The 141,424-nt window shown below is 38.4% G+C and overlaps 15 protein-coding genes, 3 long non-coding RNA genes and 2 pseudogenes across 27 annotated transcripts in view; 12 read left to right on the top strand and 8 right to left on the bottom strand.

Moving 5' to 3' along the window:
- Nucleotides 1–1,687, top strand: part of LOC121797747 (GBF-interacting protein 1-like) — a 5,422-nt gene extending 3,735 nt beyond the window's left edge. For all 3 annotated transcript variants that reach the window (XM_042196447.1, XM_042196448.1, XM_042196446.1), the window contains 3 exons: nucleotides 48–140; nucleotides 546–1,013; nucleotides 1,171–1,687. In XM_042196447.1, the coding sequence (XP_042052381.1) occupies nucleotides 48–140; nucleotides 546–1,013; nucleotides 1,171–1,515 (906 nt within the window). In that variant the 3' untranslated portion in view covers nucleotides 1,516–1,687. The remainder of the gene's footprint in view (nucleotides 1–47; nucleotides 141–545; nucleotides 1,014–1,170) is intronic.
- Nucleotides 1,688–8,737: 7,050 nt separating this feature from the next.
- Nucleotides 8,738–10,419, top strand: LOC121801484 (protein BIG GRAIN 1-like A). The gene has a single exon (XM_042200984.1). The coding sequence runs from the start codon at nucleotides 9,015–9,017 to the stop codon at nucleotides 10,215–10,217; it is 1,203 nt and encodes a 400-aa protein (XP_042056918.1). The 5' UTR covers nucleotides 8,738–9,014; the 3' UTR covers nucleotides 10,218–10,419.
- A 24,730-nt stretch (nucleotides 10,420–35,149) lies between these two features.
- Nucleotides 35,150–37,083, bottom strand: LOC121798517 (mediator of RNA polymerase II transcription subunit 31-like). The gene is made up of 5 exons (XM_042197562.1): nucleotides 36,974–37,083; nucleotides 36,800–36,897; nucleotides 35,935–36,031; nucleotides 35,671–35,749; nucleotides 35,150–35,543 (listed from the first exon to the last, which is right to left on the bottom strand). The coding sequence occupies exons 1-5, from the start codon at nucleotides 37,012–37,014 to the stop codon at nucleotides 35,274–35,276; spliced, it is 585 nt and encodes a 194-aa protein (XP_042053496.1). The 5' UTR covers nucleotides 37,015–37,083; the 3' UTR covers nucleotides 35,150–35,273.
- Nucleotides 37,084–38,949: 1,866 nt separating this feature from the next.
- On the bottom strand, nucleotides 38,950–44,642 carry LOC121798064 (annotated as a pseudogene).
- On the bottom strand, nucleotides 40,128–40,568 carry LOC121799655 (putative disease resistance RPP13-like protein 3). The gene has a single exon (XM_042199086.1). The coding sequence runs from the start codon at nucleotides 40,566–40,568 to the stop codon at nucleotides 40,128–40,130; it is 441 nt and encodes a 146-aa protein (XP_042055020.1).
- A 2,109-nt stretch (nucleotides 44,643–46,751) lies between the features above and the next one.
- On the bottom strand, nucleotides 46,752–48,982 carry LOC121797746. The gene is made up of 2 exons (XR_006049956.1): nucleotides 47,093–48,982; nucleotides 46,752–46,990 (listed from the first exon to the last, which is right to left on the bottom strand). It is a non-coding gene; the product is annotated as an uncharacterized LOC121797746 (long non-coding RNA).
- A 1,153-nt stretch (nucleotides 48,983–50,135) lies between these two features.
- Nucleotides 50,136–51,956, top strand: LOC121797745 (protein ELF4-LIKE 4-like). 4 transcript variants are annotated; one of them, XM_042196442.1, is made up of 2 exons: nucleotides 50,136–50,418; nucleotides 51,376–51,956. In XM_042196442.1, the coding sequence occupies exon 2, from the start codon at nucleotides 51,407–51,409 to the stop codon at nucleotides 51,740–51,742; it is 336 nt and encodes a 111-aa protein (XP_042052376.1). In that variant the 5' UTR covers nucleotides 50,136–50,418; nucleotides 51,376–51,406; the 3' UTR covers nucleotides 51,743–51,956. The 4 variants fall into 4 exon arrangements, with proteins under 4 accessions (XP_042052376.1, XP_042052378.1, XP_042052377.1 ...); XM_042196444.1 differs by lacking the exon at nucleotides 50,136–50,418 and adding an exon at nucleotides 50,522–50,972; XM_042196443.1 differs by lacking the exon at nucleotides 50,136–50,418 and adding an exon at nucleotides 50,979–51,235.
- Nucleotides 51,957–52,685: 729 nt separating this feature from the next.
- On the top strand, nucleotides 52,686–54,922 carry LOC121798548. Of its 3 annotated transcripts, none has more exons than XM_042197612.1 (5): nucleotides 52,686–53,175; nucleotides 53,418–53,772; nucleotides 53,855–53,926; nucleotides 54,045–54,096; nucleotides 54,790–54,922. In XM_042197612.1, the coding sequence occupies exons 1-4, from the start codon at nucleotides 52,796–52,798 to the stop codon at nucleotides 54,093–54,095; spliced, it is 858 nt and encodes a 285-aa protein (XP_042053546.1). In that variant the 5' UTR covers nucleotides 52,686–52,795; the 3' UTR covers nucleotide 54,096; nucleotides 54,790–54,922. The 3 variants fall into 3 exon arrangements, with proteins under 3 accessions (XP_042053546.1, XP_042053545.1, XP_042053547.1); XM_042197611.1 differs by having other exon boundaries at nucleotides 53,855–53,933; nucleotides 54,034–54,096; XM_042197613.1 differs by lacking the exon at nucleotides 54,790–54,922 and having other exon boundaries at nucleotides 53,855–53,933.
- LOC121798547 lies at nucleotides 54,813–64,269 on the top strand. Its single transcript, XM_042197610.1, has 13 exons — nucleotides 54,813–55,001; nucleotides 55,639–56,244; nucleotides 56,333–57,079; nucleotides 57,713–57,991; nucleotides 58,950–59,105; nucleotides 59,428–59,846; nucleotides 60,016–60,430; nucleotides 60,670–60,936; nucleotides 61,281–62,049; nucleotides 62,153–62,211; nucleotides 62,351–62,785; nucleotides 62,955–62,993; nucleotides 63,907–64,269. The coding sequence occupies exons 1-13, from the start codon at nucleotides 54,960–54,962 to the stop codon at nucleotides 64,090–64,092; spliced, it is 4,419 nt and encodes a 1,472-aa protein (XP_042053544.1). The 5' UTR covers nucleotides 54,813–54,959; the 3' UTR covers nucleotides 64,093–64,269.
- A 924-nt stretch (nucleotides 64,270–65,193) lies between these two features.
- LOC121800454 lies at nucleotides 65,194–66,014 on the bottom strand. Its single transcript, XR_006050509.1, has 2 exons — nucleotides 65,862–66,014; nucleotides 65,194–65,648 (listed from the first exon to the last, which is right to left on the bottom strand). It is a non-coding gene; the product is annotated as an uncharacterized LOC121800454 (long non-coding RNA).
- Nucleotides 66,015–67,140: 1,126 nt separating this feature from the next.
- LOC121799624 lies at nucleotides 67,141–69,489 on the top strand. Its single transcript, XR_006050338.1, has 2 exons — nucleotides 67,141–68,089; nucleotides 68,950–69,489. It is a non-coding gene; the product is annotated as an uncharacterized LOC121799624 (long non-coding RNA).
- Nucleotides 69,490–71,581: 2,092 nt separating this feature from the next.
- LOC121799640 lies at nucleotides 71,582–81,403 on the top strand. The gene is made up of 3 exons (XM_042199065.1): nucleotides 71,582–71,695; nucleotides 71,782–72,892; nucleotides 81,260–81,403. The coding sequence occupies exons 2-3, from the start codon at nucleotides 71,978–71,980 to the stop codon at nucleotides 81,401–81,403; spliced, it is 1,059 nt and encodes a 352-aa protein (XP_042054999.1). The 5' UTR covers nucleotides 71,582–71,695; nucleotides 71,782–71,977.
- Nucleotides 81,404–83,541: 2,138 nt separating this feature from the next.
- LOC121799733 lies at nucleotides 83,542–84,923 on the top strand. Its single transcript, XM_042199188.1, has one exon. It carries the CDS (start codon nucleotides 83,692–83,694, stop codon nucleotides 84,910–84,912), a length of 1,221 nt encoding a protein of 406 aa, XP_042055122.1. The 5' UTR covers nucleotides 83,542–83,691; the 3' UTR covers nucleotides 84,913–84,923.
- A 3,631-nt stretch (nucleotides 84,924–88,554) lies between these two features.
- Nucleotides 88,555–90,392, top strand: LOC121798083 (protein NODULATION SIGNALING PATHWAY 1-like). The gene has a single exon (XM_042196916.1). The coding sequence runs from the start codon at nucleotides 88,761–88,763 to the stop codon at nucleotides 90,390–90,392; it is 1,632 nt and encodes a 543-aa protein (XP_042052850.1). The 5' UTR covers nucleotides 88,555–88,760.
- Nucleotides 90,393–90,526: 134 nt separating this feature from the next.
- On the bottom strand, nucleotides 90,527–93,569 carry LOC121798084 (E3 ubiquitin-protein ligase SPL2-like). The gene is made up of 6 exons (XM_042196917.1): nucleotides 93,077–93,569; nucleotides 92,811–92,912; nucleotides 92,126–92,296; nucleotides 91,912–92,033; nucleotides 91,439–91,558; nucleotides 90,527–90,988 (listed from the first exon to the last, which is right to left on the bottom strand). Exons 1-6 carry the CDS (start codon nucleotides 93,473–93,475, stop codon nucleotides 90,691–90,693), a joined length of 1,212 nt encoding a protein of 403 aa, XP_042052851.1. The 5' UTR covers nucleotides 93,476–93,569; the 3' UTR covers nucleotides 90,527–90,690.
- An 838-nt stretch (nucleotides 93,570–94,407) lies between these two features.
- LOC121801498 (2-hydroxy-6-oxononadienedioate/2-hydroxy-6-oxononatrienedioate hydrolase-like) lies at nucleotides 94,408–97,583 on the bottom strand. The gene is made up of 5 exons (XM_042200999.1): nucleotides 97,155–97,583; nucleotides 96,262–96,678; nucleotides 95,056–95,148; nucleotides 94,911–94,978; nucleotides 94,408–94,820 (listed from the first exon to the last, which is right to left on the bottom strand). Exons 1-5 carry the CDS (start codon nucleotides 97,458–97,460, stop codon nucleotides 94,709–94,711), a joined length of 996 nt encoding a protein of 331 aa, XP_042056933.1. The 5' UTR covers nucleotides 97,461–97,583; the 3' UTR covers nucleotides 94,408–94,708.
- A 3,832-nt stretch (nucleotides 97,584–101,415) lies between these two features.
- Nucleotides 101,416–102,706, top strand: LOC121799626 (two-component response regulator ARR14-like). Its single transcript, XM_042199043.1, has 4 exons — nucleotides 101,416–101,836; nucleotides 101,955–102,031; nucleotides 102,285–102,473; nucleotides 102,623–102,706. Exons 1-4 carry the CDS (start codon nucleotides 101,416–101,418, stop codon nucleotides 102,704–102,706), a joined length of 771 nt encoding a protein of 256 aa, XP_042054977.1.
- A 16,945-nt stretch (nucleotides 102,707–119,651) lies between these two features.
- LOC121798510 (transcription initiation factor TFIID subunit 9-like) lies at nucleotides 119,652–122,914 on the top strand. 3 transcript variants are annotated; one of them, XM_042197554.1, is made up of 3 exons: nucleotides 119,652–121,227; nucleotides 122,065–122,391; nucleotides 122,502–122,914. In XM_042197554.1, the coding sequence occupies exons 1-3, from the start codon at nucleotides 121,021–121,023 to the stop codon at nucleotides 122,763–122,765; spliced, it is 798 nt and encodes a 265-aa protein (XP_042053488.1). In that variant the 5' UTR covers nucleotides 119,652–121,020; the 3' UTR covers nucleotides 122,766–122,914. The 3 variants fall into 3 exon arrangements, with proteins under 3 accessions (XP_042053488.1, XP_042053489.1, XP_042053490.1); XM_042197555.1 differs by having other exon boundaries at nucleotides 121,127–121,227; nucleotides 122,078–122,391; XM_042197556.1 differs by having other exon boundaries at nucleotides 121,167–121,227; nucleotides 122,106–122,391.
- A 1,660-nt stretch (nucleotides 122,915–124,574) lies between these two features.
- LOC121797742 (probable GTP diphosphokinase RSH2, chloroplastic) lies at nucleotides 124,575–128,643 on the bottom strand. The gene is made up of 6 exons (XM_042196438.1): nucleotides 127,636–128,643; nucleotides 127,357–127,542; nucleotides 126,018–126,478; nucleotides 125,622–125,780; nucleotides 125,187–125,538; nucleotides 124,575–125,116 (listed from the first exon to the last, which is right to left on the bottom strand). The coding sequence occupies exons 1-6, from the start codon at nucleotides 128,338–128,340 to the stop codon at nucleotides 124,820–124,822; spliced, it is 2,160 nt and encodes a 719-aa protein (XP_042052372.1). The 5' UTR covers nucleotides 128,341–128,643; the 3' UTR covers nucleotides 124,575–124,819.
- Nucleotides 128,644–129,046: 403 nt separating this feature from the next.
- On the top strand, nucleotides 129,047–129,943 carry LOC121799603 (annotated as a pseudogene).
- Nucleotides 129,944–141,424: the final 11,481 nt, after the last annotated feature.

Raw genomic sequence — 141,424 nt, 5'->3', positions numbered from 1 at the left:
TTCATAAGAGAAGCTGCAACATGTTTTATTGTTTTTACTGCCTTCAGGGTTATGATCCCCAAATGGCTTATGATATGTCATACTTCCACCCGGTTGTTGATGAAACTGTCAACGGGCAGGGTCTTCCGTCATCCCAAGAGGTTAGAATCGAACTATTGTATGCCATTAGTTAATTAAGTGTGAATTCTTTTTGTCGTGTCACCCATGCATGCACTCATGCTGTTGCACAAAAACCCACCGATATACACCCTGATGCAGCTGTACTTATAATCACACACATTGGGGTCATGTTTATTGCTCCCAATTGCATGAATGCTAATAATCCCTGTACTTGGATTTGTTTCAGTCAGCAATTATTTAACTGCTCATATGCTCCGTGCTGCATAAAACGTAGTTGGTTTGGGAGATTTCCTTTGTGTATTTATTTCAGAAACTATTTTTTTTTGTATCCTCCTTGTGCTGTATACACTAATGTTTTTATATTTGGTTTTGTTTTATACCAGTTCTAAACTTTATATCCTTGTTTGATCTTCTTGTGCACACAGGTCCTTGGTGCACATGCAGCAAATGCTGTTCCAGCTTCGACAATTGCAATGGTACAACAGCAGCACCAACAGCAACAGCATCAACAGCAGCAGCTTGCCCAGATGTATCCCCATCTTCATGTCTCCCATTTTGCTAACCTCATGCCATATCGTCAATTCATGCCTCCTGTCTATGTTCCGCCAATGCATGTGCCTGGTTACTCCAATAGTCCCGCATATCCTCATCCCTCAAATGGCAGCAGCTACTTGCTGATGCCTGGGAATAGCTCCCATCTAACTCCGAGTGGCGTCAAGTATGGTATCCAACAGTTCAAGCCTGTCCCTACTGGTAGTCCTACTGGGTTTGGAAATTTCACCAGTCCTACTGGTTATGCCATCAATGCTCCTGGGGTTGTTGCAAGCACTGCAGGCCATGATGATTCGTCTCGTATCAAGTATAAAGATAGTCTCTACATTCCAAACCCTCAGGTAACAAAAATGAATATCAATCGTTCATATAATTGATATTAGGCTATATGCCAAGCTTCTCTTTCAAGCAGTCTTTGCAAGCACCACACTTTTGGTGTGGGAGAAAATTAAAATTGTCTACCCATTCTAAACTCCCTCCTCTTACATGTTCTAACAGGCTGAGACCTCTGAAATATGGATGAACTCAAGGGATGTTTCTGGAATGCAGTCATCATATTACAACATGCCTGTTCAGTCTCCTCATCCTACTGCCTATTTGACATCACACAGCGGACATGCTTCTTTCAATGCAGCTGCGGCTGCTGCCCAATCCTCCCATATGCAGTTCCCAGGCATGTACCATCCTTCCCCACAGCCCCCTACCATGGCAAGTCCTCATCACATGAGCCCTGCCATTGGCGGTAATGTGGGAGTTGGTGTGGCAGCTCCGGCTCCCGGAGCACAAGTGGGCGCGTACCAGCAACCTCAGTTGGGCCACTTGAATTGGACTGGTAACTTCTGAATAGAGTTCATTAGAGCCTCTGGCTTCCAAGGATTGACATTAGCTATTAAATGTGAAGAATGCTAGCGTTCCAAATCAATGCATTAAGTTGTGTTGCCATCTTGTCTCTCTAATTCTTTTGTTACTCACAAGAAGCTCCATTATTACAAGATAAGTATCTGGTTCTTGCCTATTGTTCCATGTTAGTCGGCCCAAAGACCACACAATTTACTGTAGCAAAGTGTCAGTCTCTAGCCATTTTGGAAGTATTTTGTGACAATTCTTTTTCTAATGCCTCGTACATAAAGAAAACCATTATAGAGCATTTGCACTAGAGAACACGATTGTAGTCTTTAGTAACAACTCTTGTCGTTTTTTGTCTTTAAAGCGTGCGTGTTAAGGTTAAAGCGAAGGGTACTACTAGACAAATGGGATGAATAAGTTGGGAATTGCAAAGGTAGAGAGACATGGCTTTTGTCTTAGCTTTAGAAAAAGAAAACCTGCAAAGCACACGAGCCTCGGATCACTCCCACCCATCTGCTATTTTTTGTTTTGAAATTTTGGGCTCTCATGCATCATCTTTCATTGATCACATTCTCTTTATTCTGTTGCTTCTACTAAAAAGCTTGTGTGTGTGTGTGTGAACAATGGAATGATCATGTGATGGTGCCCTTTTGTCAGGGAAAGAAAAGGTAAAGAGGGTGGCTTTTGATTTGTTGTATGGATTTGGATCCATCATTCTCACTTGGAAGTTGCATCAGTTTTAGGGAGGGTGTGAATATTTTTTTCTCTTGGGATTGGTGGAAAAACATCTTTGTTTGATGATTGTGTGTGATTCCCGCGTTCTTCCTATCCCCCACCTTCTTTATAGCTCTGAAACTAAAGCAATTTCGCTGCGTGCGTGTGAGAGGTCTGTGTCGGATACTAAAGCAGTGTGTGTGTATTTGTATACTCCGGCCCGACATCATGTGAGAGGGTTCAATCAGGGTACGCAGTAGCCCGTTAAGGGGGAGGCCTTAACTCACTGGCTGTCAGAAGCCCATCTCCCAAGGCCTCACACTTGTGCCTGAGAGATGGAAACAACTACACGACAGCAGTGAGATTCGAACTCAGACTCATTGCAGCAAGATCTGCCCCTCCGTTGCCAACTGCGCTACGCCCCTGCGGGCTGTGACCCTCTTATTCACTTTATACGTTGCGCGTTCTGAGCATTGTTTCCACTTTGTAACACAATATAAAAAACACACACACACACAGATAGATAAACCATAAACCTAACATTCACTATTTAAAATTAGGCTAAATACATAAAATTGGAATTAGAAATTGAGATATTTCAAGTGCCATTTCTTATGTCTAATCTCTAATCTCTATCCAGCTGAGAGGACATATTTGAGAGAAATCAATAATAAAGATAATTATATTTAATTATCTATATTTTCAATTTCGAATAGTAAACATCTTCTAAGCTTTCGTTTGAATCTGCTGCGTGGACATTTTTTGGATTTGTTGTGTATTGCAAAATTGGTATATTATGCTAATGAGTTTTAACCCTCCAAAATGCTAATGAATCAATAACAATAATTTTATGAAGGTAAAAAAATGTGGGGTAAGTAAGCAGAGAGGTCACGTGGTAACTGAAACTGGTGTAGCCCACCACCTGCAAATTATGGACTTTTTAGCACGTACGATGTTTTTAATCCATTAATTATTGTTACTGTCATCTTCTAATCTTTTGGCCCACTTATGCAGAAAAAATATTTAAATTTTCCAGTTCTGATTATTATTTCCCCTTATAGTAGTAGATTAATTAACAAATTCTCAACTCTAATTATAAACTTTCTAATTTCAAATTAACCCACCTGGTTAGTCATAGTAAAACTTTTACGCAATTTTTTTCTTTTCTTTTATCATATATACAAATTCTCAACTATATCCCTATTTTTTAGGTTTGCTGGCTAACCTAAGCTGTATAGATAGATTATTATGGACAAATGGAACATCAATTATGTTAGGTGGTGTAGTTTGTTTTGTGGACAAAGAAGTGAAGTTGTCAACTGTACTTCAAAGTTTTGAATGGTGGAGGAATAATCTAATCCCACCATAGGAATTTGGAGTGGGATCATTGACTTGTTACTCATGAGTGATAAATAGAATACTACTCTTTATTAGCAAGGGGTATATTGAAGTCACCTAGTTTGACTAGTTCATTACTGAAATGGATGTATTCTTGACTAGAAATATTTATAAAATTGATTATTTTAAAATTTCTGATTGAGATAGTACCAAATTTTAATGAATTGGAACACAAGGTTACAAAATTTTTTAATAATGTCACAAGGCATAAATTTTTAGTGGCTGGTGAAAGTTCACATGATACATCGGACCTATTGTGAAAGACTACGGCCTTTTAGTGTTTTCTATTTTTATTATCAGGTCGATTGATAATTGATCTATATTCATCCTGTGATGACTCAAAACTCTATCTATTATATAGAGAAGAAATGTCTTACCGATAAAGCTATACTTGATAGCTAGGTATATGTTGTATACACGTAGAATGTACATGGTATACAGTTAGGATATAAGTTAGCACTATGTACTCAAGTAGCTAGCTTGATTGGAAATGATATAAATGGAATCTCTAGTGGCCATTGCTACCATATGACATGAATGGAATCTATAGCTAGTCTTCTTAAAATTTGATTTTTCCATGTGTATAAATACTACTTGATGTAGATATATGATAGCACAATTTTCATCATGGTTTTTATTTTGTATGTTAGGCCTTGATGCAATACCACCATGGAAGCAATGTGCCCCTGGCAAAACATTTTGTTTCTATTTTTCTTATATTAAATAATTATGATATCATGATATTGATATCATGTCACATTGATATAGAGGAATTCAACATGAATGACAGCGAATGTGCTTCTCCAAATATGTATTGGACATAATGCATACCACTTATATTTAACTACTTAATTAATTAGCAAAATAAATATAAAAGGTTCTAAAATTACAACAAAAGCATGAGCGACATATAAAATTGAATTTGATGCGTTCTTGTTGCTCGCCATTTTTCTCAAGCATTTTATTTCTATAAAACAATAGAATGGTAATAAAAGTACTCCATATATATATATATATATATATATCCAAATGTTTTACTTGATTAGGATATAAATAAAACATATGTTTGACTTGAGCCCTTTTACATGTTAGTAAGTACTACTACTGAACTAATTTTGATTGAAAGATGAAACCAAATGTTTTACTTGATTAGGATATAAATAAAACATATGTTTGACTTGAGCCCTTTTACATGTTAGTAAGTACTACTACTGAACTAATTTTGATTGAAAGATGAAACCAAAGAAAAAGGCTCGGTTTGATAAATTGCATAAGATGAAATTAATATGAATGTTGTTAGGTTGGATGGATAAAAATAGATACTTAATCTCGATATATTGGGATACATATATCCCTATAAATCTATACCTTAAAGCCCTAACCTTGTGATAAAAACAATCTCAAATATTTTGAGTTAAATTAATCTTTAAAAAATTAATCTTTAAGTGATTGAACACCTAGATCATATGGATGATATTGCTTCTAGTACTAGTAAATGAAGTATTATAATTCACCAAAAATAGAAGAGAGGAATTTCATTCTTGACACGTGGAGGGTTTCTTATATTGACACGTGGACCTGCTTGTGCGATTCACTACTTGGAAAAAATGTTTATATGCACCTAATTTATTTATGAATCTTGTCTTGTGTAATTTCTATTTCCTTTGATAATATGTTCTCCATAAATATATGGCTATGATTAGTTAATATATGGTATGATCTTGTCATATTATCACTTGGTTACATTCTCTAATCCAATCAATTCAAAACTTGATTAAAATTCTTTTCGTCGAATATCTTCTAACTTTGCATCTAGGCCTGCAAATTTAAACCGCGGGTTTTGGGTACCCGAAACCCGAAATTATGGGTTCAGGTACGGATTTGAGTAGCTAATGTTAGAATTTTTTGGGTTTAGGGTACCCGAAACCCGTATTAGGGTACCCAACTAATACCCGATTAATTATGTATTTGAGATAAATATTTTTATTTAGTATAAGGCCATAGGCCCATAGGGTAAATATAGGGTAAATTTATTTGATCTCTTTTATGTTTCAATTTATGCCAAAAATTTCTTTATTTTAAAATTAAGTAGTGTCTATTTGACTATTTGTCTAATGTCTATTTTATATATATTAGAAATTTAGAGAAAGTTAAAACATTAGAAATTTAGAATTGAAGTTTACACTTTTAATAATAGTCAATAAATAGTAGTATTGTGTTATTTTTAATAATTTCTATTCTCGTCACAATATAATTTATATAAAATAACAAATTTGAAATATAATAATTTTGGGTTTATGAGTACCCGATTAGTTGGGTTTGGGTACCCGCATCGGGTATTAGGGTACCCGAATTCACATGCGGATCGGGTATTGGACATGATATTTTTTAGATTTCAGGTTCGGGTATCCGAATTTTCGGATTTGAGTACCCACGGGTACCTAAATTTACAGGCCTATTTGCATATCACCCAACCCCCAATGTGAAAAAAAGTGATTTTGAGAGCCCCACGAGTGCAATCATTCCATAATAAATTAATCTAAACTTATATTCGAAGATAATAATTTAATCACCCACGCACATACATTAATTTTATGCATATCAATAATTACTCATCTTTGATAATTTGACTGTTTATTTTTTTCAAATTAAAAAATTGTCTCTATTTCAAAATAACCTAAAAATATTTTCGTATTTATTTTTGAAAAATGAACCCTTTTTAAAGTGTTATGAATTTGCAGAATATGGAAATCGGTATTTCTAATCTGTGAATAATATCGTGTGTTCTATAAATGACTGACACTGTATTTTAGCCAGGAAATTCAATTTATATTTATTACTCTTTTTTTATTATTATGAATACAGTAAAATATTACTCCATAGTCCATATCATATGCATGCAAAATAATGATAAATCATACCCAAAATATAAAATCAATTAATTTGCTTTTTAAAGATATTAAGTTCAAGAGATAAGACTGCTACGTTATATCTATCTTCTTTAATGATGAAAGTGGAAGAATTTTAATTAAATTTATCTACACTAATTGGAATGTTTGCTTTACAAATCATATTTTTATTACTTTTGACATTCTTGTGCACGTGCATTCGTGTTAGTTCACACACACACACACTGTTCGAATATTTTGTTGCAACTGAAATAAACGAATTAGATTTCATACATTCGAATTTTTCCAATGCCTTTTCAGAATGATTTTTTCGATGTGGTACAAATGCCTGGGTCATAATTATAATAAAAAAATTACGAGGCTTATTGCCTTCGAATGATAAAAATGATATATTTAACCTTCTATCCATAATTTTAACTTAATTGTATAATTTATCTGCATATTTTATAAGTATTGATTAATATGCATATTAGTAAAACATATTTATGGATACATGGAAGGATCAGTTCAAATGCATAGATAGCAGTATTGTACAACCAACTTTTTATAAATATTACAAATTTGAAATTATTTAATCTCAAATTCAATCAATCCCATCAAATTATTATTATCACCAACTGAATATGCATAACACATAATAATAATGATGATAGTAATCTATATATTGTGGATTTCTTAATTATTTTTCCGTAACGTCCTTTGTCCTAATCTTAAAACACAAGTGACAGCTATCTATGTCCAAATTACAGATGAATTCAATAATTTTTCTTCCAACAAAAAATAGTTGCATGCAGTTTCATTAAATTTTTTCTGTCCCAGTTTCATTAAATTTTTTCTGTCCCAGTTTCATATTTTATTCAATATTATACTCAAATTCTTTGTTTTAATAGTAGAATAATTGAGACCAAAAGTTTGATGATCTTGCCTGGAATTTTCCCTTGAATGCTTTCTGTTCATACAAACTCTCTCTCACTCACGTATTTAACATTCTCTCCGTCCCATATAAAATGTCGTACTTGTGAGATGACATAAGATTTTTGAAAATTTTATTTTATGTATTAATTGAAAAAAAAATATAATAATTTTTATATTAATATGATAGATTTTTTTAAAAAAAATAAAAATGTACTCAACATATTTAGTTGGCAGAGAGAACAACTAATTTGTTCAACAAATATTACGGGCCATCCTATTTATGGTAGGAATTTTTCAATGTTATTAGCCCATAAATGACTAACATTGTATTAAATATTTTCTCCCTACATTCATGACAGTAAACTGATCGAATAACATGGTAATTCGAATTTATAATATGTTCTGCAATCGCAATTTAAACTTGACATAAATTTAAAATTTTTAATATGACCTTAGACATTAATCACTCTAATATTTTAGATCAAAACACACTTTCAGAAGCTGTAATTCATAATCTATTGTGAAAAATAGATTTGGCTCAACTATATATATTTGGAAAAAAGGAAAAAGAGAGCTAGAACTTTTTAGAATTAATGAGAGCCACAAATTAAATATACCTCATTACATGTGTAACATCTAGTAGTATATCTTTTGACTTGTGAGATGAACATCTATATTTAATTGCATATGCTATTATAGTGTGAATCAAAGCGTGCATCTCAACTTAATGCGAGTAATATCCATCCAAATCAAAGGGCATCATTTTCTCAAATCTATTTAAATAATAAACACACATTGTATAAGAATATTATACTGTATACTAGTACTTTACTCTATTTTCTAAGGTGTCTAAGAACTTTTTTCTATTGTTAGTATTAATAATCATATAAATTATTAATTAAGTCATTTCTTTGAAATTAATAGAAGAAATGAACACATCATTTTTTTGTATTTTCAATTATTTGTAAAATTAAAGACTGTAAAAATAGTTTTTTCATAACCTAGAAAGAAATTCAAATTTCATAATTTATTGCTGGTTTTCAAACTATGAAATAAATTAAGACAGAATTACAAGATAACCATAAAATACAGTATTCGATAGCAAATTGAAATAGTAGAAGATACAGTGGGCAGCCCAACCCCAATATAAAGCACTCCCACAAGCTGGAGAAAAAACTACACAGCACACAACTCTCTCTCTCTCTCTCTCTCTCTCTCTCTCTCTCTCTCTCTCTCTCTCTCTCTCTCTCTCTCTCTCTATATATATATATATATATATATATATATATATATATAAAATCACTCACTGCGTGCTGGCAAGCTTTGAGTACACGCTGCTGCGCCACTCCCTCTCCTTCCCCACATCAAATGAGTGCTCTTGTTTCGACTCTTTTAGCTATTCACCCCAACTCTCAATCCATATATAACTCTTCCTCATTTGTCTCTTTCCTTCACATGATCATTGTGTTTGTCTTCCATTGCACCTCTCTCTGCAGCTTTTGGCTCTCTTCAAGCAGACAATAAAGGATAATTTCTCTTTTTTCTCTATATAAATCGATCATGGTGGAGAGGTGTGGTTACCCAAGGGACACTGAAATCTCGCATTTCACTTCCTCCAATTTGAATCACTCGTCGTTTTCCTCGAGCTTGCTTGATGCCATCTACCGCTCAATCGATCAAGGAGATGAGGAGATGGTGATCTACGGCGAAGGAATCAGGAAGAAGAGCTGCGAGGGCGCTAACGTGCGCCGCGGAGTGTTTAGGAGTGACGAGGAGATGGCGAATTTCCAGCGCGCTTGCATGCTCGAGAAATGGATGGAGAAGAAGGTGAGCGAGAAGGCGGTCGGTCGGAGGAATTCCGTTGCTGATTTCCAGCTGAAGAAGCCGCGGAAGGATCGGGTGAGTTCGAGCTGGAGCTCCCCCGATTCGAGCGCCGCTGCCGGATTCTTCTCTTCCTCGGAATCGGAGTCGTTCCAGGTGCAGCGGCCGAAGCCGATCCGGACGGGGTTCGAGAAGGACGAAATCGGTGGAAATCGCTCCGGATCGGAGCAGAAATCGAAAATTGAAGTCGGATTCTCGAAGACGAAGCTACGAGCGCTGAAAATCTACGGCGATTTGAAGAAGGTGAAGCAGCCAATTTCCCCCGGCGGCAAACTCGCCGGATTCCTGAACTCGCTCTTCGCCGGCGGAAACATGAAGAAGAGCAAAATCGGCGGTGACGTGTCGCCGTCGCTGAAATCCACAAACGCATCGACGTGCTCCTCCGCTTCGTCGTTCTCCCGATCCTGCCTCAGCAAAACGCCGTCGTCTAGAGGCAACCACTCCGCCGGCGCAAAGAGATCCGTGAGATTCTCTCCGGTCAGCGTGATTGTCGACGACGATCGCCGCCACAAATCACTACAATCAGAAATCAGCAACAAATCATCATCAAATCGCGACGTTTCCACGAAGAATCACAACAACATGAACAACATCAGAAGCGTGATCAACGAAGAGCTCATGGCGCACGTCATGGATCAAAACCGCCGCGTCGAGGAGGTGGCGAGGGATCTGCTGAGGAATTATCAGAGGAAAAATCAAAATCCTCACGTCAAACACGAGGTTTTCGATGAAGACGAAGACGACGATGCAGCGAGCTACGCGAGCTCGGATTTGTTCGAGCTCGATAATCTCTCGGCGATCGGAATGGAGAGATACGGCGAAGAACTGCCGGTTTACGAGACGACTCGGTTCGATTCCACCGGCAATGGATTAATCTACTAAGATAAATTAATGGTTAATTAATTAAGACGTAAGAGTATTTTGTAATTTTATTTTGAATTAGCATGTTTTTATTGGTTTGGGGGTTTACATGAAGAGAAATGAAATTTCTCTCTTAGTATATCTGACTGTAATCAATTTAATTTTGTGCAGTATAGTGTGTTTCTTTGGTGGTGGTAAATAAAATATGTGAATTTATCTTGAATCGCAGCTTAGTTTACGTTTCATTGAATGTTGTAAATTAAGGATGGATAATTAATATTATTAATCTCTTTTTAAGGAATAAATAAATAAATTTGAATTAAATTTGTAGTACTAATAATTTTGGAAATGTGAAGCATGCAGATGGAAAAAAGTAAAGGTGAAGATTCTCAGGTGGACAAGATGATGGAGAGATGTTAAAGCAAATGCAATTGCCCTGTTTGAGAGAGATGGTCACTTTTTTTTTCTTGAATCGTGGGGTCTACTTTATTTTAATTTTTGAATAGCAATTTTCATTTTTCACCATAAATATCTGCCATCACAAGTTGGCATTCTGAAATCTATCTTTTCAATATTTATGTGGTGAAGTATTGAATTTTGTGCCATGTTTTTGGATGCTATTATTTCATTTATTACATAGTTTTCTAATTTAAATTTGGAAGAATATGAATAATTTCATTAGAATGGTTATGAAGGTAAGGAAGGAGGGGTAAATGAAGAAATGGATGATGTATGTTTGTCACCAAAAGATTGGGACATGAAATCTATGGTTGGATCTTTGCTGGTTGGGCAAATTAGTCAGAAGATAGAAATGATAATGTTCTAAGATAAATGGAAACCAATTGTACAAGTGCTATTGTTAATTTTAATTTTTACAGTTAGTAAGCACTAAATCATCTGTTATTGATTGGGTTGTCACTTTTTTTCCCACCAAACTCATTATATATAATTGATTATCAAACTAATATTTTACTTAAGTAATTTGGCATACTATGTTGAGTGAATGTTGCCCTCATGCATTACTCTTTGGTATTCATATTTGAGTTATATGTTTAGTGATACATTGTTTTAGATATATTATAAGTTATCTATAATTATGATATAAATATGAGACATAACACTTTGATTTATTGTGGTATATCTTTCATTCTGATTGTATTTTTCAAGTGGCGTCTATGTATACTTTATAGTTGCTGAAGTTGAGGGTTGTGCGTGACTGACCATTAGCTTTTTGTATTCGTTGTTTTGTATGTAGTCCATTTTTTCTAGCATTTGTTAGATTTTGAGTGTTCTGCTTTCTTGTTTTAGGTTCAAAACTAGTTGCCATTGTCAATAGATTCTGCTGCTTAATGTTTGTTTCTGTTTGCTTGAGAAGTTCTGATTTGAGATTTTTCTATATCAAGAAAAGTGAGATGAAATATAAAAACAATTTCCAAGTGGATTGATTATTTGCAATTCTAATGAATCGAAAGATATTGGTTAATGTGATGTGTATTGTAAAATAGTAGGTACTAGTAAGAATCCTGAAAGTTGAAACAAATTGTAATTATGTATAGTTACCGAGAATAGATTAAAATGAATCCTTTTTTAATTAAGGTATTGAATTTGAATTTACAAACCAAGTTAACTAATTCCCACTAACAAACTCACATAGTTGTCATATTCACCAAAGTTTAAGAAATTCATAGAAGAAATTCTTGCTGTCAGGACCACAGAATCATAACAGAGTTGAAATCTTGATCAAGTTATCATAATAAATTGTAGTTAACAACACATAAACACAACTAACATATACCAAGATTCTTCATCTCTTGAACTAAAGATAAAGAAAAAGCCTAACCTACGAAGAATTTCTAATAAAAAGTGTGATATAGGCTTTATTTGGTCTAAATTAAATTCAACCAACAGAGTTGGATGGATGTAGGTGTCAAAGTACGATGTCTACATTATTCAAAGTAGTAGTAATAAATTATTTTTTCACTTACTATTCAAAATTAAAAAAACAAATACTTATTCATATATGCATGCTATTAAATTCTTGTAATATTAATCAATGGTTGGGCTCTAGACTTTACGCATGCAGCTAAGTATAGAGATTTTATGAGGACCCCTACACTATTTTTTGGGTTTATCTTTAATCATCAAAAGTAAAAAGGTGGGCCAATTGCATGCTAAACTCAATTGTGTTCACATATAGCTTAATCTTGGTCTTGTTATTTCTTTTTACACCTACTATTTTATTGTTTTTAATGCGCAATTCAAGAAGATAATGAGAAGCAGTATAAAATCAGTTTCAGAATAAAAACGGTAAAAGAAATAACGAAATCAAGGTATTGAAATAAAAAGATTTTGTTATTTATGATTCTACCTTTTTTATTTGTCTTGCATGTTAGGATCTAATTACGGTATTGAAATCATATGGGAATTTTGGTTAGAAACTTGGGTTTTGATAGTATTATTTCATTTATAATGTAATGAAATCCCAATATTTGATTCTTTCTTAGTTCCTAGTTAACATTTTTTAGTTTGTTCATTTCTACACTGTTACTATATACTTACTATATGTTGATTAAAATAATAAACTCATAAAAGAATATCATAAAAATAGAAAACTAGCTCGCGCATATTTTAATAGGTGAACAATATTTTTTATCATAGACTATTTAAATTTCTTCTTATAATGAGAATGAATTTGAACCGAAAATATCTATATAATTTAGGTTATACAGAAAAACAGAACTGCCATGCATAAAGAAAAATATTACTCCACTATTGTACTAGAAGTATTATTGTATAGTATAAGAAAAAAATACCAAAATGAATATTTTATTGACAATAACGCATCCCATGTTATGAATATTTATTTATATAAATAGGTTTCCGCAGATAATGTTCAAGTCAATATTACGTTTGAACAGATATCAAACAGTCAAACTTTGCTGCAAAAACAATTGTTTTTCTAATCGCACATTCATTTCATCTGAGATTCACGTGGAAACATTGACCTTTAACTCTTCTATGTTAACTAACAAATGTAATTTTTTTGAAAAACAAAATAAAATAAAATGTACATATAAATATATTGAAACAAACTATAACCTAGAGCTCTGAGCTCGAATTCGGTTACTATTATCTAATAATATATATTTCAACAAAACTCATAATTAAAACACGAAAATAGGCCCCCTAGGGTGTGGAGTGCAATTCAAGTAGGAGTACTACTTTTAGGCTTCTTGCATGACTCAGAAAAGCACTCAATTAGCAATACTTACCCACTAATTGCGAACTAATATAAAAATTATAAAGAAGATTTTGCTAATGATTAGAGATATATACAAAGCTTCAATTTAGTCAACAAACTAAAAAAGAATTGTGGTCTCTTGATTAGGATTATCTAAGGGCATTAGCAATGGGGCGCCCTAAGGCGCGCCCTAAGGCGCGCCCTATGGCGCGCCACGTCAGCAGTTTTATCCTCCTACCTCCCCACCTGCAGTGGGGCGCCCTAAGGCGCGCCCTAAGGCGCGCCCTAAGGCGCGCCCTATGGCGCGCCACATCATCATTTTATTTATTTGTTTAATTGATTTAAATGTTTTCAACTAACAATTAATAACGAGTAAATAAAAAGGTCGAAATAACAAACGGGGACACATTAATAAAAAAAGAAGTTACACCGTTCAACTTACAAAAAAAAAAACTAAGTCGGTGCAATTCCCAACTTCCGACGCAGTTCATCTATCAATGCCCGGAGGTATTCGGCTTCGTCGGGGTCGGTACACTTCTTGAGGGCCTTGTGCGTCTCCAACAACGTCCTCGCCATCGACGCTGTCGCCAACGACGAATACACTTCGGCTGCCTGGGGCGGGAGCATTTCCGGGAGCGGAGGTGGGGTTGCAGCGGTCGAGGATGAGGTCGCGGCCGCCTTCCCTTTGGCCTTCGCAGCCTTGACGCCGGGAGGACGTCGGGAGGACATCGGTGTGCCGGAACCGCTGTCGTCCACGTACAACCGGTTGAGGTCAACCGGTTGATTGCCGCTGCCGCTGCTCGTGTAACCACCAACTTCGGTGGTCTTCATCCTCTTTGGCGCACTAGTGTGCAGAATTCCACCTTGGAATTTCTGCTTGTCCCTCAAAAGCGTCCAGATGGCCTCGTGCTTGAACTCGCCGAACATCGACCGGTACGACAATATCGCTTTAGCACGCACGTCTTCCCAGCTCTCGCCGCTCCCCTGTGCCCGCGCGCACTTCTCGAACTCCGCCGCGTACAAGTTCACTTGCTTCTTCACTTGATCCCAGTGCTTGCGGAGTTGCTCACGCTTGCGCTTGTACGCGTTCGGCGGCTTGGCCGCATTGTAGAGGTCGGCGATGCGCTCCCAGTACGCGAACTGCCTCTGGTTGTTCGCGAATATCGGATCTTCCGATATATCTACCCAACACCGGGCCAAAATGAGAGTTTCCTCGTCGGTGTAGTTTGTACGACCGGGGGCGTACTCATCGCAATCACCGGGAGGCGGCAACTTCTGCGCCCGCTGCCGGTTCCGCTTCTTTTTGGCTGGGGCGGAAGCGGTCGCGGCGGGGTCGGGATCGGCCGCTGCGGCGTCACGTCGGGAGGGGGCGACTGGTCGGGTTGGAGACGGCTCCATGTCCGACAACCCATACGAGTCCGTACTGAAATCGGGATCGTATTGGGCGTTGGTGTCGAACGAACGATATTGGCCGGGTTCTGTACCCGGCCAACGCGCATCTCCACTAAACATAGGACTATTTGGACTTGAAGCCATTTCGTAGTAATTATGTAAATGTAAGTTTCGAAAGTGAAATTGTGAAATGAAATGTAAAACGAATGAACTCTATTTATAAAACAACCAAACCGCGTGCCATCGTCCGCGACCTATCGTCCGTGTACGCCACAATGGGGAGGACGATGGCGCGCCCGATGCCTATCGTCCGCAGCCATCGTCCGTGTACGCCACAATGGGGCGGACGATGGCGCGGACGATAGGCATCGGGCGCGCCATCCTCCGCGCCCTTAGTATCGGCCGCGACGATCGTCCGCGACCTATCGTCCGTATCCGCAATGGGCGCGGACGATCGATGGCGCGGACGATGCGCGCCATCGGGCGTGCCATCGTCCGCCCATTGCGGATGGCCTAAACTCCCCATGATCTCATGATCGCCATTAAGTTCCCCAAACAGCCACACATACATATAATTAGACTAATGTTTGTATGAGTAACGAACAAAAATAGATTAATTGGTTCGAGACGACCTAATTGTCTAGTTGATGAAGTGATTAAACGTTAGTTTGAACATCTATCTCGTAAAAATTAAGTACTAGTACAAGTTAAATCTAGGAGAATTTTAATAATATCATTATACTAGTATAATTTAGAATACAAGATGCCAAATTTTAAAAATATTATTGCTATAAAATATACAAAATAACATACAGTATGATCCAAAATAAACATCTCATTTTTTATTATTTAGTATTGGGTCGAGCTGTGAAATGATTTCTCAACCCTATATTGGTCTTTTAACACCTTTTTAGGTTTATTCATTCTATATAACACTAAAAAAATATTTAACTAACTCTGTAAAATTACAACTGACCGAAAATCCATCGAATCTGATCATGTCCCAAAAAGTCGAAAATCATATACTCCTAGAAGCATAAATTAAGTAATCTATTTATAATTCTCTAATCAACATATATACCTGTCCAATTTTTGGATACCCTATTTCTCACTTGCAACAATCATATTTTATTGCATGTCTCATCATCCAAAATGAGTTGTTACAATCACTGCTCACAAATTTGTGGGCAATTTGCTACATACCAACCCTGCATAATTAACTGGCACAAAACTTATTCTTTAAATATTTATGTGTTAACATATATAATTCCATTTTTGTGGATGCATTTGAGTCGAATAATACTAGAAAAAAATTGAATACTTTGGACTTATTGCTACAATAATTGAATTAGTAACTCCCCACAAAATTTTGTCTTTTCACAAGGGCGCATAAGGGGTCGATGACTAGACAATAATCCATTGGTACATACTTTTCTGTCTCATTTCTTGATTTGCATTTATATCTGATCTACCTCAATGGTGAATCCCCACACGTTTGCATTGGATGCATAATTTGGTAGGGGCTCTGTATTTTTTTCTATATTTTGCAATCGAAATACCGAAAGGAGATTGTCTTGCGATTTATTTTGATAATAAGGGTTTTTGTGTATCCAAACGAGATGGCTAAAGTTGAAGTAGACTATACTCTTCTCTTGTAGGGAACTTAAAAATGGACATGTCTAATTTAATAGTTATTCATTAAAAAAATCCAAGCTTGCTAATCCAGCAAAATCGAGTTGATATCATACCATTACTAAATGTTTCTTCTTCTTCTTCCAAAATCGAGTTGATACTATACTTATTCCTTTTATTCCTTATAAAAAAAATCATTTATTTCTAAAATGTGAGATCAATGGCAACCAAACTTTGGTTAAGTTGATAAAGGATCTTGAATAGTGACTATGATTTTGTTCTTCTACTACATTCTAAGGAAAAGACAAAAAATAGTGATTCGATGAGGGTATGATGTTCCAAATTTTGCTCTAAGCTCTCTATTATTTGATCACATAATTATATTTTGTTCTCTATTATTTGATCACATAATTATATTTTGTTCTAAGTTCTCTATTATTTGATCACATAATCATATCCAAATTCTTGCAACTCACACCACATAAGAGCATGAATAACGCTTGGGGCCGGGCCGCAAATCGCGAGTCCCGCGCGTTGGAGGAGGAGGCGGCACGGCCTGGGCCGGTCCCCGTGCCGCGATCCCGGCCTGGTGCCCGTCCCGCGGCCCGGCATGGGACGGCGTTATTCGGGGGACGGGCCGCCTCCGCGAGTCCCGACCCAGCGTTACAAGCTCTCAGGCCGGGCCGCAAGTCCAATTTATTTATTTATTTATTTTTGATTTTGTGTCTATAAATACGAGCATTCCATTTATGCATCAATCTTACGTGCATTCCATTTCAATCTATATTATACTCTTTATTTTGACGTCAATGGATTGGTTCAACAGCGATGAACGTGAGATGGAGGAGTTCGTTAACTCGAACATTGGTACATACCGGGGTCGCAAGGATCGCAACCACAGCCTGGTCCGGGAGTCGGTAGCAACGTTGATGTAACATCGCCGGTCAACACCGATGAATTCGAGATCAGCGAGATGGAGCCCGCTCAAGAGCGTGGCAAGGAGAAGGTCGGCGAGGAGGATGGGCCGAAGAAGTACGGTCCGCAAGAGACAATGTAGCTTGCGAGGAACTACATCGACGTCGCCGAGGATCCTATCATCGGCAACCAGCAGATCAGCAAGGCTTTCTGGGAGCGGATTGCTCAGAAGTATAATGCTGGCCGTCCTAAAGGGTCGATCGAGCGTAGCTACGTGAAGTTGCGCAAGCATTGGGGCCGAGTCCAGGCGGATATGAGCAAGTGGAACGGAAAGTGGGCCAACGTAGTCCGGATGTGGCCGAGCGGGCACAGCGAGGCAGACCTCGTCGAGAAGGCGAAGGAGGCGTTCTTCGCTGACGGGAGGAAGGCCTTCAAGTACTTCGACGTTTGGAAGCTCGTCGAGAAGAGCCCGAAGTACACGAGCGGTGCCGAGCCGACGGCAACTGGGGCGGCGAAGAGAACCAAAGTTTCCGCCTCCGGAAACTACTCTTCGAGCGATGGAGGTCCGGCGATCGACCTCAACGTGACGGACGACGACGTCTTTGGCTCCTCTCCTAGCATTCAGAGCCGCCCGATGGGAACAAAGGCGGCAAAGAGGAAAGCAAAGGGGAAGGCAACTGCGAGCAACTTCGCCATGGTGCCACCGCCAATCAATCCGTCTCTGGATAAAATGTCCGACACTTTGTCGGAGATGAATATTACATGGCGGATGAGCCAGCTGACGGAGTTGACAGCGAGGGATAAGTCGAAGATGTCGGACGACGAGCTCGAGTTGCACCGTGAGATGATCGCCTACCTTCGCGCCCAAATGAAGAAGTAGTAGTCGTGGCCCGGGTTTGTAGTATTTTAAATTTGCTTCGTCTAGTAATGTAATTTTAATTTTCTAATGAACAATGCATTTTCCCGGTTTCAATTGTTGAACGAATTGCGTTTACGAGTTAAATATGTTGGAGTTGTGAATAGTATCATTTATTAGTTGCGGCCAGAGTTGCGGCCTGCAGGGTTAGAGGAGTTGGGGCCTGGGCCGCAACTGTAGAGGAATGATGACGTGGAAGGAACTTGGGGCCGGAAATGGGGACGGGGTTATTCATGCCCTAACAATTCCATTCATAAATTTTTATAATCCTTTCCATGGACAAGCTGCTTGGTTCGATTAATTAGATATAAGCCAGTCTTGTCAATGTTATTTGGTTGGATGGACTTGACCCATACTTAATTTCTATTAACATATAAAATCAATCATGGTCTATCAGTCTTACCTTTTCTTATGGGACACTCTTAGATCAATTTAATCTCGAATAATCGAACATATCTGAACGGTTTAGTAGTTCATACTTTGCATGATACACTTGAAAATTTCTATAAGGGAATTTGTTTTTCTTTTATTTTCTTTGAATATAAAAATAAATAAAACCAAAAAAGAAGAAAATATAATAATCATATGTGGTGGGGGCCACCTTTGATCTGGCAGCCTCAACTGAAATACTATTTGAAAGCCCACAGCTTTTGGGCGCACGTGACGGCCTGGTCCATTACAGGCCCATATATGTCGGGCGTGTACACGTGTGCTCGCCATTCTTCATGCCACGTGGGGCCCGCTTTCCTTTAATAAAAATCTGCCCCCAAATAATGCCGCAGCCAATGAGGGGGCGCCACGTTTATCTTTCGCATGTGTGCCTATCTCGGTACCGCAATTTGAGGGTGAATTTTAGGAAAAAGTAAAAGTATACATCATAATTGTTTATTTATCATAATTTGCCTATATATAGTTTGTAATTATTATTTTTCTTAATGTAAATTCAAATGGGTTTATCCAGAAAAAATCTATAATTTCATGAGGGGATGAGAGTGTCCCCCTACTTATAGAGTTATAGTTACACTCGATTGATAATTATATTACTTAAGAGATAAGAAATTATTGCATTTGTTTCCTGTGTCAATGATAATATGATTCTATGATACTATATATTGTTTGATTATAGCTTAATTAAGATTTGAAAGTTATTGCATAAGATGATGGTTTATTTAGTGCACACAATAGAGATTGCAAATTTTCCCCATCATAACTAATAATAATAATTGAATGGTGGTGACAATCAATGAGGACGAGTTGTATCAATTGAGATATAATTATTATCCTTAGAGACAATATTTAGTTATGTTACATTGCTTAGAGTGAGATGTGTATCGATTGAAACAAATATAAATACAACATTCTAACATTCAAGGAATTCGAATTACGAAAGAGTTACTTCCTCGCCCCACATACTTATGATTTAGTTGTTTTTATATGAACTTTAATCTAATAAATTGCTTGAATATTGTTAGGGGAATGATGATCCCACTTTTAACATAGTATGTGGTAAACTTACTATAAGTAATAAATTAAAACATTAGATCGTGAATATTGAAAATGACAAAGTTGATTAATAAATCGATCGTGGACGAATGGAGCATTTGATTAAAAAAAAACAATTTGTGAGCTACAAATTGGACGAGATAGAAGAAAAAACGGTGGTAGGGAGAAAAGAGAGACACTACAGCTTTTGTAAAAGTTGGATTAGTAGCCATTAAAGATGCATAAAGAAAAGATTTGTGGAGAATTTTCAAATTTTTGATCGCATTATATATAGTGTTCTCTCATATGTGTTTGGTATTTTATTGATCGCATTAAATTCCTAAATTTTTCGGCCAAATCAATAACCATGAAAGAGAATAATATATGAAAGCATTGACATGTCTACGGCGGTGGTGGGTGTTGCTACCTTCCAAATTATGGGTAGTTTGAGCAAAATGATAAACCATAGTGTAAAACATATTAGTGTCATTATCTAATTTTGGTGAAAATAATATCACCAACAAATGTCGTTTTGTACACGAACAAGCTAATGTGATAAATGAAAATTTGTAATTCAATATTCTATTTTCAAATCTCACAACATTAATTCAAGATTTAAATACTAGTATTATTCTATCTTTTTTGTCTTAATCTTCACGGATATCAAATTTGAGGGCCACAACTCTTTGGAAAATGTAATACTCCTATACTAAATTAAATAATCCGATTAAGACCGTTATTTCCCCATAAATAGGCACAAGTAATAGTAGTATAATGAAAAATGAAAGCTAAAGCAAAAAAAAAGATAGCTGAAAAAGATTTGGACTTATATTCAAGCAGGTCTTTATCACTGGATCAAAAAGAGTTTAAATTATAAATAAATAATTGGAAATAGACAAAGCCGTTGTCGTATTGTGGGCGTGGATGGAGAAAAAGCCGTTGTCGTATTGCGAAAAAATATGTGGAAACAAAGTCAATTTCATACTATTTATTATGTATATCTGATGAATCCGCGAATTATTGATGATGATGAATGCTCGTAAAAATAAATTACGACACGGTGAATTTACGTGGTTCGATTTACTGAGGTAAATCTACGTCCACGGGAAGAAGGGAGGGCAAGATTGTATTGCTTGATCTGGGATTACAGCTTACAACACAGACTTGCTATATGATTTTATCTCTAGAGAGCTTAACCCTTTTCTATCTGATCTAAGTTCTATTTATACATTGAACTAAGGTCGTGGTATGCAGCCCCACTAACAAGATCGTGGGTGAGCAATAACTGCTCAATAACTGCTTCGTACCACTAAATAGATCGTGGGTATAGCGGAGGTCGTGGAGGCCTTTCATGAGTCCACTAACTCCTAGTTCGGTCGAATGCTGAGACCGAACTGCTGGACTTTACCGATCAGCTCTTGCCGATCTGAGAGGAGAGCTTGACTGGTCGGCTTTTACCGAGCTGTAGGCTGAGTCCGAACTCTTTGGTCGTGCCGAACTCTTTGGTGCCGAACAGATACTCTTTCTTGGGCTCTGGGCTGATGGGCCGTCACTGTTATTGGGCTTGCCATTAGGGTTTAGTTCGTACCCCATCACTACCCCCCCCGAAAAGCGAAGTGAATCACTTCGGCGAGGTGAGTCACTTCGGCATTCTGGATAATGGTAAGGGGGAGGCTGACGTCAGGGGACGTGCCTTGCGCGTGCCTGCATTAAATGCGACAGTAAAATCCGGCCGTTGAATCCTGAAAAGGTGGGATTCGAAACGGCGCAACGATCTCGAAATCTTTCCCGAATCTGATAAGTATGCTCCTTTTTCCTCATTTGAACACTTTTGCTGTTGCGTCTTCTATACTCTCTCTTTTTCGAGAAATTTTCTTCCGCTTTCAAGAGCTTCTTCAGACTTTCTTCATCTTCAAAAAGTAAGAAAAATGTCTTCTTCTTCTTCGGAGTCGGGTAGCGGTAGGAAAGGGGATAAGGGGTCTTCTGGCCGGAAAGAGTCCGGGGAGAAGACCGTAGAGTATTTCCATAGTATTTTGAGTAAGGATACTGTGATATCCCTACCCGAAAAATACTTTTTTCCTGGGGGGAAGGCGGTGGTACCTGACGGTGATCATAGGGCTGACTCCCCGCCGGAGGGGTACGCCACCGTGTACGAGGCCTGCTTAGAATGCGGGCTTCGTTTCCCCCTCCCTTCTGCCTTTATAGATTTACTAGATTTTTTTCAGCTTCCTTTAGGCCAAGTGACTCCGAACTCTTGGAGGCACTTGTCGGCCTTCGCTGCCGAACTCCGTAGGTTAGGAAGGGATTTGTCTTTGAAGGCGATCCTTAAATTCTTTCAATTTAAGAGGAAGGGGTCTTGGTTTTACTTGATCCCTTTACAGCCCTTTAGAGCCTTTTGTAAAACGAAGTGGCCGAAGTGGCAAAATCGCTTCTTCTACTATGATAGGACCGCGGCTCCTAGTTTTCCCTGGAGAGGGCCGGAGTCCATTATCCGTCACCCTCGGCCTGAACCGTTGGACGAGCTCGATGGCGAGCTCAACAAGATTCCCATAGTTAGGAAACAATACACGGAGTCTGAGCTCGTCAAGGGCGACGTCGTGTTCGACATCTCGTCTTCGGACGAAGAGGCCGAGGGTGAGGATTTCTCTTTATCTTTATGCTTTACTGCTTTAACGAAGAAAATCTGACTTTGCTTTCTTGCTTTTTGGCAGTGTACATGCTGAGTAAGGCTAGCCGCAAATCTTCGGAGTCCAAGGAGCCGGAGAGGCCGAAAACCATCAGCTCGGCGTCTGATGCCGAGAGGACTCCGAAAAGGCAAAAAACCTCTTCGGATCCGAAGAAGCCGGAGTCGACTTCGGCAAAGGGGAGGGGGAAGGCCCAGAAGCCCCCGAGAGCGCCAGAGAAAGACGTGGTCTTGGCGCCTCCTTCGGAACATATCTGTGAGCCGTTTTTATGGCCCACGGACTTCGCCGAGGTGAATTCTCTTCTTGATTTTCTGGCCTTGCTTTTTTCCTGTATTTTTGTGGCCCCTTTGTTGACTTTTTTCTTTATTCATTTTCAGAGGAACGATATGCTCTCCAAGCTCGTCGCCGTCGAACTCTCCAAAGCGTCCAATGACTATGCCGAGATGCAGAGGAAGTTGGCGGCTGCTTGTCATCGGGCCGAACAGGCTGAGGCTAACTTTGAGAAGGCCAGAGCTGCTAGGATTTCGGCCCAGGATGAAGCTCAGTTTGCCAAAAACCAGCTCGTCATCCAGCGAGAGCAGACGAAGCGGAGCGATGCTGCTGCCGTGGTTGCCCAAGGGGAGGCTCTCCGTGTTTACACGGAGAAACTCTTTTTGAGCAGCCAGTTCTCGGCCTTTGTCGGTAGCCTGGTAAGGCTAATTGCCGATAAGGGCGAGCAGGGGGCCGACGTCGTGCTGCCTCTGTACAGCCGAGAGATAGCAGCTCGGCTTCAGAATCTGCCGCTCCTTGAGGAGCTCGCTTCATCCTCGGTCCTGCTTTCTGCAGACCGAGTCCGGAGTTGTCGAGCTGATCGGGACGAGAACCTGGAGGCTATCTTTGCCTCCGTGGGACCCGTTTCACCCGCTTCGACTTACAACGGAGAGGGTGAGGCCGAGCCGCTGGAGCTGGAGGCCGAAGTCGAGCGGGCCGGGCATCCGGAGAAGGAAGCCGATCAGGAGGCGGAGGCGAGGCCGGCAGGAGGCGAGGCCGAGGCTGAAGTAGCTCAGGAGAAAGAAGCTGAACCAGACCAAGGAGCCGGAGACGAAGCTGGTGGAGTATGATTTCGTCTCCCTTCTCTTAGTCTAGTTTCTTCCTTGTAAAATGGCCTTGAAGCCCTCCTAGTGTAAAAATTTTCTCTGTGGATGAAAAATTCTCTACACTTGTCTTCGTATAGCTTTTCGTACTCGCCTTTATTCCTGTTGTATTTTACTATCTGCTCGGTACAGCTGCCGAACTAATATAGCTGCTTTGTACTCAAGGAGATGGAGATACTTCACTGGAAACGGCTGTACTCTTCGGCTTTAGACGAAGCTGAGCAAAGAGCTATAGCCGATCAGACGAAGAATGACGAGCTTCTGGCTCGCTTAGTGAAGCTGGAGGCCGATAATAAGGACTTAGAGTCCGATAAGAAGGATCTGGAGGCCGAGCTGAATACGACCGTTGCTGAGAGGACTGCGTACGAGGATTACATCCGTGTGCGCGGGGGATTGACCATATCAGACGTTCAGAGTCGAGTTGACGAACTGTGGGAGGAATATCATGTACTCCGGAGGAACAATGCGCTGGAGAGCTCGGCTTGCCAACAAGTTGTGAAATCATTACGGCGCTGGGCTTCTCGGTACGACATTGTTTTTTCTCGGCGCCCCTCCATAGAAAGATTCCTTCGGCATGTCGTGCCAACAGATGCTCGCACTCCAGATCAAGCCTCTGGTTCCCTTGTTCAAAATCCTACTTCCAGTCAACAACGAACTCCGGAACAGCCGGAAACGTCAAGACGAGAACGGGCTCAGGAGCAACCGGAATCGTCAAGACAGGGACGGACTGAAATTCGCCGAGGAGTTGTGACTATGAGCGAGCAAGATCAGCAGATGATTATTGCAGAGACTCTTCATCGCCGAGGTGTTAGGACTTCTCGGGCTCGGGGAAGAGGCGTTGGGTCGAGGATAGCATCTCGTCGACCTGCTTATTCTTCATCTGCTCGGAACAACCGAACTCGGCTTCCAGAGGATTTTGCAGATAGGTGGCTTAACTTCAGCAACCCTGGACAGTAGAATAGTCCTTTGTAATAGCGTAACGCCATTTTGTAGGGTAGCTGAGTTGTATGCCGAACAAGATTTGAAAAATGAAATTTTGTTTTCGCTTCTAACACTGTATTTACAGCTTAGCGAAAAAATTTCATCGTACTTGTCCTCGGTCTTATGAAGTAAACTTCTTTGACCGAACTTGGTCCTTGGTCTTATGAAGTAAACTTCTTTGACCGGACTCGTCTTTGGTCTGATGAAATAAACATCTTTGACCGGACTCGTCTTTGGTCTGATGAAATAAACATCTTTGACCGGACTCGTCTTTGGTCTGATGAAATAAACATCTTTGACCGGACTCGTCTTTGGTCTGATGAAATAAACATCTTTGACCAGACTTGGTTTGTGTTCTAATTTGGCGATTTTTGTCGCCGGGATCGAACTTTCCCTTGTCCTAATTCGGCGAGTTTTATCGCGTGGATCGGACTTTCCCAGTTAACCGAAGTGGTCTTATGCAGTAAACCTCTTTGACTAGACGTGGTCGTCCCCGGTCTTATGAGGTAAACTTCTTTGACCGAACTTGGTCGTCCTAATTCGGCGAGGTTTATCGCGTGGATCGGACTTTCCCTTATTGCAGTTCGTTTCAGACGAAGTGCTTATTTCTTAAGCCGAATTGTGGTCTCGTATCTTCCTGAGAAGCTTGGACCCACAATCGTTGGCTTACTGCAGTTCGTTTCAGACGAAGTGCTTGTTAAGCTGAATTGCGGTCTTGTATCCTCCTTGGAAGCTTGGACTCACAATCGTTGGCTTATTGCAGTTCGTTTCAGACGGACTGCTTGTTAAGCTGAATTGTGGTCTTATATCCTCCTTAGAAGCTTGGACTCACAATAGTCTTTAATAATCGATCTAAAAAGGGGATCAGTCTTTAAAGAACGATATACCTTGGTACCATTTGTAAGAGACGACAAGCACATAGAGACAAAACACATAGGGAAAAAATGAAAAAGACGAAAGAAAAAAACTTTAAACTTTTTATAAAACGACAAGTAAAAGGTACAAGTAAAAACAAACAAATAAAAACATGTACCCCTATGACCGAACTAGACACAAGACAGACTGACCGGACTTTGTCTCTTACAAGTGGAACTTCTTGAGGTTGGAGACGTGCCATGTTCGGGGTACTTGTTCTCCTGACATGTGAGTCAATTTATAAGACCCTTTGCCGAGGACTTCTGACACCCGATACGGACCCTCCCATGTGGGTTCGAGTTTGCCCAGCTTTTCTGCTCGGCTTACTTCGTTGTTTCTCAAGACGAGATCTCCCACTTGAAATTGAAGCTTTTTCACCCTTTGGTTATAATACCGGGCTACTTGCTCCTTATACTTGGCTGCTTTTATGCACGCCAATTCTCTTCTTTCTTCGGCGAGATCTAGTTCGGCTCTCAGTCCGTCGTCATTCATTTCTGAGGAGAAATTTAGAGTTCGGGGACTGGGTACGCCGATCTCCACCGGAATTACGGCTTCAGTGCCGTACACCAGACTATACGGGGTTTCACCGTTGGAGGTTTTGGGTGTAGTTCGGTAGGACCACAGGACTTGAGGGAGATTTTCTACCCATTGTCCTTTGGCTTGTTCTAACCGGGCTTTTAACCCTTTCACCAGAATCCGGTTCGTTACTTCCGTTTGTCCGTTTGCTTGGGGATGGGAGACCGAAGTGAACCGCTGTTGAATGTTCAGCTCTTGGCACCAATTCTTGAACGTCTTGTCGGTGAACTGAGTCCCATTATCCGAGATGAGGATGTGGGGTATGCCAAATCGGCACACTATGTTCTTCCAGACGAAGTCCAATGCCTTTGAGCTCGTTATCGTAGCTAATGGTTCAGCCTCCACCCACTTCGTGAAGTAGTCCACGGCAACGATAAGGAATTTCATTTGCCGAGGAGCTTGAGGAAGTGGTCCCACTATGTCTATGCCCCATTGCATGAAAGGCCAAGGGCTTTGCATAGTGTATAGATCGGTCTGCGGCATCCTTGGGACATTTGCATGAATTTGGCACTTCGTACACTTCTTGACGAGCTGCACTGCCTCTTGTACCATGGTTGGCCAATAATATCCCCATCTCAGAACTTTTTTAGCTAAAGCTCTGGCTCCGATGTGGCTACCGCACGATCCTTCATGAACTTCTCTGAGGATGTAGTCCGTCTCTTCTGGTCCTACGCACCGCAATAACGGCTGGAGGTAAGACTTTCTAAAGAGGACTCCTTCATGAAGTTCGTACCGAAGTGCTCGGCACGTAATCTTCCGAGCTTCTCTCTTATCCTCAGGCAATTGTCCTTGATCCAGATACTGCAAGATCGGCGTCATCCAGTTCGGCGAGCTGGATACTGAATGTACCTCGGCTTCATCAATGCTTCGATGCATTAATTCTTCCGCCTTTGAGCTCGGATCTGAGGCCAACTTACTTAAGGTATCTGCTCGGCTATTTTCCGCTCTGGGAATACGGATTATCCGAAAATAGGAGAAACTTCGGCTGATGCTTTGCGCTTTGTCCAAATACTTCTTCATTCTCTCGTCACGGGCTTCACTTGTACCCAACATGTGATTTACTATGACTTGTGAATCACAATGGACTTTGAGAGATTTGACGAGCAGACTTTGCGCTAACTGGAGTCCGGCCAGGAGGGCTTCGTACTCGGCTTCATTATTAGTAGTGGGGAATAGGAACCGAAGTGAGTAGGTTACCTCGTGTCCGTCGGGAGCGACAAGTAAAATACCAGCTCCACTTCCCATCTTGTTTGAAGCTCCATCTACGAATCCGCTCCAGCAGTCCGGCGGCTCTATTTCGGATTCCAAGGGCTGTGCTAGTTCGGCATTGGCAGAATTCTTCTGTTCGGCAATAACAGGAATTGCTTGATCGAACTTTGCTTCTGCAAGAAAATCTGCCAAGGCTTGTCCCTTGATGGCTTTCCGAGGTAGGTATTCAATTGTGTGCTCTCCCAACTCTATAGCCCACTTGGCGATTCTGCCTGATGCTTCTGGTTTGGTCAACACTTGCCGAAGTGGCAGATCAGTTAAGACGCATACCTTGTGAGCATAGAAGTATGGCCGCAGTCTCCTTGCTGCATTTACTAATGCCAGAGCAATTTTTTCCAGAGGTTGATACCTTGTTTCTGGACCTCTTAATGCTCGGCTTGTAAAGTAGATGGGAAGCTGCTTTAGGCCTTCTTCTCGTACAAGCACCGCGCTGATGGTTTGATCCGATGCCGCTAAGTATAAGAATATTACTTCGGCTTCGGTTGGAGCAGAGAGAATAGGAAGCTCGGCTAGATAACTTTTGAGCTCGTCAAAGGCCTTTTTCTGCTCGGCTCCCCACTCGAACTTTGGTGCCTTTTTCAACACCTTGAAGAACGGCAGTTGCTTTTCGGCTGCTTGGGAAAGGAATCGATTCAGTGCGGCTAGACATCCGGTTAGCCTTTGCACGTCATGTATGGACTTCGGCATTGCCATGTTCTGAACGATTTGAACTTTTGAGGGGTTTGCCTTGAGTCCGTCCTTTGAAACCCAACAACCCAGAAACTTTCCCGAATCTACCAAAAAGGTACACTTTTGGGGATTAAGTTTGAGGTTGGCTTTCTTGAGCACGTTGAGAGTGGACTTGAGGTTGTGCTCGTACTCCGAAGTGCTTTTGCTTTTGACGACTATATCGTCAACATACACTTCGACCTCCTTTCCAATCAGGTGCCGAAAAAGCTTGTCTACCATCCTTTGATAAGTGGCTCCGGCATTCTTTAAACCGAATGGCATCTTTTTATAAGCGAAAATGCCGAAATCAGTAATGAAGGCCGTTTTTGAAGCGTCAATCTCATCCATTAAAACTTGATGGTATCCTTTGTACAGATCAAGAAAACAAAAAATTTCAAAGCCTATCAAAGCTTCTACTTTTTTATCTATGTTCGGAAGGGGATAGCAATCTTTGGGACAGTGCTTATTTAGATCGGTGAAATCTATGCACATCCGCCATCCTCCTTCCTTTTTCTTGATCATGACAGGATTGGCCACCCACGAAGGATACTTCACTTCGAATAACACATCCGCCTTCAATAATTGACGGACTTCGTCATGGATGACTTGACTTCGTTCTGCCGCAAAGAGTCTTTGCTTCTGTTTTATCGGCCGGACTGAAGGATCAATATTTAACCGATGAGTGATTACCTCGGGGGGCACTCCGGTCATGTCCAACGGAGACCATGCAAAGACGTCTTTATACTCCTTGAGGAGCTGGATGGTTTTTTCCCGAAGTAGGGGCGTTCCCGCGAAACCGATCTTAACCGTTCTGGATGGATCGTCTTCGTACAGCTGAACTGTCATCGAGTTCGGCTCCGGTATGACTTCGGTCATCGCCTCTGACTCCGGCTGCTGTGATTGCTATGCTTGGTGGTGCCGATCTGACTGCTCGGCACTTCTAAGCGCAATTTGCAGACATTCCTTTGCTCTCTTTTGGTCACCTCGGATGACCGCTATCCCTCCTTTAGTAGGGATCTTGATGGTGAGGTGATAGGTGGAGCAAACGGCCCGAACTGTGTTGAGCCAGTCTCTTCCCAGGATGACGTTGTACGGGGACCGAGCTTTCACCACGAAAAACTCAATCATCGTACTGGAGCTAGTAGGCGCTTTCCCCACCGTGATCGGAAGGCTGATAATACCTTCAGGGCGGGTGTCCTCCTGAGTGAAGCTCTTCAGGGGAAGCGGAGCCGGACTGAGCCGAGCTGGGTCCACTTCTAGTTTGTCGAAGCACTCTTTAAAAAGAATGCTAACCGACGCTCCTGTATCCACAAACACCCTGTGGATCAGTTTGTTTGCCACTCCGGCTTGGATGACAATGGCGTCTTGGTGAGGAGAGATGGCCGGGACGGGATCAGCAGCCGAGAACGTAATCACTTCGTCCTGCTTCAGCCTTTTATGCGTTGGCTCCTCTCGATTGGAGCCTCTGCGTTCTGACTTTAGGGACGACTTGGTCTTCCCGGCAGGGAGCGCGTCAATAGTCTGGATTACTCCATCATATTGCGGCTCGTCATCGTCTTCGGGATCCGGCTGCCTTTTCGGATCCTGAGGAGCGCAGTTCGCACCACTCTGCTTTTTATTCTTCTTTGGCTGCTTACTTCGGTATTTTTTCAATGTCCCTGCCTTCACAAGAACATCGATACCTGCAGCCAAGTTTCTGCACTCCTCAGTATCGTGACCGTGGTCTTGATGGTAGGAGCAGTAGTTATCCTGTGGTCGGCGCGCGGCTGATTTCGTCATCCGCTTTGGCTTTTCGAACAGGTCAGAGTGCAGTTCGAAAATTTCCGCTCTCGGCTTGTTCAGCGGTACGAACTGAGCGGGCGGCTTCTCGGGATTGAGACGAGGTCCCAATCTGTCTTGCACCGGAGCCCTTTGAATTCTTTCAAATGGAGTCCGGCGAGGATGCCCCTGATCGCTATGATCGGGCTTCCTTCTGTCTCCTCGGGTCGATGAGCTGTCTAACGACCGTTTGCGACGGTCTGCCTCATCGGCCCGGGAGTACTGGTCCGCAATGTCCCACATTTCCTGAGCTGTCTGCGGACCGCACTCAACGAGCTTCCTGTAGAGAGCTCCGGGCAAGATTCCATTTTGGAATGCCGAGATGACAAGCAGATCGTTGAGATCGTCTACTTGCAGGCATTCCTTGTGGAATCTTGTCATAAAGTCGCTGATTTTTTCGTCGCGACCTTGACGAATGGAAAGCAGCTGAGCCGAAGTGATTCGGGCTTCCGCTTTCTGAAAGAACCTCCTGTGGAAGGCATCCATTAGATCTCGGTAAGATCTGATGCTGCCCTGGGGGAGGCTATCGAACCACCTTCTCGCGTTCCCGATGAGCAGCTCGGGAAACAGCTTGCACATGTGGACCTCGTTGAGACCCTGGTTCGCCATGTTATATTGATAGCGCCCCAAGAAATCGTGAGGGTCCACGAGCCCGTCGTAAGTCATCGACGGAGTTCGGTAGTTCTGTGGTAGGGGAGTTCGGGTGATGTCGTCCGAGAACGGAGTCTTCAGTGCTCCGTACACGGCGAATCCGATATCTCGTCGGTATGGAGGAGATTGAGTTCTCCTGTGATTCCGGTACCGAGGAGGAACAGGAATATGTCGGGGTTGAGGATTCTTTCTCCTGGGAGATGCGACACTACTGCGGTAGTGACTTTCTTGTGCGGAGGGAGAAGGAGAATCCGTCGTTTTCGTCTCCGGCTGCTTTTGGCTTTTTCGCAGGAAGGTTAAGAATTCCTCCTGCTTTTCAGCCAAAAACTGCTTGACAGCCTCATTCAAATCGGGCTGCTGGGAAGACTCAGTGGGACGATTTTTGGAGCGGCTTGTTCCTTCGCCATGAGAACTGGTGGTGGATTTATCCCTAGGCTGTTTTCCCGACCTATGGGATGGATTGGCTTCCTCCTGGTTCTCACGGGCTGGAATACGGGTATTCTGCGATCTGGTATGCATTTTTTGGGTGGAAAAAATGGATCAAAAATTCGCTTTATCACAAATTTTGTTCTCTGCTTCCCACAGACGGCGCCAGTGATGAATCCGCGAATTATTGATGATGATGAATGCTCGTAAAAATAAATTACGACACGGTGAATTTACGTGGTTCGATTTACTGAGGTAAATCTACGTCCACGGGAAGAATGGAGGGCAAGATTGTATTGCTTGATCTGGGATTACAGCTTACAACACAGACTTGCTATATGATTTTATCTCTAGAGAGCTTAACCCTTTTCTATCTGATCTAAGTTCTATTTATACATTGAACTAAGGTCGTGGTATGCAGCCCCACTAACAAGATCGTGGGTGAGCAATAACTGCTCAATAACTGCTTCGTACCACTAAATAGATCGTGGGTATAGCGGAGGTCGTGGAGGCCTTTCATGAGTCCACTAACTCCTAGTTCGGTCGAATGCTGAGACCGAACTGCTGGACTTTACCGATCAGCTCTTGCCGATCTGAGAGGAGAGCTTGACTGGTCGGCTTTTACCGAGCTGTAGGCTGAGTCCGAACTCTTTGGTCGTGCCGAACTCTTTGGTGCCGAACAGATACTCTTTCTTGGGCTCTGGGCTGATGGGCCGTCACTGTTATTGGGCTTGCCATTAGGGTTTAGTTCGTACCCCATCAATATCCATGTTTTCATTTTTTTTCAAGTAACGACGAAATTATTTATCATAAATTTTTAATATGTAAAATGTAATTATCAATTTCCAGAAGTTAAATAATTTGGTATTGCAGGATTTTTCAAGATTGTTTATTAGATATTGTACACAAAATTAATAAACGAAATGCCTTGATGCTAAGTTCCTTTCATTGGATCAAATTTGTGACAAGGTGCATGTAGCCAAATATTTAGGATGTACTTATCAGTTTAAGGAATCCTGAAATTAAAGTTTTTAATTCTCATATTACTCGATATAATGATATTTATTACATACTATTATTATTATTATTATTATAGTAGTAGTCGTGGATAAATTTTACTCCGTTCTAGTATAAGATATAATGGTATTTGGGTTTTATATTTGGTAGAAGCCCATAAAAATTGCTGATAAAAATGATGCAAAAAATTACTCCATCCGCCCACGAACTTATACTCCAGTATGGAGTACTTGTTAAAAATAAAATACGACAATAGATTTGCGAACAATTAAATCAATGACAAAATGAATCAATAAACCATGAACGAATGGAGTATTTGACCAACAATTCAAAACTTGTGAGGTACAAAATGGACAAGATAGTAGAAAAAAAAGGTGGGGAGAAAAAAGAAACATTATAGCTTTAATAAAAATTGGATTAGTAGCAAGCAAAGAGGCATAAAGAAAAAGATTTGTGGAGAATTTTCTTTTTTGTTGATCCCAAGAAGATTTTGTACAATTTGATTTGAGATTATAGCCAGACAAAAGGCCATTTTTCTTTTTAACGTAAGCGAAAAAAGAAGAGTTGATCTAATGGTAATTTTGGCCTCTTCCACACTTAGTATTGTTTCTAATTGTGATTTGTGGTTATGTGAACCATGTTTCTTTTCTTAATTAATCATCGTTGCTGTTTTTTGTGGTTTAATACGTGTGTAATTAATCACCACATCACATTTTTATGCTCGAATATTGAACATTGTACGATCGAAAAATGGTCCATATATGATGGTTGGAATGATAAATTTTTGATTGAGACTAGTGAAATAAATTTCAATTGCCACGATTTTGGTTACGTCCCTCTCGAAAATGAAGCAAATGTTTTGGACTATTAGTATTACATATTTGTGGATCTTAGAAAGCTATGTTATTTTATTCACCTAAAATTATCGATCTTTTATCTTCATTCATAAATGTGTGTTGTGATGTGTTTGGTATTTTTATTATATGGTAGGTAATTGGAAAATATAAATCGTGAAAAAGTAATTATGAAAGAGAATATGCTGTGAGTGCATCGCGGCTGTAGGAGTGGTGGCGCCGGCGGTGGTGGGGTGTCGGTAAGTACCAAAGTAAGGGTAGTTTTCATCGTTGATTGAGAAAAATAATGTCATATTACGACAAATATCAGTGTCATTATCTAAGCTTGCTTTCCATTAATTAATCTTTTATTTTGATTCTTGTATGCATGCATGCATGGTGCATACTAAATGTTAAAATGTTAAAAGGGATGTGTAGGTTTGTACATTTACACATAGACAATGTACCATTATCTGACTATGAAATGCAACTCATTTGATATGACGCTTTTTCTATGATTAATAAGTTTGAGGTTTGAACTATTATGAAGATAAATGGAAAATCACTAGTGATTTTTTAAAAAAACAATCATAATGTATCTATCTACCAAAAGACGAGAGTTTATTATTGATGAGACAATTAAAAAATGTAAATTAATATTAATATTTCATTTTCAAAGATTATATGATTAATTAAAATTTGACGAAACTTTATTATTTAAAAATTTACTACTGTATTTTTTTTATTAATCCATAATCCATATGATGTCATGTCAAGATCGAGAGCCACAACTCTTTGGAAAATAGTACTATTAAATTAAATTATCCGATTAAGACCGTTAGTTTTCCCATAAATGGGCACATTTAACAATTATTATGAAAAACGAAAGCTAAACCACAAAAAAAGAGAGCTGAAAAAGATTTCCACTAATGTTTAGGCAGGTCTCTATCATCAAGATCACAAAGACTTTTCAATTATAAAATAAATAAATGACAATAGAAAAACGTTTATTTTTTGTGCGAATATGTATATTGTGGGCGTGGGCGGAGAAAAAGCCGTCAAATTTTATTGTCGTGAAGCGAGAAAATTATGGGAAACAAAGTCAATTTCATATTTATTTTTTATATCCACGTCTTCAGTTTTATTTTCCTTGTAACGACGAAATTATTTATTTTGATTTTTAAATTTTAAATGTTTTGCATAAATTTCCATGAGTGAAATAATTTGGTATGCAGGATATTGTACATAAAACTTTTAATCAATGGCATGCCTTGATGCTAAGTCCCTTTCGTTGGATTAAAGTTGTTGCAAGAAGCATGTAGCCAAATATTTAGGAATATGTATCAATTAAATGAATCTGAATGCAACGTGTGTGAAATTAAAGACAATTCTCTTATAGTACACGATATATTGATATTTGAGTGTTGATATATTATTATTATGATTATGATTATTATTATTATTATTATTATTATTATTATTATTATTATTATTATTATTATTATTATTATTATTATTAGGGATATTGGTGTTTAAAACCATCAACTTTGGTCAAATTTTGGTATTTCCGATGAACTTTGAAATTTGTCTAAAAAATCACAAACTTTACATTTTGTTTGTTATTTCCCATGACATGTCAATCACCATAACCAACCAACTTTCGTGCATATTTTATCCTACTTGACACTACTAAATCAACGTGATTTTATACGCATCATTTTATCCTACCTGTCACGAACATAAAAAATAATCCAGAATATCATAAACATTTTACTATTGCCCACGTATAATAAGATTTTTAAGGACCAATATCTCTTATTATTATTATTAAGACTAATTTCAAAGTTCATGGGAAATACCAAAATTTGAGTAAAGTTCATGGTTTTAAGGACCAATATCCCTTATTATTATTATTATTATTATTATTATTATTATTATTATTATTATTATTATTATTATTATTATTATTGACTATTATGCAAGATAATGTTGTTTGGGCTTGAAATTGGGCAAAAGCCCATCATCTTGCTATAGAGCTCCTTTAGCGTTGGTTGTGGGCTGAACCAATCAAAACATCTTGGGCAGGTCCATCCTTCACTAAGAAAATGGGTAAATTATATTCAGGCAATGGTCTGGAAATTCACAAAATATGGATTTGTTCTTAATTATTTTATGGCCAAAAAATATGTTTGAATACGTGTATTGTTGATGATTTTCACGGTTGTATTTTTTTTAATGAATAAACGATATTTTTTAACATACCTACGGTCAAATTTTTTTACTGAAAAATACTTGCAAGCACATGATACACACGAAATACGTTTTTAACAATCCCAACTGTAAATGCAAAATGCAACGAATAAGAATATAAAACCGCTGATGTGAACTTCGCTGTCTGGATTCAAATTCAGATTCTTACACTACATTTTAATCCCTAAAGAATGTTTGAGTTTACAGTCTAACTATTGATATCCCCAAACAGAATAAGTTACTTCCTTTTCCTTTTCTCGACCCCGCTACTTCTCAGGTCGTTTTTGACAAAAGTGGAACCATACTGCATCGGCGATGGAGCCTGAGGAGGGGCCGGAGGGATGCTGGAAGCAGAAGCTGGGATGGTAGTCGGTGGCAATGCCGGAGGGGCTGTAGAAGCCGGGGCTACACTGACGGAAGATGCTGGAAGTGACTTCGGTTGAATGTGCTTCAACCGGTTGTTTCTGTAGTTCTTCCAGAAATAAAACTGTTGTCTGTGTGCCAACTCCTACAACCAAACACAGAATCATGGTTAGAGTCGGAAAGGCAATCGGTTGCTAACAGCTTCCTCTTTTGTTGTGTAGCATAAATACATAATAAAAGATACAGAAATTCAAGAGTCCATAATGCAAAACCTTGTTTGCAGGATGTGCCATTGCATTTCTGAAGTTGGCATTCTGCAGAAGCTCGAGAAAGAAGAGGCAATGGGGATACCTGGGACAAGAACACTAATAAGTATCTAAAATATATGTAAGTGAAACTACTGTTTAGATTAGAACAAATTAAAGTATGATGATAATATATATGTTTCTTAATGCTTATGAAGCGGAAATGAGTATTGCGCACAAAAACGGAACGAGCATAGTATGAGTGGTGATTGAACTTGGAAAGCTACTCACATAATAAACTTTAAGTACTCGGGCCTTTGCCAATATTGAAGATATTTCAGGTATCCGATAAATGCCTCATCTTCAAAGTACCTGTTTTGAGCTAAATCTGCACCGGAGTGAAGGCAAAAATCAAATAACAGAATCCATCTATAACTGTAACAAACAAAGTAGGCAATAATAATATCACATGTAGTGAAAGCAACTCATTCCTTTTAACTTAGATATAACAACAATTAAGCAACAGATAATAACTAATGCAAAGCAACATCAAATACAAGATGAAGGCTACAAGTTCACAATGACAGAACGAAGCGCCACCAGGATGCCAGGGATACGAATTATGATGATATAATTGAGATATTTCTGGAAAATATATCACATTTGTGAGGGCAATGAAAACTTTTGTGCACCAATAAGAAGTGTGAATAACAAAAGATCCTCAACAGATCAAATTCTTAGCATAATCTCCAACTGAATATGAACTTGCACCAAATAGATACCCTATTGTCAAATTCTTTATTCAAGATATCTACTGTCTCATAAATTCAGACGAACAAAGGCTACCTGCAGCCCAACCCAATCATCAACCTAATCCCATAAAATCATCAAAATTTAAGCTTTCAATCAACTACCTTTCCAAACCAACCCCAACCAATTCTCCACCGGTTATGATTCGGTTACAACTTAAGAGTTTCACACAGAATTCCCCCCACCCAAACCAAATCTTCACAATTAGAGCACCCAATCCCCACCATCAATCGTTAACTCGTTAAACCTAAATTTTTTTTACAGACGGTGCATTTCTACTACCTTACCGCCCAAGCTAAAAATTCAGTTCTAACTAAAATTGGCAAGAAGTGAAGGAGTTGCGCACAATGTATATAGGTAGGATTTGCAAGGCACTGGACAAATTCGAGCTCAAGCAAGAAGCGCTGGCGGCCATCATCTGGATCCTTGTACACATTTGTGGGCCTGCAATAGGACAATTTTTTGAACGATTATGCGCCGGTGGTAAACATTCGGAGCAAAATTGATCTAGGAAGCTTACGGCGACGGAGGATTTGCTACTTCCATAGGATCGGACTCCATTGCTAAGTCGGAGATTGAATTTTCCCCCTTTTTTCTTGGTGTAAGCGAGCGGTATATGGCCCATTTCTAGAGGTAGTGGGCTTTCGATAGGCCTATTTAGAATGGATAGTGGGCTTTAAAAATAGGCCCATTTTTCTAATACCGTTACTTTTCGTAGTGTACACACGATATCAAACGGAGTTGTTATTCAAGCCACCAGATTAATCCCATAAAATTTTCACTACATGTAAATAAGTTATTATTACAAGATACACTCAAATTTCCACCCGCTAAAATGTGATCAACTTATACAAACTCATATTTTATCACTCTACATTTCCTCGCAAGTTAAATGCAAAAATATACACATGATTCGTTGCCGATTTTAAAAAATTATTTAACTTTATAAAAAAAATGAGAAAAAAAATTGTGCAATGTAGTAGATCTCATTATTTTATACTCATTAATTAGTAGAATGCAAGTGTGATCACATACTGGTCATTGATGGCATTCACAATGGGTGGGTGACTCTCCAAAGACAAGACTCTCCTCATGTTATCATTCCATCCTCTCTCTCTCCTCCTCCTCTTCTTCTTTTTTTTTTGTCTCATGCTACAACTCCTTTTTTTTTTGTCTCAGGCTACAACTCCTACAATGGTCACACTCTCCCCGTGCCCCTTAAGCTACCAAACTGAACACGGGTTGGGTCGGTCCGGCCTAATTGCCAAGTCTAGATCCATGCCAACATAATACTCTTATCTTTTAGAAATTTCTCCATTACACATATACTACTACTTGTTTGGTTCCAGAAAAAGAGTTTTATTTTGTCATTTTAATATATCCACCATGACTAGTCTTCTTCTATTTTTAAAAATAATTTCAAGTCATATATTACCCTACTAATGCAGATTCTACTACTATTTGTTAATATTATTTCAATTATTTTTTTTCTCTTATATTAACAATTTCGTACTAAAATTCATACTATCACTCCCAAAATTTGTACGAAAAGGGGCGCAAGTATGGTCAATGGAATTGGTTGGGTTTAATAGCGGTATACAGTGGCGTATCCAGGAATTTCGATTTGGGGGTACGATAAATAATTATAGCGTAAATCTTCAATATCCGATCCTTTTTATTCGTTTTAATTTGTTCTCTCAATCAAAATTTTTATTTTTATTTTCAATTAAGATTATACTTTGTATATAGATGTGAATTATTTTTAAATTAGTGTTACTACTACTTAAATGACATTCATTATTCAAAATAAAGGTTCTTAGATTTATATATTATAGATAAATTGTTTTAGCATTAATAGTGTGTTACCTTTTAATAATTTATCTTTTTTTGTGGGTTATTTTACCAATAAATCATCATTTTGCTGTTTGAGCAATGTTTCAATTATTTACAAAAAATAGATAATAAAAAATAAAATACAATAGAATAAATTAAAACAAAAAGTTAATATTAAAATTCATTAGAAAATAACTAAATGCATAATGCTTTATAAGATAAGAAATTGTTTTAAATATAAATGCATAAAATGTATAAAATGAATTTAAAATAGAAATATATGTACAAAATAAGATGCATTAGAAGAGAAAACGAAATTCATTAAAAATAATGAAAATACTTTTCAAGAGAATTAACTAATTTAAAAAGAAATAAAATAAATGCATAATCTTGTATTAGATTGCTAAAATACATAAAAAGACTTAAAAGTGAAAGAGAAAAATACAGAAAAAATGAAGAAACTAAAATAACAAGAAAAATGGACTGAAAATCCGAACTGAGTGGGAATTGTACTTAAGCTACCAATTTGGTAAAGGAAGATTCTACCACTGGGCTAAGGAAGTAACTTGGTTATTTTCTCAATATATAATGCTAATATTTCATTTTAGGGTGGATACGCCACCGGCGGTGTCTACAACGGAGAAAGGTGTCTACAACAAATTCTCCCTCCCCAAAAAGTCATTAAAAGTAAAGGAACATGATAGGAAGGAGACATTAAAAGTAAAATGTCATTCATTGTTGCAATAATGCATTGTCACACGTTATGACATAGTATTATCTTTCTAACATTGAGTCGAAAAATAAATCATGACGCTCATCCAACAAATCCATCTTTTCATTTTAGGTAAGGGTATTCGCACCAACACACGATTAATCTACTCGTTTTTGTCTTATATATACACTAATAGCTACAATAAACGCATGCCTTATATTCAGCTACAAGTTAGAGGAGAAGACATTTCTCAACATCTTCATCACTCATCTCACCGCTGCTTGGGGAAAGAATGCATACGACCTCCGGAAAGCCACCATGGTCGTTAATTTGCAAAAGGGAACGAGCACGGTCATACATTTTGAAGCGGCCGATGCAGTTGTAAAGGACAGACTATGGAACAAATTTTGAGGTTTGGTCGTGATTTTAAAAATAGTCAACTAGTATATCATAATTTTGATATTTTTCTCAAATGTTCCATTTATTTATATTTGGAGGAATTGTGTATAATGTGGAAGCCATAATCCATGATTTTTTTTGCGAATCATACATTATATCCCCATGACTAAATCAATGAGACAATTAAAAAAATATCGAAGTTATGATATACGGTACTAGGGGGAGTGTTATATTGCTAACTCAATACTTAATTGCTAACTATAATTAAATAATACTCCATCCGTCCCTCAATAATTGTCACACTTCATTTTTACCATAAATGGTAAGTATGTCTCACATACCTTCGAGGAACGTACTAGATGAAGTAACAATGCAGCGTTTCCCATTTACTATCCGTTGAGGACTAGCGGTTTGAAACCTTTCTTTCTGAGCTTGTCTCGAGCACAAGTCTCTCAACAAGTCATGAACTTCGCAGCTTTTATGTTTCCAGTACTACCCATCTTATGAATCAAAATAAGATTTCTATCGGTAAGGTCCTTGAAGTACTCTTTTGCAATCTCTTCAAAGCTTTTCCCACTTCTTGGCTTTAGAAATCCCTCAGCAACCCATAATTTAACCAACCTCGAGACACGAATCACTTCGTCTTCATAGAAAACTCCCATATAGAGAAAGCATGGTTTCAAATGAACTGGAAGTCCTTTGCAACTTCTCCCTATCTTCTTCCCGATCTTCACCAGTTAAAGTGGGCAACCTTTTTCCCCAAACACAGTTTTGGAAAGCAGGTCCCAGCTAGCAGCCTCATCCAAAAGTTCCATCTCAATGCTACTGGAACCGGGTAATTCAGAAGCCAAATTTGATAGCCTACTCTGCTACCATTGTCGTTGTCTGGAAAATATTTCTTAACTGTATCCCACGCATCAATATCCCACATATCATCCATTATAATCATGTATTTTATACCAAAAAGATGTTTATACAACCTTTCTCCTAATTCATCCTCACTTTCCTGACCAACTTCACTAATATTTACTTGACGGAGAATTTCAATAAAAAATTCTCTAATGTTATATTCTTGAGAGATGGTAGCCCAAGCAAAAATATCAAAATGCTCCTTAATAAGACTATCTTGATAAATGTTTTTAGCAAGAGTAGTCTTACCTATGCCGCCCATTCCTACAACGGGGATGATCTCGAGACTAATGGCGATCAGAAGTGAGCTTATCCATCATTTGAAGCTTGGCATCATCAGCACCCACCATGCTACTCTTCTGCACAGTGGAAGGATATCTCAAGGAATCCAAAGGTCAGTGCTGCTGATGTTCGACTCTCGCTCTACCTTTAATTTCCATGGCCACTTTTTCAATCAACCCCATTTCTTCAATCGACGTCTCTAGAGCTTGATACAAGACATCAGAGCTGATCTTTTCCCCACAATTTGTGATCCGATCCACAATGTGGGATTCAATTACGTCTTCGGCTGCATAAGCTGCATCTGCAATGCGACTCTCCAAAGGATCCGCTTCTGTGGTGTAGGTTATAGACTTCGACAAAATCTAGCAAGAAACAATTTTTTTCAGTGAGAGACTCAACTTGTTTAATGTGGAGAAAAATAGGAGGGCAACGATGAAGCTGAAGATTATCTATGACATGTGTAAGAGAAACCAGAGCTGCATAAGATGCCATGGTTGTATTATTTATCTAGAGTTGCAGAGAAAAGCAGAGTATGGGAGGATAGTGTATGAAGATAAGTATTCTCAAAATTCTAACAATATATTCTCTTTTCAGTCTACCTCAAGTAGTGGAAACTTTAGTGCCTCCTTTTTACAGCTAGCATTCATACTCTGTTTAAAAGATAAACTTTAGTGGAAATACTGTAGTAAGAGAATTCTATATTTCTATATGAAATAAAGGTGGAGAGAACACTCAATTAAAGGTTAGGCCATGTATTTGATCATAATTCTACGTTAGTTTTGAATATAGTTTCTTTTGTAGATTGACAAGTTTCACAATTATGAAGGGAAAAACTGCATTTAAGAGTGTTATATCGCAAGTTATATTGAAAGTGAAGCTTTGCTATTTCTCCTAAGCTTTCTACTAACTAATGGTTATAGTTAGAGAACTCCATCAGCAACCCATAATTTGATGAGCTTAAGTACCTAATCTCCAGATTAAACTCCCATATTGAGAAAGCATGATTTCTAATAAATTTGCAATTGCTTATAGCTAAGACGGGAAAGATGCTAGGCATCGGACAACGATCTACTTATGTGAAACAAACTGTAATTCACAAGAAGAATGATCTGAAGTCCAAATGCATTGCATGTGAAATCTCAACTCCATATTCTGATGATGAATCCTCTTTTAATACATTGTGAAACACCTTCTATTGCATCTAAAGATGATCCAACTTGTCATACTGTCAAATATTTATAAATAACCAATCAAAAATTAATCGAAATCATTTTACCTTAGTTGCTCCCAGCATTCCACACAATAAAACTAGGACTTGCCAAACTCTCCAGTTCTTCATTCTTTCTTGATAACATAATTCCGACTTGAAGGCTTACTTCCCCTTGTAAATCCTCTCGCTTCTCTAGTATTCTTTTAGCAGAAATGACAGCAGATTCACTACAAAACTTCAGGTCAATGAATCCAAGTGTTGCTATTTCTGCAAAATCTAAGGGAATCTCCTCCAGCAACGACAAATCATGAAGCACGAGGTGTTCAAGGCATGGAAAGTGGGAGCTCTCCGTTCTCCAAAATTCTAGTTCATCACACTTATGAAGTTCCAAGAATTTTAGGCTGCGGAAATGCCCTTCTCTGGTTTCCCACGAGGAGTTACCAAAAGACCCATAGTAGAGTTTGAGCTTCTCGAGAAGTGGCAATGTACCTATCCTTTCCAATATGTCTTCCCAACATTCCCAGAATCCATTCTGTAGAGACAACTTCTTGAGTGAATTTGGGAAGTTGAGGATCTCCATATAGTCAGCTCCGCTCTTTGGAAAAGAAAAGCAGCCAAAGGACTCCAGTTTATGTAGACATACAAGATTGCTGAGATAAGAACTTCTACTTCTATCATAAGACACTCGCAATTTCTTGATATTGGGAATTCGCTTAACAACCTCTTCACTACACTTAAAATCTTTTATCGTTACAAGTGTTTGTAGGTTTCTCAAGATAATGTCACCTTGGCCACTAGGAGGATCTGGGAGACGCAGCCCTCTCAAATGGATGTGCCTAATTTGCGGCATGTTCCAAATTTCAGCTGGTGCAATAAGGCCTTGGAGTGTGTCAACAATCAATGTTTGTAGATTCCAAAGTAGAGTGACTGAAGAAGGGAATTTCCGTGCCCGCTCCCGTTGGGCTCTGATATCTAGATATCGCGAATTAACTAGTTGAAGCATGTATTCTTCTAGTCGATATGCTTTAGTAGATAGAAAACCACGGGCGACCAATATCCTTAGCAGTCTAAAATTTAGTGACGGTGGTGCTTCCTTAAAATCCCACAGCAAAGAACGAGCTAGTGACATTGACTGTAAGGCATCCGACACTTTCTCCTACGCTGTGCTATTAGAAATAACAAGGCGGCGTTGGGCGTTCATCGTTTCTTGAGGTGTATGTTGTCTCACTACACTATAAAACATTTCCTTCTGAGCCTCTCTCAGACAGAAATCCCTCGAGAGATCATGAACTTTACAATACTTAATGTTTCCGGTGCTGCCTAGTTCATGAATCAAGATGAGGTTTCTACTGATAAGGTCATTTAAGTACTCTTTTGCTATACCTTCCAAGCTTTTTCCAGCTACGGGCTTTAGAAATCCTTCAGCAACCCATAGCTTAACAAGCGTTGAGATATGAATCGCTTTACCTTCTGGAAAAACTCCCATGTAAAGAAAGCATGGTTTCAAATACACCGGCAATTGTTTATAACTCATGTGTAATATCTTTAAGCAACGTTCATTATCTTCTAAATTCACAACTGAATTTAAGTTTTCCGCCACATAATCCCAAAACTCTCTTGTATGTTTGGACTTCACCAAACATCCTCCAGTCACAACAATAGACAATGGATGCCCTTTGCAACCTTTTCCAATTCTTTTCCCGATTTCCTCCAATTCAAGAGGGCAACTTTCCTCACCAAACACAGTTTCGGATAGCAGATCCCAACTATTAGCCTCATCCAAAAGCCTCATCTCAACGCTATTAGAGCCGGCTAGCTCAATGGCCAAATTTGATAGCCTAGTCGTTACTACAATTCGGCTACCATTTTTGTTATCCGGGAAATATCTCCTAACTCTATCCCACACCTCAATACTCCACATATCATCCATTATGATCAAGTATTTCCTACCAAACAAATACTTGTACAACATTTCACCTAACTTATCTTCACTAACTCGATCAAATGAGCGACGAAGAACTTCTATGAGAATTTTTTGAATGCTATATTCTCGAGAGACGGTAGCCCAAGCACGAATATAAAAATGCTCCTTAATAAAACGTTCTCCATAAATGTTTCTAGAAAGAGTGGTCTTACCGGTTCCGGCCATGCCTACAACCGGAATAATTTGGAGATCGCGGCAATCGGCAGTGAGTTTATCCATCAATTGAAGCTTGACATCATCAACACCAACCATGCTACTCTTCTGCGCAATCGACCAAGGACTCAATGAATTTGAAGACGTTGACTCTTTGTTCAGCTGATTCTGAGCTCCAATTTCAACGGCCTTTTTTTCAATCAACGCCATTTCTTCAATCACATTTTCTAGAGCTCGATCGGAAACATCGGAACTGAAATTATCATCATTTGTGATCCGATCGACAATGTGGGATTCAATTACGTCTTCGGCGGCATGAGCTGCATCTGCGATGCGGCTCTCGAAAGGATCTGCTTCTGTGGCGTAGGGAAGAAGGGGATTATAGCATTCGAGAAATTCAAGCAGGAATGTGAGCTTTGGAGTGAGGAGATGGAGTTGTGTTTTGTTGAGAGAAATAGGAGGGTGGGGATGAAGCTGGAGGTTGTCTATGATATGTGTGAGAGAAACCAGAGCTGCATAAGCCGCCATTGCTGGATAATTTTTTTAGAGTTGCAGAAAAAAAAGGCAGTGTCAAATGTCGTTCCCTTTAAATCACAAATCTGTACAGATTCTTAAATTCCTCTGTTTTTAGGAAGCATAACATTTCAGTCCTTATAATTTGAATATATGTACTGTATTTTGTTATAATGTGCCCTTAAATTTTATACTATGTGATACGTTTAGTATTTAATTATTTACTTGCATTATTTAGTTAGATAATTTATGGATTGCATATCTTTTTCATATCTTTTGTCTTGCTCATTAAGTTAGTATCCATAATTATAAATAGTGGACATTGTTATTCATTTGAATCATTGAAGAAATATCAAATTATCTTATTTTCCTTTTATCGTATTTTCCTATTTTTATCGGCTTCTTTATTTTCTCGCAACCCTAGTTTGGAGCTGATCCCGGGGAAAGCCCGAGACGTCCACTGTTATCCTTCCGTCATCGACCTCTCGTCGTCGCCGGAATCTTGTTAAGGGAGTGCACCATTAACAATTGGTGCTTTCATTTCGTGCTCATCCTCCACAATCGACGCATCTTGACGAAGGAGATCTCCACGACGGAAGTCACCATTTTCACTCTCCGTCTATGTATCCAACGGGGGACCTTTGGACAACCGCGATATACAACAGCCGGGTACCCGTACAACCCATGGCAGCCTGTATATCAATCCCCAAGTCTGTTTCCCTTGTCCGATGAGCAGCCGCTATTATATTATCAATCATCCGATTGGCGATGCCACCTACAGCCGCTACCATACCAGCCGGACGGGCACCAACAGCGTCATCCCTACCACGCCCGACAGCCCACTAGCTAGGTCCCACCATGGATGCGCCAGACCGCCACATATCAACAACCGCTATCCTATGAGTCAGATACGTACTCGCCACCACTGCCCGGACGCCGTCCTACTTGCTGGGACCCACCTGCCTACTGGGAGACACCGGGACAACGCCCCTTCCATGAGGTCTCGGCATACGACCAGCCGCTCCCCCCAACCATAACTCAGGATGGAATCAGCCCGCGCCGCAGCCACCTCGTTCAGCCACCACAACGCCAAACCCGATTGAAGCGATGCTTGAACAATTATTGGAGGCGTGCAAAATGATGGAGTCTCGCTTTGATGAAATAGACCGCTGCATCGACAACGATGCAATTTATGGCAGTTTGGAATCCATGAATGAGTTCATTCCTAATGAAGTTGCTGTCACTTGCCCTCTGAAGTTCGATATGGTGATGCTCGAGGACAATAAAGCCAATGATGGTGGTGACCAGCCCAGGGATTCTGGTGATCATCCAATGAAATATGGAGGAGACGCTCCTCAAGTACCAGTAGAGGAGAAAATGTCTGATGCATTGCTTCATGTTGATATTATTGTGAAACCTATTTATACAATGCTTGAGGTCATGGAAAGGGTAGACGAAGACTCTCTTGTGGTGCATGCGAATGGTTCTCATTTGGGGACCAGGTGGCTTTCTATGGGGCCAAATGAAGAATATTATTGGACTAAGCAGTCTGGTATATTTAATCCAGGAGGAAATATCGCCCAAAGTTCTGATCATGATTGGAAGAAGTCTGAATCATTTATTGGAATGAAAATAATAATTCAGATACGTTGTCACGCGATAGTCGATTATTGGTGTACAAAACAACGATTTTATGTTTTTTTATCCCGGAGGAGATAACTCAAAGCTTCTGTTATCATTGACTCTCTTGATTGCTTCGTGGATGCCACCTTGAGGACAAGGTGGCTTTCAACCGTGGGGGACTTGATACGTTTAGTATATTAATTATTTAGTTGCATTATTTAGTTAGATAATTTAGGGACTGCATATATATTTTTCATATCTTTTGTCTTGCTCATTAAGTTAGTATCCATAATTATAAATAGTGAACATTGTTATTCATTTGAATCATTCAAGAAATATCAAATTATCTTATTTTCCTTTTATCGTATTTTCCTATTTTTATCGGCTTCTTTATTTTCTCGCAACCCTAGTTTGGAGCTGATCCCGGGGAAAGCCCGAGACGTCCACTTTTATCCCTCCGTCATCGACCTCTCGTCGTCGCCGGAATCTTGTTAAGGGAGTGACCCCTTAACACTATGTGAAACAACTAAAGACTTGTTTGTAACATGTACATTTAATAGCTCAACTGAACCAAGAAATGGGGTTAAAATGTGTCCTTAAATTTACACTACGATTTGTAATCTAACCGAGAATTTTAATAGATCGCAGAGGTAACATTAAGATATTATTAGAAGACAGTATTAAGATAAAAGATTTGGACTCAAACAGAGTAAATCTAGTACAAGTGGAGGCTCGAGATTTTACAACCTATCTACAAACATTGGTCATGCTAATACAACCTCTGCATCTGGTGCAGCAGCTACTGCAGCTTGCCGCTGGAGCTCTGTATAATTTATCTTCCTTGGGTGGACAGAGAGTCACAACATCAGTTAGAGGCATCACGGGGCCCTTCAGTACCCAGTCGAGCATGATTTTAACCCTGATTCCAAAAAATTGATAAACAAGCAGATTGGGGTGTGGCCATTTGACCGCTAAAGCGAACAAAGAAAAAATAAGTAGTGCCATTCGAATAAGCGCATACATGTCTAGGACAAACAATCACCTCGCACCCCTTTTGTGCCATTCTCCGTGACAAAACGAAGCACACATAGCAGGCTCAGAACAGGATCAATACATGGTTGAGCTGGCAGGGTGAGTACGAGACATAATATGATAAGGTAAAAGCAACCTTTTCAAACATAAAACCAACATATAGAAATAAGTTTCTATAGGTGGATGAACATTTGAAATCCTAAATAATTCAGTTTAATACAAAATGGGGTGCTTAGCACTTATAGCAGTATGAAAGCATCAGAATGCAAGATGTAGGAGAATATTCCAAACTCCATAGACATAAAGGAGCCCATGAAGCCTGACAAACTCCAAAATAGTTTCTATGAGCATTTGAAGTTAAGCCTCTTTCAACCCAAACAGTGGGAAGGAGATTATTAGTATCAATGCTGGTCAAATAAAATCCAAATTCACCTAAAATCATCCATGAAACTGACAGGAAATGCAAACAAGCACATTAAACAAAACCCAACAACAAAGAAGAGACCAACAATTACAACTTATCTTTCATATTGATGTAGGAGCTTATACTAAACTCCAATAATATAACAATCAAGGGAGCCAGACTAGATCCAATTAAGTATAAAGCATTGATGAAAACCTCTTCAACACATCAATTGTCGAAGGGGAGACTAAACTCAATGCTTAGGCAAAACAAAAAGGAAAAACATTAGTATTTCTGAAGAATTAGGATAAGGTTATAAATTGAACTTGAAATGAAGTCTGTGGGAGTATTTAGAAAACCCCAGTACACAAGTACAAGTAAAGAGGCCAACCTAACTCCGGATTGATGTAAGCATTAGCAATTATCTCTTCTCCAAGTAAATTTGGAGAAAGAATGAAGCATGGCCAATGCTATGTATCATATAATTTCAAAATAGGGGCTGGAAAATGTATATGCAGTCCACCTCTATAGTCAATCCAGATGAAAACTGACAAGAAATGAAACAGACACAAGCACATCAAATTATACCAAACAATAAAGAGGTGGTAAACAAGGGTAAACTATTTTTCACACTCATGTTGGAGCTTATACTAAACTCCAATAATATAATAACCAAGGGAGCCAGACTAGATCCAATTTACTATAAAGCATTGATGAAAACCTCTTCAAATCATCTGTTGATTGTCGAAGGGAAGGATAAAATCAATGCTTAGCCAAATAAAGAGAAACAGTATTTTATAAAGTAAATATTGAATTGAGAGCTTAAAGCAGGTCTGTGGGAGTATTTAGAAAACCCCGGTACACAAGTACAAGTAAAGAGGCCAACCTAACTCCAGATTGATGTAAGCATCAGCAATCGTCTCTTCTCCAAATCAATTTGGAGAAAGAATAAAGCATGGCCAATGCTATATCAAGTAATTTCAAATTATGGCCGGAAATTATACTTGCATTTTAGATAACTATTTCGTAGCTCACCTCTATCAACTATAGAGATATGTTTAGTAACCAATGCAAATGAATTTCCTATATATGACAATCTATTTCCAAATCAAAAGCATTTATTGATGAAAACATGAAGAAAACACTCGAGTTCGCTTGAAGAAAATAATCAATCAGCAATTGAAAATGTAAGAAAAAAAATGTAAATCGAGTCATGATTCAAAATTTAAAATAAATCGATGCATAAATTAAAAAAAATATACTGAACGTTTTAAAATGCGGGTAACCCTCATCGGCGCCGGAGTAGCCATCCTCCGCGTGAGCAGCTCGTTTAATTCGGAGAGGAATTCTCCATCCGCCACGAACCCTGATTCACATGAAGATTAAATGGAGATTCGGTGGAGTTTTGAGCTGAGAGCGAGAGCGAGAGTGAGAGTGAGAGTGGTGGCGGAACTGTCGTTATATATACATATATGAGTGGAGATGCGGCTCAATTAGGGTTGCCCATTTAATTTGAATGGGTATTAAATTCAGAAGAAAAATTTCGAAATTAAAAAAATTAAATTGGCCGTTGCAAAAATTCTATAGTATATATTTATTTTTAAATTCAGATAATGAAATTTTTAAAAATTTGCATGTTATATGTCGCTTCAAATTAGTAGCACGACCAATGTATTGATAAATGCATGTAGTATTTTTATTGTGTTAGAAAATATAATTAACTTGGATATACTGATAATATATTAATTTAATATCTACAAAATGGAAATAAATTACTATTGTATTTTTTGGAGGAACAATTATAAAAACAAAGTAGAACTGTAGAATAACTGAGCTGGTTTCTCTGCATTAAGTATTAATTGAGATTAGTTTGTAGTAGTGCTGTAGGACTAGGAGACACTATATAAACAGGCCTGCTTACTTGGGCTTTAATTAAGGCTCGCATGGTGAAGATATATAGAGTTCTCTGAATTTGTCACTAAGCCCAATGGGCTCAACTTTTTATTTGTTTTTAAAATAAATTAGAGATTAGTGTGTGAGCTTTATCAAAATCTTGTAAATAAAACTCTCAATATGGATAAAATATTAAAACCTAACAAAATAATTTAAAAATACCATAATATTCTAACGGCGGATCTAGGTGGGGCCGTGAGGATTGACCAATCATATCGCCAAACCCATAAAAAAAATCTTTAAATTCAACCTAGTGGGTTTACTTCCACTATTCATGCTCATACGATATTGTTTAGAAGATGAATAATATGTACTATTAATTTCAAATTATTTGAATATATATTTATACAGTACTCTAATAGATATGGTATGTTTTAAAAAATGCATCGTGCATCTTAGCTTAATTCGTTAAATAAATAAATTTTTTTAAAGATAACCGATGGTGTAATTCGTTTGATGTTATTTCATCAAGTACATACTACTATTAGTTTTTTTGTAAACGTAATAAAATGATTATAAAAAAATATACTAGTAGTATATTTTTTGAATCGATAAAATACTGTTTCTTGAAATGCAAGTGACTGAAAAAATTAATCTCAAGCAAAAACACTGAAATAATTGGATCCGCTTATAATTATTACCCGATAAAATCGTCTCTGCTATAGAATTGTCTTCTCCACAGGAGGCCCTCCGCAGACAGAGAGAGAGAAAGAGAGGAGAGAGACATACACATATATAGATACATCTGTCAGCCCATCAATCCTCACAAGCATAAAAAATCACAAACCCCACGAAACTACCAAAGAGGGTCCCCTTTGTATGAATTGTCAAATCTCAAAGTAACTGATTAATACCCTCCTTTAACCCTCTTTATTCCCAATCCTTCTACCGTTTGCTGCTCCTCTTGATTCTTCTCTTTCTCCCATTGAGAGAGACTGATAATGGTCCTGAATTTCAAGGTAAACCAGCTCGATTTTTTTGCGATTTTTTTAATTCATTTCTAGGTTTTTGAGCTTTTGCTGTTTGCAATCAGATATCTCTACTGCAGTTAAGGTTTAATTACGTGTTGTGTGTGTGGATTTCTTCTTTTGATTGTTGGGGGGTTTTGGATCTCTTTGTTATATTCATTGTGTGGGTTTGAATTCTATTAATTGTGTTGCCAGCTAAATTAGAAAGGGGATTTTGCTTGTCAGAACAAGGTTTATACCTTCAAATTTTTTACAATTATTTAATGCTGAATTCACTTGGTTTTCAAGATGTGTAATTGCACTTTCTGCAATTGGTACTTTTGGACCCAATTAATGTTGAGAGAGACCTTCCTTCTGCAGTTCTGCATCGCAATTTATTCACATTTAACGCCATTGATGACCATAATTTAGTTTGTTGGGTAGATTTTTGGATGAGTGAAATTTTACTAGTTTTAGGGGTTTTTGGGATTGATAAGAGTCAATGATTAGGTTAAATATATGGTTAGTTTGCTTTGTTTGTAAGAGAACCACCACTTTGTGAAAAGGTCATTCATTCATCAAGAAAAAGAAGCCATCTTTCTTTTTTCTTTTTCTCTTTTTGTTTCTTGTTGAATTTCAACTTTTGTTGATAGGTTTGTGAAGGGAATAAACTTTTGTATTTGATTATGTTTGTAGATACACTGTCTTTTGGGTATGTTTGAGCGGAAGAAAAAAGACGAACTTTTTGAAAATCGAAGCTACTACTCCCTCTGTCCAAGTTTATCGAAATGTTTATTTTCCGCACGAGATTATGCTTCTTGTTCTTTCTGTATGTCTGATATAAGTTTCCTTTTTAAGTAGAGTTTGATTAACATCAAAGGGGTGAATGAAGAAGATGAGCAAGTGTTGTGATAATCATGAATTTCCTTTCTAAATTTAACATTTGTATTGTCATTTGCAAACTTGCAGTGGTTGTAATACGTTTTGAGGGCGAAGGGCTATGGAGGACGACGTATTTTCCGGCCTTGCCATTAGCCAGCAGATCGAGGGCAAGGTTGTTCAAACGTTTCAGAAAAGTTTTGTGCAGGTGCAAAACATTCTGGACCAGAACAGGGTTTTGATCAGTGAGATCAACCAGAATCACGAGTCAAAGATCCCAGATAATCTGTCGAGGAACGTTGGGCTGATTCGGGAGCTCAACAACAACATTAGGAGGGTAGTTGATCTGTACACCGATCTGTCCAACTCCTTCGCCAAATCCATGGAGGCGTCCTCGGAGGGCGAGACGAGATCTGATGGAAGAGGTGGGCATAAGAGAGTGAGATCTGGTAATTGAGGTGATACAATCTGATTAGTGTAACTTGATTCCTTCGGAATTTTCTTGATCTTTAGCTAGAATGAGCATTTTTCTTGAGATAAAAGGACTGGATACATAGAGCTATCTGTCATGGTATTTTGGTGTAAATCTTGAAATTGTAACATCATCATGATTCATGGACATTAACTGTTTATACACTTTCAAATGAGCAAATCTTTCACAATCTTTTCCACCTTTGGAGCTTTAGGTGAGGTCACAATCTTGGTATCGATGGAAATGTTGTTCATCTACTCACATTAACCTAAGGAAATAATTTGCTAGCACCATACAATCTCCATTGCCTAAAGCAAAAGCTCTATAGCATGAATGTGGCATTATCCCAATTCAAATATCAAACTAAAATGTTTGGATGAGGTTTGACAACTGAGTAGTTGAGTTTGAAATATTAAATGTTGAGACGAGGTTCGACAACTGAGTAATTGAGTTTAAATTTGGTCCAAATTCGACTTCAATAGTCACTAAATCGATTTTGAATTTCGATAGACATCAAATTTTAACTCAAAACTAGTAAGGTAAAAACTAACAAAGTACTAAGATAACATCTTTGCATTTTTTATATCTTATGTAAACTATTGTGCAAAAGCTCTCATCATCCCAACAATATAGTAGTAAGTTATCTTGAAATTTAAAAACTAGAAATTTTAAATATAGGAGTACAATTTATATTGAGATTTTTTTAAGTATGAAATATATTCGTGTTTAAAAATCTCAAAAAATATATTTTCCATTTTTTTGTAGCGTTAGTAAAAATGCGTATTTTAATTTTATATTCTTTTGTTAATGGAGTATTTGTTTAATTTATAATTGAAATACTACTATACTTTTATTTACGTGGGTTCAAATTAAAAGGAATATATTCCCCCAATCCGATTCGAACCCTAAACCTAACTGTTTCCCATACATACGCGCTCGCCTGCAAATCCCAAATTCCCCGCCAAAGAAAACGCAATAAATATACAACAAATTGAAAAGGTGAATGTGTGTAACTGATTAACCGCCATCTGCCTCCGCATGGACGCCGTCGTCAACTCAGCACTAGAAGAGATATGCTGTGGAGCGGCTGAGGGGCTCAATCTCAGCGACCTATGGGCGAAAATCGGTCCAACTCTCGCTGCCCATGGCCTCCCCATCTGCCCGAACTTGAAGCGGGCAGTGTGGGAGAATCTGGCTGAGATACCGGAGCTGAAGCCTGTAGCGTGCAACGGCGCCTCCTCCAAGCTCTCTGAGGCCCTAGTTAATTATACAGCTGAAGAGTGCGAGCAGATGGATGTCAAAATTGTGGCTCCCGAAGCGATGAGGAGAAGTTTTCTCGGACTCTACGATGTTGGAACCTCGGAATCGTCTTTGGCTGACATTCAGCGCTTCATTCTCGAACGCCTCGCTGTTGCCCGGTGAGCTCCACTTTGTCGAGATTTGAATTATGTGCTTTAGATTTTTCTTGCACTGTTGGATTGTGTGTCATTACGTTTTAGAGGCTATCTGATCAGTGAGATGTTTTTAACTTAGATTTTGCTGGTTTGTTGAGCATAACTATGCCTTGGAGATAGTGAGTTTAAAATATATAGGATAAATGCTTGAAAATGGGAAGGTAAAGATTTTAATATATCTACTATTGTTATCCCTGTATCTTCAGGAACAATGGGATTGCTCAGAATGATCTTACCAAGGAATTACAGATTCCTGCTAACAACTTATGCTACCAATTTAAGACAATTGAAGCCAAAGGATTGATAGTAAAGCAGCCAACTGTTATTAGGAAGAATGGTAGCATTGTGTCCACGAATATGCTATATCTTGCTCGTTATGCAAGGCATTTCGGTTCTCAGCAGAGGCTTGAAATCACGAGGACAGATCAGATGTTGATGGGCGGGGAGGGTACAGACGGCCATGATGTGGTAAACGGAATTGTGGCCGAGAGTATATCTGTGAAAGATTATATACCAGCACTGAAAGCCATCTGCGACAAGCTTGAAAAGGCTGAGGGCAAGGTCTGAAATCTACAGTATCTAGATCCTCATACATACTTATCTGCGTGCTTATTATATTTTATTACTGCTGTGCTGCCATCAGGTTCTGGTTGTCTCAGATATAAAAAAAGACCTTGGTTATAGGGGGCCTCATGGTCACAAAAGTTGGAGAATTGTAAGTGGTAAACTATTTCCGCCTTTTTTCTTTATTTCTTTCCTTATAATCATATTAAGTATTCCTATTTCTTACCATCCCATAATTTACTTGCAATTTATGGTTAGATATGTCACAGGTTGAAAGATGCTCGAGTGGTAGAAGAGTGTCGTACAATAATCAAGAATAAGGTACGTGACCTGGAGTTGCACCTAATGCAAACCAAAAGCACTTTATGACCTTAATCCTTATCTGGTCATTACAAACTTTGTTGTGGTGCAGCACTTTGTGACCTTAATCCTTATCTGGCCATTATAAAGTTTGATTTCTTCACTCCTTTGGCATATTTATGTCACAAGTTGCTATTGATAGGATGTATTGGGATCAACTGCGCTACTTTTTATGTTTCACAATATATTTTTCACGATTAAAAAATGACATGGTTATTTTCAAATGTCTTTCTAACAGATTCTTTGTTTTCGTATCTGTTTATTGGTCCATTGAAAAACATGGTTAGCTCTGTACAAGTATTTTGAGCAATTAGTTTGAACTTACGAAGAGATCTTTGTTGTTAGTGTCTTCTCTCATCTGGCTTTTCATTGTCAAAGATGCATCGCTTAATGTAAGTTAATACTAATATCATGCTGAACTTTGTTGCTCTGTTAATTCCTAGTATTGCTGGATGATTCAATTTTATTAAGGTATTGAAATTAAGTTAAATAGTGTGACATGGATGTGGACTTAAGGTACTGTTGGATATTTTCCTAACATATTTACAAATTAGAAAATTGGCGAACTCTTGATGTGTGCACATTTTTAATAAGTGAAGGATTATTGGCTTCAAATTTTCACATCTACTTAACTACTTATATTATTCATTATAGGAGGTTGATTGTTTACGTCTACTTCGAAATTTCTCAACATCACTTTTTGAGCCAAGACCTCATGGACGTGGATCTGAAGATATGGACATAGAAGAATCACAAATTTGTCAAAGAGAGGACTAGTTACTGAAGAAGTTGTAGAGCTTCCTATCTTGCGTCAGGTGTATGACATGATTGATGCTGCAGGGTCAAAAGGATTGACCACTACAGAAGTAAGTGCAACTATTGTAGAATTTGTAGTCAAACATAAACAATGCAAATTACATCTTAATCGGGTTCTTTCTTGAATTTCCTTGATCTTATTTTCGTGTTGCTTCAGTTAGGACTTATGATGTGTTTTTTCATCTCGTGTTTTAACTTCACTCACTCCTCAGGAAGCATCTCCCAGTTTTGCTTCAACATTTGTCAGTGCATAAGTAGTTTTCTGTGGTTATCCATCAAAACTTTCCTCAGGAAGCACCAAAACTATCTCTGTCTTCTAACATAGTCAAAGTCTGGATATTTAATATGGAGTTAGTCTATGAGTGGGGGTGCTGCATTGGGGTTTCAAAAGTGACAAAAAAATAATATACTTATCTTCACTCTACCAATTAAACTATTGATTGTATGTGGTCTGGAAGTCTTTATTCTTTATTTTATAGAGCTTTTTTTTCGCCGCTTATTCAGGATCACATATTACTATATGTTACCTATTGACACAAAGAATTGTCATGTAATGCTATTCTTCGTATTCTGGGTGTACTTGAAATGCAATGGACTCTCTGTAGAAGGTGTAACTTTACTCGATTATTGTTAGAAACATCAATAGAAAATTTGAAGTGTTAACTTTACAACAATTTATCTAAGCAGGTATGTAGAAGGCTTGGACTATGCTGTAAGGAGTACCACAAGCGATATTTTAAACCGTTGATGTCTATATTTGGTGTTCATTCTTTAAAGGAAAGCCACAAAAAAGGCGAGGTCTTCCGACTTTGGACATCTTGTAACTTCAAACCAGAAGCATCCAACATGACACCCATCGAAGGAGAAACAGTTCGTCAGGGAGTTATTGAATCTAAATCACTAGCTGTGAACCGGTACCTTCTTAAGGATTCATCTCAGCCTGTGAAGATGCTAGATACTTCTATGTCTGTGGGGAATAACAATGGAAATAATGAAAGTGTGAATGATGCAGCTGGCAAAACTGAAGATTCCAACTGTATGACTGTGGATGAATGTTCTACTGGTCTGCTTGTTTTATGCAATACACAGAGTTCTGATGTGGTGCAATGCACTGGGGTACTTGCCGAGGAACCACTGCAGGGAAGTATGTCAGTACCTAACTTTAATGTGCCAGACACACACCATCTTGCTCTTGTAAATTCTCCAAGGCGTCGATCACATCCAAGGTCTTCTAGTCTTGCATTTCATGCATCCAGCTCACGGAAGGAGCAGCATATACTCAAGATTTTGGAGGTCTGGCCCCCAATCTGTCAAACTTACATTCCTGTTATAGCTAGTTGTCTCGATTGTTATTAATCTTGTGGAATTTTTCTGTTTGAAGGAGGAGAAAATCCTATTAAAACCTGAGCTCCACAGGCATCTTGAGAGTCTTGAGACAGAAAAGAACACAGTGATGGATAGGAAGACCTTGGAACGTATTCTTGACAAAATTCAGCTAGAAGGAAATTGTAAATGCATCCATGTGAGTGTCCCAGGCGTGACAAATTGTGGTCGCAGCAGGACAACAGAAGTTGTCCTCCATCCTTCAGTTTTTAATGTCTCATCTGAATTATTGACTCAAATCCATGATAAGATGAGGTGTTTTGACATCCAGCTGCGGAAGGAAGCATACATGCGGCAGAAGAAAAGCAAATCAGTTCCTATATTAGACAATGTGCAGAGAATCCCCTGTAGAGTGCAGGGTCAACCAGAGCATGCAGGATTGATGCGTGCTAATGGATTTGTGCTGGCAAAAATGGTTAGGACAAGGCTTCTTCACACCTTTCTTTGGGGTTCGGTCTGCAGTTCCCCTGGTTGGGATCAAGATTTATTCTTTAGTGACCATTCTCGTGATTTAGAAAATCCACACAGCTCTTGTAAGTTATTTGAGTTAAATCTATCAATTAGGTCAATGCCACTTGAACTGTTTTTACAAGTAGTTGGATCTACTGAAAAGTTGGATGTGCTCGAGGAGTGTAAAAGCGGCTTGTTACTTCGTGATCTTCCTATGGAAAAACAAAATTTCCTGATAGATACTCGAGCATCTAATCGCTTGTCGTATCTAGTCGAAATACTACGGCGTTTGAAGGTAGGATGCATGGTCTCTTGTAAATAGTACTCCCTCCGTCCCGCACTACTCGCACCTTTCCTTTTGGGCACGGAGATTAAGGAATGAGTGATAGACAAAGTCAACAATTACGGCTGTAGGTATAAATTGTTACTAAAAATGGAAAGAGTGCAAATAACTTGGGACGCCCAGAAAGGAAATAAGTGCAAGTAGTGCGGGACGGAGGGAGTATTTGTTTGTCAATGTCAAATCAATCGATTCTTATGTTTGTGTACCCTTTTATCAATCTTTGTAAGTGATAGGTTTTCTGAGAATAGAGTTCCTTTTAAATGAATGACAGACCAATGCGTGAAGCCAGTTCAAATGTGTCCTAGGTTATTTAGTCTTTCATCTTTTAATGAGAGTCAATAGATTTGTTATAAGGATGTGGATTATTCTGTATTGGCGTTGATAATTGGGCAGGAGAATCCCATGTCAACTTTAAGCTTATGCAGATGGAGTGTATTGATTCTTGTTTATTCATCCTTTTCTACTCCAATGTATAACTGTTTATATATTGCCTTCCCAAACTCTTGCCTCTGTTCATAAAATACTTTTTACATCATTTTTTATCTGAGTTATTCATTCGAAGTGTGAATTGGGACTTTTGGGCAGCTCATTCGTCTAATGAGCAAGGGGCATGCAGAAGATGGTTCCAGCAGCCTCCACACTACTCTTACTTACACATTGGAATTTAAGCCTTACCTTGAGGAACCAACATCAACTGTTTCATCATCTGGCCATTTTGCTGATCTGCGCCCTCAAATCAGACATGATTTTGTCCTTTCGAGCAAAAAAGCTGTGGATGAATACTGGGGTACTCTGGAGTATTGTTATGCTGCAGCTAAATCAAAGGCCGCATTACTCGCATTTCCAGGATCTGCAGTTAGTCAGGTGTGCTTCCAATACCCTTTTTTTTTGTTTTCATTAATTTGAGTCAAAGAGAGTCAATAGATTTGTTATAAGGATGTGGACTATTCTGTTCTACTATGAATGATGCAGGAACTAATTTTCCTCTTTCCCCACTAATCTTTCTCTAGTGAGGAGCGACTGTTTACTCTGTCTGACATGGGTATTACTGTCTCAAGCAAGTACCACACAACAGTCCAAGTCCAACACAGAGCCTTTCTAAGATCATTAAGCCTATTTTATTACTATAATTTCTGAAACTTGAGCAAAGTTATTCGCATTGTAGTTTAACACTCTTATTAGCCCCACACCTAACTGGAACCTTTTATGGCGATACATATAGCAACATATCTTATATCTTGCCTATATTAAACATTATAACAGATTTCATTCACCTTATAAGATTCTTTGGAGTATATATGTTGAAGGGACTCTCTTGATACATTTTATTTTATCTTGCTTTCCTAGATGCACATGTACGATGGCAACAAGCGTTGAAATTGGATAACAAAGCTATGTGTAGTAATTTAGTGAAATACTCTCTCTGTTCCTTTTGTCATGCTCATTTGAGAATCAGTTTCTATCATTATTGTTGCGTCAATTTATTAGGAGTATATGTTATCTTTTTCTTTTGTTATTTTCCCTTTCGAATCCCCCCACCTCACAAAGAGTGCACATGCATCGTATTAAAAACCAATTCAGTAACTTGTATAACTTGGAGTTAAATGCTGATTTCTAAAATTTACGTGAGTTTCATTCTCATCTTGAGTGGTTGAATATGAATCATTCATTCCTTGGAAGATATATTCCCATGTCTGAAGTTTTCACGGGCATTGCTGGTGCAACTATCTCAACACGAAAAAAATACATAAAAATTGAGTGATTTGATATTGAGCACGATAATTGAGTTCTTCTGTGTTTTACATTTATATAACTTGTTCAGATATTTCATCCAAAATCATGGGCATCTGCCCGGGTCATGACAGCTGCCCAGCGAGCAGAACTTCTGAAGCGCATAGCTCAAGATGGCTCAAAGAAGAAGCTTTCATTCAAAGACTGTGAGAAGATTGCTGAAGATCTCAATCTGACACTGCAGCAGGTTGGTTTGTTTGGGAAGTCATTAGTGTTCTGTATTTTTCCTTGACTTGATATGAGATAAAAGATGATTGTCAATGTGCAAAGTAAGTATGGTGAGGTGAACACTTGAAAATATTTCATGTTCAGTATTATCATAGTTTCTTAAGTTCGCTTCTAGTTAGTTTTGATTGGAGTTACTCTGATATGGTTTAATTTATTAACTAGTACATAAACTGAGCTCCTCTGTAACTAGCTCCTTGGTATTTACACAAGCTGATTGTTCAAATACTTCAGGTAACATTTGTTAGTTATGACATACATATAATCTGCTTATGTAATTGCAGGTGCTCCGTTTCTATGATGACAAGAGGCGGCAGTATGCTGCTAGACCTACGAGTTCTTTGGATGCTGAAGGTGAAGAGCTTCAGGCAGTCAATGGAAAACATACAGTATCTTCACGGAAGAGGAGGCGTTCATCAGACAGAATTTCCTCAAAGCTTGCAAATGAGCATTCAGGTCTGGAGGCAGCTAATTCGTTGTTAGATCCAGATAATCAGCCTACTGTAGAACAAGGTTCTTCGACAGCTACTACGAAATATGATGATGGCCAGTCTCAGAGAAATTCTGCAGGTGATAATGGGGAGTGTTTGGGGGTGAAAAGGTTGAGTGAAGAAGAGAAGGGGGTCTATTCTTTCAAGCGAGCACTATCACGGTTGAACCCAGCCCGACAGAAAAAGTTTTTATGGTCCGAAGAGGGTGAGAGGTAATATTATCATATAGCATGTTCATAAATTTTACTCGTATCAATAGCAGCTACTAATAAGCAAAACGTAGTCAAATTCTAGTTTCAATTAATTGCTATTCGATTGTTTTTCCTTTTTAAATTCCGTTTGGTTTTCTAATTCTGTAGCCTGTTGACATTTCTTTCGCAGGAAATTAGTGATTGCATATGCTAGACACCGAGCTGCCCGGGGGGCAAAATTTCACCGTACAGAATGGGTGTCAATTCCAAATCTTCCAGCACCTCCTGATGCGTGCAAAAGAAGAATGGCGTTGTTAAATAGTTTTATCCCTTTCAGAGAGGCTGTTATGAAACTATGCACTATTCTTTCTGAACAATATGCAAAGTACATTGAGAAGTTCCAGGACAAGATGTCGATTAATGCAGATTCTGAAGAGATGATTCGTGGTCCTGCATCTGAAGAAGCTGGCATGCTTGAGAAATGGGCTAATCTTGATGAGGATATTATTAAGGTTGCATTGGATGATGTCTTAAGATGCAAAAGATTGGCTAAGCTGAATGCTGCTCGAGAAACGTTCCCGGAGCAGGAAATAAGCATGCATGATGTAAGTTTTATATCTCACATGCATTAAGAAATAGTATTTGCTTAACTCGCTTTCAAAATAAATGCTTCAGTCAGAGCGCATATTTGTCATGTATGTCCTACCTTTTACTATGTATCATGCAGATAAATATCTCCATCTTGGTCGTGGAAGCATTGGCTGGTTTTGCACTATGTTTCTTTTCTTGAGTCTTTGTGCAACATTTCATCATGGTTTAATTTTAATTTGCTTCTAATTTTCAGGACGTCGAAGATTGTGGTCAGAGTGGTCAATTATCAAGCACCGAGCGACGTCTTAGAAAAAATTTGCATATAAATACGGGTGCAACAATTTTGAGACAGATGCATGAATCAGTTGCTGTTGCAAATGCTGTGGAGCTATTTAAGCTTATCTTTCTAAGCAAATCGAAAGCTCCAGAAACACCAACTTTGCTGGCCAAAACACTACGTCGTTATTCTGAGCATGACCTCTGTGCGGCTTTTAATTACTTGAGGGAGAAGAAAATTATGGTATGTAGAATTCATCTACTGCTCATGGTAGTTACCCAGCACCATATGGATAAATGTTATGATTTAGAGTTGTGGTGCTTCTGTTGCCATAGAAGGCAATGGTGGGAATAACTTCCAATGACTATAATTCAATAATGTGAGTTAGGGGATCCGATATATGTTATTTAGTTATGCTAGCTCATTCACTATATTAATAATATGGGCATTTTTATTGGTTTAAATACTAAGTACTTGTTTGCTGTCTGACAATGACTATATTGTGGTTCTCTAGCTGTCACTGGTCTGTTTCGTCCTGATCTGTATTTGGTTACGAAATAAAGCGGTCTTCTATCTCTCTTGTGCAGATTGGAGGTGGCAGTGGCCAATTTGAATTATCACAGACCTTCTTGCATAGTATCACGTCAACTGAATTTCCCGCTGATACTGGAAATAGAGCTGCTAAGCTTGCTCTCTGGCTTCATGAGAGAGAAAGTGATTTAGTCGAAGAGGGCACTGAAGCTCCATCAGATCTCCAGTGTGGTGAAGTTTTCTCTTTATGTGCTCTACTATCTTCAGGTGAACTGTCAATTACCCCATTGCTACCCAGTGAAGGTGTTGGAGAGACAGAAGATAATAGACCTTCTAAACGTAAAAGTGATACCACAGAGCCTGATGGGGGATCACCACAAAAATTAAGAAAAACATTTGCTGGGGACAGTGAGCTGGGTTCTCGGAGAGAAAAAGGCTTTGCTAGCATACAGTTATGCTTGCAACGTGAAACAATTCCAAGAATAATGGCCATCGATTCACTCAGAAAGGTGAACATGAATCCAGCCCCATTTCTTGGTGGAAAAGATCAAAGCAATACTTTGTCTGCTTTGGATGACATTGCTGATCATGCAAGTGATATTATTGATACTGGGACGATAGATCATCCCACTTTCCAGCTTAGTGAATCTCCATGGGAAGCTATGACAGACTATGCCAAGCATCTATTTTCTTCATGTTCTTATGAAGTAAATAATAGTATGTTGCTTCAACCAGACTTATTCAAAACACTCTATTCAGCCATTCAGAAGTCTGGTGACAACGGTTTGAGAATGAAAGAGATCCAAAAAGTTCTGAACGTTAAGGGTATGCAACTTTACTCTTGGATACTGTGCAGAGATCTTATTTCTTCTACATTTACCCTTTATTACATACTCCATTTAATTGAAACCATCAATATCCTTTCCAGATGAGAAAATATTGGAAGTTATAATCGATGTGCTTGAAGCATTTGGGCGAGCGTTAAAGGTTTGCTTTTCTTGCCCATCATTTACCTAATACCTTTTACCTTTTGAGCTCCTTCTCCGCATGTTGTGTCTCGTTATCATCTGAGCATGGAATGACATCATTCTTGATTTTAACACCTTGCATTGCATCTCAAATGCAGGTCAATGCTTACAATTCAGTTCACGTGGTTGATTCTCTATATCGATCGAAATATTTCTTGACCAGTATAGATGATCGTGTTGCTCATCATCTCAAATTGCAAAGGAAAACAAAGAACGGTGAGCCTTCACCTCTTGATCTTGATAACCAAAGGGAGAATTTGGCTGCCTCGGAGGATAAGATCAACACAAATGGTATTGAAGGACACAGAGTCACAATTTTAAATTGTCCCCTAGACGTGACAGATCCTCATGAAGTTGCTTCGACCAAAGTGACTAGAGTAGAAAATCTTGAATGCTGTAGTACTCATTCAAATAGGATATGTAGACCCCTGTTGCCATGGATGAATGGAGATGGTACCATAAACGAGCTTATATACAACAGGCTTCTTCGCCGTGTTCTTGGTATTGTTGTGCTAAATCCAGGGATATTAGAGGTTTGATATCTTTTTCATTCAGTCTTATATTTAACCTCGTTCACAGTATGTTCATCGGTTGCTTTTATAGTGAGTTCTTGCGATCATTATCAACCAGCTTCTTAAGATTTTTTTTTCCTGTTCCCTTGAAAAGTACTTTGAGACACTTGCTAATCGTCTTTATGTACAGGATGAAATCATAAATCGGATGCAAGGTCTAAATCCTCAGGTATGTAACTTTCTTATCTCTCAGCGAAAGATTAAATCTCATCAGGACATAGATTTGAGAGTGCTATGGTTTAAAACATTCAACTATTCTTTCTTGTTCTCAACTTTAGTATCTTCAAAATACAGTTTTCATCTCAAACCCTTTATTTCACTTCACAGCACTAGATTCTTCTTGGTCAGGGTTGAAGGGTTTTTGAGAAATTTCAAACTCTGCTGTAATTTCTACCTCTGATTGTTACTCAAGATATTGTTTGTCAATCACCAATATATGCTCTTTTTTTAAATAGCCGAAAGATTAAGACACTTCAGATTCGTAAACTGCCCTTCCTATAGAATGCAGCTTGCTGTAACTATTGGTGACTTCTTTAATTCGCTTAGTTTATCCACTATTTGTTGCTAATCGCATAAATTAATGCCTTCAACCACCAAAAGTGTATGATCAAGATACTTAAGATTCCTAACTTCCTATAGAATGCAGCCTTCTGTAATCACCAACAGACTAAGATCAACATATTTGTGTCGTAAACTACCATCCTCTAATTGTAGCTTGCTGTAATGATTGTCAGACTTCCGTAAGTTTGCTGAATTTTTCCGTAAGTATGTTGCTAATAGCATAATTTAATCCTTTCAATCTCCAGTAGTCTAAGATAAAGATACTTAAGATTCCTAAACTGCCTTCCTATAGAAATCAGCTTCCTGTAACTATTGCCAAACTTCCTTAATTCTGTTAATTTCTCCATAATTTGCTGCGAATCGCATAATTTAATGTCCACAGTGATTCAATCACCATCAGTCCTAGATCAAGATACTTTAGATTCCTGAACTGTCTTCCTATACTATGTTGTCAGACTTCCTTAATTCGCTTATTTTTTCCATAATTTGTGCTAATCTCTGCGTAATTTAATGCCTTCCAGAGCTGCAGGCAGCTGCTACAGATGATGATTCTGAACAACCACATAACTACCCGAAAAATGCAGCAGATGACATCTTCTCAGCCTCCCTCCATTCTGGCTAATCTTCTTGGTGATAAATGCAAAAAGTCTAAGTTGATATATCGAGTCCATTTCTTTGCAAATCCATCGACTACAACCTTGTTGTAGAACAGCCAGGTCAAACAGCACGTGAACGGGGGATGAAGGTCGAAACAGTGGACATATGTGGAACCCTCTTCTTGTATAGTTAGGAAAATCTTGAACACTCTTCTTACGTAGTTAGAATTATGTATGTAGAGTCTCTTAGAATGATATTATGGGTTCAAATAAAATGTTTTGGCCTTATTTACGAATTGTTCGCTTTTATGGGAAATGCTAATAGCAGGTTTTCTATGATTTATGCACTATTTTTCATAAAGTATTCTGCGATCTAGTATTGTGCTAAATTCATACTATCCTTTTCCATATTCTTCTTTTCAATGCCTTATTTTTCGTAAAGTTTTCTGTGATCTATTTTGCTAAATTCATTTATCTTTTTCCATATTCTTCATTTCAACATCCAAACGATTTAAAATTAATACTGCATCCATAAAATAGTGACCTACTTATTTTATTTGTGATAATAACAATAATAATTATTCTTATTTTATCCCCAATACACAAGTCATATCTCACTCAAGCAATTTATTAAAATCCATACCAAAACAATTGGGTCAACACCATAAAAACAAGTGTAAACCAAAATCAAATTTGAAAAGAAAGGAACATAGTAATTATCAATGCTTTAGCTAATTAATATTTAATGTCACTATCATTTTGATGGGTTCGTTAGTTGTTACTTCAATTTGAATAGGTTTTCTTAAAAGTAAAAAAAGTCTTGACTCCAATTTCTAATGTTTTATTCCAACGAACGTTGTCAGGATTCGTTACATTTAAAAGAGAATATACAAAAAGAAATTAACATAAACAGAAAAGAAAAACAAAACAAGATTAGTTGTGCAATTACTAGATTTACATATATTACTAATACTCTTTGTTCCAAAATAGATTTAATAGGGTACAACACGAATTTAATGAAAGTGTGACTATTCAATCATGCAGTCCATGTTCTAGTTAACAATTAACTATAGTCGTTTTTTAACAAATAAATCAGCATGATGTTTACTCATGCATATTCCACATTCTTCTCACGATTGAGGTTAATTTGGGTAATCACTATACTCCCCATGTCCCAGAGTCCTATTTTTCCATTTTAGTTCGTTCACAATAAGAGTCATACTTCACTTTAACCATAAATGGTAAGTATACCCCACATTCCACTAGTTTATTCCAATCACATTTTATTATAAAACTAATATATATAAGTAAGACACATACACTAACTCATGAGTTTCAACTCATGTTTCTTAAAACACGTGGAATAAATAAATAGAACTCTTAATTGCAGAGTATTTAACAAGTAGTGCGTGAATTGTGAAAGCTTAAGAGTGCTAACATATCTTTTAATTTGACAAAAGCTACTTGCGGTATCACCGTACAGAAGAGACCCGGAAAACCATAGGCTATTTTAGCGAACACCAATACGAAAACACCGCTTATTCCTTGGTGCAAATTCATGACTACCACCGAACATCGGAGGTCATACATCTCCGACACAATGGTGAGGCGCGTGATTAGGATGTTGAGAAATTTCTTCTCCGACATCTTGTAGCTCCGTATGAGCCCTGCATTTTTTAAGCCAAATTCATATATATGAATATATGACGGTGAGGTTTTAATCTATGCAAAACTAGATTTAAATACAAAAACGCAGAACAGTACCATGCATAGTACATTTTTAGATCCATGGAGTATTAACTTTTTCCATCGGCAAACAATTTTTTGAAATGACGGACGGAGAGAGTAGCAATGAACAAATTAATTTGCAAGATTTTTACCTAAGATGAAAACGATGGATTTGGTGAAACCAATGTATTTTGTGACTGCTTCATAGCCGGAGCTAAGTAGCGAAGGAGAAGGTTGGCCCATCCCACCACCGGCGCCGGAAAACAGCTGGAAAAGAGCAGCCTCTGTTCTTGTAATTGGACTGAGACGCGTGAGAATTTGGAGTTGGGTTTGATAATTGATTTTAAAATGTATGTCGCGCGTGTAATGTAATCACGTGACAGACTTAACAAATGCAATGAACTGGTTAATTAAATTCACATTTTTATTAGTATTATGATTCCTTATCCCATTACATTATAGGATGGGACAAATCATCTTTAACTAATTATTACACAAAGTACTATCTATTATACTACTTATAAATTATTAACACATTAGAAACAGTGAGCAGTTACTCATGTACACGTAGATGAACACTGACTAATAAATTACTTCCATTCCAAAAAAAATAAATTAATTTTCTATTTTATTATTCCAAGATGATTTATTACTAATAATGTAAAAAATCTTCTTTTCTACTTTATTTTTCATCATTTATCATACAAAATAAAATTACTATATTAAATCTTGTTGCGTCCAAAAAATGGATCATCTTTTTTTGGGATGGAGTTGATATTAATTAGACGAACGAAAAAAGAAATATGACCTATTTCTATGAGACGGATGAAGTACGAAACTTCCAATATCATAATCAGTGAATTATTTGTCCTCTAAAATGACAGCCATGTGAAGATAATGCGACGAAAGAAACTCGTCACGACATTGACCAAGAAAGTCTACAAAAAGTATTTCATTTGTTTGGTAATTTTGTTAGTGGTTACTTTTCTTAATCGCAATTGTGTTTTTATTTTTCTGACTGAAGAGCGTTATATTTATGTTATAGACAAATTAGTTTCTAGTATTATGTTTCAAATTAATACAGTACTCTATTATTTATTTTCGTTTGCACCAACAATCCCCAATTAGCATTTGCACTAGAGAAAACGTGTGAAGATAACATGCATTTGCTTCAAATATGTCCATTTAGCATTTTTATCTGTAGTTCTGTAGAAATTATTCCTTAATAATGGGCTTAGTTGGGCCTGAGAGAAGAAGATGGACAGGAGCCCACAGAGCTCTGATGATGGGCCAACTTACTATTTGTCGACACTCGACGCAAGTAAGATATTTTTTGAGCTTGGACAAATAAAATCAGTTGAGTCAAGTCAACGTTGACTGACGTAGTCCATGGCAGGAAAATAGGAATATAATTATGAAATACAGCGTAAATTCACTCTCCAAAATCTATCAAAATTGCACCTTGATGCGTAGATTCAGGAATCCATTTGTCCAAAATCTCTCATAAACTCTATATTCCAAATTTAAATACTCATCATTCCATTTTTGGGGGCCATAGCCATTCTGATTCTATCTTGATTCTCGAAAATTCGAAGCCCTGCTCCACTCCATTCCCAAATTCCAGCTAAAGATCGATTGTTACCCTTATTTTTGTGGCTGATTCAATTCCGTAGAGCGATTTGAACCAATTTTTTTGCTCAATAAAACAGTTGATTCTAAAGCTTCACTATTTATGGATTCACCGATTTTGATTTTAGTCATCGCTCTTCTCTTCGCATTAACAATCGAATCGCAACGAGTCTCCTCCTATCGCCACCCGCCGGAATCACCAACTCCGCCGTCTCTTGCATCGCCGCCGCCCTTTCCTCGCCCCGATCCGCCGCCTCCTCCGAGAAAGCCCCCAGCTCATAAATTGATCAAAAATTTGGGCCCGCCGCCGCCCTTTCCTCGCCCCGATCCGCCGCCTCCTCCGAGAAAGCCCCCAGCTCATAAATTGAACAAAAATTTGGGCCCGCCGCCGCCCTTTCCTCGCCCCGATCCGCCGCCTCCTCCGAGAAAGCCCCCAGCTCATAAATTGAACAAAAATTTGGGCCCACCGCCGCAAAAGGGGAAGACCAACAAGGCGAAGAAAATCGGGTTGATGTTTGTGGGAGTTGCTTCGCTTTTGCAAGTTTGCATTGTGGCTTTCTTGCTAATCAGCAGAAGACAGCTCTTGAAAGCTCAAATTGGCTATCAAAGAAATTGAACTTGATTTCAAAAATCCAAATACTTGTATCTAAGTGGAGTATTTCATTCATTCTTCCTTTATTGGTGGTGATTGTTATGTTGGAACTGAAAATTGAGGGAGCAATGCTGCTGAGAATGAAGAACTTCTGACTCGGTAAAATTTGATAGCTTTTTGTTGGATTTTCATTGGTTTTTGTATAAATAGAGCACAAAATTTCTACTTTTAGTTGTTACACATAGTTAAAATGGATTGTTCTTACCTATCCAACTCTGGAAATCGAATACAAAGAACTCACTATTCACTCAAGCCGTAGCATTGTGATAGTTATGTAGGCTTTTGTTAATAGAGGGTTCGCGTGAGTTTGTTGATATCTAGTATACTTAATTATCATTAACAATATGTTGTTTAGCTGGAAATATATGTGACCATATTTTGTGAATAGGTGAATTGAATAAACTCTGCTTAAGAAAGTTATGAAGAGGGCTTGTAGCTAGTGAGTCTTGTTTGATTGGCATACGTTGTTTGTTGTCAGTGTGAAATATTTAGTATGAAGGATGTGAACTCACGAAACTGGCTATTCTTTCAAAGGATAATTGCTGGTTGAATGAAATGCCATTAATTTACTTGTGGGGATTTTATATTAGGAAATTATCTAAATGTTTTTCACATATCACGCTTTGAATATTTAGGAACATCTCAGTGAAAAAATCATTTGTCATTCTTGTACTGAACTGCAGAAGGCATATTTCATATTGGCTTCTTGTATTTGAGTTACCTTTGAATTGCCAACTGATGTGTTTGATAGAAGTTTTGAAAAATGCATATGTACAGGAGTGCTGTGTTTGATGTACTTGTACTGACACATTGCATGTAGATTTGTTTGTTTTCTTTTAAAATTTCTTAATTAGTGTTGGTGGATTATCTTCAACATTTGGCTACTTCTTGTTTGATCGTTTTCGCATTAGGCTGTTGGTATCTACCTTTTCTTTGACATGAACTTTTTATCCTCATAGGATGCTATTGAATGGGCTTGGTTTAGTCCAACAAATACTAGTTAAAATTGTGTCCATTCATTCTATGTAAAGTAACTTGCAAAAGTGGCGATCAAGAATGCTGAGATCAATCTTGTTTTCACCTGTAAAATGGTGCTGAGCTGATCCCGGCTGATCCCGGGCTAGGCTGGACAGGGCTAAGCCTTTCTATCACCAGTTCGGCTTTGGACCATGGTGTTGTAGCATAAAGAAGTGATTGTTGTAGTGATTGAAACCAACAACTAAGGTGCGCATTTTCATGCTACCTCACTTGATACCAATAAATTGTTAGTTTTGGTTGAATTATTATCTATTTGTTCAAAACTTGCATAATGTATCCATTATTAAAAGTCTTATTATTCTTTTGTTTCCTATTTTCAAACTTACCTTAATATCCATTCAGTTTGTGCTAACAGAAATGTTGAAAGCACAATACATAATGATTGAGTATATATATTTTGTCACATAAATCAAGAAAAGAAAAAGCAGATTGTTGGAGTGAAGTGACAATTGATTGAAATATTTCGTGTTCTGATACATACATTATTCTTTGTCAAATTTTTCTTTTCCTTTTTCTTTTATCCCAACGTATTTTATTAGGGGTAGGATTGTTAATGTACAGAAAAGCAGGTAGATTGGAGTAAATAGTTCTATGAACGAATGGATCACTCAGTCCATTTTGACAGTCTTTAGATTTAATGTCTACAGTTATGGGAAAAAGTGGAATTTTGCACAAAAAATACTCCCTCCGTCCTACTCCCTCCGTCCTTGAAGAGTATGAATATTTGGTTCGGCACGATTTTTAAAGCATAATTGATAAACTAAGAGACATATAGAGAGAAAAATTAACTAAAGTAATGTTCATCTTTTTAGGGAAGACTAGGAAATTGTTCATACTTTTCAGGGATGGAGAGACTACGATGAACGTCAGTTGCTTTATTATATGTGCTTCAGAAAAAGTCAGTGATCAAGTAAATAGTTTTATGAATGAATATGTTATATACATGTAACTTGATTGGATCTGAATAGAAATTCTTTTTGGAAATGGTATTTTTTTTTTCTGTTTTTTGCTTTTGGGAGGTGATGGCTGAGTATTGACTAGTGAATGCAAAATTTTCTCTATGTTAGACCTTATGGCATATGGAGAATATATTTCAGATTGATCACAAATATAATAACTCACTTCTATGAACGTGGACATTCTACTTTTATATATCTATTATATAATAAATTTAATAATTCACTATTCTTTTCTTTCATATTTTCTCTCATATCTTATATAAGATGATTATATGAATTACTTATTTAATCTGAAATTGGTCACATGATCAATCTGATCTATTCGTTTCTGCTCTTTAAAAAAGAGAAATCTTAAAAGCACATACTACATAATACTGTAATTGTGAATACTACATTTAGTCACATGCATCAAGAAAAATATTATTCTTCACAGTAAAATTAGGCCCATCATTATGAAAAAAGACAGAATGCTCATCATTATGAAAAAAGACAGAATGCTGAAGAAAAGGGAGATTCTTTGAGTGAGATGCTTTGTTACTGTGATACAGTTTTCTTTGCTGAGGTTGGATAATGTATATGATGGTGTTGCTAAATGCTAGCTCTAAAATGTTTGAATGGGATATATAGTTTGTCAGTTATTGTGAGAAATTCATTAAAAACAAATGATGGGTGAGAAAGTAAAGGTGTTTTCCTTGTCAGATGACGAGGAGGAGGAGGTGGAGGAGGAGGAGAAGGAAAAGGAGGAGGAGGAGGAGGAGGAGGAGGAAGAGGAGGAGGACGGGGAGGAGGAGGAGCGAGGAGGATAGAAGGGAGGAGGAGAGAGGACGGGGAGAAGTCTCCTTCCTGGCTTCTTCTGCGTATTCTTCTTCCTCCTCTTCTCGGTCGGAGGGGGGCGTTTTCTTTTGAGTTCTTCTTCGAAGAGGAGGAGGAGGAGGAGAGAGAGATGGTTGATCATTGGAGCCACAAGCATCCACTTACTTTGGCGGAAACTCGGAGAGGAATTCGATGTTATGGTTGTGAACAACTGTTTAGTAGTGGAGAGCAGGCTTATGGATGCAGCAAGGGATGTGGATATTCGGAATTATTACACGAAGAATGTGTAGTGATGGCAAGAAAGATACAACATCCATTGCATCCTCAACACATACTCATCCAAAATCGACCGGAAATTTATTGGAGCACGTTACAATCGTTGTGTAGATGTTGTGCAATAGATATTTGGGGTATGTCCTACAGATGTAAAAGGTCTGGATGTAATTTCCAGATGCACTTGAGATGCGCGCAGGGAGGTGATGTGGTGGATGTAACAGACGACGACGATGATGATGATGAACAAAGGCGCACCATGATACATCATCCAAGTCACCCCAAACATGAATTGAAGTTGTTGAGGAGATGGTGTTCCTTCAAATGCAATGCTTGCGGCACCAAACGCAAGGGGAGTTCATATACGTGCATCAATGAAGCTTGTCAATATTGGATCCATGAGAGATGTGCATCCTTGCCTCTAACCATCGAAAGGGAAGACCACCATCACTCTCTCTCTCTCTCTTTCGTTTCATGTCCCACTTGAATATATCAAGTATAACTACAAATGCGAAGTGTGCATCAAATTTTTGTTCCCCAAATATTGGATATATCATTGTCAACTCTGCAGATATATTGTCCACATCAAGTGCGCCTTCAACAAGCCGTCTCACACCATTAAGTATGTGCTAGCATAATTTTTTTTTATCTACATTAATATCATCACTTATGTTCCTTCAATTATGTAATTATCCTCATGTCCAACAGAAATGATGGAGATGCAAAAGACATTATCTATCTTCCGACTAATTATAAGTTCCTTCATCACCAACATCAACTCACTTTAGTCTCGTCAGTACCTCATGACGATCAAAACAAAGAAGAGGAAGAAGACGACGAGGAGAACTATGGTAAAAGAATAGAGTTAATATGTGATGGGTGCATTACTCCTATATATTACTATATGAGTTGCAGTGAATGCAAATACAATCTTCACATGCCGTGCTTTCACTTGCCACCTCACATCTCCTCTCTTCCAGTCCACGAAGATGATCACAGGCTACTTCTTCAATATTCTAACACACTTACACCTTGGAAATACGGAATTTGCAGTGTCTGCAAGTATGATATGAATGGGCTGTTCTATACTTGTGTTAGTTGCAACTTCAAAGGTTGCAACTTCGAAGAATGTATCAAGTGTGCTTGTATGCCGGATACCATACATCACGCAGCTCACCCGCAACATCTCCTCAAGTTTGTGACTAAATCTCATCTGCACAGTGATGATTACTCAAACTTGGTTGTATCCTCGCTGTGTGCAGCTAGTTGTGATGAGCCTGCATGCTTTTATGATTGCTACAGCTGCAGCAGAAACTCATGTGATTTCATTGTGCACCTTAAATGCGTTTTGGTGCCGGCATCAGTCACCAGCTCTAGATGGGACAAGCACCACCAGCTTCCGTTGACGTACAACGCCACTCTCGACCGTCCCGGTGATTTCTACTGCGACCAATGTGAAACGCAGATGAATCCCAAAAGATGGATGTATCATTGCCACCACTGCGATATATCATTCCATCCGGATTGCTTCAAAACTACTTCCGGCGAGTGGAGAAACATCAAGCTGCGGCAGGAGTACGAGAACGACGAAGCTCACCCACACACTCTCACCTTTCAACTTCTCACCACAAAACGCCGCTGCGACATTTGTGGTGAGGATAGGCATGAACAAGAAGGATTCCACTGTGCGTCGTGCAACTTCTTCGTTTGTCTCAAAAACTGCGGTAAAGAATGTGTTAGGAATTCTTGTATTCATCTAATGAGCGCAGCGGAAATTGCAGACAAGAATAACAGATCTAGATTCATAATCATATTGCAAGTTGAGCACGTAACACACAACGGAACTAAATCTTACTTGTTGTGTTGTTCTTCTTCGATTGAATCCTGCAAGTTGAATCCACTACTATCGAGGTCCACGTGCAATCCAATCCGATGCAGGAACTATCCCGGTACAATTGCTCCGTAGAAGAAAGCTAGGAATTCTCTCTACAGAGCTATTTTCTCTCTAATGTTACGCTATTTCTCATCATCCCACAATGGAGAATAAATAACCATATATATAGACAAAGAGTCATTAGGGTTTCATGATTGTTGGGCTTATGGACTAATTATAATTGTAGCCCAACTATAATTATTTAATCCATATTAATCTAATCTAGCCCATATCCTTTCAATCTCCCACTTGGACTAGCATTAGATATAATACGCAGTTCCAACTTTGTACCCTTGAGCGGATCAAAATACACTTATAGTGTGACCCTTTAGGCCCTCATTATCGACGGCGATCTAATCGAAGTCCGCACAAAACTCCTAGACTGCGTTGGCAGCGTAGCTCGATATATGAAGAACGTTTACGTGAATTCGGTAAACAAGCCCTTACACAAAGTTTATAGTAATATCCTTTCATTCACGAACCACCCGATTGAGCCTAAGATTTGTCATGTGTCATCCAAATAGCTCAATCACTTTATCTCATCTTTATTAAATGACCCATTCGATCATATTCAATTACTTTAATTGAATATATCTTTGCATTGGCCAATGACTTAATGGTCAAGTAATATAGAGAATTTGAGTGTTCTCTCGAAATTCTAATCGAGGAATGAATCTCATTCTTGGCTCAACTACCATTTCCATTTATCTTATGATGTACCCAACACAAGTTCGTGTCTTAATCCTCCGAGGGGAGGCAAAGCGTTGTATAAGGTCAAAGCACATCACTCAACAAACAAAATGTGTAATGACCTCAGATCCAAGGACTATTACATACTTCATGTACTAATAAACTGTAGACACTTCACAAAACAGTTTAATAGTAGGGTATACCAATACTCTCCAAAGTATACCATGTGTCCATCACGAGTATCTAATATCTCATAGTTGTGAGAACAACTACATTCTCGAAGAATGTGATGCAAACCCCATGCTAACCTATAACATATCACCAATATCCCATTCTTGATGATCATTGGTTAGGGCTATTTTAGAATTATACTATATCATTAATGTCTCACACCATTAACGACAGTCATAATTCAAGGGAACAAATATTTAGAATAAAATCAAACATTTAAAACAATTATTCCAATAAGTGCACAAAACCCATAGGAAATAAAATTTTCATATAATGTGATCAAGTAATATTGTCTCAACACAAAATGTTTCTAAGACATATAAAACTGTAACTCCCACTGATTCAAAGCCATCTACCAACATGCATAACACCTAAGCTCTCAAAGTGCTTGTTGTGTTTTGCTATACATAACGGTTTGGTGAAAGGATCAGCCAAGTTATCATCAGTGGGTACTCTTTCTAATTTTATGTCGCCTCTTTCAATTATTTCTCTGATCAGATGATATCTTCTGGGAACATGCTTGTTCCTGTTCGTAGCTCTGGGTTCTTTTGCTTGCGCAACAGCACCAGTGTTGTCACAATACAAAGGTATTGCACTATTGGCACTCAGAATGACACCCAGTTCTTTAACGAACTCTAACAAAGCAACAGCTTCTTTGGCAGCTTCAGATGCAGCAATATACTCGGCTTCGGTGGTGGAATCGGCAGTTGTACCTTGTTTGGAACTATTCCAACTCACTGCTCCACCATTGAGGACAAAAACATATCCAGACTGAGACTTATAGTCGTCATGGTCTGTTTGGAAACTAGCATCAGTGTACCTAGTAACTGATAACTCTGGTTGTCCACCATAGACTAAGAAATATTCTTTAGTCCTTCTAAGGTACTTAAAAATAGTCTTAACGGTTTTCCAATGTTCCTCACCGGGATTTTGCTGAAATCTGCCTGTCATGCTAAGCGCATAGGCCACATCTGGCCTAGTAGAAATCATGGCATACATAATAGATCCTATAGCCGAAGCATACGGGATCCTTTTCATGTTGTCTCTTTCTTTGTCATTAGAAGGACAATCCTTCTTTGACAATACAATGCCATGTCCCATAGGAAGAAAACCTTTCTTAGAATTCTCCATTGAGAAGCGCCTTAGCAACTTGTCTATGTAAGTGGATTGTGATAATCCCAACATCCTATTCGGTCTATCTCGATAGATCTTGATTCCAAGGATGTAGGAAGCATCACCCAGATCCTTCATCATAAAGGAACTAGATAACCATTCTTTCACGGATTGCATCATGGAACGATCGCTTCCCATAATCAAGATGTCATCAACATATATGATAAGGAAGACAACGTTACAATTCTCGCGTTTACTATAAACACATGGGTCCTCTTTGCTTCTGACAAAACCAAACGATTTGATTGTTCTGTCAAAACAAATATTCCAACTCCTCGAAGCTTGCTTAAGTCCATAGATGGACTTCTTTAGCTTGCACACTGCATTCGGCCTTTCTTTCGATACAAAACCTTCTGGCTGTGTCATATAGACATCGCCTTCTAATTCTCCATTGAGAAATGCGGTTTTGACATCCATTTGCCAAATGTCGAAATTGTAGTATGCAGCAATTGCAAGTAATATCCTAATGGACTTGATCTTAGCAACTGGCGAAAAGGTTTCATCATAGTCAATGCCTTCGCGCTGACTATAACCCTTTGCCACTAACCTAGCCTTGTAGGTTTGTACTTTGCCATCTGCATCTCTCTTCTTTTTGAAGATCCATTTGCAACCTATGGGGTAAACCCCATCTGGCAAGTCAACTAGTTCCCAGACTAAGTTGAAGTACATCGAGTCCATTTCAGATATCAAGGCTTCAAGCCACTTCTCTCGATCGGTGTCCGACACCGCCTCGGTATAGGTCTTAGGCTCATCATCATCTAAATCAACTTCATCATCTTGGTTCTCAACCATTAGATTCAGTCTCTCAGGTGCACGACGAATCCTTCTAGGCCTATTGAGTTGGTTTTCTTCTGGCTCGGGCTGTTCATTCTGATTGTGAGTAGGCCCAGGAATATCACTATGATCTTCTTGAGGTAGAGGTGATGCAACTATTGTATCATCTTGTATTTGATGCATCTCATTGTCTTGAGGAGGTTCTCCGAGAGTCCCTCTAAGGTCTCCTCTAATAGTATTTTCCCCTCCCAATAGATCATCAAAAACTCCCACTGAGTTATTGTTCAAACCATTTGACAATACATCATCCTCATTGTTAACTTGTGGTTCTTGAATTTCTTCAAGATCTACTGTATTTTGACCTTGTTCCTTGCAGACATAACTGTCTTCAAGGAACGTCACATTCCTTGATGTTATCACCTTGTGATTTTCAGGACAGTAGAAATCGTATCCCCTAGTTTGTTTAGGATATCCCACAAAGTAACACTTCTCACTTTTAGATTCCAACTTATCAGTCATTTGTTTCTTAACAAAAGCTGGACAACCCCAGGTCCGCATATAGTTAAGACAGGGCTTTTTGCCATACCATAACTCATATGGTGTTTTCTCAACTGATTTAGATGGAACTCTATTCAGAATGTAAATAGCAGTCAATAAAGCATGACCCCAGAGAAATAAAGGAAGACTAGCTAAACTCATCATGGATCGAACCATATCTAATAATGTTCGGTTTCTCCTTTCAGATACTCCATTCATTTGTGGTGTACCAGGAGGTGTCCAGTCCGACTGAATTCCATGCGATTTCAAGTAATCAAGAAATTCTCGGCTCAAGTATTCCCCTCCTCGATCTGATCGAAGAGTTTTTATACTTTTCCCAAGTTGTTTCTCAACTTCACACTTAAACTCTATAAATTTCTCAAAGGCCTCAGATTTGTGTTTCATAAGATACACATATCCATACCTTGTCAAATCATCAGTGAAAGTAATGAAGTACGAATAACCACCTTTTGCTTGAGTTGGAAACGGTCCGCACACATCTGTGTGGATCAACTCTAGCACATCATTAGCACGCACCCCTTTCCCAGAAAGTGGTTTACTTGTCATTTTTCCTTTGAGACAGAATTCACAAGCACCATATGATTCAAAATCAAATGAATTTAGATAGTCTAACTTTCTCAATCTCGCTATCCTTTTCTCATTGATATGACCAAGTCTACAATGCCAAAGATAAGTAGCATTATCCGTATTACATAGCTTAAGTCTTTTATTTTGCACATTGAGAATATCCCGTTTGCATTCAAGCATATATAATCCATTCTCTAAAGAGGCATTTCCATAAAACAATCCATTATTAGAAAACGAGCACCTGCTGTTTGCAAAATGGAAGGAAAAACCTTCGATGTCCAACATCGGAATGGAAATAATATTCTTTGAAATAACTGGAACGAAATAACAATTATGTAAATCTAGTCTATGTCCTGAGGGAAGATCTAATCTATAAGTTCCCACGCGTTCGACAGCAACTTTTGCTCCATATCCAACACGTAGGTCTACTTCCCCAGGCCTCACTTTCCTGCTGTCAATTAAACCTTGCACATTATTACAAATGTGTGAACCACAAGCGGTATCCAATACCCAGGATTGTGAGTTATTCATAGACATATTTATCTCAATGACAAACATAGCTGAGCTCCCACTCATTGCACCTTGTGCCTTAAGTTTTGGGCAGTCTCTCTGCCACTCCGTGAAATTTGACCTAGTCAATTTGTTTGTTTCCATCATACACTCATAAGATAAGTTTGACATATTATCTGAACAGAAAATAAAACGAAAAGCAAATTAGAAAAGCATACAAAGATCACAATCGCATCACTAATCAAACAAGGGTTTATTGTATTGATTAGCTTCCACTAATTTTAACATATATTATGTCCCCCAAACATAAAATACGAATTTATATCTAATATAAATTTTAGTGGTCCAAGATCCAAGTCTATATTATTGCAGCCTCTGCGAGGGCTGATGACTACAATAATATCACCAGGTAGGCCTCCAAGCCAATTGTAACAACAATTTTACAATTCTTGGTTTATTAATCTAATTAATATACGTCCATAAATTATTCTGGTTGCGAGGGCTACTCAAAATAATTTAAGCAAGTCAACCCCATCACACGATGCCAACCATGCATCTATGAATGAGCCTAAACCTTGTAGATTTAGAGTAAACGCGAGGGCGTAAAACTCGTGGTCGAAAAGGCTAGGAACATCAAACAATTGTGATGGACGACGCGTTTGTTTCAAAACAAGACTTATATTTTGTAGGGAATAATTTTGTGATACTAATTTTGTGAATATAATATCCAATATTAAATTTCAAACAATTACTGGGCGCCGCCTACCCAGACATAGTATAACACGAACTACAAATACTGGGCGCCGCCTACCCAGACATAGCATAACACGGACTACACATACTGGGCGCCGCCTACCCAGACATAATATAACACGGTCTCTAACTACTATAGTTAAATAAATAAGCATAAATCAAATAGCATGTTTATCACATAGGATATCAAATAATGCTCAACAAATAAAATCAAATTTTATTCACTAATTAAATGTGGATTTAATTATATTAATTCTAAATTAATATAATTATGCATATTTAATACTAATTCCAAATTAATATTGTGTTGTGGAGTATATATTATCATTTCTAGATGATAACTATGTCCCAATTTGTTAATCAAATTAACGAAATTAATTCAATCTATATTAATTCTAAATTAATAAATTTGTAAATCAAGTAATAACTCCAAATCATCATCAAGCACATATATTATTTATTATTCCAAAATAATAATATTAACAAATTCTTGCTCATTAATCCATTAATCCAATTAATAAATTTATCATCTAATCTATGTGAATTCCAAACTAATATAAACAGATATTTAATATTAATTCTAAAACAATATTAAAGCACATTTACTATTATTATTCAAAATAATGATAGTAAATAATTTGTTGGCTTGATTAATATTATTAATTCTAAATTAATAATGTGATTTACAATGACTAAAAGCACGATTCGAATCCGACCCGGATCTTCAAAAGCCTGCTAGGGTTCTGGGGGAAAATCTCATGCCGTTGCCGTTCCGTCTATCGTCACTATTAATTAGATTTAGGGATTTCTCACAATGAAATCACTCCCTTCTTAAATACGGCAGCGGCGCATCATCCCCAACTTTCTGTTGCCATCTTCACAAGCACAAACTATAACTTTTAATCATTCCAAGTAATGATTACAATATGTAATCATACCAAACAATTAATTTACTAAAACGGCAGATTGATGCTTTAATCTTCCAAAGATTACAATTTATATCCGCTCAATTCAAAATTGTGCATTGCGTTGAATTGATGTTAATTCGCATGGCCCGTGGTCCGTACATTTAAAAGGGATTTTGAAAGGATTTTGAAATCTAATTTCAGAATTTTGATTTCCAAAGTCATCCACAAATTAATTAGAAAGCAAAATTAATTATGAATCAAGCCCCTGGCTCTGATACCACTGTTAGGAATTCTTGTATTCATCTAATGAGCGCAGCGGAAATTGCTGACAAGAATAACAGATCTAGATTCATAATCATATTGCAAGTTGAGCACGTAACACACAACGGAACTAAATCTTACTTGTTGTGTTGTTCTTCTTCGATTGAATCCTGCAAGTTGAATCCACTACTATCGAGGTCCACGTGCAATCCAATCCGATGCAGGAACTATCCCGGTACAATTGCTCCGTAGAAGAAAGCTAGGAATTCTCTCTACAGAGCTATTTTCTCTCTAATGTTATGCTATTTCTCATCATCCACAATGGAGAATAAATAACCATATATATAGACAAAGAGTCATTAGGGTTTCATGATTGTTGGGCTTATGGACTAATTATAATTGTAGCCCAACTATAATTATTTAATCCTTATTAATCTAATCTAGCCCATATCCTTTCAGAATGATCAGAAACGGAGACATGAAGGCTGTCCGACTGAGAGAAATATAAGCTTCGGATCGATCGTTCACTACTCTTTTCTTGTATCAGAAACCTGTTAAAGATGTTGGTCACCACTTTCTTCCTGTATCCTTATGTTTTGTTGTGTGTGCCTTTTAAATCAATCAAACAAGTTTATCATTTGAAATGATCAATATTCATGGCTTAATCTGAGCACATGAAAAATCTTTATCTTTGAGTATAGTTTCAAATATTAGAATATAATTTCACAAGGGAAAATCTGAGTTGTCGGAATCATGTGTGAATGTAATAACATTTCACTAAAAACTGAGATATCACTGAAAAATCACTTATATTTGTTCTAAACTTTTTCCAAAAGTTGTTCTACACATTATATTTGGTGTATAGTTTTATGTATAATACTCTTTTTGTCCACGAAATAATATTTCAATTTGTCATTTTGAAATGTCGATAATTTAAAGTACTACATGTAATTTGAGCTTATTAATAAGTGAATTATAGTAAATCGCTCCATATTCATAACTGAATAATTTAGTGAATTATGGTTGAGGTAAAATTAAATACTAGACAATGAAAATAATGATAAGGCACTAAAGAGTAAAATAGAAGAAAGAATAAATTATTGATAGAGATTAATTGCGTGAAGTTTTGTTATAAAAAAAGTCACTCAACTATAATATGACAAAAAATACGACTCAATTTTTAGTGGTAAAAAAAAGTACTTGAACACACAAAAAATCATCTAATTATTACATAATTAACACAATAATTTTGTGATTTTATAATATGGTGTATTTTTTTAAATAATAGTTTGATAATATATCCCTTTTAAAAATAAATAAAATAAAACAAACAGTTAAATTCAAAAGCTTCGATTTTTATGGATTCGCCGATTTTGATTCTTGTTACCTCTCTTCTCTATGCATTCACGAATCACCGATCTCCGCCTTAATAGACATTTGGGCCCACCACCGCAAAAGGGGAGATCTGTCGGATGGGTGGGTCGGTTGCCACGTAAGTAATGTAATTAAAAAAAATTATCCACACATGAGTCTCTCTCTGACACAAGTCTCTCTCTCTTCAAACAGACCTTTCGGTCTCTCCTCCCCTTTCACCACTCAGCCAATGAGATTGTGCCAAATGGCACAATTTCATTGGCTGATATTATTATTTTTAATAATTAATATATTTTTAATATATTATATTAAAAAATTATAAAAATTATACCAAAATTCATTATTTCTTCCTCTATAAATAGAGACCACATTTGCTATAGTTTTGTACACAAAAAAATATCATCTTTTCTCCTCCTATAATCCTTATTGTTTAATAGAATTTCATATTTTTTAGTTTCCCTTGTTGCTAGCTATGGAGGATGATGAGAATAATATATTCTTCGATTCCCAAAACTTCAACCCTTCCCAAAATGTTAACCCTTCTCAAGATTATTTCCCTAGCTTTGATAATTTTCCGAATTCTGAGCAATTTCAATGATTGTAATTTATGTTTTTTATTTGTTTGTTTTTATAATTTTTAGTTTGTCATTTATTACGTTTTTTCATAAATTTACAATAATGAGTAATTTTTATGGATTTTTTTCAATGTTTGGCTACTTCTTGTTTGATCTCTGTCAATTCGTTTCTTTTTTTTTTTGCTTCTTTTCTTTGTTCGTTTGCTTTTTCTTTTTCTCTCTTTTGTCTCAACTTACTTCATTAGGGGTAGGATTGTTAATGCACACAAAAGCTGGTATATTGGAGTATATACATCAACAGAAAATAAATTGACTACTATTAACTCAAAATTAATTATAATAAGCGTGTTGACCAAAAATAGACTGATTAATGTTGGGGGTCGAAGATCTTATATTTGATAGGTTCGAGTCCACTTTAACGCAGTCTTTAAATTTAATCCTACGATTACAAAAAAGGTGAAAAAGGATGATAGCAAATTGTATATAAGCCTCATATTATTTTTGCTTGCACATTTTCTCTCATGTCTGATATAAGATGATTATGTTATTAGATGTAAGAAAGAACTCCTCTAATATTACATATATAGTCTGAAACTATGTATTCGAGAATCAATTTGATCCATTCACAGTTTGTGCTCTTAAAAAAAAGAGAAATCCTCCAATCACAATAAATGGGAATACATATTTAGTCAGATGCATCAAGAAAAGAATTATTCCACACAGTGAAATTAGACACATCATTATGAAAAGGACAGACAGTGCCAAAGAAAAAGGAAATTCTGTGAATAAACATTCACTAAAACAAACAAAATGAACTGAATTATATAAGCAACATTGAAGATGAGTACCAAATGAAATATGTATAAATTAAAAAGATTCATCACTCATATTCATCTCAACTTCTTTTTCCTTTCTCTTTCTCTTTTATCTCAACTTATTTTATTAGTGGTAGGATTGTCATTTTACACAAAAACAGGTAGATCGGAGAATGTGTTTCTCTTTTATTTGTCTTTAGTTTTTAGATTATGTAAAACTTGAATACAAAATAATTGGGTTGAATAACTATAACTAACTCTACATTGCATTATAATATGGTACATAGAGTGATTAATGCATAGAACCAAATATCTTCATGACAAATTTTGATTAATGTCACTCGCAACTAGTCATATTTTTTCTCTTTTTCTTCTGAGATGTGATGGCATTTAGTTTGTGCTCTTTAAAAAAAGAGAGAAATACTCAAATCACAATTCATAATAGTTGAGAATCAACACTTTAGTCACCTTCATCAAGAAAAGAAGCATTCCACAATTTGAAATTAGACCAATCATTATATTATGTAAAAAGACAAGGAGAATGACAAAGAAAAAGGAGATTCTTTGATTGACATATATACATTGCTAGAGGTTGGAAGTTTTGTATGATTCTAAAGATGGATGGTGCCAAATGGTAGCTTTAAAATGTCTGAAAAATGGGATAGTTTGTGAGTTATTTTGAGAACAACACAACACATAATGAGTGAGAAAGGAAAAGAAAAGGAGATGTGTGAGGAAGAAGAGGAGGAGAGGGAGACTACGGTTGATCATTGGAGCCACTGGCATCCTCGTAGAAGAGATGCATGTTATAGTTGTGGACGCTAATGATGACAACCAAAGCCGCGCCATCACACATCATCCAAGCCACCCCAACCATGAGTTGAAGCGGTGGAGGAGAAGGTGTTCGTTCCTTCAAGTGCGATGCAAGGGGAGTTCATATACGTGCACCGATGAAACTCCGGGTAGGCTTAGGAACATCAAAATGTGGCAGGAATGTGTGGACGCCGGAGCTCACCAGCACACTCTTACCTATCAACTTCTCACCACAAAACGCAACTGCGACAGTTGGGGTCACAATAGGCATGAAGACTATCTTCTTCATTTGTTTCCACCCCTGCGGTCGAGAAATGATCGAAAGGGGCGACATGAAGGCAGGCCGTCTATTGAGAGATATATGATTTCTGTTACACATGTTGTTGAATATCTCAAGAATATCCCCAAATCTCTCTTAGTTAGTTAACATATCTTTCCATATATTCGTAGTATCTTTATTTCTTATTCCCTAAGTCATTATAGTCTTATAAATAGGAGATATTGTATTCTTCTATGCCAATCAAGAAATATGAAATTATCTTTTTAGCTTTTATCGTCTTTTATCTTTTTGCAATCCTAAATCTTGGTTTGATCGACCGGCAAAGCTCCGGCGACTGCCTTTTATCGTGATAAGGGAACTTCACCCTTATCAACTGGTGCTTTCATTGTCGAACTCACTTTTCATGTCGAATCGTGCGACGGAATCGATCGTTGTGACGTCCGCCGGAGTAATCCGCGATCTGGAGCAGTTTTCGCCGGTGTGTGGAGCGCTGGATTACACGTCGCTTGCGTTTGAGCACGTGTTGGCGTCGTTGGCGCGCTTGGAAGCTCGTTTCGATGCGTTGGAGAGGCGGCAAGCCATCGCTCAACCGCCGCCTAGACCCGATCCGAAGCCGCCATATCTTGATTGGTTGAGAAAGCGACTGGATTCGGGGCGGAATCGCCCAGTTTGGTCGACGGCAACGACGGCTACTTCACTGCCTCAATTAGGGGTGAGCGAGGGTACTTCGACGCGTGGCCACCAGATTGTTTCTCAGCATGGCTCGTCTTCGTGGGACAGACACGTGCCACTGGGGTTTGCCGAGGGCCCAGCGCAGATTGGACCGCATCTCACTAATCTGCCGGGTCAGCAAATTTGGGAAAGACAGGGGCTGACCGGCGATACTCAACGCAGCAGACCGAGGTCGGCGTGGGATAACCCCAGCCACATATCGGACTATCGTGCCGATCGACACACGCCGGGTGGAGACTCTGAGTGGGACAGCCCATGGGGCAGACGGGACGGCGGGGGTTATTTCGACCAGCACCGTTATGTTCAACCTCGTTCGGAGAAGCCACGTTATGAGGAGATGAAGCGCAGGGTCGCAGCAACGCACTCTTCTCTCCGGCCCGAACCTGATTCACCCTCGCAGCCGCTGCCTCACCCTTACTCCGACAACGAAGACGACTCCGAATCTGAAACGGAGTCTGAGTCCGACGCTCCGGCAGTCAGGCCACTCGCCGCGAAGCCAGTCGAAGAGACTCCGAAATCAAACAGGAAGACCAAATCCAAGCCCGCCGCGGATCCCGTCACTCCGGGAAAATCCACCGCCGCTTCGAAACGCCCCGCTGAGGACACGGCCAGTAAGGATGCAAAGAAGCCGAAGAAGAGCCCTGCCGCCGAGCCGGAGACGGCGGAGAAAAAGTCGAATATGTTCCAGAGGCTGTGGAGCGAGGAGGACGAGATCGTGATTTTGGAAGGGATGATAGAGTGTCAGAACGAGTTCAAGGTCGATCCGTTGGCGAATCTGGTTGATGAAGGGAGACGTTCAGCCGTTCGTTGTGCGTTTGATCCCGGTGGAGACGTCTCTCAACAATTTTTGGGGCTTTTAACTCTAGTCGTTGCTTCGTGGTTTCCACCTTGAGGACAAGGTGGATTTCAACCGTGGGGGAGTTGATACGTGAATATCTCAAGAATATCCCCAAATCTCTCTTAGTTAGTTAACATATCTTTCCATATATTCGTAGTATCTTTATTTCTTATTCCCTAAGTCATTATAGTCTTATAAATAGGAGATATTGTATTCTTCTATGCCAATCAAGAAATATGAAATTATCTTTTTAGCTTTTATCGTCTTTTATCTTTTTGCAATCCTAAATCTTGGTTTGATCGACCGGCAAAGCTCCGGCGACTGCCTTTTATCGTGATAAAGGAACTTCACCCTTATCATTTACCCTTATCTTCTTGTAGCTTGGTGATCTTTGAAATGATTAATTATAACGTATGGTTTAATTAATCTGAGTATGAAAAATCCTTATCTTTGTTCAGAGTGTCTAATATGAGTAAAAATTTGATGGTTCAGTCACGATGAAATGTGGGGTCTAGTTAATAACAATTGCAGAAAGAGCGAAAAAAAGATTATAAGAGCATCCACAATAGCGCCTAGCGCAACGCTTAGCCGAGCGCCGGCGCTAGGCGGTGCGCTAGGCGATCTATTGCAACTCCCTAGCGGTTTCCGGATTAAAAAACCGCTAGGAGGTGCGCTGGGCGATCCGCTCGGCGCTATTGCAGCGTCCGGATCGCCTAGCGCACCGCCTAGCGCGATTTTTTTTTTCCGAAACACTATGTATACGCGCCTTGCACGTCATTTTCATTCGCACCACTTGTTTTAACGAGTACTCTCTCTATCTAAATTTCTGTACAAGATCAACAACGGTAAATGGATCTCAACAACGAGCCTATTTCAGGGAGTAGCGGGTCTCAAGCTCAAACTCCCCCGGTCCCCGTGGGAAGTGGATGGAGTCAGATGCCACCATACTACAGCATGTACCAGTGGCAGCAGATGATGTCCGGGATGCCAACCGGGGGGAGTCCGCCGGGGGGTTTCAGGCGATGCCGGGGTGGGCACCCAATGCCCAGATGATGCCGGGGTGGGCACCCGGGATGCAGATGATGCCTAGGGGGGTACAGGCGACGCAGGGGACGCCGGGGGGGGGGGGTACCGGCGACGGGGGGATCCCTGGCGACACAGGGGACGCCGGGGGACGTCTATCGCCCCAGTTTCGATTTTTACTGGTTCGTCGCACACATCGACCCCAACGGAGGCGCAGCCGTTGCCCCAATTTGACACTTTCTCCTTCGATGAATTGGGGTTAGATCTTCTCGGTGTTCCGGATGCTCACGTTCAAACGGGGGGCGCAGGGCGGGGTCGTGGCGCCCCAAAGAAGAAAAACAAGGGGAAGAGGGTCGGCGAGTCCTCGCAGCCGGGTGAGGACGACAGCTCGGTACGGAGGAGGTGGACGGACGCGGTGAACGTCGCGCTGGCCAAGGCGTGGGTGAGTGTTTGCGACGATCCTCTCGTTTCGAACAACCAGAGGATCGTCAACTTGTGGGGCAAGATAGCAGCAGCCTACCAGAGGTTTTGCCCGGAGGGGAGGCGATGCACCGGGGAGGATTGCCGGAAGGGGTGGGACCGAATCAGGGCTGCGGTCTCCCGATTTTCGGGCTTGTACACCAACGCCCTCCGCATGATGAGCAGTGGCCAAACGGAGGAAGACTGTAGGAGGATAGCGGAGAAAGTCTTCCCCCTGAAGGGGCTGTATAAGGACTTCACCTACTGGAACTGCTATCTTGTGCTGAACGACTCCGAGGATTTCCGAGTAGGTGTCGACGCTGGCTGGCCGAATAAGCAACGACTGAACTATACCGGTGATTTCAACGGCAGCAGCGGTAGTTCCCACGACCTCCCCGAGACGGTCCAGGAGGTCCCGACCCCTCGTTCGTTCGCTCGTCGAACTCGTCCGGTTGGGCACAGGCGGGCTCAACGGGAAGCGAGGGGGGTCGTCGGGGTTCCCAGGAGGTCCAGTCGGCATCCCCCCTGGCCAATCCACAGCGGATCTCAAATTCTTCGCGCGTCAACAAACGCGCGCTCAGATGGTCAAGACGATGGCCGAATGGCGGGCGGCGGTGGACCCCGTGGAGAAGAGTTTGCTTCAAACATTGCTCCTGAGCATGCAGGAGGATTTGGAGGCGGCACGGAGGGAAGCCGCCGGGAGTAGAGGCGGCGGCGGCGATGGTGCCGACAACGACGGAGGAGACGACGACGGAGCAGAGGAGTGAATTATTGTACGTTTTTGTTAATTATTGTACTTTTTAAAAATTATTGTACTTTTTAAAATTTTAATAGTATTATTAATGTTTCCCGTTTATGTCTCGTAAATTAAATTCTGTATATTATGTGATTGTTAATTATTTCATTTTTATATAATTGTTATTAGTGATGTGGCTATTGATGTGGCTAGGCTATTGCTGATGTGGCTAGGCTATTGGTGGGCTATTTATGATGTGACATGTGGATTTTTAGTGTTGATGATGTGGCGGGAGGAGTTTGTGGCTAGGCTATGGCTGGGCTATTCCTATTGTGGATGCTCTAAGGCCATCCACAATAGGAATAGCCCAGCAATAGCCCAGCCATAGCCCAGCCACTGCCACATCAGCAGCACTAAAAATCCTCCTGCCACATCAACAAAACAAGCAAATAGCCCAGCAATAGCTCAGCCATAGCCTAGCCACTAATATCCACATCACTATTAACAAATATATACAAAATGAAATAATTAACAATCACACAATATGCGAAATTTAATTTACGAGACATATACGGGAAAAGTTTAATAATACTATTAAAATTTAAAAAAGTACAATAATTTAAAAAGTACATTAATTAAAAAATTACAATAATAAAAAAAAGTACATAAATTTTTAAAAAAATACAATAATAAAAAAAAATTTATTTTTTCGCGCTAGGCGGTGCGCTGGGCGATCCGGGCGCTGCAATAGTGCCGAACGGACCGCCCAGCGCACCGCCCAGCGCACCGCCCAGCGCCACGCGACCGCCCAGCGCTGCGCGGTTTCTCTCTCCTATCGCCCGCTGGGCGGCTGCAATAGATCGTCCAGCGAACCGCCCAGCGCCGGCGCTCGGCTGGGCGGTCGCTGGGCGCCTATTGTGGAAAAGAATATTTCTGCAATGGATCTGATCTGACCATCAATTTTTGTACTCTTCAAATATGGCATCTAAATATAATTGATGGTTCAGCTCAATGAATTTTCTGTCATGCCCGACTTCTGATATTGGCCGGCCCGGGTTGGGTCGGGCTGCCTTCCACATTTGACACGTACAACCACAGCTGATTAGAGCTCTTATTAATAAATACTACTCCATTGCAAACCGAATTATTCTTAGCTAACAATTTAGTTGTTTGCAAGACAATTTGAATCCAAATAAAAACAAATCTCTACTAATAAAGAATCACATTTTCATTACATTATCTTCATAGATTAAATCAAAAGTCTCAAAGAGTATGCCGTCTATTGAAAAATTCAAACGCAACCCCACACCAATTTCCCAAGAATTTCAAATTCTTACAAACTCGACAACTATGAGGAATATGATTAATAAAATACTACTCCTCTTTTACTTATGACTAATCACCATCAAGAAAAGCTTAATAAAAACATCACAACATCCAAAATAACAGCACACCCTAAAATTTGATTATTCCTCGATTTGTCTCATTCCCAAATAGACTAATTCTTGTTGTATTATTTAACACATGATATAACGTAACAACACACCGCCCCATGATGCTTATGATTCCTATCTTAGGCCTCATTCTCATCAAATGAAATTATCAACAACTTAAAACACATTTTTTTGATCTAGCTGCTCTCCCCCTTTTTTTCTTTGGTAAAGCGATAATAGCTAATTAAATCATGACGATCGACGGATCGGAGACTGGCCCGCCTCCCGACCACGTTGTCGGATGGATCGAGGATTCGATCTCGTACTTTCCGACGATCTTTGACGATCCCTATGAGGGCGGAGACTTCAGCGGCGACTCATGGTGGGATCAAAGCCAGAGTCTTGAACAGCTGATCAATAGTAGCTTCAACACTCCGGTGGTGGCGGCCGTGGCTAGCACTGCCCCGACTCCAGCAGACTCGGTAGTTTCCGACCGGTCGATGTCCATAGATTTGAGCAAGAAGAGGAAGTTGACGCCCGACTGCTCGAGCCCGAAGAAGGCCCGGAAGAGCGCGAGCCGTCGAGGGCACGAGGCCGGCGCGGAGGTGGCTGCCGAGCCGAGAAAACTGCCGGTGAACAAGAAAGGAGGCAAGTCAGGAGGGAACGGCGGCGGCAACAACGGCAACAACAAGGAAGGGAGGTGGGCGGAGCAGCTGCTCAACCCGTGCGCCGCTGCCATCACCGGCCGGAATCCGTCCCGCGTGCAGCACTTTCTGTACGTGCTGCATGACCTTGCATCCCTCAACGGCGACGCCAACCACCGGCTGGCGCACCACGGCCTTCAGGCGATCACGCACCACCTCGCCGGCGGTGCTGGCGCAGGCAGCTTCTCGTCGTCGTCTGGAAACACTTTCGCATCTAGCCATCCCAGATTCTTTAGCAACTCCCTGATAAAATTCAACGACATCAACCCATGGTTTCGAATCCCAAACAATGTTGCAAACACCTCAATACTTCAAATTCTTGGCGAGCAGCATCAACCAACCAATCTCCACATTCTTGACATTGGAGTTTCACATGGCCTCCAATGGCCTACTCTCCTCGAAGAACTGACTCGTCGCGCAGGCGGGCCACCCCCGTTAGTCCGCCTCACGGTGGTCCCTCCGCCCCCAACCGACGACGAGTCAAGAAACGCCACCCCCTTCGCTCATGCCCCTCACAACTACGATTTCGCCTCCAAACTCCTCACCTTCGCCAAGGACATGAATGTGAACCTGCAGATCAACAAAATGGACAGCTCCCACCTCCAAAATCTCAACTCACAAGCCATCAACTCCACCAGAGACGAAACACTAATCATCTGCGCACAGTTCCGGTTGCACAACCTCAGCCACAGCGCCCCTGACGGCAGAACAGAGTTTCTGAGAGTGCTAAGAAGCCTGCAGCCAAAGGGAGTAATATTGAGTGAAAACAACACAGACTGCAGCTGCAATACCTGTGGAGATTTCACAACAGCCTTCTCAAGGAGGGTGGATTACCTGTGGAGGTTCTTGGACTCGACCAGCGTAGCGTACAAAGGCCGCGAGAGCGACGAGAGGCGCATGATCGAAGCAGAAGCAGCCAAGGTGCTGGTGAATGTGGGGGAGATGAATGAGAGGAAAGAGAAATGGTGTGAGAGAATGAAAAATGCAGGATTTAAAGGAGAGGTGTTGGGAGAGGAGACCGTTGATGGAGCCAGAGCCTTGCTGAGGAAGTACGACAGCAACTGGGAGATTCGGGCCGATGAGAAAGACGGCTGCGTCGGGCTATGGTGGAAGGGGCAGCCGGTGTCGTTCTGCTCACTGTGGAAGATGGATGTGAGAGTGGAGGAGTGTTTGACATAGTTGTGAAGAAATGGTTTTGCCCTCTGTTTTCTTGAATGAATTTTACTCTCTTTTTGTAGTCCTGTCACCTCTGGTTCCTGTCCACACACTCTTCAAAAGCATCTCAATTAAAGGAAACGAAAAAGAAACAAGAATGAAGGAGAAGATGGATCGAATAAGATATCACAAAATTTAGTATATATACAAATGTATTGTCACATTCTCAATACTTTCTAATGAATCTATGGTTAGTACAAAATAAATATCACACAGATGTAGTTTATCTCTATGCTAAATCTGGCAGGCATCTTGAGTACTCTCAGGAGTCGTAAATTCTCACTGAGCTCCGGATTGTCTGTCTGCATAGGGGACATTTTGGAGATATCTCACGCTCGACAGAGAGCGCACAACGCTGACAGCAGACCAAATGTCCGCAGGGGACAAAGGCAGAGTGCCGTCTTCTCATGAGGCAAATGACACAGAGCACTCCATCGGGAATTTCTTCAGCTTCTTCATCCAAGACTTCATCGTTTAAAGATTCAGTGCCAGTGATAGTAGAGTTATTTTGCTGCTGAGTTCGCCGCTGGCTTCTCCACTGTTTATACTTGGTCCAGTTCCTACACAAAGTTGTGTGAAGACACAAGAATAGCAATATGCAAATTAGTGTTCTACTAATTTGAATGAAAATTCCATAGAAACAAATAGAGATAGAGTTAATTGAAGTTCAGATAAGCTAGGGGCTAAAATCTTATTCTGATAAAAGGTGGGCAAGGGGAAAATGTGAAAATCTAGTTGTAATTCTCACAAGAATATAGTTTAAGATCCCACAGAAACTGGCTCGTGTCTAAAACATGTACTATTTCAACATCAAAGTTCGGAAAAATGAGAAGCTTTTCTGATGGACCATGAAAGAAAGAGTAAAATTCCCTCAGAAGCTAGTTTTCAAGGCAAACAAAGAGATCTTCATTTGGGAAATTATTACCTAGTTAGTGGAAGTATTTCTATAACACCAACTCTTTGTAGATTAAAACCTAATCTGAGTAGGACAGACGTTTAGAGAAGCATACCTTACAACAGAATAGCCCAGGATACCTATAGCAATGGTTCCAAAAACAAGTCCACTCCACATTAACACTTTTGTCTTGAAGGAAAGATCTACCACGAGTTGATCTTTAGTCAAAGCAGACCTACAGATAGAGCAGTTGTCAGTTTTCTAGAACATCTCTTGTTGAGGAGGAAAATTTAGCACCAGAGGCTACACTTAATGTAGAATTACAAGTTGCAGAGCTTTCCTGGTAGATACTTTGCCAGAATAAAAAATTGGTCTCAACATTCAACAAACTCTTAAATAACAGCAGGAATGTCAAGAATATTGCTTTGAATACTGTCAAAGGTAACACAATGAAGAAATCATGTAACAGTTCTCACACAGCACCTAACATAAGTACAGTTAGTCATAGTATAAAGTGAACATATCATGATCTAGCAGGCTAACACATAACGCATAATCAATGGATGTTTAGGTGGCAAATCCACATACAGGAAACAAGGAAGATCCTTGGAGGCTTTTATCTCAAAAGCCACGTTGTTTAGACTGCAGATTCCAACAGCAGTTATATCCTTCCCAAGAGGAAGAATTTTTTCCTCATAGAGCATTCCAACCTGAGGGAAAATTGTTTTTGTAAGTATGAAATAATAAAGAACAGCGTACAACAACTTTTATCACAAAAAAGTATAGATAATATGAAACTCACAGGATATTCAAGACCACAAATTGCCTGCAGGAAAGTTAAAGGAGTAGCACTAATAGGCTGCAAGTGCTGATAAACTGTTGTTAGAGGTAGCGGGTGATTTGATCCTTCCATGTTGACAACAACATAATCAGAGTGCGGCCATTTCGTGCCTTCAACAAGAATGAAAGGTACCTGCGGGCAAATATCCAATGCATATGTCATTGAAGACCAACCTCAATATTATTGTTGCAGAAACAATAAATATTCTCTATGACTAATCAGTCTAATCCAGTGTCCAGTTACTAACTAGAGTGGAGCGATAAAGATGGATCTCTAGCAAAATATAACATGTCATTCTGAGAGGAAGCAGAATGTAAGTGGCTCTTAGTCACTTTATGCTTGATGTTCTAATGACCAAGCCATAGAATCCAATTTTTCAGAACATTGCATATATACAGAAAAACTATCTAATGCTTGACAATATATAGCAAAACAAAGCATTTAAGGAGCGAGAGAAGAACAATACATTTAGAAAGCAGACAACAACTAAATGATTTGACGAATAATTCTGAACGTATAAAATGTGTAGCAACAAGTGAAGGCAGATAAAACAGGACATGATACCACAACTGCAAGCAAATGAAAGCATATAAACAAACTCTTTAAATGTTAAAATTTAATGATTATTGAAGATATAGCAAATTACCATCCTCGTAGAAGATGTCTCATGCTCTTTCAAGGATCCAGAAATCATATTGCGCAGGTCAGCAGTCCATCCAAAAACCCCCTTCCACTCATTGTATATACACTTCAAGGGGCAATTCAAAGGAGAAAACATTAATTCAACAAACATGATTTAGAGATTACTAGTAAAGCATCATCACTTCGTGCCTACTCAATCAGTAAAAGTAGAAATGCTGAATTTTAGAATAAAATTCTCTTAAAAATAGGCTAAAATAGGAAATAACATACAGTTTGAGTTCTCTGCAAAATCACCCCTTTTTCACCAGAAGCCTTCGAAGCGACTAAATTGCTCCCCATCAAGGCCTTCCAATTCGCCTTCTCCGCGGCCGATTTCACCTCCACACTACCCCTAACGATGACCAATCTCCCGCCCCCATTCGAGCTGGATGACTCTCCGCCGTCAGGATCCGAGCTAGTAGAATCATCGCCTTCGGTGAGAATCGAGCGGAGATCGGACGGCTGAACCTCCGGCGCGTCGCGGATTTTCCGTAGGGCGGATGCAGTGCCCGCGTATTTGCGGATGCTGCGATACGCCACGTAGGCGACGCCGAAGCCGAACAAGGCGCCGTCCGCCGCCATCATCATCTGCGCCAGGACCGCTGCCGTCGCGCGGTCGTGCATCGACATCTATTCCGCCGCTTATTGACTGCTCGGAATTTCTTCTCCGGTTTGCTCTGTGTGTGTGAATTTGTCGCCTATTTCTTCCCCCCGCGTAAAAAAAGGTTTTGTTTTTGCTCAGTAATTTTCATTTCATTTCCTATTTTTTAAAAAAAGTATTCTTATCGTATAATCGTATATCTATCTACTAGAAAATACTATTATTGTGTTATAGGTAAAGAAAAATTATGGTAATTTTAATATGCTATAAATGTAATAAAGTAATAAAAGTGTTTACAGAAACTCTCATATGGTTAATGCCAAATTTTATAAGTACTCTCTTAATAATTTTTTTCATTTGGTTTGTCCATATTAATTTATTCATAATAATTAATTGTCGATTTATTTTTTCTAACTCTGACTTTCTTATTGTTCTTGCAATACATTTTTTAATTTTTAATACTATTAAATTTAACAAATGACCATTTCTCTCCGTCACTAGAGAATTGTTTTTACCCCTAAACAATTGAAAATTGACAGACAGGAGACACAGTCAAAATTGGGATGCGCCTGAAATGATTTATCCATTACTTATTAGTGATAGAGACCACATAAAGAGGCTAAAATGATTTATCCATTACTTATAATATAACGCATCGTTATAATTTATAAATGAAATATACACCTATTACCGTACCCAACCTGAAAATCTTTAATCATATAGTAGTAATTAAAATTATGCAAGCTAAAATTCAAGTTCACCACTGAACACCGTGACGCAATCTTGAGACTTAAATTCATTTGTCTATCAAAAAAATTATATTTATTCTGATAATAGAATTAAGTGATGTTAGAAAATCTTGGGTTCTTTAAACTTACAAAGTAATGTAGTAAATACAATAAAAAGCATACCAATAATTCTCAGATGATCCCTATAGTTTGTAAACCCGTATAATCACAGATGAAAAATAAAACACGTTTGATAGATAATTTTAGAATTCATGGCAGCTGATAGTTTCCACAAAATCATGCAATACAACTATTATACAAATTCTACAAGCCACGTTTTTGAACCAGGACAACTAGCAAAAGCCTTACAGACAACACTACAGCTGCATTTGAGACACAGAGACACACACACGGCCTGTGTACTATGCCTATGATCCGAGATTGCCCCGGCATCTATAATCGAGCAAAAACGCCTTCGAAAGAACATTTTATCGGGTATTTCAACCGTATGAAGATAAACCTGCTTGGTATGTATCACTCTAAGATGAATCCTTTTATCAGATCATTCAAGGAATCCGGAGAGTCGAAGTTTACTGCATGCCCTGCATCTCGGAGGATTTCCAGACTAGCTTTCGGGCCCAAGTTTCTGCATTAACAAAGATGAATTATGTGATTTATGTTGCCTTTGCTATAGCTAAAGAATGGAGATTTTTATTTAAGGTGAAAAGCTGCGTACCTCTGCAGCTCATAGGCAAAGTTTAAAGGGAAGATCTTATCCTTGTCGCCCCAAACAAGCAATATTTCCTTCATAATCGCAGGATGTCATGATTTTGTGATAGCTCGATATGTATTATCGTAAATAAGATGAAATGTGAATTTACCTGACTGAGTGGTTGGACCTTGCATTTTTCGCTATTGGCCAAGAGATGTTCTACCAGCTCTTGTTTCTCCTTCCTGTTAGTGTTGCACATTGTCTATCCAAAGAACGTGGTATGTGAGAACGAAGGAGTTACGGATTGTGATTGTTGGAATTCTAACACAATCATTCAAAAACACTGTACTGTATACTTCACTAATACATGTTTTTCATTCATCAGAGACCAAAAAAGAACAAGTAACGCTGCAAATGACAGATACCTGCTCGAAAATAGTTGGCTCTCTAAGAGGGCCAACACCCACTGTCTTCCTAGATTTTGCAAGTTGTTTACAAGTTGGGTAGACATTATGATACAGAAAATATCATCTAAGCTGACAAGTAATCCACATATACTGATATCGATATATGTTTGGCACTTCATCCCGTCAACTTCAATTTGATTTCTAACAACAAGTACCGATTGTGACATGTTTAGAAATCATAATTATTACTTAAGAGTTAACTCTTGCTAATTTATAAGCAAGGTATAACTTATAAGCTACCACTTTGATGCTTGAAACCTTAGATGATAAAATAGATATTACTTCTAGCAATGTGTAACCAGTTCGATCAAGAAAACAAAACCAAGGAGCATATCCGGAAAAGTTTCCTCTCCTCTGCTTATTTATTTTATCACCAACCACTAAGATAGAAAAGTCAATAACAAATATCAACTTGCAACATCGTCATCAAATAGTCCACGACGACACTAAGACTGCAAGACAAGGACATGTACTGAAAGAGCAGCCAATTGTTGAACATGCAATAGCCACAATTCAGATATTCACACCCTACCTACATAATCAACTATTGATCCAACGTGTCACCTTATCATCATCAAATATGAAAGCATCTAAAGATAACCAGACTCAACATCTCAATTCTTGAACATGCAATAGCCATAATTCAGATATTCGCACCTTACCTACATAATCAACGATTGATCCAACGTGTTACCTTATCATCATCAATGTGAAAGCATCTAAAGATAACCAGACTCAACATCACAATCACCACACAACTAACTTAGCAGCATTTAAAGATAATCACCATAGGCCAGCAAATGCAACAGTAACATCAAACATTAAAAGAGCTAACGCATTGTCAAACTGTAGAAGAAAGATGCATCAATAGAGCTGCAAAACATTGAATTGCCATTTAGAGCACTCACATCAATAAACTCCTCGAGCACGAAATCCGGGGCCAACCGCAGCGGATTGAACTTATAGACAGAGAGCTCCACCAGCCGCTTCATCCCGACCGGCGTCCGGGGAAGAAGAAGATCCAATACATCAATCCCCACGTTCTTCATCTGTTCCCCTTTCTGGCTCTGTGTGCACCCGACCCCACTGCTCACAATCACTGCCTTCTCCACCAGCTCCGGGTGCATCTCAGCCATCCGGTAGCACACGAATCCGCCGTAGCTGATTGCATATATCGAGCACCTCTCAACGCCCAATCTCCTCAGTCCCGCCGCCACGCACTCCGCCTGAAATGCCTCGGTGCGGTTCGTGCGGTTCGAGTAGGATTTCCCAAAGAACAGGAGGTCTGGTATGTAGACGTTGAAGGATTCCGCTAGCGAGGCAACCTACAAAGATAGCCTTAAATAAACAATTCCACTGCGTTCAGATAAAAATCAGACGAAAAACGGAAGCCATTTTAAGTCGACTGAATTCTACTTTACAAAATTGATCCGGAAATCGAGATCGATTCACACTGTCACAACAAAATTAATGCAGCCAAACCTGGTAGACAAATTTCGCTGCAATTCAGATAAAATCAGGCCAAAATCGGAAGCAAATTCAGCTGAGTGAATTCCTACTTTAGCCTATCTACAATTTCCGTGAGATTAGATACATAAATAGAGATCGACGAACAACAAAACCAATGCAGCGAAGCCTGGTACACAAATTTCGCCTCATATTTCAGATAAAATCAGGTGAAAACCAGAAGCAAATATCAGTCGAGTGAATTTCTACTTTAGCCTATCCACAGTTCCGTGTGATTACACACATAAATCGAGATCGATTCACATTGTAACAACAAAAATCAATGCGGCCAAACCTGGTAGACGAATTGCCACTTGGAGTTGCCGCCGTAGCCGTGGATCATCACCAGATTCGGCTTGTTGAATCGGCGGTGGGCGGGGGCGAGGAAATGCATGGTGGTCTGGTCGTCCAAATCGACTGTGCATTGGATCAGGTTGCATGCGAATTTGAAGTAGACGGAGAGGAACCACTCGGAGATTGGAGTGATGATCGGGAAGCGGCGGATTTTGGAGAAGGGAGAGAAGAGGTAGTGGGAGATGGTGGATGCGAGGATTATGTGGAAGGAGAGGATGTGGTGGAGGAAGAGGCGCAGACGCTCCATTGATGAAGGCGCTGAAGCTTCCGAAAATATTATTCAGTTTGGCGAAACGAAATTTGGAGGTGGTGATGATTTTGGATTTTGGATTTTGGATTATAGTTGAATTTAAATTAAATTTGTTGAATTTTGAATTTATATGAATGGCGTGACCTGGAGTTTAGGCTTATTTGGAGGTTTTTAGCGTCTGGGTCCCACGGCATCATTTTAACTTTTCGTGCCTCATTAGGGCATCCGCAATGGTACGGATGTCCAGGCGGAATTCCCCGTTGAATTCCCACTGCCTCGTCATAAGGACTTCCCACTGTTCTGTCACGTCATAAGGACTTTCCACTGCTCTGCCATGTCATAAGGACTTCCCACTGCACAGTGGCAGAATTCCCCTGTGGAATTCCCGACGGAATTCCCACATTAAAAAAATTCACAAATTAACCAATTTCTGGAAAAAAAAATAAATGCAAAAATCAGAATACCGTGCGGAATTCCGTGACAGTCCACGCAATGGCGGACGTCAGGACAGAATTCCGCAGAAGTGCGCGGACCTGCAACGTCCTCATGCGAATTCCGTATCCGCGCGTATGTGGCCTAATGGCGGACGTCCGCCACGGAATTCCGCCAAATCCGTGGGAATTCCGCGTCGAAGTCCGCCATTGCGGATGCTCTTATTTTCTTCTTTTATGTAATACTATAAGTAAAGATAAATGTAATTTACACGTCATTATTGGAAGGTGTTTCACCAATTCTTAGTTCGGTTGCTTGTCGTTTTGAAAATATACTCTTTAATTCGATTATTTGTTAGTATTAGAATTTAATATTTGAATTTTTTTTGTAATAAGCGGCCCAATTTCGGGGCATCATAATTGATAAGTTTGAAACTCCAATACATTTAGGGCCCATAAGTTATTACGATTTTTATCTCCAAAATTGACAACATGCCCATAACAATGAAATGCCCAATGTAGCACTCTAAAATTTATTCATTTCATTTCATTTTTATCTCCATTCTCCACCATTTATAATATGGGATATATCTATCGTTATCGTAACAAGTTGGCTTCTTTCTGGATCGTCACAAGTTATGAGAATCTTACAAGAGGAAACTCATACTCCCTCTGTCCCACTCTAAGTGAAATATTTCTATTCCGGCACGAGATTTTATTTAGTGTTGTTTTGTAAATTAAGTGGAATGAATAAAGTAAGAAAAAGGGAAAAAAGTAGAGGGAATGATGTTTTAATTTTTAGAAATGTGTCAGCGAGATATATCAAAGAGAAAAATGGTTCACAAAGTGAGACAGGTGGGGAGTATTTTGTTTGTGATAGTGAATGTATTAGTGACTGACAAAATAAACTAGACATATATAGTTTGTCCAAGTAATCTGAACCACTACCCACATACTTAATAAAAATTTATAAGTGTTTTATTAATTAAATTGAACAGTTACTCGCAAATCCCTATTAGTTAGCTACTCATAGACAAAGTAACTGAAACAACAATTATAGAACTAATAAAACATGAACAACAATTAGATAAATTTGGAGTTGAATATTGAAGTCTTCAGCTTCTATTGCATAGATCACAACTCCGACATGGACGGAAGATGAAAAATATGAAATTGAATGTTAAAAGTTGGATCATCTTCAATGGAGTATGTCGTGAGGTATGAATTGACTCGAATTAGGGCTCAACACCATCGCCGCTCAATCTCAGGGGACGATTGACTGGCTCTCATGACACAAATCTCGGCGGGCGTTGACCCTATCTAGGCGGACCATTAGGAATGTTCCCGAATCTGGCGCGTTCCAAACCGGGCCACTGACTTGTATTGATCGACGCTGAGAAGAACTTAGCAAACCGTTGAGCATGTCTAGTGGTTCCAAACATGGCCTTTTCCCTAAATTATAAGTATCTACTATTACTTCAACATTAGGAACAAATTAAACATGCATATGTTTTTCTTTCTCAATTTCATGAATTTAGAACTGCTTACATAAATTGATTGCATAAAAATTAAACATTCATATGTTATTAACTTCAACATTACGAACAAATTAAACATGCATACTTTTTCTTTCTCAATTTCATGAATTTAGAACTGCTTACATAAATTGATTGCATAAAAAATACAATAATTATTTTAATTGAGGTTAATTATCAACTGCTTTTTTTAGAACTTTAAATCAAATTTTTTTGGCTTCCAATAATGATACGTAAGTAAGTCAAATTAATAATTCAATAATTTAGAGACAAATTTTAAAAATAATATTCAAAATCAGAATTTGATTATAATATTAGTCAAATTATCCTTTTACAAGGAAAGTTGAAAAAAAATATGCGACCAATATCGTGAAATAGGTAATCAAAAATTGTTTCGGTAACTATATAAAATGCGACTAATATCAGTTAATTGAAATCCACAACACACTATAAATACAACCTTGAATCCATACTTTCAATTTGTACAAAAAATTCGAACTCATTTCTACTGAGGTCTTATACATATATACATTTGTGTTTATCTTATTAAGTCTTGTTTTTTCCACTTTTTATTTCAATATCAACTTATTCAAATTCTATATATTTTTTGTGCCTCTTTGCAGAATTTATTGCATCAAATTAAGTGCGAAAAACACTAATTCGAAATGGATTCATATCTATCGGTTATGCATGAAATTCATGTTCTATTTGTGGACCATGAATGGAATTATTTAGATACCACAAGCCTGCTGGAAGCATGCCAGTATAGAGGTAGATATATTTTTCTTGCTTTTTTCAGTTCACACATATTGTTACATAAATTCTGGATACTGTTGTGTATGTAGTCAATGATTGAGTTTGAAACATGAGCTTTTATGGCATCACATTATTGTTTTAATCTTGAAAATATATATTTATGGCATCACGCCACACTCGGGATTTTAGAGAGTTAACAAGTTATGCATAATTTCATTTTTTCATTCCACTAACCTTTTCTATTCGTTTTTCTTCACATTTCTTAAACTCGCGCCGAGTCAAATGTGGACAACATTTCGCTGACGGAGGGAGTAGTATATTAAAAGCAACACAACTTAATATTGACATATTGTAATCGATATGTTAATATTCAAATAAATATCAAAGTATATCAAAATTCATGAAAATATTATCAAATTTTATCATCTAAGCATATGCAACTAGGGTATTGTGAGGTGTGTGATCAAATACTAACCTTTTACAGTAATAACTAATAACTAAATATCAATTTCGCATGTTAAAAATATCAACACAAAGATATAAATTTATCAATCTTTTTGTGTTGATAAACTTATGTCTTTGTGTTGATATTTAAATTTACATGTTGTATTGATATAATTATATCTCTGTGTTGATCATTTTAATACACAGAATTGAAAGTTATTAGTTATTAATGTAAATTAGTTAGCACACTAATGCAAACAACTTTTTATTTTTATTAGTTATCACAAGAGAAGCCTTATAAAATTACCTTTAATTTGATATAATCAGGAAAAAAATGAAAGAAATTCCCAATAACATGTCCTAATTTTTTTTAAATATATAATCTATTTGATAGGCTTATCTATGTCTAAAGTATTTGATACCCCTAAACATTGCATTTCTTATATAAGTTCTAAATATTTTCAATAACTTAAATTTAACTTCTTCTTTTTGATTTAATCCATTCTTTTTTTGGTACTCCTATATTAGTTAGTCATGTCGATTTAGCTGGCGCTGCTATCTTAATGTTGTCAACTGGAAAGACGAAAATCGATTTGATCATAGCAAATATCACCACATCTGACGCATTCAAGATTCTTGAACTAGCAGTAAGCATGGGAATACCAACAATTTGTAAGATTATTAATTTTCTCTAATTTTTGGACACCCTTTTTAATTATTTCAATATTTATTTTTCACTAAGTATGCATGTAAGTATTTGATATTTAATCTTGTACACATCTAGTGATGTCGTCGGTCGATGACGACCCGAGCATTGCCGTGAGTGCGATTGAGAACGGTGCGTTTCTCTACATCAAGAGGCCAACGAACCCCGAGATGCTAAGATACCTATGGCAGCACGTAGCGAGGGAGACCATGCATATGCGTGTGGTGAGAGAGTGCGAAAGGCTGATGTCGGCCAGCTACAATACGCCTCCATGTGGCGCCGGGTTTGGGGATGTGGAAAACCCTAATAACAACTCGTTCGCGATGGAAAATGGGAAGCGTAAAATGAACGATTACTATAACGAAAAATATGTTGAAAACGAATACAACTGCGATAATAGTAGGATGAGCCAAGGAAAGGTCATGAGAAAGATGTGTACCCAGTGGACTAAAGAGCTACACAAGAAATTTATAGATGCTATAAACCAATTAGGGGATGGAAGTAAGATTTGTTTCCCTACATTAATTTAGTCATAGACATAACAGTTTGTAACATGAATATTGTACATTGAAACTAGCTAACATTTATCTATCATAATTTCTTCAATTTGATATAATAGGTATCTTTCCAAAGGAGATATTGGAGAAGATGAATGTGCCTGGACTAACAAGAATGCAAGTGGCAAGTCATCTTCAGGTTTGTTTCTCAGCTAACTTAATTATATCATACAATAAGTTATTATATTTAAATTCAATGCCTAACAAAAATTACATTAAGCCTACTTGTTTTGTCTAACTTTTTAAAATTAATTTTTTCTCTCATACTTTTTAGATAAAAACTACTACTACTACTATGTGTTTTTAACATATGAGGTCTTAATAATATTGAGGGTTACTTAAATGGGACAATATATTGAGAAAATCTTAATATTTTGAAAATTATGTTTTAGAAATGTCGTAATGAGAACTGGCGATCGCCCGAAGAGCGAAAGTCAACCCCAAGGGCCAATCCCAAGTCGTCCGGTGGCGAAGGGTCAAGCCACAAGCTGAGGCGGTTCGGGTCCATGCCCCGATTGAAGAAGGAAATATCAGAAGACCGAGACTATGATCATGGACCGAGAAGTGAAATGGAGTCCAAGGTTACTGAAACAAGGATGGCTAACCAGCCCACATATAATAAGGGGAGGACACACGTTCAAGGAGGGGAGGGCTTAAGCCCTTACCCAAATTTTTCTTTTTAATTTTTCTATTACTAAAACTTTTAGAAATTCTAAAACTTATCTCTTAGCCCTTACCAAAGTATTATTATTTGAGACTAAACCATCAGAAGTTGTATGAAAATGGGGCTGAAGTTGTATGGAAATGGGGCTGAACAATCAAGATTTTAAAAACCTCCCAGAGGATGGAAATATAACAATGGCTATTGAAATGGGTGGAAGAAGAAGATGACTCGACCAAAACAAAGTTAATAAATTATACTCTCTTCCCTTCCATGTTAATAGAGTCATTTTTCTATTTAAGAAAGTTTCAAGTTAATTGAGTCATTTCTGTTTTTGGCAAAATATAATCTCCATTTTTACTTTATTCTCTATTAATCTCTCTTACTTTATTCTCTCTTGCTTTTTCCATCATCCATTTAACACACTATTATTAAACTTCGTGCCGAAAAGAAATGTCTCTATTAATAAGGAACGGAGGGAGTAGTAATTATTATTATATTTAAGATTTTCTAGTAAAATGTGCCCCTCTGATATTCTTTTTTAATAAATGTCAGCGTGTTTTTTTTTCTATTAAATTAAATTACATAGAAATAAAATTTTAAAATTTACTTTTATTTAAGAGTGTTAACTAAATTTTAATTTAATAACTTAGTTTCCAATTAATAAATTCAACATATTCTAAATTTTCTTCATCACCGTATTTTTTTTCCTTTTTTTCTGCAAATAATCCACGCAAACTTAAAATTCGTTTTCATTAAATTAATTTTTCTTTTTTTTCTTTTCAATTAATGACAAAAAAATTCTCTATCTTTTTACGAAAAATTGCCTTATTTTCTATTTTGGTATGTCCACTGTCACTTGTATTTATGGAAACTTTTTCACCAATTTTTCGCTTTTTCTTTTGTACTTTACCTATTATTTCTCTTTATTTATGTGACGTTACCAATACGCATTTAAACTTGTTCCTTTCACAAATAAGACTATTTTTCATTGACAGTGCTAATATATAGTAAAGCCCCTACCAACAAAAATCCTCTACATATAATAGTATGAGAAATGAAGCATTCCACCCTCATCCAGAATTATTGCGCTAGCCAGATGCATTCATCATCAATTGATATGAGTTTTCACTTCTATTTGATGTGTAAATTAGAGCAAGTAACTCATTAAGTAATTGAGCATTCTTCCATAATTGAATTATTTAAGAAGTCGACCCACATAGAAATTTGAATTATATATATTTATATTATTTATTGTATGTCTGAGGAGGTTATTTCTCAATAAAAAGAAAAGGGAGGAATTAAGAAATTACAAATAGGAGAAAGTTAGTGAATATATCTTATAAAAATAAAGTTATACAACTATATACTACAAAAAAAATTCCGATAACAACATTTTTTAATGCTATTAAGGACGTTAATTTGTGTGTCTAATTATACCATCAACGCTAAATAAAATGTCTTTATTGTTAATGTCCCAACTAAAATGAAACGACACAAATAAAAGCGTCCTAAAAAAAGCAAAAGATAAGTAGTGATATTATGTTGAAATATTACAATAATTATATCAACCTAATATTTACTGATATTACAGTGCGATATTACAACAATATAGTCTTCAATATATTTTTCCAGTTACATTTTTATAAAAAAAATGATATCAATCCTTAAGATTTTCAGCATCATATATATACTATAATGGTGAGTATAATCATGTAGCATTTAAAAAAAACAAAGCAGCCGTGTGAAAACGAGTAGAAAATAACTACTCGGACTTTTTTCTATGATATTTTCGTGTAAATAAATAAACTTTTGTCAAATTCAAGATTTGTACATCAGCTTTGAAGCTTTGAAATCCGACTGCAAATTATTAAACTATTTATGTAATCTGATTTTTGCAACTAATTACAATTTTGGCGTTGACATGGCTTAATATAAACTATTCTTCAACAATGAAATTATTTAATTTAGTTCATTTCATAAAACATGACATGATTTTAGTTAACGTTCAATAATGTAAGCTATGTCAATGATGAAATATTAATTTGTTGTAAATTAAAAATAAATTAATAGTTTTGCCAAATATGTTAAGCAAATCTATAATTTGATGAAAGTTTATGCAAATTATCCCGTTACCAGGAAAGTTGAAAAAAGAATTGCGACTAATAGCGTGAAATAAGTAAGCAAAAGTTGTTGCATTGAAGGGTAACTATATAAATTAAAAGTTAATGGTAAGTATAATCATGTAGCATTTACCTCAAAAAAAATTTGTTAAAAGCAGCCGTATGAAAACGAGTATAAAATAGCTATAATAAAAAAAACAGACAATTAATTAAACAAATTTAACAAGTTATTTGAAATCACAACACACTATAAATACCACCTTGTATCCATACTTTGTATTTGTACAAAAAAAAAGAAATAGAACTCAGTTGCATAAATTAAGTGCAAAAACCCTAATTCGAAATTACTTCGTATCTTTCGGTATTTACGAATCAACTTCATGTTGTATTTGTGGACCATGATTTTAATTGTTTACAAACCGCAAGCCTGATGGAAGCATGCCAGTATAGAGGTAGATATTGTTAGTGTTTGAGCTCATCAAGATCGGATTGAGCTGGTGGAAGAATCAAGTCAGGAAATAGCCGTTGGGAACCAAAACAGGAACTAGCCGTTGGAAACGGTTATAACCGTTTTTCGGCAAAGGAAGCTGTTCGGCAAAAGGAAGCTGTTCGGCAAAAGGAAGCTGTTCGGCAAAGGAAGCTGTTCGGCAAAGGAAGCTGTTCGGCGGTTTTCTTGATCGATACTTCTTAAGGGAGTTGCGATTCATTCCAGAACCAACAACAACAGAAATCAAAAGTGATAGAGAGAGAATTCAAGAGAGGAAGTGTTATCTTTCAGCTGTGCGTTTTTAGCTCTCGAAGCAAGAAGTTTTCGGGCGAGTTGAGGGTTTTCCATCTTGTAAATTCTTGAGAGTTTTGAGTGCTCTTATGTTTGTAATTTCTCGAGTGATCAATAAAGAAACACACCAGATTCTGCCCGTGGATGTAGGCTTACGCCGAACCACGTAATTCGCTTGTGTTCTTCCTTGCATGTTGTCATTTCATTAATTTGCATTTCGATCATCACAACCGTAGGTTCGTTCTTCACAACGTGGCGCCGTCTGTGGGAAGTTCGTCCACTGAATTGATCGAGAAGGCATAAAGTTTTGGGAGTTCTTTCTTTGTTTTTTTTTTTCTCAAGAAGGCGCTCAACCTGTTTGAATAATGGCTGCAGCAAGGTTTGATGTTGAAAAGTTCACAGGCCGAAATGATTTTGGCCTATGGAGGCTGAAGATGAAAGCAATCTTGATGCAACAGGGTTTATGGGAAACCCTAAATGGTGGAGGCAGTAATGAGGAGGAGAAGCCCGAGCCTGATGAAAAGGAGAAGGCAAAGGCTCAAGACAGAGAGTACAAGGCATATAGTACCTTGATACTCAACCTCAATGACAGAGTCCTCAGAGAAGTTTCAAAGGAGGAGACAGCGGCTGGAGTTTGGTCCAAGTTGGAGTCATTATACATGGCCAAATCCTTGGCAAATCGGCTGCACCTGAAGCAGAAACTTCTCACTTTCAAGATTGCTGATGGAAAAGGTGTGTTGGAACAGCTCGAAGAATTTGGGAAATGCATCGATGATCTTGAGAACATTGATGAAGAGATTAAAGATGAGGACAAGGCTCTGATGTTGTTGAATTCCTTGCCACCAAGTTATGAGCATTTCAAGGATGCTATACTTCTTGGTAGAGAGTCCAAGATTGGATATGAAGAGGTGTACTCTGCTCTAAAGCTCAAGGAAATCCAGAAATCTAATCCAAAGTCCACTGAAATGGTGTCTGAGAGTCTGAGTGTTGCTGATCACAAGAAGAATGTGAAAAGAAAGTCACAGAAGAAGCCATGGAAAAACAAGACAGCTGACTGGAAAGAGACCAGATCATGCCATCACTGCAAGAAACCAGGCCACATAAAGAAGAATTGTTGGGTTTGGAAGAAGAAGCAGGCCGAGGAAGAGAATGGCAAGAACAATGCTGATATTGCAGAAGAGTTGGTGGTCCCGGAGGCTCTGTGTGTGACTGAGGACATGGAAGAACTTCCATGGATCATGGATTCTGGATGTAGCTTCCACATGTGTCCAACTAGAAGTCATTTTGAGGAAATCAAGAATGCAGCTGGATCAGTTTTGTTAGGAAATGACCAGATATGCAGAATCAGAGGAGTTGGGTCCATCAGGCTTAGACTTCATGATGGCTCCATCAGGTTACTCACTGGTGTGAGGTTTATTCCAGAGATTAAGAGGAATTTGATCTCTATTGGAGTGTTGGATGCAGCAGGATATAATTGCATATTATCTGATGGGATTATGAACATCGTCAAGAATGGTGATGTTGTTATGATGGCTGAGAGAAAGAGAAGCCTATACTATCTAAAGGCAAGTGTGGTTACTGGATCTGTGAATCTGGTGCAGGTATTAGACTTAAGAATGTGGCATCTCAGACTCGGACACTTGGGAGAAACTGGAATTAAAGAATTGGCCAAGAAGAAGCTGATTAAGCTGGAAAATCCCAATGAGCAGTTGGGTTTGTGTGAGCAATGTGTGCTCGGAAAGAGTAAGAAACTGCCCTATGGAAGAGGAATTCACAGCTCAAAGTCACCACTAGACTATGCCCACAGTGACTTGTGGGGCCCAGCTACACCAGCTTCATTGGGTGGAGGTAGATACTTTCTATCCATTATTGATGATTTTTCTAGAAAATTATGGGTGTTTATCTTGAAGGAAAAGTCAGAGACATTCATGAAATTCAAGGAGTGGTGTAGGGAAGTGGAGGTGGAGAAAGGGTGTTCTTTGAAGTGTTTAAGAACTGATAATGGGCTGGAATTTCTGAGTGGGGAGTTTGATTCTTTCTGCAAGCAGAAAGGTATGAAGAGGCATAGGACATCTCCATCTAATCCCCAACAGAATGGAGTTGCTGAGCGCATGAATAGAACCATCCTAGAGCGAGTTAGATGTATGCTCTTTGGCTCTGGAATGGCTAAGAGATTCTGGGGTGAGGCTGTGAGTATGGCAGCAGTTCTCATCAATAGAAGTCCTTCTTCAGCTATAGCTTTTGACACTCCTGATCAGAGATGGTATGGAAAGGCCATGGATTATTCGAATATGAAGATTTTTGGTTGTATGGCTTATGCACACATCAGGCAAAGTAAGTTGGAGCCAAGGGCCTTGAGATGTGTGATGATTGGATACCAAAAGGGAGTGAAGGGCTACAGACTGTGGTGCATAGAGCCAGGAAATCAGAAAGTTATTATCTCTAGAGATGTGCAATTTGAAGAAAGTAGGATGCCATTTCTGGAAAAGGCTCAAGAGAGCCAGAGGCCATCTCATTCTGAGAAAGAACCAGAGCCTGAGAGGATGGTGGAGATGGGTGTTCCAGAACCTGAGGAGGCTGAGGAATCAGTTCAGGTGGAGGTTTCTGGAGCAGATAGAATTGCTGAGCCTGAACAGCAGATGGGAAATCATAGTGAACAAGAAGAAGCAGATGCTGATGTCTTGAACCCTGAAGAAGAGCAGCAGGATTTGGGTGACTATGTTCTAGCCAGAGATAGGGTCAGAAGAATCCCTAAACCATCTACAAGATACAGTGAAGAAGAATACTTGCTATATGCACTATGTGTTGCAGAAAACATAGAGTATGCAGAGCCTTCAAGCTTCAAGGAAGCTATGAGTTCTAAGGAGAGCAAGCAGTGGATGGAGGCTATGATAGATGAAATACAGTCCCTGATCAAGAACAAGACATGGGTGCTTGTGAAGAGACCTTCCACACAAAAACCAGTGAGTTGTAAGTGGATATACAAGAAAAAGTTGGAGGTTGGGAACAAGATTAGGTTCAAGGCTAGGCTTGTAGCTCGGGGGTTCACACAAGAGGAGGGAATAGACTATAATGAAGTATTTTCTCCAGTGGTAAAGCATGCCTCAATCAGAATTTTGCTAGCTATAGTTGCTCAAAGAAGTTGGTTTTTGGACCAACTTGATGTGAAGACAGCCTTTCTTCATGGAGAGCTTGAGGAAACTATATACATGAATCAGCCAGAGGGATTTGTGATACATGGGAGTGAAGATAAGGTTTGTCTACTAAAGAAAAGTCTATACGGTTTGAAGCAAGCAAGTAGACAATGGCATATCAAGTTTGATGAACATATGCAGAGTATGGGATTTATAAATTCCAGATATGATAGTTGTGTCTACTTCAAATCAAAGTCTGAGGGACCTGCTGTGTATTTGCTATTATATGTAGACGACATCTTGCTTGCTGGACCAGATAGACAGGAGCTAGATAGGGTGAAAGCCTTATTGAAAAAGGGATTTGAAATCAAGGATCTGGGGAGTGCTAGCAAGATTTTGGGAATGGATATATTCAGAAATGCAGATAAGAGGGTGTTGTGGTTGTCCCAAGAAGGCTACATTCAGAAAGTACTGCACAAATATCAGATTGACAAGAGTAGAGCAACCTCAGTTCCACTATCACAACAGACTAAGCTCTCCAAATCACAATGTCCCAGAAATCAGCAAGAAGAAAGAGAGATGAGCCAGATACCTTATTCCAACATAGTTGGGAGTGTGATGTATATGATGATATGCACAAGGCCTGATATTTCTCATGCGGTAAGCGTGGTGAGCAGATACATGTCCTGTCCGGGAAGAGAGCACTGGTTGGCTTTGAAAGGGATTCTCAAGTATCTCAAAGGAAGTAGTGATCTGGGAATAATGTTCAAATCAGAGAATGAAGGAGATAAGGATAGCATTATTGGGTTTTGCGATTCAGATTATGCAGCTAACCTTGATAATAGGCGCTCACAATCTGGGTACATATTTACCTTGTTCGGCTCCGCGGTGAGCTGGAAGTCTAATCTCCAATCCGTGGTGGCTCTATCGACGACGGAGGCAGAGTATATAGCTCTTGCTGAGGCAGTAAAGGAAAGTTTCTGGCTTAGGGGTATAGTTGGTGATTTTGGGGTGAAGCAAGAGAATGTTGTGATCAAGTGCGACAGCAATAGCGCGATTTGTCTCTCGAAACATCAGACATATCATGAACGCAGCAAACATATAGACGTGAGGCTGCATTTCATTCGAGATAAGGTTGAGAAGGGTGCGGTGAAGATTGAGAAGGTCAGCACCGAGCACAATGCGGCTGATGCACTTACTAAAGCCCTACCAAGATCCAAGTTCCGACATTGCTTGGATTTGGTTGGGGTGGTCCGAAATTTGTAAGTATGGGAAGGAAGGTGGAACTGGTAGTGATGGATCTTAGATTGCTCAAAGGTGGAGGATTTGTTAGTGTTTGAGCTCATCAAGATCGGATTGAGCTGGTGGAAGAATCAAGTCAGGAAATAGCCGTTGGGAACCAAAACAGGAACTAGCCGTTGGAAACGGTTATAACCGTTTTTCGGCAAAGGAAGCTGTTCGGCAAAAGGAAGCTGTTCGGCAAAAGGAAGCTGTTCGGCAAAGGAAGCTGTTCGGCAAAGGAAGCTGTTCGGCGGTTTTCTTGATCGATACTTCTTAAGGGAGTTGCGATTCATTCCAGAACCAACAACAACAGAAATCAAAAGTGATAGAGAGAGAATTCAAGAGAGGAAGTGTTATCTTTCAGCTGTGCGTTTTTAGCTCTCGAAGCAAGAAGTTTTCGGGCGAGTTGAGGGTTTTCCATCTTGTAAATTCTTGAGAGTTTTGAGTGCTCTTATGTTTGTAATTTCTCGAGTGATCAATAAAGAAACACACCAGATTCTGCCCGTGGATGTAGGCTTACGCCGAACCACGTAATTCGCTTGTGTTCTTCCTTGCATGTTGTCATTTCATTAATTTGCATTTCGATCATCACAACCGTAGGTTCGTTCTTCACAGATATATTTATAAATTTTTAATTATTTATCTAAGTTCTATCAATATATTCGTATGTATGCTCTCTTTTTTATAGTTAAGTGAAAATAAATTTAAGGCTCATCATGGTGCATTTGAACATGAGACCTTTGCTCGATGAACTTGGTTTTTGGTTCTCCACGTACAACGTTTCTCTAGTTCTATCAGAATCAAAATCATCCTCTTTGCATTTTTTAAATCTTGCAAAATATTGATTTATAGGTTGCCATATAATGAAAAATAGTGCATTGGCGATGATCATCCATATCCTAAGAAAATATCAGTAACAATGAATGAAATTTTAAATTGAGTTGTTTTTGGATCACACGCCTATATACATATGAAAAAATGAAAGTAGATCCAATAACATGTCATAAATTTTAGATATATAATGCTTATTTTAATTTATAGTTTCTATAAATAATCTTGTATTTCGCCTACGAAAATCTCTATATGTATATTTCATAAGCTTAACTCTATCTATAATTATGCATTTGAACCCTATACATTACATTTTGTTTTATAATTTCTAAATATTTTCGATAAGTTAAATTTATCTTCTTCTTTTTTATTTAATTTATCCTTTTATGGGGGTATTTTAGTTACCCCTGTCCTACATGCTGGCGCTGCTATCTCAATGATATCAAATGGAAACACAAAAATCGATTTCATCATAGCAAATATCACCTCTCCTGATGTATTCAAGCTTCTTCAGCTAGCAGTAAGCATGGAAATACCAACAATTTGTAAGCTAATTAATTTTCTCTAATTTTGGACCCTTTTTATTTCAATATTTATTTTCACTCATATTTCATCTTGTACACATCTAGTGATGTCGAACGATGACGACATCACGAGCATGGGCGCGTGGGCGATTGAGAAGGGGGCGTTTCTCTACATCAAGAGGCCAACGAACCTCGATATGCTAAGATATCTATGGCAGCACGCGGCGAGGGAGACCATGCGTGTGGCAAGAGAGTGCGAAAGGCTGTTAGCAGCCAACTACATTACGCCTCCATGTGGCGTCGGGTTTGGGGACGTGGAAAACCCTAACAACTTGTTCAATATGGATAAAGGGAAGCGTAAAAGAAACGATTTCTATAACGAAAAATGCGTTGATAACGAACACAACTTCGATAATAGTATGATGAGCCAAGGAAATGTGAAGAGAAAGATGTGTATCCACTGGACTAAAGAGCTACGCGAGAAATTTGAGGAGGTTTGTTATGAACTAGGGGATGGAAGTAAGACTTTTTTCCTAACACTATAAATATAATATTTTTAATCATGAATAATGCATACTATTGAAACTAGCTAACATTTATTTAATAATTGCTTCAATTTAGATATCTTTCCAAAGGCGATAGTGGAGAAGATGAATGTGCCTGACCTAGAAAAAAAGTAAGTGGGGAGTTATCTTCAGGTTTGTTTTCAACAGTTTAAACTTGCAATAAGTTATATCTAAAATATTTAGACATTTCATTTTTTATAGCCTACTTGTTTTGCTTGCTTTTTGAAATTAATATTCTCTCTTATACTATTAGATAAATACACTCGAACAAGTTAAACCTTTTTTTTCATTTTTTGTTAAAAATTGATGGTTGTAAACCCTAATATTGAAAATTATTTTTAGAAAATTCGCCAAGCTGGCGGCGAAGACCCGGAGTCAACCCAAACAGATCCCAAGTCAACTGATGGTAAGAGGTCCAGTCGCAAGGGGAAGCGGTTCGGGGTCATGCCCCGAATAATGCTGGCCAAGCCATCCGATGGTGAGGGGTCAAGCCACAAGCCAAGTTGGTTCGGGTCCATGCCCAAAATTATGGAGGCCAATTCAAATGACCGGGTCCACGATCACGGATCGAGATTTGAAATGCAGGCTGTGGCTAATGAAATAGGGATGGCTAACCAACCCACATATGATAATCTTCAATATGAAGACATCTTTGATAATTTAGAGCACTCTTCAACCCACAAATCACCATTTGATGATGTTGTTCTTTTCACTACTCTTTGATGTGTGTATCAGAGCTAGTAACTCAATAAGTAATTGAGCATTCTTCAATTATGTATCCATAATTGTATTGTTTAAACTTGAAGAAGTCGATCCACATAAAGATAATAATTTTATTGCTTATACATTCTTTATTTCTCTATATAAATGAAGTCATGCAATTACATTATGACTAGCCACAACGTGTGTCTTTGTAAATTCGAATAATAATTAATTAATTATCTTATTTAATGTTCAATTCTACTTATTTGAGAAGATGATTCGACTCAAATAAGACGTATAATTGTCATAAGGGAGTTTTTTAGGTGCAGCGATGATGGCAGCAATGACAATGGTCCGTGTGATTTTTTAAGGACACAAAAATAGAGATGCGGTACTTGTGTTAAAATATACTCCCTTCGTCCCATAAAAATAAGGACACTTTACTTTTTCGTCTATCCCATAAAAATATCTCATTTTCCTTTATGGGAAGTTCTTCCAAATTCATTATCAATACACATCAATTTATTTAAAACTTATACCACTAGGGCCCACCATTAAATACTAATAATAATGTGGGTCCTACTTGCCACAAACGCTCCTTGCTAATGATAGCATTGCTCGGTAAATAGCGACTAGGGGAGGGGAATAAGAAAACAAAGCAGCCGTGTGAAAACGAGTAGAAAATAACTACTCGGACTTTTCTCTAGGATATTTTCCTGTAAATAAATAAACTTTTGTCAAATTCAAGATTTGTACATCAGCTTTGAAGCTTTGAAATCCGACTGCAAAATTATTAAACCATTTGTGTAATCTGATTTTTGCAACTAATTACAATTTTGGTGTTGACATGGCATAATATAAACTATTCTTCAACAATGAAAATATTTAATTTAGTATGAAATGATATTATTGCATTTCATAAAACATGACATGATTTTGGTTGACGTTCGGTAATGTAAGTTATGTCAATTCTGAAATATTAATTTGCTGTAAAATAAAAATAAATTAATAGTTGTCAAATATGAAAAGCAAAACTATAATTTGAGCATTCTTCAATTATGTATCCATAATTGTACTAGTATTATTTAAGAAGTCGACCCACATAGAGATTTTAATTCTTTTGCTTATACATTTATTGTCTGTTTGAGGAGGTTATTTCTCAATAAAAAGGAAAAGGAAGGAATTAAGAAATTACAAATACGAAAAAGTTAGTGAATTAAGTATATCTTCTAAAAATAAAGTTATGCAACTATACACTACAGCAAAAAATTCGGATAACAACACTTTTTAATGCTATCAAGGACGTTAATTTGTGTGTCTAATCATACCACGCTTCATAAAGTGTTCTTATTGTTAGTGTCCCAACTAAAATGAGACTACATAAATAAAAGCGTCCTAAAAAAGCAAAAGATAAAGTGTCCTAAAAAACAGAAAAGCTAAATGGTGGTATTATGACTACGCACAAAGATAATCAATAATGATTTCAACCTATATTTACTGATGTTACAGTGCAATATTACAATAATTGTATCAACCTAACATTTACTAATATTACAGTGCGATATTACAACAATATAGTCTTCAATATATTTTTCCAGTTACTTCTTTATAAAAAAATGATAATCAAACCTTAAGATTTTCAGCATCATATATATACTGCAATGGTAAGTATAATCATGTAGCATTTAAAAAACACAATAATTTATTAAAAGCAGCCGTGTGAAAACGAGTAAAAAATAAAACAGACAATTAATTAAACAATTTTAATAAGTTATTTGAAATCCAAAAGGCACTACAAATACCACCTTGTGCGACATTACAATAACGTACCTTTTCATATTACAAAAATGTAAATATTTTTTTCAGTTACCCCTTTTATAAAATATTGATAACCAAATTTTAAGATTTTCAGCATCATAATATAGTTCTAACTTATTCTTTAGCAATTTGAAGAGATAAATTATAGTCCCATATTCGTCTACAATTAAGTGATATACATATTCTTAATTGGAACATCGGAATGTAAATGATACATTTCATCTTTTAATACGAATTAAGTCTTTTTATTTCTCCTATTTTATCAGAGAAAAACCTTGGAACTCGTGTGTGCATAGTGGGCTAGCTCGTCTTCACAATTAGAATAAATAATAATTATATAATTAGTTATGATTAGACTTAGTTAAACGGAGTATTAATTAAATCTTGAAAAATCAATTAATTTTTTTCTAAAATAAAAGTTTCATATAACTTGGGATAGGCGGGGTATTATTTTAAAATGAATAAAATGTATATAATTATTTATCACTATTTTGTAGACTATAAATAACTAAAGACACTTATATAGAATCGTGTCAAGAATTCAAAGATCAATTGATTAATTAGTAAAAGAACTTCAAGAGTTATATATGATATCTCTACATTTGGAAGAAATTAATTAACAAACATAGGTTATATATGATATCTCTGCATTTGGAAGAAATTAAACATGCATAGGTATTTCTTTCTCATTTCTCAATTTTAGGAATTTAGAACCTTTTATATAGTGGTTGCATGAGTATAAGAATTATTTTTTGAGGTTATCAACTGATTATTGGGAACTTTAAGTCTGATTTAGTCTGTTTGTCTTCTATATTATAAACAACAATTCCATGATAGTATAGGGAAAATTGGACATTGCAATCTCACTACAAAAAATTATATGGGCCTTTCTCAGGGTATTTGTCTTTAAATTTTCAAACGTTTGTCAAATTCTGATTTTGCACATCAACTTTAAAATCCATCTTGAGAGTTAAAATTTTGTAAGAAAATTATCATTTTTTCATGTAGCTCAAAGCACCGGTCCTTGACTTGGACCTTTTTTAATTAAAATTTGGTAATTAGTAACAGAAATTACAGTAATTAATTTAGTTTGAAGGTCTCATGTTTTACAAGGAAAGTTGAAAAAAAATGCGACTAATTGTCTTATATCGTGCAATAGGTAAGGCAAATTGTTGCATTAAAGGGTAAATATATAAAATAAAAGTTACTACTCCTATTATATAAAGGTAAGTGTAATTATATAGCATTTACCCCTAAAAAACAACGTTTTATTAAAAGCAGACGCGTGAAAAGATAAGAAAATTTGAGTTTTTTAACATACATGGGTTTGACTTCTTCATGGCCGGTGTAATAAATAGCATAACAAAAATCAAAACTATTACTTTATTATTAAATATGATAATTAATTTACATATTTAATATACATATTGTTCAAGTGCCTTGTGAGAAGAAATGGAACTTTTACAAATTAAAAAAAAGAAGTAATCAAGTAATAACTATACTAAAAAACCTAAAATTAATTAAACAAATTTAATCAGTTATTTGAAATCCACAATACACTATAAATACTAGGCCTTGTACCCAAACTTTCAATTTGTACAAAAAATAAAATCGACCTCAATTCTTTTGAGGTCTTTCTGGTTTGTGTTTATCTTATTTCCTAGCATAAGTTTCTTATTTTTCACTTTTTATTTCAATATCAACTTATTAACACATTTTCTGTGCCTCTTTGCAGACTTTGTTGCATCAAATCAAGTGCAAAAACCCTAATTTGAAATGACTTCATATCTCTCAGTTATGCAAGAACTTCATGTTCTATTTGTGGATCATGAGTGGGATTGTTCAAACACCATTAGTCTGATGGAAACATGCCAGTACAGAGGTAGATATATTTTTCTTGCTCTTTTTAATTCACTCATAGGTTCGATTGTGTGGATAGAACCTATAATTTTGTGTTTATGAGTCTTTTCCTTGTAACATTAAAAATATAATCTTGAGTAATCTCAGATCAATTGAATCTTAGGTATTTTCAGTAAGATTTAGTCTTCAGTAATTGAAAACCACTTTTGAATCCTCTTAGTCGAACTACTTTAGATGTGATACACAACACTTTAACTATCATGAGTTGATTCTTAATTTGGGGAATTGCATTTTTTTATTTTTTTTTCTTGTTTTGGATTGAAGAGTTATTACTATTATTTCATGTTTATGTTTTCTCAATTTATTAGAACTCTATGAGAAAAATCGTTAATCTTATTTGCTTACACTAGTGAGAGTATACTATAGGACCTTTTTGTTATTGTGTATGCTTTTAGATGTTTTAATTAATTTATGAAAAAGTTCTGTCGATATATTCATATATGTGATCTTTTGTTTCACCCAAAAATAAAAGTATAAATGTGTCTGACTGTCCTAGTTTTGCTTTGACTATTGTTTTATCATCTTATTCAATTATCTAATTAAATGTAGTCAATGATTGAGTGTGAAATACAAATGGTAGTGACTAAGGTGTAGTAAAGGCCAGGACTGAGTTTGAAAATTGAGCTTTTATGGCATCCCATTTATTTATTCAATGTTTTCATCTAGAAACTGAGTTTTTAGGGCATCGCATACATAGACCAAACATAAACTACTACTATACAATTAGATAAAAAATATGAAAGAAAGATGACATATTATGAATAATCAAATTTATAGTTTTAACAAATCATCTTGTATTTCACCTACAAAAATCTATTTATACATATTTGAGAAACTTATCTCGATATAGTATACATTTCTGCACGCATCTGAAACTCATAAACATTACATTTTCTTTTATTATTTCGAAATATTCTCAATAGATGAAATATCTCTTCTTTTAATTAAGTTTTTTTTTTTTTGGTATATTAGTTACCCGTGTTCCATTTGCTGGTGCTGCTATGTCAATGTTACAAAGTGGAAATTCGAAAATCGATTTGATCATAGCAAATATCACCTCTCCCGATGTATTCAAGCTTCTTCAACTAGCAGTAAGCATGGAAATACCAACAATTTGTAAGCTATTTTTCTCTAATTTTGGACCCTTTTATTTCAATATTTATTTTACTAAGTATAGTTATTTAATTTTTCATCTTGTGCACCATATATATAGTGATGTCGGGTGATGACGACTTGAGCATGGCCGCGAGGTCGATTGAGAATGGGGCGTTTCTCTACATCAAGAGGCCAACGAGCCCCGAGATGCTAAGATACCTATGGCAGCACGTGGCTAGGGAGACCGTGCACGTACTGAGAGAGCGCGAAAGGCTGATGGCGGCCAGCTACATAACGCCTCAACCTGGAGTCCAGTTTGGGAACATGGAAAACCCTAACAACTTTTCCTCGATGGATAGTGGGAAGCGTAAAAATAACGATTACTTTAACGAAAAATATGTCGAAGAGGAATACAAATTTGATAATAGTACGATGAGCCAAAGAAGAGTTAAGAGAAAGATGAATACAGAATGGACTCAAGAGCTACACGAGAAGTTCATGGATGCTGTGGAACAACTAGGGGAAGGAAGTAAGATTTTTTCCTACTTTACTGTAGTCATGGATGTAAAATTTAGTAACATGTGAATATTTTATATTGAAACTAGCTAACATTTATTTAATAATTGCTTCAATTTTGATATAATAGGTTGCTTTCCAAAGGAGATATTGGAGAAGATGAATGTGTCTGGACTAACAAGAATGCAAGTTGCAAGTCATCTTCAGGTTTGTTTTTCAACAACTTATAACATAAGGTTAATTTCTTATAAAATCAGGAAGTTTGATCAAATTCTTGTTTGTCCCGCGCCTTTTAAATTTGAAATGACAAATCACGAAGTTTTAAAATTTCCCAATTGTCCCATTTAACCAAATTTGTGCTATTATTTACGCCAGTATTCTTTGACAATACTAAAATTTTACACATGTATCAATTAGCATCGAATTTGCATTCAAAAAAGTTATTTTGGGTTAATTGAGAATTTTTTTGTAACTTCTTGATTTATCATTCAGATTTGAAAGATTAAAAAATAATAAGACTTTGACCAAATTTCATGATTTCATATGCCATTAACCGTATAACATACAATAAGTTATCTTAATTATGTAGACATTTCATTTCTATAGGGTATACTATCTGTAAACTCAATCCCTGACAAAACCTACTTGTTTGTCTCACTTTTTGAAATTAATTTTCGCTCTCATACTATCTTTTTTTTTGATAAATATACTCGAACAAAAATCACCTTTTCTTTCTTCTTTTCCTAAAAACTATACGTGTTTTTACTTTTTAACATATGTGGTTCTATTAACATTGAGGCTTATTTAAATGGGATAGTACATTGAGAAAATCTTAATATTTTCAAAATCATGGTTTAGAAATGTCGTAATGAGAACTGGCGATCCCCCGAAGAACGAAAGTCAACCCCCGGGGGCAATCCCAAGTCGCCCGATAGCGAGGGGTCTAGCCACAAGCCGAGGAGGTTCGGGTCCATGCCCCTTATAAAGAAGGAAAAATTAGAGGACCGAGCCTATGATCACGGATCGAGAAGTGAAATGGAGGCTAAGGCTACTGAAACAGGGATGGCGAACGAGACAGCATATCATCACCAAAATGGAGCATTCCTTCCTCATCCACAAAATAATATTGCAATGGACATGGACCATATGCACCTATCATCAATTGATGATATTGATTTCTATACTAATCCGTGATGTGTGTTTTAGAGCTAGGTAAGGTAAGCATTCAAATTGTTTAAGGAGTCGGTTCACTTAGAGATAATAATTCTTTGTTGCTTATGTACATTCTTTGTTGTTTGTTGTGGGTGTGGGTTGTTTCTCAATAGAAAAGGAGTTAGAAGAAGAAATTGAAAATAGTGGTGAATGTCTCATAAAAACAAAGTTGGGCATTGTTCAATTATCTTTACAATATAATTCATTTCCTTATGTCTCATAAAGTTTATCACTTGTTTCTATTTTTATGTGTTTCATAAAATTTATCATATATTTTTATTAGTTTTAGCAGTGAATATCACGTTTCGTTAACTTATTTCATATTTTATTATTAAATTATAAAAATAGGATTCATGCTTTACTAATTTTTCAATCTATTTTTTTTTATTATATTTCATCTATTTTTATTATATTTCTTTTGTAGTCAATTTAAATGACAAATCTTATGGAAACGGAAAAGTGAGAGTATAATTTAAATTTAGTGACAGCAATATCCTTTTGTGAAACATCACTCATTCCAAAGCATGAAACTTTGAAAATCCACTCATACACACAGATACTTTTTCACCTCAAATCCTCAATTATCAATTATCTCTCCTTTTTGGACGGCTCTTTTCCTACATCAAGTTCAATCTTTCCACACACATTCCTTCACCACCTTATCTCTCTCTCTCTCCTAGAAATCTCCCTCTCTCTCTCTCGCTCGCTCGCTCGCCATAATCCATCATCTCTCTCTCTCTCTCTCTCTCTCTCTCTCTCTCTCTCCTAGAAATCTCCCTCTCTCTCTCTCTCTCGCTCGCTCGCTCGCCATAATCCATCATCACTCAACCTATCTCTCTCTCTCTCTCTCCTATAAATCTCCCTCTCTCTCTCTCTCTCGCTCGCCATAATCCATCATCACTCAACCTACCTTTTCTTGTTATACCTTCACTATCTCAATAACAAGAAAACTAGGTTTAGTAGCAATGGAAAGCTATACGCGTTATCCGCACGCGCCGAGGGCGGCCGCGGTGGCGATGGCGCTGGTGTCGGCGATCGTGCTCTCGCCGCTTTACGTGGATAGCCGCCTTGAGTCGCGGTGGAGCTCGAGCGGCTTGGTGCTGCCGGCGGTGGTGGTGGGGCTGATCGTCGCCATCAAGTCCACCGCTTCTTCCTCTTCTTCGTTGAAAAGAGGCGGTGGACTGGAATCTGGAGATTCCGACTCCATTTTTGGAATCGGGGGCTCCAGTTTAGGGCTAGCTGGGGTCTTGATCTTGCTCCTTTTTGTGCTTACGTGGCAGCAATCTGTGCAACAGTTTTTGTGGAGATGAAAATTTTAAGTAGTTTGGTGGTTGCGATTTGTGGTGGGTGTAATAATATGTTTATTGATCTAAGGAATTGTGGTCTATACTCTACATCTAAATGTTTTGGTTAAATTTTAACCATGACTAATAACATATAATTAAGAATTGATTGATGATCTCTAATCGAGGTTAATAAGGATAATTCGAATGCACTCCCTCTTTCCGCACCCTCTTTCAGCGATTAGAACTTTTAGAACTTTTTTTTTTTAATTTTAGCCTGTCAGCAAATAAGAATCCTAATTCATTTTACTATAAATGGTAATAGAGCGACACATTTCCCTAATTATTTTCACCCATATTTCATTTAAAATTAATATGTAAACTCATATTTCATTTAAAACTAATATATACTAGTGTCACTCATATTTCACTAACTTTTTTTACCTAATTTTCTTAATATTTCACTAACTTTTTTTATCTAATTTTCTTAATATTTCTTAAAACTTGTATGGAAAAGAAAGGTGATGAAAATAGTATACTATTACAATGTGAAAGTAGCCGGATAAAAAATATAAATGAGAAATTATTATTAATAGTTTTGAATTACAAAAGTACTCCTAAAAGAGGCTTCATGTATCAAAATAAGCCCAGTATATTAGGCCTTCCACTTAGTCCAGATTTTAAATGGGCCGAAAATGGACCCGCATCAAATTACACTTGAAACCCAAAAATAAGCATATACTCCTACATTTATTCACACGCAAATCTACATGTATATGTAAATCACTTGCAACAGATTCTGCTATAATTATTGCGGAGGCCGACGCGTTTGGCAGCATCTCGCGGCGTCTGGAGTTCCGGTGGCAGCTCAGATCGCCGATTTCCGGAGAAGTAAGAAGAAAATTCGCAATATATATGATTTATATATTCCACATTTAAAGCTTGATTCTGTTAGGTGATTAGTGATGGCGGTTACGTTGAGTTATCGATTGATTAGCTGCGGAAGTATTAAATTCAATAAATCTATTCATTTTATGATACTCACTACTGCGCTTATGAAATGATTGAAGGATTGATCGCTGAAGTATTATAACTTATCAATTCAACTGGCTCTGAAAAATGTCTCTTAGTGTTGCAGATGATCAATTTTTACGATGCTGCGATTTAGATGAAACAGTCATTTAAATTGGATGTGTTACCTTTTCTATTAGATTTTCAGGTTAGGGATGGTCATGATGTTTTGATCTATTGATGTGAGTTTCGAGGTGTGAAGTTTGTGAATGGAGTTGCTCTGTGTGAACTTTTTGTTGTTCTTCGTAATGTTTAGATTTATAGCAACATGGTTTATTCATGATGTTGAAAAATTAGCATATTGGATCTGCAGCTTGAGATAAGTGTCTTGTATTCTACTTATCAAACTCTTTCTTCGTGTTACAAGTGCTTATCATGTGTATAATGAAAATCTTGTAATTGTATCATGGATTGCTCGAATGAGATCATAAAACATGTTGAAAACAGATCATACAAAACTTCAGCTTGTATTGGTGAACTAGTTAGAAAATTTTGGATTCTACTACACTTAAGTGGAATATTGGATTGTGGCTTCAGGTTTCGCATTAGTTCTCTTTCTCTTTCTTTTGGATGGTCCAGTTTGTATAGCTTTGTTCATATTTATCTGGTGGGAAACTCTCATGAAAGTTGTGCGAATCCTCTAGACCGATCTTATAGTTTTTTGGTATAGATATCACTAAGCAACGAGGTGGAATCAGTTGGTTGCAAGCCAGTATTTGGAAAATGGCTGAGGGTGGAGAAGAGGATATGCCGAGGGATGGAAAGATTGTAAAGGAGTTGCTGAGATCAATGAGCATTGACGATTATGAACCCCAAGTCGTTCACCAGTTCTTGGAGCTATGGTATCAGTACGTTGCAGACGTGCTGACCGATGCTCAGATGTATTCAGAACATGCTGAGAAGTCTGTGATTGATTCCGATGATATTAAGCTTGCCATTCAGTCTAAAGTCAATTTTAGCTTCTCCCAGCCTCCACCACGTGAGGTAATCAATCTTACCTACTTTGAAACTGTTCTTATTTCAACTATGATGATCCTTTTATAGCAAACTCTGCCAAGGGATTTGCTAAAACTGATGGCATTGCTTCTCACTAGGTGCTCTTGGAGTTGGCTCGGAGCAGAAACAAGGTCCCCTTGCCAAAATCAATATCGGGGTGTGGGATCCCTCTCCCTCCAGATCAAGATATCCTTATACACCCCAATTATCAACTTGCTGTGCCTAAGAGGCAAAGGGAAGAAACTGTGGATGACGAAGAGCCTGCTGGATCGAACCCCGGTCAGAATCATGATAAGAGCGATTTCCCACAAGACCCTTCTCAGCGTGTATCGTTCTCGCTTGGAACTAAAGACACAAAATGATGAAAGGACAGTGATTCTTTATGAATTAAGATTATTTTGGACCTTCAGAACCATTCTTTGGAATGTAACTGTTATTTATTACAATCTGTTATAGTCATTGTTTTGGGCTTCTCAATAAGGAAATAAAAATTGCTTGCTGTTTTGTAGTAGCCATGTTTGACCAGATTGAAAACTGTGGAACGTAAATGTTCATTGTCACTCTCGTATTTAGATGTGTTAATTTAACTCCCTCGTGAACTCCATCAAAGTGGATGTTAGAGCATCTCCAATAACCGGCGTCACCACAGCGACGCCGATTTTTCGCCCACGCCGGTTTGACGCCGAACCATTGGAACCGGCGTGGGCGAAATCGGCGTCGCCATGCCGATTCCCGCGCTGACGCCGGTTCCGACGCCGATCCTCACGGGCGCCATTGTGCGTCCCGGATCGGCGCCAAACCGGCGTCGGATTTAAAAATTAAAAAAAAATTCGAATTGTTTTTAAAAATTCGAATTTAAAAAAAAATTAAAAATACTATTTATTTATGAAAATTGTTTTTAATATTTAAAAACAATTTTTACAAATAAATTTATACAAGAAATTCGTAATAGCCCATATATATTTAATGGGCTTGCGAATTATGAAACCATTCTAGGTTGTCTCTCTTTTATAGAGACATCCTTGAATGTTTTATGTTCCACATTCGATGTGGGACAAAAACCACTCTAGGTAGTCTCTCTTTTATAGAGACATCCTTGAATGTTTTATGTTTCACATTCGATGTGGGACAAAAATCATTCTAGGTTGTCTCTCTTTTATAGAGACATCCTTGAATTTTTTATGTTTCACATTCGATGTGGGACAAAAATCATTCTAGGTTGTCTCTCTTTTATAGAGACATCCTTGAATGTTTTATGTTTCACATTCGATGTGGGACAAAAATCATTCTAGGTTGTCTCTTTTTTATAGAGACATCCTTGAATGTTTTATGTTTCCATATAGAAATATTGTACTTTTTTAATTGTACTTTTTAATTTTTGTACTTTTTTTAAATTATTGTAATTTTTTTTAAAATTAATGTACTTTCTAAATTTTAATAGTATTATTCGAATTTCCCGTATTTGTCTCGTAAATTAAATTCCGTATGTTGATACAAGTGTAAATTAAATTATATAATTGTTATTAGTGATGTGGAAAGGTAGTGTGAAGGCTATGTGAGGGCTATTTGATGTCCAGTTGATGTGGCAAGCTGATGTGGCAGGAGAATTGTAGTGCTGATGATGTGGCAGTGTGAAGGCTATTTGATGGCTATTTGACGTCCAGTGCTATTGGAGATGCTCTTACTATAAATAAAAACTATTCCTATAAATTAAAGTCAATATGTCCAAAATAAAAAGTACTAAGCCCTCTGTTCCATAGTAATGAAGTCATTTTATTATTTTGGTACGCCCTCTGTTCCATAGTAATGAAGTTATTTTATCATTTTGGTATGTTCCATAGTAGATAAGACATTTCCCTTTTTAGTAAAAGTCAACACATTTCTTCTCCCTTACTTTACCATCTCTTACTTTAAAACTCTCTTCATCTCTCTACTTTCTTAATCTCCGTACCAAAAAGAAATGCCTCCACTACTATGGAATGGAGGGTGTATGTTTCTTATAATTAAAAATTATTTTTATTCACAATAGAATTTATTATTTTAATGCATATTAGTTAGTATTTCTTTTAAAAAATAACAACCCAAGACATCATATCAGACTGGATACGTTCTGGTATGTGCAAACTCTATTTCGTTAAAAATGATTATTATTATAAATAAAAGTTTATAAATAAAAATAACATTTCTTATACTATAGTAAAATTAATTGTTACTCCTATAAAAACTCATTACAACTGTGTACTAAGATTGTGATGCAACAGAATAAAATCTTACACCAGTTGCAGTTGGGAGAAATAATTCCCTTCATAACACAGTAACATAAACTGTTCTTTACAAATGCTTATGTACAAGAATACCTATTTTTCTTTTATGTTATCAAATGTAAGACTACCAAAGAATGAGTTCAGGTGAGGGGTTAGCTTCTGAAGCTAGCCACAGGACCAGCAGCCAGAGGCGTCGCGCCTCTGTTGTACATCCGCTGGATTTCTTCCCGGTACTCTACCAGAGACTTGTCCGGTATGGCCGGAGTTAGTTCCACCACGTCGCCCATTTTCAGCTTGCAGGAAGGATCGCTGACGGGCTTGTGGTTCAGCCGCGGCCTCAGTTCCTCCTTAACGGGAAATCTGTAAGACATCCACCTAAAACTGCCTCGACCGGCTGTCTCCAGCAGATCCATTACTGAAGAGTTTGCTGGAAACTCTTGAACGGACATCTGCAGGTTGGAAATATGATGTTAAGGTTGCAAAAGATATATTCCACATGAAAAGACATCAAGAACGGACCTTATCATTCTCAATCATGATTACGAAGATGGGACCATCAGCGTCACAATGGGGTTTCCACGAAAAGGTACAACCTTTAGAGTGGGTAGGAAAGGTGCAGGGTGGCTTCACAGAATCGGTAAAACCAACGGAGGTTCGGTCTTTGCTTATTGCCTCGCACTGCCACGTCATCACCCAGCGTGCCCATTCAACCATCTGAAGTACAAAGGAAGAATATTGGGAATCTCCTTCTTTGTACCTCCAATGAGCAGCTAATCCATACTCAGCTTGCAAATGCATCTCTTTTGTTCGAATCTGAACTTCAAGAGGCACCATATCAGTGCCTGTGACCACTGTATGTAGAGATTGGTACCTGCAATGTGAAATATAAAGTTAAGTATACAAAGAATACGACCTGTTAGAACAACATTTTTCACTTTCGAGTTGTTGACATACCCGTTACACTTGGGACGAGCAATGTAGTCTTTGAACCTTTCAGGGACTTCATGCCATAACTGCTGGACAACACTTAGAGCTTTATAACAGTCTTCTTCAGATTCAACAATTAACCGTAATCCATGAATATCGTGAATTTCATCCATATTCAGCTTCTTCCTGTAGGAGGAAGAATTTCATCGGGTCAGAACAATATTTACACCCCAAAGTTGCACAAAAACACCATCAAGGGTTGCCAAAACACACGATGTAATTGTTTGCTCTCTGGTTGATAGGCGTGCAATCGAAGTATACGTATGAACTGACCATGTCAAGTATATTGCCTCTTAGGTTAATATTAACATAAACATTAAGATATGACTGCAGCAAGTAACAGAAAAAATAAGCCATACATACTTCGACATTTTGGAGTAGATGCTGTACAAGCTCTTATGCCGGCCTGAAGCACAGTGGTATGAAATCCCTGCATCCTTCAGCGCCTCCTCCAGCTTCTCCAGAGAAGAAGTAATGGCAGCCTCATCGAAGGACTTGAGAAGCTTGGAGGACAGCTCTTGATGATGGTCCGGATAAAGATATGTGAAACAGATATTTTCTAGCTGTTCCTTCCAAGTTGAGATGCCTAATCTATTGGCAAGAGGAACAAATATTTCCAAAGTTTCCTTAGCAAATCTTTGCTGTTTGATCAGGGGCAACGCATCCAAGGTCAACATATTGTGCAAGCGATCAGCAAGCTTTATCAGAACAGCCCTTGCATCTGCCATCGCAAGGAACATGGTGTGCAATCGATCTGCCTCGACAGTTTTGCAGGCAGTGTTGTTCTCCCGTGCAAGCTTGCTCAGCTGGCTCAACTTAGATACCTGTCACAGAAAATCAAGTTCAATATATCTGCAACACATATAGCACAAGTTTAAAGAAGCAATTTTTAAATAAATCTGTCAGTGATTTATTGGGGAATTCCCTCTTTCAAACCCAAAAAAAGGAATCATAATAACATGTTTCTACATTCTAAAACCCAACCACGTCATTCACCATGTTAAAATTAGCAGATCTACATCAGCATCCGTCCATCGCCTACACATCTAAACATGAACTCATACAAGGGACTACGATGTGTAAGGAAACAGAATAAAGATCAAATTCTCATTCACCCCGTCTACAAAATCACCAACTCCGACATCACACACACCTCAAACATGAACTCATATGTGGGATGATAGCCACATAGTTACATTGACCCCGAGACTAAAACTTAATAAAAATGTAAGGGAACATAATCAAGATCAAATTTTTGATCACCCCCTACGAAATCACTAACTCCATCATCACCTACACCTCTAAACATGAGCTCATAAGAGGAAGAAGGACCACATAGTTACATTAACCTCAAGACTAGAACTTCATTTACATATATAAGGAAAAGGAATAAAGACCAAATTTTTTATTTCCTTCTTTACTAAATCACCAACTCCATCATCACCGACACCTCTAAACATGAACTCATACCACATAGTACATTAACCTCAGGACTAAAACTTCATATAAAAATGCAAGGAAACAGAATAAAGATCAAACTTCCGATTACCCCCTCAACTAAATCACCAACTACATCATTACCTGCACCTCTAAAGATGAACGCATACGGGACAATAAACACATACTTAGTTACACTAACCTCAACACTAGAACTTCATATAAAAATGTAAGCAAACAGAACAAAGATCAAATTTTCGCTTACCCCCTCTACTAAATCACCAACTCCAGCCCCAAAAGAACTCGATATATGATCGAAAGTGAGAAATGAATCATCAACAGCATCGTGCAAAAGCCCTGCAGCAACAATTGTAGAACTGGCGCCTATATTCGCTAGCAGAATTGCCGTTTCCACGCAATGCTGCAAATAAGGATGTCCACTTGACCGTTTCTACACACAACAAAAGCATCAGAATAGTTAATTCCTCAATCATCTCATTTTTTCATGAAATCCAAAAACATTTCGAAAACATAAGCTCAATACCTGGCCTCTATGAGCCTTCTCTGCTTCATAAAAAGCCTTGACAACAAAATCATCCCTAAAAATCGAATTCTTCGACTGAGCATCTGAAAGCAGGCCCTTCGCATATGCCGGCAAATCTATCGCCGTGAAATTCTCGTCCATGTTAAAATGAAGCTCATCCGCCGACAAAGCATTCGACGACGAAGACAGATCGAAGTCCTTCACATCCAAATCAAAAGGCGAAGACTCGTAATCAACGCACGAGCCCAACGCGTGCCTCACGAAACCTTTGAACATCCCCCCACTACCCGACCTAATTGAGCTGAAATCAGCGCTAATTCTCAAGGGCGGGCTCCGAGAGCCCGATCCAATTGAATTATTCAGGCCTTGAAGCACCGAAACCGGACTCTGGTGCGCCTGATCTCGCTTCATAGACGAGGTCAGCGACGAGTAGCGATACGAGGACCCCAATTCCTCAGCCCTGTCATGCCACAGAGCACCCAAATCCTCCGCTCCAGATGAATAACTTGCGGATTTGATCGCCGGAGACGCAAACAGGCACGATAGGCCACCAACTAACGGCTTCTGCGACGGCGATGCCGAGGCTGACGGCGCTGACCGGGCGTTCACATCCAAATCGTACGACGCGTTGGAGCTGATCTGGTGCGATGCGGAGCATACGCTGCTCGGCGGGCTCGAGTAGAGCGCTATGGTCGAAACCGCCATAAATTCGATTTCTAGATTTTCACCGAAAATTGACCAATTTAGCACCGCCGGAGACGAGTAATCGGAGCAATTACAGGCTAAATTGTTCAATTTAAGGGAAAACAAAGGGAGTGTAGTTTGTGGAACTTTTTTTTAGCTAAATAAGAAACTGTACAGAATTTTATATATACACAGAGGAGTGTGTGAATTTTCAACTATTGATTGAGAGGTGGAAATGAGAAAGTCAAAGAATTGGAGTTGGAGACAAAGAATTGGGAGAGAGAGAGTTCTATATTCTTCTACTCTGATATTTGTTCCTTTCTTTCTGATTTCTGTGAATATGCTTCTCTTGAAGATTGGTGACCGTATGACCTGAAAAGACGAATATACCCTGCTGCAGTGTTGAAAATTGTGGAATTGGCATTTTGTTTTTGTGTGTTTAATAGTTCCAACCGTCCAAGTTCAATGGATGTAGTTTGAGGAAGAAAAGCCAGGAATATAAATGTCAAATTAGGCATATTTTATCAAAGATTAAAGGTCCAATTTGATCCTTAATATTTTACTATTTATTGATTTTGGTCCAAAACATTATCTTTTAAATTATTCGGTCCCTCACAAATAAAAACGGGTCATATTTGGTCCGAATTTGACGGAATCGTTAAAAGTTAACGGTCAAGAAATCTTAATTCTACGAATTCGGACGGTTGGACCTCCGCCCAATTCTACAATGGAGGAACCACATTGCTGGAAAATCAACTACCATCAAACCGGCGAACCATTCTTCCAATGAGCCCCCATCATCATTCCTTACCTCAATCCCACCGAGCTAGTCTCCATCTCTTCAACCTGCAAAACCTTGCACCACCTCTCCACCAACGTAACTTCCCGCAGAACCACCGACGCTTCCAGAGGTTTTGAGAAGCTTTCCATCCCTTTCCACAACCCCATCCCCGGCGACCCCCACACCTACTCCTACTTTCTCTACACTCCATCTCAGACCCTCTGCACTACCACCCACTTCCGCCAGCTATGGGGCTCCGACCACGATGCCCCACCCGATCCCCCCTCTCCTTTTCTATTCCGCGTCGACGGCGCCACCGGTTGCGACTGCACAAAAGGTTGCAACGACGATGATTTTTGCCCCTGCTTGAATCTAGAATGCGGAATGAGTTGCAAGTGTGACTCTCTGTGCGGCAACAGGGTGACTCAGTGCGGGGTGAATTTGAGGTTGAAGATTGTAAAACACGAGAAAAAGGGTTGGGCCTCTATGCGGTGGAGCTGATCACCGCCGGAAGATTTATGTGAGAATACGCCGGTAAACAATCATTTCCCCCAAATACTTTCTGTTCACCAATCACCAATTAGGGTTTATTGAAAATTTGTTGACTTCACCATTTTAGTTACGAATTGTTGGTAAATTTGTGTTATGCAATAGCTATAGAATGATCTGGAATTGATTGTTTGTGAAGGTGAGGAGGGAGGAGTAGCAGGTGATGTCTTTGTGGAAGGTCCAGGAGATTCCGTGAGGAGTGGGCTCGGGGGTGCTGGTGCGGAGGAGCTCGGTGCCGGCGAGCCAGACGGTGGAGATGCGGTCAAAATCGAATTAAGATTCATTGACCGTTAACTTTTAACGGTTCCGTCAAATTCGGAGCAAATGTGACCAGTTTTTATTTGTGAGAGACTGAATATTTCAAAAGATAATGTTTTGGATCAAAATCAATAAATCACACTATGTTAAGGACCAAATTGGGTATTTACTCATTATAAAATTATTATCATAATATATAAGTGAATAGATGCGATTTTTGAAAAATTTATTGAGACGTAGTGCAGAGTATATTGAGGAATCTATTTGTTAAGAGCGATAATTTGATTAATTGTTGTATAATGCAGAATGATCGGGAACATATTTAACTATTTAAGTGATTTGATATTTTTGAATCATAATTAAACCCACTAAACTAACAATATTTAATTTATTAGTCGTCTTAGGCCTACATGTGTTTCTTAATTGGTGTTAAATACTACTCCATTTCAGCATCATTATTGTCGAAACAAATATGATTCGAGGCTTGACAATGTATTTTAGATTAAAATAAGAGAAATTACATTTGTGTTTGGATAAGAATGGAATATCAATATCTTACCGGCGAGACATGATAATTATTTTAATACCAAAGTCATTGAATAATTTGTGACCCTCATCATACGTATTCAAAATCACATATCAGTACAATTTGCAATAATATACTCTACTAAATAGGTTGGAAAAACTCCCACTCCAAATTGTTGCGTATTAATTTGCTAAAAGTGAGTTGTAATATTGTCCATTAATTTATTTTGTAATAACTCCAACTTCACATCTATTAGACGAAGAATGAGAAATATCTTATGAATTAAATACTTCTTTCATTCCTAAAAATTTATCACATTTCATTTTCTGCACCTATTTTAAAAAATAATAATATATAGTTAAAGTGAAGAGAGAATAATGTAGAGAAAATACTTGTCTACGTTATTCTCTCTCTTAATTTACTGTCTCTCCACTTTAGCTAGTTATTATCATTTTCCTAAAACAATTGCAGAAAATTAAATGTGATAAATTTTCATGGACGGAGGAAATAGTAAATTCATTGTCCTAGTTCATAACTAGGCTGGGAGTATTTCTTAAGCAATTTTGTAATTCTCATTTATATTAATCATTTCTTGAATTAAATAGATAAAAAAAATTGTCAAATCACATTCCACGAACCTGTGGAATTGGACGAAATTGATAAGAAGTTTATTTTTGAAGTTAAAAATTCTAGTTACTACGACTACACGAATAAATTGTGATAAAGAGAAACTTGTGAAATTGAGCAAAACTCAATTTTTAAAGTGTACTTAATCTTTCTTGATCCAGGATGTATATAGATTTAATTTGACTTTACTTTAAGGAGCAATAATATCTGCATGTTTAGCACTTCAAATGGAGTTCTGTATTTTTTTATTTCTGAAAGATACTAATCTTTTTGTGAAATTGTGACTAATAAACTTCGCAACAAAACTCTTGATCTGACTTATACGCTCAACTACTATTGAAGATATTTTTATCACATATTTCGTCAACCATTAGAAATTTATCTTATTGACTACTTGTGATTAATGTTTTGTTTTGTTTTGTTTTGATTTGTCTTATTTTATTTTTTTTTTTGAAGCCTTTTTGCCATTAAAATATACATATACATATGGTTTTGGTTTCGTGTAGAGTTCAACTCAAGTTTTCTTTATATATTAAATGAACACATTTATTATAAAAAGACATTATATCATCTAGAAAGACCCGAGTAATTAATAGGCTGACATTTAGGCAAGAACAATAGTAGTATATAAACTTGTGTAAACTATTCAAATTATATATACGTGTGTCTAATAGTAAAAATTAACTTGTAAAACTATTCAAATATATATATATATATATATACTAAGTCTTGTTAGCTTGAGATTTTTTAGCTTAATTGAAAATTGAGATGCATTTTCAGCCACTCATCCATAACATTTTCGAAATGTTAACTGCAATTAGATTATGTCAACTCGGGGGTATTATCGTAATAGCTTGCACATCAAATGTCAATAGCATGCATATCAAATGTCAACCACTTATAGTTGACATTACATGTGTATAGTTGACATGAATTATATATATAGTTGACATTATATGTGTATAGTTGACATGAATTATATGTGTAGTTGACATTATACGTGTGTAGTTGACATGAATTGTATGTGTAGTTAATAAAAAAAATTTAAAATTAAATTTTTTAAAAAGTATTTATTGAATAAAATGTACTATGAAATTACCATTATGCCCTTTCATAATTAATTAATATAAAAATATTTTTCATATGACAAATTCTGGACCACTCATTAAATAAAAAATGAGTGGTTGATAATGCATCTCAATTTTCAATTAGGCTAAAAAATCTCAATTGATCACAACTACTGTGTCAATATAAAGATGGATGTTATTTATTAATTTTAATTTTTTGAAGTAATATTACATAATTCAACAATAATACAGTATAATGGAATAAACTAGCGTATATAACACGTCACTTGTATTGGAAGAATTCAACTTTTCTTAGTAGGAGTATAAAATATCAATAATAAATTGAATTCTTGTTAAATAGTTAAACTAATCATTTTTCCTCACAAATAAAATGCACGACTATTAATTAACTGGACAAATATACGACAATTTAATCGTACTAATATTTTAATTGACCAATCCATATCTCACGCCCTTTGTAAAGAAAAAGATAGACAGAATATTAGGAGAGTATTGTAGATCTCAGCAAGAAAAGGAGAGAATAATATCAAGTATATATAACTATTTATTAGTGGATATTATTTTAATTTGACGTAGAGAATAATATCAAGTACTCCTACATGTTTGTAGTGGATATTTTTTTAAATTTGACGTGTAGCCAATAATACATTGATTTCCGATGATTACTTACTTCACTTTCAAAAAATAAATTAAGATAAGATTAAAATGACTTATGGGAATCGAAGCTACATAGGGCATTGATAAGGCTAATTTCATGCATGGGTCTAGGGATTTAATTCGTGATTTTACTAGGACTAACGCACGTTTTAAGCCAGGTGTGTGAAGGAATTCGCCAGGTCCAGGAAAGAAGACCAAAAAATCACAAGGTCGAGGAACTGGCGATTTAGTGAACGATTATGAAGAGAATTGCTCGACGGAGGAAGCTCCAGAGTTGAAGGGTAGAATAGGGATTTCTACGAAGACTCAAGGACTATGTCCGCATCTATAAAAGGCAGAAGCATGCAAGCTGGAGGGATCTTCCCGGGGGAGACCTCACCACAGCCTGTTGCTTAGTTCACTTTCCCACACACACACTTGATACTAGTTTTGAGGAGATCTCAGTTCGCACGTCCGGGTTTCATCCTAGCTTCCGAAATGGTGTAACACCGCTCTTGTTAGGAGCGAAGAAACAATTTATTTTCCGCTTTCCGCATTTTGCTTACTCTGCCGAGCTTCGTTGTTCGAAGCTCGGTTCGCTGTTTTCACCGAATAGTTTCTGGTTTAAATGCAAGTTTGATTTTCCGTTATGGCGATTGTGTTGATTTCTGGTTTGATCGTTTCGCTTATTGAGATTTTGGAGTTTTTAAATTGTCTGAGTTGGATGCGTTTCGCAGCTGTTTACTGAGTTATTGTAGGTTAATGGTCAGATCTGGGAGATTGGAGTTGGATTGTGGAGGAATTTTGGTTGGATTTGCTGGATTTGTTGGTTGTTGGGTTCGGATGTCTTGGATCCGGAGTGGATCAAGTATTCTGACGTGAATCTGAGTAGTTTCGATCTGATTTTCATGCTTAGTTTACGCATTTTTCTTTCATTCCGTCTAGTGTACGCAGATCTGATGTGTTTCCGAGTTGCAGCAAGATAACGACGACCAAATCTCTATATTCTGTTCGAATCTCGCTTTTTGCTCTGTTTGTTCATCTGCAAGTTTAATTTGGTTGAGAGGATGCATTTTGCTGCGAGCTAGCGTCAGAGTTTGTTAATCTGCAGTTCTTTCCGTACTTGCCGTTTTTGGAATTATGGTCCCCACTTTCAGTCATATTCTGTTTAGCTAGATTAGGTAGTTGTTTACACTGTCTAGGAAGTGGTTATGTTTCTTGTTGTCGAAGTCTGAATTTACAAGTTTAACATGTCCTAGGTCTAGCATTTACATTTTCTGCCTAGGTCTAGAGTTAGTTTAAAATTCTCAACCCTTTTGTTGCGTGGCAGCAGCCATTTGTCTGTCCAAAGTCTCTGAGCACTACTTTGCGAGTCCATCTCTGTGGGATCGACCTCACTTCCCTATACTAATTCATAGTATTCGGGTTGAGGGATTTATATTTTTTTTGAAGGGGAGTCGATGTGTGTCCAACGACCAAGCACTTTATGTTCTCTTAAGTTCCTAGACCTTGTGCTCTAGTGGATTTAAGGAGCGTGGTGTCTTGACCAAGCGCTTGCAGTGATCTATTTCTGTGCACACGCGATATAAAAAAAAATCCTCGTTTCAAATGGCGCCGTTGCCGGGGATGGATGGCGTACTTTGTGTTAGTGCCTAGAGTTTTTGGTGTGAATAATTTTAATTTACTTTTTCTTTCCGTTTTCTTTGTAGTGCATGAGCAGGAGCTTCCACCGGAGTAACTCGTCTGGTTGGAAATACGGTCAGTTCGTTTGGAAGATCAAGGATACAGCCTCCACTGTGACTACCAGATCAGGGTTCACGACGGGAGATCCGTTCCCGACTGAGTTTTTGAGTGACGAATCCTGGGAATCTTCAGGACGAACAGATCCGGAGTCCCCACCAGAATCGGAAACAGAGTCAGAAACAGGGGAGGAAGAGGAAGTTGAGATGGCACACGTAGCGGACCCAGATCCAGAAATAGGGTCACTAACGGCTTATCTCGATGGAGAACCAGCACACGCAATAGTGATGAACCCACGTCAGAGATCTATTGAGATCAAAACGAATGTGTTAGGTGTCTTGCCAACATTTTCTGGGCGAAGGAGTGAATGCCCGTACGAGTTTTTGAACGAGTTTAGCAAGTTATGTGGCATTCAAAAGAGGCCTAATGATGCGACAGAGGAGGACTATCGCTTGCGCGCGATTCCTTTCACTCTAAAGGGGGAGGCAAATACATGGTTGTTGAGATTACCCCCGGATTCTATCCGCACCTGGAGGGACTTTAAATTGGAGTTCCTAGATTACTTCTTTCCATCCAACAAGACGAACGCTCTGAAGAAGGAGATAGTGGAATGCAAGCAGGATTACGATGAGTCATTGAGCCAATACTGGTCAAGGTTCAAGGGATTGCTGGACGCATGCCCGAATCATCGGATGATAGAGGCAGAGACCTACTCTCTGTTTTATGAAGGGGCAACTCCCGAGTCTAAGGATTTGATGAACTCCTCGAGCGGGGGAAATTTTACAAGAAAAAGAGGAAGTGAGGCAAGAGAGATTTTGGGAAGATTAATCGACGCCAAGAAGGCGTATGACAGTACGAGGAATGCTGTGAGAAAAGGCTCTGTGAATGCATTGAGGGAGCAGGAGGATGACAAAGTTGAAGCAAGGATTGATAGGCTGGAGAAAGCCTTGCTGAATGCTATCGAAAAAACTAACACAGCCGCACCAAGGGAAACGGCTAAGTTGTTAGGTCCAGTAGATAATCAACTCCAGCAATATTACGGACCTCAGGAAGGTGATTACCAGGCCCAGGCGAACGCGATGGGAAGTTGGAATCCTGATGGAAGTTGGAACCAAGGAAGACAAAGAGATGCACCCTGGAGGAATCACCCGAACTTTAGATGGTCTGAAAACGAGCAAAGCCAGCCAGCACCCCAACTGAGTATACAGTCCGCACCGCAGCCCGAGAGGCAGGGTAACTGGAGAAATCATGAGGGGCAAGGAAATTGGAACAACCGTAATCAAGGAGATCACTCGACCTGGGGAAACAAGAATCAAAATTTTCAAGGGAATTCTTATGTACCACCACATCAAAGGAATTTCCAAGCACCTTACCCAGGTCAAGGAAGTAATTTCAACAACAATCCAGGAGGTCAAGGGCACATTCGCCCAGGCCAAGGAAGTGGAACAAACCAAAATATAGGGCCAGGCCCTAGTCAGCCAAGCTCTAGACCAAGGAACCTTGATGAGATGGTTCACGACCTCGTTAGTTCCCAGCAGCACATTCAGAACAATTTACAGTCGAACAATGATGTGGTCCACAAGCTTCAGGATGCGCAGCAAGAACAGAAGGCGGCAATGGATATGTTGGCCAAACAGTTGTCTCAAATAGCTACTTCCTTGAGTGATATGCGGGGAAACGAGGGCAAGATTCCTGCATCGGTCAGACCACCTGACAAAGCCAATATTAGCCAGATCACGCTGAGATCTGGGAAGGAGTACGAAGGGCCGGTCATGAGGTACAGGGAGGTCACGACCCCCATTAAGGATAAGGAAGCAGAGGAAAAAACCACTGAATCAAGAAACTCGGTTGAAAGCAACCCTGCAGTTAGAGATGAACTTCAGGCAGGAGATTTAGAGAAACGGCTGCCCAGGACAATCGAACCATTTTTCCTAGATCCAGAACCGGAATTGGTAGAGAAAAAAGGAGTCGATGAATCTTCAGCAGGTGAATGTTCCGGAACCGGGAAACGACCAAAACCTTTCCCAAACCGAGGAGAGGCAAAGAAAAAGAAGGATGAGCCAGTGGATCTTATGGATATTTTCGGGAAACTGGAGATAAATCTACCCTTCTTACAGGCTTTGAAAATGCCAGTTTTCAGCAAGTTCATCAAAGAGTTTATAGCTGGGAAGGCTAGACCTAGTGGAAAAATCTTGATAGGCGAGAATGTGTCCGCGGTAATTCAGAAGCGGAGGATGCCTTCGAAATGCAATGACCCAGGTATGTTCACCTTGCCTATTTCCATCGGCGATGTGAAAATTGAGCATGCTATGTGTGACTTGGGAGCATCCATAAATGTGTTACCCCTGTCCATATACAAGAGGTTAGTGGGAGTAGGTATGGTGGATACGAAGGTTGTGATCCAATTGGCGGACAGGTCATGCATCTGCCCTGAAGGAGTGCTCGAGAACGTAATAGTCAAGGTACACGACTTCCTGTACCCGGCTGACTTCCATGTGATTAAGATGAGCGATAATGAGTCTGTAGAATCTGGCGGAGTATTATTGGGGAGACCTTTCCTGCGAACTGCTAAGACTATCATTGATGTCTTTGATGGTACTATCTGTCTCGATTACAATGGGGATAAATATACATTCAGCATAGATGAGGCTATGAAGAAGCCACTTGATGTTGAAAATATGCATTCTGTAGATATCATTAACCCCTTGGTCCAGGAATACCTCGAGACTGAATTAATGCAGGGACAGATTGAGAACTCAGAGATGAGTCATGCTGTTGATAAGGAGGTGGCCAGTTGGTGCCAAGCAATGAATACGAGCAAGTTGTCAGATGAAGAGCTAGCAGAAGCAATTCTGGAATTTTGCACCAAGCCCGAGCTAGCCAGATCGAGGGAGACACTTTATGGGGCAAGCAAGGAAGATCTTCCTGGATCGACTAAGGGGATGACGACTGGAGCAGCAGAAAAGAACCCCCTGCCCCAGGAAAAAGATGTTCCCAAGAAGGAGTTGAAAACACTTCCGCCAGGCCTAAAGTATGCTTACCTTGAGGCGAATGAGACTTTTCCGGTGATTATCAACAGCAACTTGATCAAGGAACAGGAAGAGGAGCTGCTGAAAGTCATCCGAAGGAACAAGAACGCTATTGGTTGGACACTTTCTGACTTGGTAGGGATTAGCCCTGATCTGTGCATGCATCACATTCGATTAAATGAAGGAGCGAAACCCTGCAGAGACCCTCAACGCAAATTGAATCCCAATATGAGGAAAGAGGTATTGAAGGAGGTATTGAAGTTGTTATCCCTAGGAATCATTTATTCCATACCAGACAGTGAATGGGTTAGCCCAGTACACATGGTACCCAAAAAGTCGGGAATCCAGGTTGTCAAGAACGACAAGAATGAGTTGGTACCGACCAGGCTAGTCACCGGTTGGAGGATGTGCATTGACTACAGAAAATTGAATGAGGCAACCAAGAAAGACCATTTTCCCCTTCCGTTCATTGACCAGATGCTGGAGAGATTAGCAGGCAAGCAATATTTCTGTTTCTTGGACGGATATAGTGGGTATTTCCAAATTTACGTGGACCCCGAGGACCAGGAGAAGACAACTTTCACGTGTCCGTTCGGAACGTATGCATATCGGAGAATGCCGTTTGGCCTTTGCAATGCACCAGGCACTTTTCAACGATGTATGATGAGTATTTTCTCAGACCTGCTGGAAGATTGCATCGAGATCTTTATGGACGACTTCACTGTATACGGGGATTCATTTGATTCATGTCTGGCGAGTTTGGATGTAGTGCTGAGAAGATGTCAAGAGAAGCACTTGGTTTTGAATTTCGAGAAATGCCACTTCATGGTCCCTGAAGGAATTGTCCTGGGGCATGTAGTATCGGAAAGGGGCATACAGGTGGACCAAGCAAAAGTGAACGTGATATCAAAACTGCCCCACCCGACAAATCAAAAGGAAGTGAGGGGATTCCTAGGTCACGCAGGATTCTACAGGAGATTTATAAAGGATTTTGCCAAAATTGCTCAGCCACTCACTCATCTGTTGCATAACGATGTTGAGTTTGTTTTTAATGAGGGATGCATTAAGGCTTTTCAGCTGCTGAAGGACAGATTAGTATCTGCCCCCATCATCAGAGCACCTGATTGGGGTTTGCCGTTTGAAATCATGTGCGATGCGAGTGACTATGCAGTAGGGGCGGTGCTAGGTCAAAGAGTTGATGGAAAAAGTTACGTGATTTTCTATGCGTCAAAAACGCTAAATCAAGCCCAGAAAAATTACGACACCACGGAGAAGGAAATGTTGGCAGTCGTGTACTCTTTTGAAAAATTTCGACCATATCTGCTTGGGTCGAGGGTGATAGTCTTCACAGATCACGCTGCGATAAAGTACTTACTGGCAAAGAAGGAGTCTAAGCCGAGGTTGATCCGATGGGTGTTACTGTTACAGGAGTTTAACTGGGAAGTCAGAGACAAGAAGGGGACGGAGAACAAGGTGGCTGATCACCTGAGTCGCATTTACCAAGGTGAGACGGATGAAGCAATACCTGATGCGTTCCCGGAAGAACATCTTTATTATTTTAACGATTCTCCTAGACCTATCAGTTGGGAAGAAGTAATGGCAGCAACAGGTCCAGGAGATGCTGAAAAAAGGAAATGCCAGGCGAATGCAGAGCCATGGTTCGCTGATCTAGCAAATTACTTGGTCACTAGAGAAGTGCCCAGTTCCGACGAAATTTCCCGGGCCCAGAAGATGAAATTAAAAAGTGAAGCCAAATACTACTTTTGGGACGATCCGTATTTGTGGAAAATGGGAGCTGACCAGGTAATTAGGAGATGCATTCCGGAGTGGGAGCAAAGGGATGTGCTGAATCATTGCCATGCTTTAGCTTGTGGGGGTCACTTTGGACCTAGGAAGACTGCAAGGAAGGTTCTAGACAGTGGTTTCTACTGGCCTACATTACATAAGGATGCATTCGAATTCTGCCAGAATTGCGAAAGGTGTCAGCAGATTGGAGGAATTTCTAGAAGGGACGAAATGCCACAAGTTCCGGTGATTGTTTGTGAGATTTTCGATGTTTGGGGTATGGACTTTATGGGTCCATTTCCATCTTCATATGGGAATACATACATACTTGTGGCGGTGGACTACGTTTCGAAATGGATAGAGGCAAAAGCTACGACCTCCTGCGAAGCTGTGGAAGTAGCCAAATTTCTGCGGTCTAACATTTTCAACAGGTACGGGATCCCTAGGGCTGTCATCTCAGACCAAGGAACCCATTTTAAGAACCGTACAATAGAGGCTCTCATGAAGAAATATGGAGTCCACCATAGGTTGTCTACACCTTATCATCCTCAGTCCAATGGCCAGGCAGAAATATCAAATAGGGAGATAAAGGCCATTCTCGAAAAAACGGTGAACCCGTCTAGGAAGGATTGGAGTAAGAGACTGGATGATGCATTATGGGCTTATAGGACAGCTTATAAGACACCTATTGGTATGTCACCATATAGGTTGGTATTCGGAAAAATGTGCCACTTACCCGTGGGAATCGAACACAGAGCATACTGGGCGGTCAAAGAGATCAACATGAATCCGCAGGCTTGTGAAGAAGAGAGGAAGATGCAGCTCCAGGAACTGGAAGAGTTACGGCTTGAGTCTTATGAATCTGCCATGTGGTATAAGGAAAAACTAAGCTTTGGCATGATAAAATCTCCGGGTCAAGGAACTCAGGGTAGGACAGAAAGTCCTTTTGTTTCAATCCAAGCTCAAGTTGATGCCTGGAAAGTTAAAGTCTAAATGGATTGGGCCTTACATCATCATGTGACTTCGAGCAAACGGAGCAGTTGAAATCCAGGGAAGTGCACCAAATTCCATACCTTTTCTTGGACATAGGATAAAGGTCTTTAGGGATAGCTCAGAGTTGTGTGTAGTGGACGAAGTGCCACTACGCGCACTCTTTGATATCACCTAACCAGTCTAGGAAGGAAGTGTTTTTAAAATATCTCCTGGGTCTAGTAATTAAAAGTTTGACCATAACCCTGATCCAGGAAATTTTGAGAACACTTTACAACAATTTTGTAATATTTAATTGCTTTCTTTAAATCAAGAAAAATCCAAACAAATAAAAAAAATTTTTCTTCCAAAAATATTTTCGAAACACCAGACCCATCGGGAATGTTTTTGATGCTGTCATATCCTAGACCCGGGGAATTCGGCGTTTCATATTTGTTTTTTTTTTAGTTTAGTTTGATGTTTTCTTTTAGTGTGTTTTGGCAGAAGGAATTTACTTGAGCAAGGAATTGTGGGGTAAAAGAGTTTTGGAGGGAATTGGCACCGGTCCGGATTTCAAAGAGCACTTTATGGGGAGGCGTACGGTCGCTAGCGTCACCACCTGCACCCGCCTGCAAAAGGAACTGTCCTCTCCAATGCCTACACTATGATCGGTTTTGGCCTTTTTATTTTTTTCATTACTCATTCTCTCTCCAAATATTCTCTCTCCCAAATCAAAAACCCCAAATTTCAATCTCTCTCTAACCCTAATCTGAAAATTTCGCCCAAGTTCTTTTCAAAATTTTCTGCAGAATACCATGGATAACCAACAAGGAACCAGCAGCGCTTCTGGATCCGCCGAGAAGAGTGCGGCGGAGTTCATGAATGAACTATTTCAGAAGTTCGGAGGGGCCGATAAAGCGATGCAAGCGTTCGCGATGTTTGCAATGGGACAACCCATGCCAGCCGTTCCAACAACCACCGTGACACAACCGGAGGTTGTCGAGACACCACCCACTGCTGTACAAGAAACCGCACCGGAGGCTGCTACCATTATTCCAGACGAAACCACCTCTGCCCAGGACACAGTCCCAGAAACCGCCACCAGGCCGGAGGACGA

Source organism: Salvia splendens, chromosome 4 (assembly GCF_004379255.2).
Source record: "Salvia splendens isolate huo1 chromosome 4, SspV2, whole genome shotgun sequence".
NCBI lineage: Eukaryota > Viridiplantae > Streptophyta > Magnoliopsida > Lamiales > Lamiaceae > Salvia > Salvia splendens.
The sequence above is the reverse complement of the archived record's forward strand: the minus strand, read 5'-3'. Positions and strand labels throughout refer to the sequence as shown.

Bases quoted from the DNA above. Each gene is read 5' to 3' on its own strand.
- LOC121799640 (XM_042199065.1), top strand. From the start codon at position 71,978: ATGAGTTGCAGTGAATGCAAATACAATCTTCACATGCCGTGCTTTCAC. The intron at 72,893-81,259 runs GTTGAGCACGTA...CATATTTTTTAG, and splicing joins GATTCATAATCATATTGCAA to TTTCCCTTGTTGCTAGCTAT.
- LOC121799655 (XM_042199086.1), bottom strand. From the start codon at position 40,568: ATGGGCGGCATAGGTAAGACTACTCTTGCTAAAAACATTTATCAAGAT.
- LOC121799626 (XM_042199043.1), top strand. From the start codon at position 101,416: ATGTCGTCGGTCGATGACGACCCGAGCATTGCCGTGAGTGCGATTGAG. The intron at 102,032-102,284 runs GTTTGTTTCTCA...ATTATGTTTTAG, and splicing joins AAGTGGCAAGTCATCTTCAG to AAATGTCGTAATGAGAACTG. The intron at 102,474-102,622 runs GTTACTGAAACA...CTTATCTCTTAG, and splicing joins GAAGTGAAATGGAGTCCAAG to CCCTTACCAAAGTATTATTA.
- LOC121798517 (XM_042197562.1), bottom strand. From the start codon at position 37,014: ATGGAGTCCGATCCTATGGAAGTAGCAAATCCTCCGTCGCC. The intron at 36,032-36,799 runs GTGCGCAACTCC...ACTCCGGTGCAG, and splicing joins AAATCCTACCTATATACATT to ATTTAGCTCAAAACAGGTAC. The intron at 35,544-35,670 runs GTTTTGCATTAT...GTTTGGTTGTAG, and splicing joins TGGCACATCCTGCAAACAAG to GAGTTGGCACACAGACAACA.
- LOC121798083 (XM_042196916.1), top strand. From the start codon at position 88,761: ATGACGATCGACGGATCGGAGACTGGCCCGCCTCCCGACCACGTTGTC.
- LOC121801484 (XM_042200984.1), top strand. From the start codon at position 9,015: ATGGTGGAGAGGTGTGGTTACCCAAGGGACACTGAAATCTCGCATTTC.
- LOC121799733 (XM_042199188.1), top strand. From the start codon at position 83,692: ATGTCGAATCGTGCGACGGAATCGATCGTTGTGACGTCCGCCGGAGTA.
- LOC121797745 (XM_042196442.1), top strand. From the start codon at position 51,407: ATGGAGGACGACGTATTTTCCGGCCTTGCCATTAGCCAGCAGATCGAG.
- LOC121798548 (XM_042197611.1), top strand. From the start codon at position 52,796: ATGGACGCCGTCGTCAACTCAGCACTAGAAGAGATATGCTGTGGAGCG. The intron at 53,773-53,854 runs GTCTGAAATCTA...TGCTGCCATCAG, and splicing joins TTGAAAAGGCTGAGGGCAAG to GTTCTGGTTGTCTCAGATAT. The intron at 53,934-54,033 runs GTAAACTATTTC...ATTTATGGTTAG, and splicing joins AAGTTGGAGAATTGTAAGTG to ATATGTCACAGGTTGAAAGA.
- LOC121797742 (XM_042196438.1), bottom strand. From the start codon at position 128,340: ATGGCGGTTTCGACCATAGCGCTCTACTCGAGCCCGCCGAGCAGCGTA. The intron at 126,479-127,356 runs GTAAGCGAAAAT...TTTCTGTGACAG, and splicing joins TTGGTGATTTAGTAGAGGGG to GTATCTAAGTTGAGCCAGCT. The intron at 125,539-125,621 runs GTATGTCAACAA...TTCACATTGCAG, and splicing joins GCTCGTCCCAAGTGTAACGG to GTACCAATCTCTACATACAG.
- LOC121798510 (XM_042197554.1), top strand. From the start codon at position 121,021: ATGGGCCGAAAATGGACCCGCATCAAATTACACTTGAAACCCAAAAAT. The intron at 121,228-122,064 runs GTAAGAAGAAAA...CCGATCTTATAG, and splicing joins GATCGCCGATTTCCGGAGAA to TTTTTTGGTATAGATATCAC. The intron at 122,392-122,501 runs GTAATCAATCTT...GCTTCTCACTAG, and splicing joins CCCAGCCTCCACCACGTGAG to GTGCTCTTGGAGTTGGCTCG.
- LOC121801498 (XM_042200999.1), bottom strand. From the start codon at position 97,460: ATGGAGCGTCTGCGCCTCTTCCTCCACCACATCCTCTCCTTCCACATA. The intron at 96,679-97,154 runs GTTTGGCCGCAT...CTATCTTTGTAG, and splicing joins AGTGGCAATTCGTCTACCAG to GTTGCCTCGCTAGCGGAATC. The intron at 95,149-96,261 runs GTGAGTGCTCTA...TTCTTTGGATAG, and splicing joins TGCTCGAGGAGTTTATTGAT to ACAATGTGCAACACTAACAG.
- LOC121798547 (XM_042197610.1), top strand. From the start codon at position 54,960: ATGATTGATGCTGCAGGGTCAAAAGGATTGACCACTACAGAA. The intron at 60,937-61,280 runs GTATGTAGAATT...TCTCTTGTGCAG, and splicing joins TGAGGGAGAAGAAAATTATG to ATTGGAGGTGGCAGTGGCCA. The intron at 62,212-62,350 runs GTTTGCTTTTCT...TCTCAAATGCAG, and splicing joins CATTTGGGCGAGCGTTAAAG to GTCAATGCTTACAATTCAGT.
- LOC121798084 (XM_042196917.1), bottom strand. From the start codon at position 93,475: ATGTCGATGCACGACCGCGCGACGGCAGCGGTCCTGGCGCAGATGATG. The intron at 92,913-93,076 runs GTATGTTATTTC...TGCCCCTTGAAG, and splicing joins TTTTGCAGAGAACTCAAACT to TGTATATACAATGAGTGGAA. The intron at 92,034-92,125 runs GTGAGTTTCATA...ATTTTCCCTCAG, and splicing joins TTTGTGGTCTTGAATATCCT to GTTGGAATGCTCTATGAGGA.